This window comes from Leuciscus leuciscus (genome assembly GCF_965113295.1).
Source record: "Leuciscus leuciscus genome assembly, chromosome: 10".
Taxonomy (NCBI): Eukaryota; Metazoa; Chordata; class Actinopteri; order Cypriniformes; family Leuciscidae; genus Leuciscus; species Leuciscus leuciscus.
In genome coordinates, this window is record NC_138734.1 from 11,867,759 (window position 1) to 11,987,167 (window position 119,409).

Below are 119,409 nucleotides of genomic sequence, written 5' to 3' on the forward strand. Positions count from 1 at the left end.
TCGTTTGGTGGGCGCACCAAGGGTCTCGCCGCCTCGAAACACACCCTGTCCAGATGGATAGTTGATGCTATCGCAGCTGCTTACGCATCTAAAAACCTGCAGTGCCCTTTGGGCATTCGGGCACACTCCACCAGAGGCATGGCCTCATCGTGGGCGTGGTCCAGTGGGATTCCCATTCATGACATTTGTGCGGCGACAGGCTGGGCCTCCCCCTCCACATTTGTTAGGTTTTACAACCTGGAAGTTCCCGCTTTGCAGGCCAAAGTGTTATCAGTCTAAGTCTCGCGTAAGCCAGCCCACTGTCTATGCGCGGGCTATGTTGCGGATTTAGCTCTGCTGGTTGAGCTACACTATGTGGGAAGTGTTAGTTGGACCGGCTGTGCCGCTCCCTGCCCCATATTATGTGCTTGTGTACTGTGGTATCTTGGCCGCTCAGCTCCGCTTCGCGTTCCCTGGACCCCCCATGGGATTCATTCAGGATGCTGGGCGCGCGCACGGCGTTGACAAGGGTGTTCCCGCAGCGTAAGCTAGCTTACGCAATACGAGAGAACCTCTCGTAAGAGAACGTACTCGGTTACTAACGTAACCTCTGTTCTCTCTAGAGAGGGAACGAGTATTGCGTAACCCGCCGTGCTCTCGCCACGAGCTCATTTCGCTTCATGCGACAGAAACCAGCGAAGCAGCCTCTGTTCCTTGCTTATATACGCTAAGCCACACCCCTAATGACGGGCTGTGACGCATTAAGCGCGCCAAGCGCGCTCATTGGACGTGACGTCACGCACAAGGCTCAGCCATAGGCTGCTGCAGTTGCCGCAGAGCAGCCAATGGGCACGCGATTCGCCTGCCCTAGGTCTGCAGGCTGCCGCACTGCGTTGACAAAGTTTAAAAAATTAAGGATAATTTTTGGCTTCAGTATCTCGAGAAAGGAGACTTTCCCGCAGCGTAAGCTAGCTTACGCAATACTCGTTCCCTCTCTAGAGAGAACAGAGGTTACGTTAGTAACGGAGTACGATTTCCACGCTGTTTTTTTTTTTTTTTTTTTGGCTGCAAAGGTCATACATGTAGCTATGATACAGGACACATGGTTCGGCATATTTTAATATCCATAGTGGGCTTATCAGTAATAGAATATTCTGATATTTGATATAAAGTGACCAGACGTCAGAGATCAAAACTGGGAACATAATCCCTGAAAAGGGGGGGAAAACTGGGAGATTTCCAGTTTGACTATCAATCTGATTGAAAAACCTAATGTTGTGTCTTCAAAAACAAAACGGGGACAGAGGTAGTTTTTTTCTTTTTTTTCTTCTGTATTTAGCCAGGAACAGGCAACCAAAAACGGGGACTGTCCCCTGAAACCAGGGACTAGGCTATGATAGGTATTTTGCAAATCACACACTATAAATATATAGAGAAGCAGAAGCAGAAGCAGAAGCAGAAACAGATAGTGGCAGTAAAGTCAGATAATTTAATAAGTTGAAGAAACAATATGATTATATTATATTAGAGTCTACTTGAAGCTTTTTATATTTGTCTCTCTGTCACACACACTGAACTACCACGTTCTTCTGCATCCATCTCCTCCCAGCCCTTGACATTTAGCAGCCCCCCTCCCAACACACACACACACACGAAAGCTTTGCATGAGATAAAACCCCTGAAAGAGGACGGTTTTGCAGAGCTTATTTCCCGTGCTCCCTTTCTAAGTTACTAGCTACAAGTAGCGACTGCCCAACACTGATAATACAGTCTGTGCCACTTGTGTAAAATTCACTGGCCAATGTTATAACGTTACCAGTAATATTTGTTTTATTTCTACAATAGCATTTTTGTGTCAGTTGTAATCTACATGTAAGTCAGTGTTATGGAATATGACTTATCAAGTCTCAGTTCATAGCTGGGTGAACATCGGCCAGTGCAGTAAACATAGCCTAGCTAGCTGGCTACGATTTCAGTAACGTCTCAGGTAATATTCTATTCACAAAATACAACCAATAGTACGGTAATGTTAAATCTTACTAGTGAAAAGTAATCCCCCGGGCCCGAGCCCTGTTTTGCGATGGTCCGCCGATTTGAGCAGGAATATGCTGCAAAGTGCTCTGGCATCTTGTTTCTTCTGCTGCTACGCAATTAGGAGTATGACCGGTCCAAGATGGTGGCCGCATTTCTTGCGCAGCAGCCAATGTGGCATCTACACTCTATTATGACTATGGTTGCGCTTCATAGACCCTGAGTCTGAATATGCATACTTCCATACTATATAGTATGTGAAAAACAGTAGGCCTAAATAAGCTGAGAAATATGTCCGAATTTCATAGTATTCATAAAACAGGTAAGATTCAGAAGTATGTAGGCTATATGATGGACAGTTTACTATCCCATGACGCCACAGGAGAGGATTTGTGAATGGCAGTTAAGTGATGCAACTGATGGGTCACATGACAATGACGAAATGACCAATGTAGTACTTCATCTGAATGTCATTCATACTACACACATTCATACTATATAAAACATAGGCTACTTTTAAGTAAGTTTCAAAGCAAATATAGTACCAACTACAGAATGCCATTTCGGATGCAGTCAAATGTTAGCATTTTGCTAAGCTAATGACAATATACTGTAATGAGTGCCAACACTTAGTGAGTGAATAATGTGTTTTCAATCAGATTAACCTTTATCACAATAAAGTAAAATAAGTGTAGGCCTACTTACATTTTTCTTGACTCCATCTACCATATTGGAGGAGTTTTTATAATGCATTCTGAGAATGTCTTCTTCATGAATTATGTTGTGTTCTAGTGTCCTCTTATGTTTATCTGTGTCTTATCACTAATAACACACCATGATACTGTGACTGAGTGCTGTGCATCCTTTTTTACTGAACTGTCATACAAGACACAGGCATGAGCAATCAACAGATGATCAGTCCGACACATAAGTCAACTTAATCAAACACAGAGTGTGTCAGACCAAATCCACCACATCCCCCTTTTTTAACAAAACTACGATTTAATATTTACATTCAGACTGGTTCACTCAAATATCCCCATGTAAATATTCAAATCTATCAAACAGTAACTTTAATTAAATATTTGACTAATTTAACTAATCAAACACCATACCACATAATTATTTACTTCTAAACGTTCACTGTAAACATCAATAGTCCAATCAAATTACTTTGAGAATACTTTGTCTTCTGTTACTGATTTTTCTTTTCTTTTTTTCACATGTCTACAACATAATCATTATATCTAGTTGGCCGTATTCTCTACCACTTCTAGTATGGCATGTTGGCTGAGCATCCACTCTCACTGGAGAATTCTCAGGTGATTGATCTGCTGGTCTGGGTGCCTGAGTGGAAGTCTTCTCCAAATGCTCATCAGGATCAACACCTTTGCACAGACTCTTGCACCTTTCTCAAGTGGCGTCTATTTCTCCTGAATGTCTTTCCTGCTGGCGTTTGCACTGTATAAGACCAAAGTTCATCTCTCTTGTGAACCACCACTGCAGGCTCCCATCCACGTCTTGTCTGCATACTGTGGATTCTGGAACCAGCTCAGGTAGTGTCTTGGCATTACGGTTGTACTGATGCCGCATTTGAGATTGCAAATCCTCCAGTCTTTTGTGTATATGATTTGGGGTTGACTGTTGAAGCACAGTACTAGAGCATGGGAGTATGCTCCGCAGGACTCTGCCCATCAGCATTTGTGCAGGAGATGCAGGATTCACAGGCCTGTCACTGGTGTATTTCTTAGTGATAGCAGTACTAGACGTGGGTCTGTGCCAGTTTGGATCGCTTTCTTCAATGCATGTTTAACAGTCTTTATTGCTCTTTTCAGCAAGTCCATTGGACTGAGGGTATCCTGGACTGAAGAATATGAGCTTAAAGGGATAGGTCACCCAAAAATGAAAATTCTGTCATCATTTACTCACCCTCAAGTTGTTTCAAACCTGTATGAATTTCTTTTTTCTGCTGAACACAAAAGAAGATATTTTGAAAAATGTCGGTAACCAAACAGTTGATGGACCCCATTGACTTCCATAGTATTTTTTTTTTCCTACTATGGAAGTCAATGGGGTCCATCAACTGTTTGGTTACCGAAATTTTTCAAAATATCTTCTTTTGTGTTCAGCAGAAAAAAGAAATTCATACAGGTTTGAAACAACTTGAGGGTGAGTAAATGATGACAGAATTTTCATGTTTGGGTGAACTATCCCTTTAAAGTCCCATGATGCCGCAAAGGACTTCATCTCATAGCTGTCAAATGGTACGTTGTCACTCACTAATTCTTTCGGGATACCATGTCTGGCAAAGACTGATTTCATCTTTTGTATTACCAAGTATGCTGATTTGTTGGGTAAATTCAGTACTTCTGGATATTTTGTCAAATAGTCCCCTAGCAATGTAAGACTGACCTCTCAGCTCGAAGATATCTGCTCCAACCTTCATCCACGGGAGTTCTAGAACGTCATGTGTGATGAGTGGCTCTTTTTGATGTAATGGCTGGAGTTGTTGGCACAGCACACATTTCTCCACCATCATCGCTATGCCTAGTGCCATTCCAGGCCAGTAGAGGGATTTTCTTGCTTTGGCCTTTGTTCTCTGGATACCTTGGTGAGCCATGTGTAGCTTTTCGAAGATGACTTTTTTGAAGCTCTGAGGTATGATTATCTTGTCTCCTACCATCACAATGCTGTTCTGTACACAAATTTTGTGCCGCACAGGCCAGAAGCTGTGTAGGCTACTGTTCACACCACCTATTTTCTGTGACCAGTCAGTCTCTACCAGACTGGCCACTCTTCTCACACAGATCTTGCAACACTTGGTCTGCTGCAGTGGCCTCTTTCAATTGTTGGAGTGTCTGTGGACTCAGTGCATCTGTTGCCTCCAAACCATGCACAACTTTGCCTTCGCCATCATCAGCCTCCCTACTTACAGTTGCATGGGATAGTGTATTGGCATAGTGCTTGCCCGGTGTATATACAATGTTCAGTTCATACTTTTGTAGTTGTAAGAGCATTCGCTGCAATCGTGCTGGGGCCTTGCACAGCTGTTTCTGCATGATGTTCTCAAGGGGCTTATGATCTGATTGCACTGTCACTGCCTTGCCATATGTACTGATGAAACTTCCTTGCTGCAAAGACTATGGCGAGTAGCTCTTTCTCTATTTGAGCATATCTTTGCTCAGTGTCAGTGAGTGCTCGTGATGCATAACACACAGGGTGTCCCTCTTGCAGAAAACAGGCTCCCAAGCCATCTTTCGATGAGTCAGCCTGTATTGTTAGTGGGGGGTTTTTTGTGATCATAGATCCTTAGCACAGGTGATCGTGTGAGAGCAGACTTCAAGCTCACTAAAGCAGTGCTCTGATGTGGATTCCACTGCCATACAACATCCTTCCTCAGCAATTGTCTTAGAGGCACTGTGAGTGACGTTGCAGGCCTTGCTTATCCTCTGGAGGTGGCATGTCGATGATCGCCTTCACTTTTGCATCACTTTTGTGTCCCATGTATGTCACAGTATTGACCTTGAACTGGATCTTATCGCTGTTAAATCTCACCATGGCTGTTTTTGCTCTCTCAATGACCTTACTAAGGATTTCATCATGCTCTTGCTCTGATGTCATCGGCAATGATGTGTTCTCCTTGTATGTCACCAAATGTCTCGCAGTTTTTCTGCTAGAACACCTCAGTCACTGACTTGATCCCGAATTGGAGTCTCAAAAAATATATCTGCCCCATAGTGAGTTGAAAGTGCATAGTTTTGAGGACGGCTCGTCCAACTTGATCTGCCAGTAACCATCTTTTTTATCGAGAATGGTGAAGATAGACTGTCCAGCCAGGTTACTGCACACATCTTCAGAAGTGGGAATAGAAAAGGTGCTGGTGTTTTATGGCTTTATTCAGGTCACGAGGATCCAAACATACCCTCAGTGTACCATTTTTCTTCTCTGTGATAACGAGGCTGTTTACCCGTGGGCTCCATTACAGGGGATATAACACTTCTATGCACAAGATCTTGAAGTGTTTCTTTCAGCTTGTTGCGAACAGACAGTGGAATATTTCTGCATCCATGGATCACCGGTGTGACTGTCGGGTCAACATGTATATGATGGACTCCTGGGAACTCACCTAACCCAGTGAAGACTGATGAATGCATCTTGACCAGCTTTTCTTTGGTTGACACCGACTTTTTTACCAGCAGCTCAATCCTTTTCACTAGCTGCGGCTCCTCACATGCTGCTCTGCCCAGGATCGGCATGTCTGATTGATTGGACACATAGAACTGTAATGTGGCTGTGGCTTTGTGGGTCTTGCATTTCAGTGACACAACACCTTTTGGGGTGGAGCGCATTTCCCCAAATGCTATTAACACTGTTGATGTAGGCTGTGGCTTAACTGGACCAGGGATCTTCTGGACAATGGACAGAGGTAGCACATTTGCCTCTGCACCTGTGTCTAGTTTGAATCTTATCTCTATGCCACGGATTGTAGCTGTCATGTACCACGTCCTTTATCCATTCCATCTCGTGCACTTGTGCGTACATGGAATCTATTTCATTCATTATGCTATGCACTGTCTTTGCTCTGCTATCGTTGCGACAAGCTGCGTGGCATACCTTGGCAAAGTGGTTACCTTTGCCGCACTTATGACATACTGCTCCGAAGGCTGGGCATTGCCGTGGCTCATGACTCTTTCCACATCTGTGACAGTTTTGTGATGCTGGTTTCTTACAACGTTTGCTCCTTGCACCAGGTTTTCTCTGTTGTATCGCTTTTTCTGTAGCATTTACTTGAGAGTCTTGGACAGCAGCGGCATTTTGCATTGCCTACATCTGTGTTTTGGCTAACTCAGTTGCCCTGCATATCTCAATAGCTCTGTGTAGTAATCTTTTTTTGAGAGAAGGGTTTGTTATGCTAAACACCAGCTTGTCTCTAAGCATGTCATTGTCACCTGGGCCAAACTCACAGTCTTTGCTTTTTTATTTCAGCTCTGTGATGAATCTGTTCACGTAATGCCATCTGCCATAGGATGAGACCAGAATTGATGCCTCTCAAACACAATGTTTTTTTGTGGGCTGCAGTAGTCTCGGAATGCTATTTTCTTCATGGATGGTGAGTGTATTATACACTTCATCCAACGCCTCTTCTCCAATGGTAAAATAGCAATTTTAATTCGCTCTTGTTTGGCACTCGCCGCCGTCGCAGTTATGTACAGCTGAAAACGCTGCTCCCATCTACGCCAATTTTCCGCTAACTTTTTTACAATTTTCCATTATTGCCCGTTAGCACTAGTGGCAAAGGTGGCTTGAACTGTTCAATGTTCGTCTGCCGTTACATGTAAATTTAGGCTGGCGCGCTAATCAGTTTGTGTCAACAAAACTCTTCACGGTACTCACTCCACTTTCACTTCTGACACCATGTTGTGTTCTAGTGTCCTCTTATGTTTATCTGTTTCTTATCACTATATTTAATAACACACCATGAGATTGTGACTCTGAGCGCTGTGCATCCTTTTTACTGAACACTCATGATCGATCTCGATGTCCGGGAAAAAGAGGATGGTAACCCCTACCTCAGCTTTCTCCTACTACTCAGCTTTCTCCACAGAACAAGATCCTGCTAGCTTAGCTTCCAAAGAAAGATGGCTGACACTATGTGTACATTCTGTGAGTGAGATCCCACCCTCTATGGGCAGGTTGAAGACATGCGGGACAGCCCCTCCTAATGGCTGTAGTCTTTAGCCTCTGGCCAAAAAATCCTTCGATGACGCAAAATGACGATTTTTGCGTCATCGCAGGATTTTTTTCAGACAAAAAATACATAAATCTCTTGTCTCCGGGGGATATGAGGGTGGAAAGCACGGTAATTCGAAAATACTACAGGTTTTCTACTAATACAAAGCTTAATGCTAAATCCTGAAGTATCCCTTTAATTTTTGTATCTCTTTGTATGTCTGTGAAGAGACATATGGTTCTAATCCAGTGGCACCAGCAGGTTTGATTAAAACCTGTAAATAATTCAGGTTGATGGGAAATAACAGCTAAAACAAGCAGTTAGTGTTCGAACTAGTTTATTGTACTCTCTAGCAGCGTTTATCACCCTTGAGTAGTTTACACTGAGGGGTACGAATTAGCCTGTAAATCTATTTCCACCGAAGCATTTCTAAAACGAAAAGCAAGCAAGAGAAAGAGCAAGTGCTCATATTATTGCTCTTCTTTATCAGGCGGATGTGACCTGTGATTTGATGAGAGTTATGAGAGCAGGGTTATCCTCGTTTCTGTCCCTGGGTAACGGCACTGATCTAATTTCACCACAGGGAGGAGGGATGATTCTGTTTTGTTCTGTTTATGACAGATGAGCAGGTGAGAGGGCAGGAAATAAATCTTCTAAATTAGAAAACAACTCAACAGGCAGCAAACACACACACAGAGGGACGTGATATAGAACACGTCTGGAATGCGAAAGGCGAATCGGGGCTCTGTGGTAAGATCAGGACGAGGGATCTGAGGATGGAAGCGAGGTAAACACACAATAAAAGAAAACCATAAACCATAAACATGTCCATACACAACTATCAGGGGAAATGTTTAATGCTCAGAGTTGTGCAATTTAAGCATCAGGATGCTCTCTGATATTTAGCCTAAAATATCCCTGTCACTCCACTCAAACGAGACATTTGTTGACCAAGAGTAAGATGAAATGAATATGTATACCTATCTTCTTGTGACTGCACACTTTGATATTTTGGCAAATTTGTTGAAATATTATTGAGATTACTGGGGTCTATTTCTTAGCAGAAAAATATGAGAAAAAGGATTCACCCCCCCAAAAAAATCTCTCATCAATTTCTCACCCTCATGTTTATTTGTCTTCATCTTCGAAATACAAATGAAAATATTATTAATTAAACTAAGAGATTTCTGTCTTTCCCTTACAAAAGAGTGGTTTATTCAAGTGTGCTATTAATATACTGCTTTGACACTAAACAATAAGAGTATACTTTCAGTTTTTGAGTGCTTTTTGGCTTGGTTTCACAGACAGGGCTTAGATTAGGCAGGATTAGGCCTTAGTTCAATTAGGAGATTTAAGTAGCTTTTATAAATGTGCCTTAAAAAACATTACTGGTGTGCATCTTGATACAAAACAATGGCACTGACATATTTTAAGATATGTCAGAGCAAGTTGCTTTCAGTTAAAACAGCTCAAACTTGCGTTTTAGTCTGAGGCTAAAGTCTTGAAACTGGTGGTTTAGTATTGAAAGTGATTCCAATGTAATTTCTCTGTGCCGTTACCGTTATAATTGGGTTGTGGACTCAGCTGTTCTTTTATATTTAGAATGATTTTTAGCAGCATTTTTTTTATAGTTATAGTGATAGTTATCGTTATACTTCGATTGTCCCTGGTGTGAACGGGCCTTCAGTATACTTTATTTATGGTTTGTTTGACCCCTTTATGGTAATACTGCAGCATTTTACATACTATCTTATAATAGTACATAAACAAAGTTTACAGAAATAAGTCATCTTTGAGTGGAATAGCTTTCCTTACAAAGGTCATTTTATTTATTTATTTATTTATTTATTTATTTACGCAATTTTGTAGAGGCTAGCAATAGCAAGCTAGATTTGAAATCATATCCCACCAGAGATGATTTTATTTTATTATTGGGAGATACAAGGGTTGGTGGCTCTTTGGAGAAAGCTTAACGGCTAATTTGGATCACGTTCGCCTTGATAAGCAATCACATTACAGTCTTGACGTCATTGAATTTTGTTCAGAGTTTTGTTAAGAGTTTTGTTCACTGGCTGTGTTCGAAGACTCGAAAATTCCATCAGAAGTGTAAACCGTTGGTCAAAAACGTATACCGTACATTTACACACAAACTGACCACCAACCGCAACTTTCAGATGCCATCTTTCTTTTTTTTAGCTTAACTGTCATGGGAATGGAACACAGGTTTGTGGGATATCAAAGACAGCGAAGGATACATCTGTGCTGCCGTCAAAAATCGATTAGATGAAGGGATCTCAGGAGACAGGAAGTGAAGCTAACAGTGGATTCGGACATGGCTTGATGCCTTCTTTCCTTGTAATGCATCCTCTGAAGGCAGCATTTTTAAGATTTCGGACTACTGTTTGCAGATACCATAGAATGAATGAGAAGTGTCGTGAACTCAATCATACCTGACAAGCAATTGTCTGTGACTTCTCTCATGAGCAATAAATAAATAAATAATAATAAAAAAAAAAGAGTTGTGCCACTTTTGCCTTCACAGAATGAATGTAACCTTTGATATCAAAAAGCACCTGCAATTGAGCCTTGGATGTTTTGTACCATTTTTCCCAGTTCACAACAAAACAGAATTTTGAACTCTTTTAGACCTGTAATGAAAAGTAGTGCCGGTATGTAATGTAATTATGTTAAATACTGTAATTAAAAGGTCATCTCAAGCTCAAGAGAAGAAAAGCTAAGCATTAAAGCTTTAAAAGCTTTTTGAGTTACTTTTTAAAAAATATGGGGGTTTGCCTTAGAAGATTTCACTTACCTTTGTAAAATCAAAGGCGCCTTATGTCACAGGGCACAGTGAATACTGAAATGGTAAACATTAAACACATTTACACAGATACATTTATTGGTAAAAAATCAAGTAGTAGGTAACACATCAGCTCTATAAACTTGCCATGGCACCACAACTGGTGCTGAGAAAGGCCCTGTAGATTTAGCCATGCACAGTGTCAAACCACCTTGCAAATGTCTAACATGCTCCAGTGCTTTTTTAGTTATTTATTCAAATGTATATCATCGTAATATAATTGACAGTATTCGGTCAAGCCAAGGAGAAAGGATTTGTGCAATGTTTCTGTGATGACAAAGCCAAAGCAAAGCATTATTTAAAAACAGTTACTGTACTGCACCGAAGAAAACACATGAGAACTGAAATGTGCACTCCAGGGCGATCTTATTTTTCAACTCTTTAGATAAGCATTCATTAATAACATAATGAACATAATATTGTAATTAAACATTGAAGAACAGCGAAATGAAAACCTGCTGAGGCGCCAGCGTCATTACTTTGCCACTAACCAATGAGATCAATTGTGGGCGGAGCAACATGTTTAGCCCCGCCCAAGTGCACGCTGTTCGCCCCGTGCTGTCCGTTGGGTGGCGCTAGCAAACACATCTTCCATGCGGTCGCGCAGATGTCAGGTTAGCGGGAGTTCAAATTCGGCTTTTAGCATTAAAAGCATAAAATAGAAATACCCTACCCAATGTCAGTACAACTCAAACAAAGGAATTCAGACATCAAGAGCTTCAAACATTTCAACATCAAACATGCACAAAAATCTCATTCAAACACTGAAACAAATAAACAAAAACAGCTATATTAAAATTAATGAGCCGATGACTCGGCTACCTGTAGGCCTATTTGGGAAGAAGAGAAATAATTGGTTCTGACATGATTATTATTCCATAACTGAATACTGCATGCTCTGCATTCACAATCCACTGAACCTAATGTTAACATGAAATAAAATGTCATTCTATCAATAAATGTTCTTGGTCTTGCGTAAAAATCTATAAATGCATCATATTCTGAAAAGGAAATATTAAAAACTGTCATCAAAATTTTATAATTCTCTCCTCCTCTGAAATTACTTTACTTTTCTGATAGATGTCACACGGGCAAAGGAAAATAATAATGACCAACAACTAGTAAATTGAGTTATTTTGAAAGCTGTTGACTGAAACTGGGGTTAGCATCAGAATAGACAGAGGGAAGTGAGTGGTGGGAACCAAGCTCAGACTGAGAGCAGATGTGTGATAGCTAGACCATCAAATAGCATTAAAATGTGCTTCACAATAGGCTTTTCATCAACCCGACAACTAGTCCACTATAGAGGAACGCACAAACCACACCCAACTGCCTCATCTCTGAGGTTGTGTTAAGGTCAGATCAGGTGAGTTTAGTGAAGACGAGTGTCCATAAACCAACTGTAGAGATTAAATCAGACTAATTAATCACAGTATCCGTGATTTTAGACAAAGTTCATTCACAAATGCCTTTAGTGAGATGACCTCAGCTAGCAGAAAAAGGAGCTCAGCTCATGAGAGTTTAGAAAAGGAATAATAACATCTTCAGGTAATCATTCTTTGCCAACTGATTGCATTTTAAAAGATGAGGGTCAGTGACAAATGTTAACAATTATGTTTTTTTTTTATGTTTTTTTTTATTTTTTTTTAAATCTAAACTTTTAGCAGATTCTTAGAAATCTGATGTTTGTATTCATACTTTGTTTTCTACAAAATACTTGGAAAAAAAACAATATTATTTTCAGACAATATGATTATCATGGACCTTATAATACCCGAAGAAAGCCCTCTGACCTTTTATACTGCACTGACTTTTTGTGAAATTGTTTTAAACTTTTAAACCAAATTCATAACATTAAATTATTTATCATATATGATAAAATGTAGGCCTATAACACTAACAGACATGGCACATTATTCTTAATACTAAATTATATTCATAATGCATTCCATCCACAACATTTCATGACATTTGTAACATTAAATGACATTCTCACTAAGTCATGACATAATATTACATAACATTTTATATATATATATATATATATATTTAAAAGTATCTAAAAAAATGTTTTGCCCTCTGTACATTTAAACCAAGAAAATACATTTAGCCCATATGTTGCATTTAAAGAAAAACTTAATTTGTTGTCTATAACATATATTTTAAATATATTTTTGCCAGAAAAAAAATATATACTGTATACAATATATATATTTGCAGTATGAGTTGAAACTGTTTTTTCACTATATTTTTTATAATCTTTGCATGGTTAGACCACCTTGACACCTTTTTTTAACATTAAGCCCCACATAAAATAAATATAGAATTTAAATTCATGACATTTAAATTCTGAAATTTAAAACATGTTTATGTGTATTTAATTTCTATATGAATCATATTTTAAATGATAGTTTTATTTTTATTAAATAGATTCAAACTAAAAGTTGCATCCCAAATTTGACCCATAAACTATTGTGAGGGAAAAATGGTTAAATTAAAAAAGTATTTTTGTTTTTAAACAATTGTTTTTAACATCATCTATTTATTCCATGAACATGTCTCTTATATGATCATTTAAAAATAAAAAATACATCTTTTGTTGGTATAAAGTAGGTAGTCACACAGATGTCAGCCATTCATTTAAACACAGTACTGTGAAAGTTCCACAGTAAAGTGATGTTCTGCATCTCAGCAGCTCTCTGAAGACTCATCTTAAGAAGAAACTATGCTTTTTTAAACACAGCCTGGAGTGCAACATAGCATTTCCCAGCAATGGATATTGGATCAAGCATATAATTCAAAATGAGAGGCGAAATAGAGAGGCTACTGAAATACTGATACTAGAGGCTAAATGTGTGTTTGTAAGTGTGTAGAGGAATCCCCTGTGTCAAAGGAACCAAGGGTGATCTTTGCTGTTGGCTATGGCACGACTGTCACTTCCTCTCAGTGTCATTCTGGTGATCATATACTATATAACACTTGTGTGCATGAGCTTTCTTGTAAACATGCAGGAAGACAGCAAAAGAGGCATTTTCACACATTATAAATGCTCTGCGAAATCGATGCCCATGTGATGCACTATCAAGCTAAGCCACATTCTTGAAATGACAAAGATTCATTCAAAACTTCCAGCACATCCCACAAGTCAATGTTCAACCCAGATAAGGTTTCAATAGTAGCTGTTTGTGAAGTGGAATTCACGGGAGAGGATGTTTTGTCCGTGAGTGACCTCTGCACACACTATCTGGGACACACAGACCACATGATCATGAGCCCCCGGTCACTGAATCAGTCAGACTGAGCAAATGTGTGTGACAAGCTCTTCTCTTCGCTGCAGGTGTTTTCCTGTTGGTGCATATGGACATTTACACAATGCACAGATCATAGGCGGTTTCCATTAATACTTGCTTAGTCACTGATGTTGCATTGAACAATATGAAAATCAGCTTCAAAATGACACATTTATTGTTATAGTTCTCAGGCATATCTTAAAATCTTAAATAAATAATTGATAAAGGATGCAGTATCATGCAGAGTATTATTTTTAATGTCTTGTTTATGTGAATGTGAACGTTGTAAGTCATGCAATCTTATTAATATCATGCATTATTGTGAATGTCATGTAATGTTATGTCATGAATTAGTGAGAATGCAATTTAATGTTACAAATGTCATGAAATGTTGTGAATGGCATGTAGCTTGTTATTATGAAGATGATTTAATGTCAATTATATTATGGCATGACTGTCAATGTGATGAATGTCATTTAATATTACAAATGTCATGAAATGTTGTGAATGGCATGTATTATGAATGTCATTTAGCGTTAAGAATAACATGCCATGACTGTTAACGTTATAGGCCTACATTTCATCATGATGAGTCATTTAATGTTATTAATGTTGCATCATGTTTTGAATGTCATGCAATATTACAAATGGCATGTATTATTATGCATGTAATTTATCATGCCATAAATTCCTTGTCATGTAATGAATGTCATGCTATGCTATGAATGTATGAATGCCATGCACTGTTATGAAAGTCATGTAATGTTTGCTATGATTTGAGCCAAGTGGTGTTATGTAGTTTCATAAATGACACATTATTATGAGTTTCATTTAATGTTATTGTTTTATCATGTTTTGATGTCACAATGTTACAAATGTCATATGATGTTGTGACTGGTATTATCATGAATGTCATTTAATATAAAGAATGCCATGCTATGACTGTCAGTGTCATAAATGTCATGACATGAATGCCAAAAATTATTATGAATGCTACAAGTCAATGTTGTAATATTATATAATATTTTGTGAATGCCTTTTTCTATATATTATATTTAATGTTATTGTCTTGTCATGTTATGAATGTCATACCATGACTGTCAATTGTGCAAATATTATATAACATTATGAACTTCATGTAATGTTATGAATGTCATGTAACCTGTTTTCAGAACACACCAAACCGGCGCGTGCAGGGGTGTTGGGATTCCCTGTGCGTGATCAATTGTAGCGCTGAGTGTGAATATGGCCTTAATTCATCCAGGACTGAGTGAAATCATACATAATAACTCAGTTTCTTTATTATTTACCTGGGCTCTGTGTGATCTGTATTGAACAGGACCCACCGAACACCCCCGCATTTAATTTTCCTCACCCTCGCAGCTCACCGATCAATGACCGCGTGCATCAGACGCGTCACGCTCGTTCGCGCGCCACGAAAACATGGAAGCGCTTTAAATGCCCTAGATGTAGACACAGTAGAATGCGATAGTTGACGTCCAAATTTACAATAATTAATGTCATAAAATCACAGCGTTTGTGTTTCGTCCACAATTGTTCCAATATAATGAATATAAACAGTTTTAAACATTTACGTGAAAATTATTTATGGGCACACTACAATGAGAGTTAATTTTGTGTCTTCCTCAATGGTCTCACGCTTGTAAAATAGTAAACGCCCATAAACACAATGTGCACTCTCTCTATAATTATCCTCTTTAATATAATATGTGAAACCATCCAAGCACATAATATTAACAACATTGAGACTGTTTGTGAACTAGGAGGCTGTAGAAAAGATAGAACTGTTTTTTTTTTTTATATATATATTTTTTTTACATTTTGATTTTGCAACAATTATTATTATCCCTATTATTATTATTATAATTTTTATACAAAGCCTAACATTACCAATTCAAGTTTAATGTTTATGAAACTCTGTAGAATCTGGTTGTTGTACATCTATACTCTCGCTGGCGTGGGGTCGCGCGCACGAGGAGCACGAGCGCCGCTGCGGTGATCGTGCCGCGCGCTCCAGTTTCAGCAGCAGCAGCGGGAGGAGAAACGTATAATCCGCTCGTTAATGTTGACAGCTACGCGACACAAGCGATTTTAACCGTTCTATGCAGGAAAGTGGACAGCGGGACACGTATTTCAGCAGAGCCCGTGTGTGTTTAAACGCACGGGGTGTTTAGAGACGAATGAGCGGCTGTCAGGCCGGACGCGGGCGGATGGGATTCCCGGTCTAAATGGAGAGAAACCTAGCGGGCGGAGAAGCGTCGCTGCTGTAAATAATTTAACATCAGCGTGATCAACAAAAATGCATCTGCACCAGGTGCTGACGGGGGCCGTTAACCCAGGGGACTGCTGCTACTCCGTGGGAAGCGTCCACGACGTCCCGTTCACGGTGGGTGAGAAATAAACCTACGCGGTGCGTTATTTTACGCTTGTGCGTGATCGATGATCAAGCGTGACGCGTGTGCATGCAGCCTGTGGGCACCACCACCACCACCACCATCATCATCATCATCATTCTCATGATGCGTGTATGAGTTCAGTGTGCCATCTGTCATCCTCAAGGTTATCCGCGGTGTGTGTGTCCCTGCAGATCAGTAACACGCACGCACACCTGCAGTGTGTCTCTATCTATGCAAACTCTAACATGCACGATTGCATGACATGCAATGCATGTTTCTATCTGGTTGCAATGCTCACTCATGATGATGGTGATGATGATGATGCATAGCAGCAAAGGGTGATGATATTCGTTGGCTGTGGCTCACACACAACCTAGTTAGTCAGCCGCCTAGTACCTAGACAGCATCGGACGATTGTGATGCCCAGAATGCTGTCTATGGATGTTGTCCAGGTTGCTTAGTAGGTTATGAGACACTGCCATTGTGCCTGGATGTTGAGCCCATCAGCTGTGCACACAGTGACGTCAGAGAGTACAGTTGACAGGCGACTCTAATGTAAAGACGCAATCACTGCATGATGTGCACTATCAATGAATTAGTCCTGCATTAAGAATGATTACTCAGTTCATTGCCTTTATTTGCATTGGTACAACAAAAAGTGTTGCATAAATGTGTAGTGAACTTAGACACACACACACACAAAATGCACAAGAGAATGATTGCATGACATGCATTGCATGTTTATATTAGCTATATGATGGTGCTTATAGGAGGATGCTTGATGGAGCCTGATCAGGCTGTTTGCTTGTTTGGCATTAAAACTATAAAACATGCGGAAATGTGATTCAGCAAGCTGTTTGGCAGCACTCCTATCTCGCCATTTCGATCTTTTGGAAAAGCTCATCGTGAAGACTGCAGTGATCAGTGCTGGAATATTACTGGCTGCTCAATATCTGCTGTCAAATATGGCGTAGATCAGAAGACGATTGTGTTTGTTGAAATGTCTTTTTAAGGAAAGGTGGTCTGATGTGGACTTTTTGATTTGTCAGTCAGCGGCTTCCACAGAGAAGACACAAGAACTGAAACCTGCAATTCAATCTGAACATATCTCTGTGGTTTAACACAGCTTCTCCATCAGAAAGTACACACACACACACACTTCCACATGATTAGGTCAGTTTGGACAGTTCAGGAGATCAGTATCTCCTGGGAAATGATTGTCATTAGCTTTCGCAATAGCTGTGTTTGGGCAATTATAGGTGCTGGGAAATTCCTGTTGTGTCAATTTTTTTTATTTTTTTTTGTTCAAAGGCCCCTTGTTGTCCAAAGCAATATTCAAAAATGTAATGATGACACAACTTTTTTTTTTAAGGAACAGAAACTGGAAATGTTGATGAATTAAATTTAGGGATGCACCGGTATGAAAATTTTGGCCGATAACCGATAATTCTTTATATTTGAAAGCAGATAACCGATTATATATTGGCCAATAAATCTAAGTCAAAATTTTTATATAGCCTAATTTTTGAGAGCCTGATTACAAAAACAAAAGTCTCACCATTTAAAGCCATGTCCCAAACACACAATTATAATGTTCTCATGATACTTTTTATGTAGCCTATATGACCTTAACTGTATATATATATATTTTAATGTGATTCCAATCATATTTCAAGCAATTAAAAAAAAAATCGCTTTAATATATTGGCCAAATTTTCTTATCTGGCCGATAACGATAACATCAGAAATGAACATCAGCTGATGCCGATATATCGTGCATCCCTAATTAAATTAAAACAATTTATTTTGTGATTTCAGTTTACATTTTGATTTCGAGTTAAATTGTTTTAATATAAGTAATTTATAAATGTAATAAATAACATGAATTTCATCTTGTAGCTCTATCGGATGTTTACTGATTGAAGGCCCCTTTTTGAGACACACTGGTCTAAATAGGAAGTTGATATCATGTGGTCTGACATGCTATTTGGAGAAAACATTGTGCAATTAATATTTTTACTTTTAAACTAATACTTTTCAAAGTTATCATAACTTTGTCAGAATCATTTGTTTTAGAGATGGTTAGCAGTTATATGGCCTAAGATAAATTTACCTTTATTGAATTAATATCAATTATTTATACACACTGGTTAAGATTTTTTTAATGTTTTTGAAAATATGTTCTTATACTCAAGGCTGCAATTATTTTTTACTGTATTTAAAAATACAGTAAAAACATTAGCCTAATATTGTGAAATATTATTACAATATTTAAGGACTGATTTCTGTTTGAATACATTTATATTGTGAAATATAATTTATTCCTGTGACAGCAAAGCTGAATTTCCAGCATCATTACTCCAGTCTTCAGTGTCACATGATCCTTCAGAAACCATTCCAATATGCTGATTTGGTGCTCAGTTATTAATTATGGTTCTTTATTGCTGTTTAATTAGTTGAAAACTGTAGGCCTACATACATTGATAAAAAAAAAATCATGATTTTTTTGTTGAATAAAATTCAAATAAGCATTTAATTGAAAAATAAATATTTTGTAAAATATAAATCTTTTTGCCTTGTTGAATAAAAGTATGGAATGCTAGTGTATCTCAGTTTCCAAAAAAAGGCTGCAATGGCTGCTAAATATCCTTCTATCACAGGAATAACTCACATTTTAAATGTATAGGCTATTAAAATACCAAAACGGTCCTTTTAAATTGTTATAATATTTCACTATATTATTGTTTTTTTTACTGCGTTATTCATCAAATAAAGGGATCCTTGGTGCGCATAAGAGACTTCTTTGCAAAATCTTAAGTATTCCAAACTTTAGTATTCCATTAATTGTGATTAATTGAATAAATCAATCATGATGCCAGTTTTTGTCAAGAAATATTCCCAAATTAAAATATTTTGAAGACATTATATTATCGTAGCAGAGGAGTAAAGCATTGAGTAGATAAAAAGACTCAGCACTGGGTTTGTGAGAGTTGTCAGTCTCACTTTTCGGGTGTCAAGCCTTTTGAACTCTTTGGCTTCCTGCTTACCAACCACAGCGTGAGGCTTGCACATGATATGGTAAACTCACAGGGTGTCAAAAAAGGAACACATTTTATCTTTTCATTATCTTTGGCTGTTTTGGGCTTGTGGAGTGGTGGATCGTAGTGTGTGTTTGTGTAGGAATGCCAGTTGTCATTAGACATGGCATGAAAATGCAGCCCAGCGTGTGTGTCTGAATATCTTACACTCACGCCATACTCAAGGCTGACACACACTTCCACTCCTGCAGACGCCTCATCCTGAGGCCTGCTGGGATCATTAACCAGCATGAGCAAAGGGTGGATCAGAGGATTTCTTTGCCTTTGGGTTTTATTTGAGTGCTGAAACCTCACTGGAATAAGATTTCATCAACAATTGCAACCTTCAGATATCAGGGCTCGAGACTGTGACTGAATAGTTATTTTGTGACCTTTTCCCCCCTTGTTAGTGCCACTAACAATTTGCCTAATTGATGAGCGCTGCCATTTCTGTTGTATTTGAGAAACATTAAGTGACAAACGTACTTAAAGCAGGATGAAACAGAGCTACTCGTTTGAACCGTAAACTGATAATCACGATTAATGAATAATTACACGATTAAATTATAATTGCGATTATTAATCATGATTATTTTCATTTGAAGAAAAAAAGACGCGATATGTGAAATGAACTTCAATACATTATACATTATATATATATATGTGTGTGTGTGTTTGTGTGTGTGATAAAGTTCATTTCACATATCGGGTGTTCTTTAACAGCCTACACCCACCTAGCAGGCCTGTAGGTGGCACATGGTCTTCATTTAACCAACTATGATAGCTTCATCACACGGGAAATCAATAAGTCAACTTAAAGGGGTCATCAGATGCAAAATCCACTTTTATACGGTGTTTGCATATAAATGTGTCTTTGCAGTGTGTGGACACAACCACCATACAATAAAAAAAATTCCATTCTCTCCATTTTTTTTAATCCTCAAAAAGCCTAAACACTCTCAATAATCAAGCCGTTTGGATTTTCTGAGCAATATGATGTCATATTGCTCATGCTCCGCCCACGACCGCTGATGGACTGCCCCGTATTAGCATATTTCCCATATTAGCATATTTCCGCCCTCAGCCAAGGCAGCACTTTATGTTTCTTGTGTGACACCCCCAATTTCCAATAGACAAAACGTAATGTATTAATAATAGTGATGCTCCGATCAGCATTTTTGGGGCCGATCACCGATTACCGATCACCAAAATCATGATCTGCCGATTGCCGATCACTGCCGATCACAGAATGGAAATATGCTAGAGTCAAGAAAATCTTGAAGAACCACCAATATTTATTAAATTGTAGAAAACAAGATAACATAAGGCTACTGTAGGCCACCTTTTCCAAATAAGGCACAGTATAATTTTTCAAAACAAAGAGGGGTCAGGCAGACTACAATGGATGTAGTTGAGGAACTAACTACATCAGATCCAAAAAAGAAAATAATGACAATGACATTTGAGGTTATTAAAACAGTAAGTCCCGCCCCTCGACTGCCAAAAATAAAAGTGTTCGAGCGAGCAAAATCAGCAGGCGAGAGGAGATGTGTGGGGAATGATCATGCGCGCGCGCGAGGGCAGAGATGTCATGCGCCCGCGCAGGGTTTGAATGAGCTCGCGAGTTCCCGTTTCCTCGCGCGTAGATCTGTTATCCTCTCGCGAATGTCATTTACCGCGCGCGCCAGCATCAGTTGTGCGCTCGTTTATAATTGCCATTGAATTGCCGTCATAGCCGGAGAACTCATTTTGCCACTGTTAAGCAAGCTCTGCTCTGCTGTTGTGTTGCCGCGCATGCGGAAAAGTTGCGCGAGTTATTTACGTCACGTGATCGTCTTTTTTGATCGGCGCTTTTGGGGGTTGCCGATCAAGCAATTTTTTGCCAATATCGGCCGATCATGATCGGCGGCCGATCAATCGGAGCATCACTAATTAATAATACCCCTCGACACCTTAGTGCTACCAGATCAGGTGCTGGCGCTGTAGAACTTGCTTTCAAATGTTATTCTGGAGCCCTGGATATGTTTGAAAAATGTTAATATGGCTCATGTCTGCCAGTACACATGAGCTGATGTTTATCACTGCGCTTATGACGCATAGCATAACAAGCTGCCGTGCTTCCGGGTTTTTTTTAGACAAACAGCTTGTATAGATGTTGACATGAACAGTGCTGTGGTTTTCTATGGGATTTTTTAAGGGATGGTTGAAAATGAATATTCTGTCATTATTTACTCCCCTCATGTCATCCAAAACCATAGGACTTTTGTTCAGCTTCAAAACACAAATGAAGATACTTTTAATAAAACGTGAGAGATTTCTGCATTGATAGTCCATGCAACCAAAGCTTCAAAAAGTTCATAAAGACATACTAAACATCAACCATATGAATTGAGCGGTTTAATTCAAGTCTTCTAAAGACTTTATATGATGAACTGATTTAATTTAAGCTTTTATTCGCATATAAACATTGATCAATACACATCAGTAGGTTTGTTCTTCCTTCGATCCATAGATGGGCTAATGGTTGAAATCTCTACACAACTAGGTTAAAGGAATATTCCAGATTATTTTCAGCATATTGTTAATGGACAGCAAATGTGGCCTAATGTCGATTACCTTAGATAAATTTAGAAATAATTTGTGTCTCAGTGTTATATATCACAACTGTCACACTGTTTTAAAGTATAACCAAAGTCCTTACACATTATTTTGCATGAGACTGGTTTGATAAAACCACTTACCAAACCAGTCTGTACAAAGTTATAGTCTTTCACTTTTACTTTCGGTAAAGCATAAAATTAAACCTGTCTTGTTGATACCAGGAAGAGACAAGTGGTCGTTTCACCATAAAGTACCTAGAGCAAATAGTAACTACGGGAATTTAGTTGGTAGTGTATAACCAAAAGAAGAAAGGCAGTCCCACCACAAAAGTAGATTTTTTTTTATTATAATTTTTTTTTTACTGAAAATTTTATTTTAAATGCTTTACAAAAATACAAGCTTCATATTTCAAACATGGTAAAGCTGAATAGATGACGTTTGTTTATTAGTTGATCTGCTCTAACAAATGAAGGTCTTTTAGTATTTAAACAGTGTTGCTAATGTTTGTCAGTAGCTGTTAACGTACTGTGGAATAGCCCTTTATGAGATTAAAGCGTTCGGTTGGACTCGTCTTGAGCTCTGAAGGGTATTACAATCACTGCACACATGTCGGATCAGGAATGCTGACAGGCCTGCAGAGCCGAATCGGGCAGGATGAGTCGATTTGTCTTCTCCCAGAGGATCATGTCCTCTCAGATTGATGAATGATGTCTTGCTCTGGTCGTGTTCAGTCTCACAGTGTCTCATGAAGGATATTTTACCGCACCGAACACACACACATTGTCTGGAATGATACAGGTACACATATTTGTTACATGGTTTGGAAACCTGTAAACAGAACCTGTAAACAGAACCTGTTTCCTAGTGGTTTTTCTAGTGTTTTCTACTATATTCTGTTCAATTCATTTGTAATCAGCTAATTGAGTTCTATCAAAGTCCCTTTTAAAGAAAGTCTGTTCACTCGGCGGCCATATTTGCGCAGCTCTTTTCGGGCATCCAAGACCAAGTCCTATCTATTTGGGGGAATAATCCTAAGGGGGAATCCTTAAATCTCAAAAACTGCTTGCCGAACTCAGAATTAAATTACATTCAAATCAGCAATGAAATCTGACATGAACTGTCCCATACATTTTGTTTCTTGTGCTCAAATAAAAAATAATAATTTCAGGCTAGATGAGCCAATGCGCATATTCAGTCAAAAGCGAATCTCAGGTTTCTATGGGAACTGGAGCTTGTAATGGCAGCTGCATTGACTTACTTTATCAATCAGTGATTGGCTCTTTTACTTATAAGGCGGGACACATTCTGCCATATTGCAATTGTAGTTTCTCCCATTCATAAGTAATAGGAGTGAACTGTCTTTGTATATATATATAGTCTTTGGTTCAGTCAGTTTGAGTTCAGCCTAGCTGATTTGAGCTTAAATTGAGTTCAAATGAGTTAAGTTCAACTGTGTTGAGATTAGTTAATTTTAGCAGGATTGCTGCGGTAAGGTGGCGTTACACTGTGTTCGGCCATACACCCTTACATTATTTCCCACCATGGCACTGCCCCTTCAGTCTTTTTGCTTTTTTTATAGAAATAAAAACCATTTAGTTCAGTTGGACAATGGACGCTACAGTTATAAACTGAAAGACTCTGCTCTGCTCCATACGACACGAGCTGCAGTGTCGCAGCACTATATACTTCGTACATTTGGTCTTAAGAACAAAGTGTTTGGAAATACAAAATATTTGTATCTTTTTTCTTAGAAAATAATAAGAAAAAAGCGGTTAAGAAGAATTTTATTCTTAAGAATGTTTTGTGAAATGGAATTAGGCTATATGTTCATATTATAAGGGTTTCTCTGTTTTCTGTGCACACACACCACATACTGCTGCGTGTGTTTGCTCAGTCGTGTCTATAATGGGAATATATAAAGCTCATTTCGAGCTTGTTTGCTTTCAGTACCTCTGTGCTCTCTTCCCATTAATAAGTCATAGAGAGGATGAGCACACGCACACACACACACACACACACACACACACACACACACACACACACACACACACACACACACACACACACACACACACACACACACACACACACACACACACACACACACACACACACACACACACTGCTCAGAACAACAGGTGCAGCATTCGGCTTTTCAGTCTGGACTGATTAATGGCTTGTGGCAACCTGTGTGTGTGCATGTGTGTTTACAGTGTACCAATTATGTACTGCTTACTACTGCATAGAATATACATTATAGTGCACATAGGCCTAGTTTTATTTGTAAATAAAATTTGGTCACTGACCTCGTTACGTTAGTGAGTAGTACGTCCCATTATCATCTAAAATGTTATTTTGCAGTTTGCGCCTTGGAACAGTTGATTAAAAAAAAGGGTTGGGAATCCAAAATGGATTTTGGATACTTGTTATGAAATTACAATTTTGATTCCTGTTATCGATTCTTTTGTGTGGATTTTAATATGACTTTTAAACCATTCAAACGCAAGAAGACACACATCCGAAACGTGCGCACAGAAGGCCGCCTCCTATACTGGGTGCTTCTAATTTCTAATTTGTGCATCCTTGCTTCCTTTTCTCGCATCTCAGCTCCACCCCCCTTAGGATGCGAGGGAAGGCTTCAAGGAAATAAAATGAGGATGGAGGAATCGAAGGAAAGTTTATGTATATTGGAATATTCTTGATCATTTGAGCGTCACTTCAAAGCATCATCTGCTGTGCTCAAAGGATCTGCCCTTATGTTGATGAAGTTTTGTTATTAAAAAAATTCTTAATAGATAATAACGCAAGATGCCCTGTTGAAATATATGAGATGTATGGTTTATTCAAACTGCAAAGGAAAAGCAGAAATTCAAATTATTGTGACAGATGTAAAGGGGGAAGAGCATTTATGGGTCAGGTTTCTCAACAAGAAGGACTTCTCTGCATAGGATCCAGCTGTGCATCTTCGCTCATAGCTCATCTGGAAGCTTCCTCACTCCTCGCCTCCTCGCGGTGCAATTCGAGAATTGAGTTGTCCTTCAAGATGGCTTTCTTTGATCGGTTTCCAGGTCAGACGATGCAGGACTGAGGAGCAAGGAAACGAGGAAGCATCAATTTTATTTTTGAGTAGCACCCACTGTATAGTGGACGATACTGAACAGTTCTCTTTTTGCACTTGAACGGACAAATAACACAAAAAAATATGTCAAAATGTTCTCGTAAACATAGTCTGTTATGTCTTAAAGTGGTGCACTTAGTATGATTTTTACATAAAAGTTTGTCATAATTTAGAAATAAAACGCTTTTTTCCTACCCTGATTTTAGCCCTCTGATTTGAATGCTCTGTTTTAATTAATAATAATAATAATAATAATTTGATAAAAATAATTTATATAGCGCTTTTCTAGGTACTCAAAGTGCTTTACATGGAAGGGGGAATCTCCTCAACCACCACCAATGTGCAGCATCCACCTGGATGATGCGACGGCAGCCATATTGGGCCAGATAGTCCACCACACACCAGCTTATTGGTGGAGAGGAGACCTTGAAGCCTATCAGTATATATGGGGATGATTAGGAGACCATGATGGATAGAGGCCAATGGGCAATTTTGGACAGGACGCCGGGGTTAAACTCCTAGTCTTTTTCCGAAGAACATCCTGGGATTTTTAATGACCACAGAGAGTCAGGACCTCGGTTTAACGTATCATCCGAAGGACGGTGCTCTTTGTCAGTATAGTGTCCCCATCACTTTACTGGGGCGTTAGGACCCACACAGACCACAGGGTGAGCACCTCTACTGGCCTCACTAACACCTCTTCCAGCAGTAACCTAGTTTTCCCAGGAGGTCTCCCATCCAGGTACTGACCAGGCTCAGCCCTGCTTAGCTTCATTGGGAAACTTGTCTTGGGCTACAGGGTGATATGGCTGCTGGTTTAAGGAGCGTGTCTGCTGTGAGACTTCAGTGTAAACGCCCACTGCTGTGATTAGCTAACATCTTTTGAATGTGAAACAGCTTTTAAAAGAAAGTATTCAATGTTTAACTCTCTTTAAAACTTTTAGAATGCTTTTACTACTTCTAAAGTAATTACTTTTACTTTAGAATGCTCTCAAGGTTAACTAATCGTGAAAAGTATTGATTATAGCATTATATTTAGATCATGGCATGAAAGGTTGCAGTGATGAGCATTGTTGCCAATCACAGGCATGTTGATCGCATGAATGTGCATCATTGCAACTCGATTTCTGCACACTAACAAATGCCTTCATCACTAATAGTGAAAACACAATGTAAATAAGAGATTTGTTGATTATTACGGGAGTTTGTTGCAGTCCAGAACTCAGTCACTGATAAACTCACGCAGTTTGATTGACAGCTCTATCGATTGCAAAGGGAGCGTTCTTTGATCGCGTTCTATATATAATTTAATCACAGTTTAAATAACAGATTATTTTCATCCTACTAAGAGAAACGGTGTGAAGTTAACAGTTTACTCACTGGTTTGATTTAAGATAAGATAAGATAAGATAAGATAAGATAAGATAAGATAAGATAAGATAAAATAAGATTATCTTATCTTAAAAGTCTGTGCCGAAATTGCAACTGAAAATGTACATATTCTTATAGTATGATGACCTCTTATACTGTATGTCAAAAGCTCAAGGAAAATTTGATTTCTCAGTTCATGACCTCTTTAAGTCAACGTAAATAGTAAAAATGCATAGCAGTATATTGGATCCGTGCAGCTCTTAAAGTGACAGCAGCCTAAAATTCTTGCTGCCATCTCAATAATAACGTTTATCAAACAGCAAAAGGCAAAAAGAAAATTCACTCGTTCTTGACTGAATAACTTTTGTATCTGTATTTGTAATGTGTATTTTACGGTATTTATAAAGTGCAGTGTTATTTTAGATTAGATTTACAGTATCTGTACCTGAATACCTGAAAATCTTCAGATCTTTCAGTTGTATATTTGTGCGATTTGCTAATTTGTTTATTTGTTCTTTTTTTAATTACCGTTTACTTATCTTTAATAATGCTTTAAATTTATGAGTTGTTTTTGCTATGGTATTTTCTTAAAACATAGGCAAACATTCCTTTTTTCCTATATTTTCAAAGAGACCTAGAATAAAAGTGAATTATATATATATTTTTTTTTTACCTTATTGGAATCGAAATAAGGAATCGATAAGCAGAATCGGAATCGTTGAAATTCAAACGATACTCAAACTTATTAAAATGTAAACACATTGTCACATTAGACATAGAATGTTGAGCATTGTGCATTGTGGGTCACTGTATTTAGTGCAGTGTGCGATGTTGCAGGGTTACTATAGTTAACTAAAACCAATAAAAAAGTTATAAAATAATTTTTTCATCTAGTTGCCAAGACTACATTTATATTTTTTTCAGTTTAACTTGATGTACTAAAATAACAAAAAAATTATGAAAACTGTGTATTTAAATAATACAAACACTAATAAAAATGTCAAAAAACACAACAGAATTACTAAAACTTTAAAGGGATAGTTCACTTTGAAATAAAATTTTGGTATGTTTTAGCTTACCTCAAGGGCATCCAAGATGTAGGTGTCTTTTTTTCCGCAGTAAAAAACATCTATACACTAGATGTCGCCTTGGCTACGGTTTCATTCCAATGAACTGCAGTAGCCAAGGCGACTTCTATTGTATATATCTATACCCGCCCGCGCTCTCAGATCACTTGGACGTGGCTGTGTACAAGAGGTAAAAACGATATAAATACTGTTCGTTTTCTCACACAAACCACTCGTTTCGTGTCTTAGGCCATCAATGTGTACTTACGATGGGGAATTGTTTTAAAACGGTTTTAATTTGGGCTCTGTGCATGCTCTTTGAGACAGTGACCATCGACCTGCATTATATGACTGACAGACAAGAACGGTTTGACCTAAAATATCAAAATTGAAACTACTGTGGAAAAAAAGACACCTACATCTTGGATGCCCTTGAGGTAAGCTAAAACATACCAAAATTTAATTTCAAAGTGAACTATCCCTTTAAGTAAAATGCTTAGTAAAAACTAATGAAAAATATTAATATAGACTACAATAGTATCTCATTAAAACTAAAACAACACTGCTGTTGGCACTTGTAGCAGATCATCCAGATATTTAATGCGTAGAACACTTTTTCAGACTGCAATAACAGTATGAGTAGTACTGTGCTTTTCCAAACATAACCAAACATGCTGAACTGAGCATGTGCAGTAGATCCACTCCAGGAGGAACTGTAACCCAGAAAAAAAGGCATGCATCAGTAAGCATATTTAGATCATCAAATGGGCACATCTGTTTAGAGAGAAGGACACTGTGTCTGTACTGGATCTGTACTTCCCTACTCTATGTAGAGCATTACACTCATGGTGGTGTTTAACCCTGTCTTTTTTGTATTTTTACCACAACATTTTAAATTGTCACAACACATTGTGTTTAGATGGTATAATTATGAATGTAAATGTGTGTGTGACTGTGACCCTTCTGACTCGGTACTCTCTCTCTCAGTTTTGTTATGACACACATTGCTACATTTGTGTTGCCAAAGCAGTTTCACTTGAACCACAGCCAATGTAGAAACGTCAACTTGAAAGTGAACTTTGAAAGTGACATAATAATAATAATACAACTACAAAATAAGGAAGGAATTTTATGGTTCCACCCAGCCATTTGGGGATGGATTTTTTATTTATTTATTTTTAATTGAAAGATGTCTCTTATTCTCACCAAGGTTGCATTTCTTAGATTAAAATTACAGTAAAATGTTTCTTATTATTATCAATGCTGAAAACATTAGTTTTGCTCTAACAATGTAAAAGTCTTTGCTGTCACTTTTGATTAATTAAATGCATCCTCGCTGAATAATAGTATGATTTTTTTTATTTCTTTTAAAGTACAGTTCTTTATACCGTATATACAAGCTAGGAGACCTCAGCTGATTTAGTATGTTTGTCCCCCTTTGTTTATTAGACATAATCAATGCTTTTCGTTCAATGCAATGCATGCCTAAAGGTTAAAACAAAATTCTGTCATCATTTACAGTACCCTTCAAAAGGTTGGAAATGTTTATTTTAGTTTTAAAGTACATTTTTTTTTTTTTTTTTTTTTTAAGAAGTGGTGTAATGATGCTGAAAATTCAGCTGTCATCACAGGAGTAAATTACATTTTCAAATTGATTAAAATAGAAAACAATTCTTTTAAATTGTAATAATATTTCACAATATTACAGTTGTACTGTATTTTCTAATAAATAAATTCAGCCTTGGTGAGCATAAGAGACTTCTTTCAAAAACATATAAAAAATTTTATGTTTCCAAAATTGTGACAGGTACTGTATATAATCTTTATGTCAATCTTCCATTGTTGGTATTCTTAATGCGACAATATAATCTACTTCAAGCGAAATCGAAGAACAAACTGGTGCGACGCCATCTCTAACCAAATCAAAAGTTAATTTTGTGTTTGTTTCGGGAGTTCGAAACAGCTTGCCAAACTATTATGTAATAGGTAGGTGTGGCTCTGAGGCTGACATGGACATGTTTATGGTCCATTTCTTTTGTTCAGTCCCTCGAGGTTGGACATCTGCGAGTAAAAATATGAGCACACTGAAGAGCCACTTTATAGAAAATGAAGTTGTAATTCTAATAGGAAGAGATGCTGACACTGTCTTTTCATGTTTAATACTGTAAAACTGTTTGCTTTTAAACAATCTATTGTATAAAGTGATATATAAATAAATGTGACTTGACTTAAGTGGAGTGCTGAATTGCAGAGCTCGTGCAAACATCCATCACTATGATCAGATGCTTTCTTAACTTCTTTTTTCTCATCGCTGTCATTCTTGTTGTGTGTTTATTTTGTTATTTATACGAAAGCGTGCAGAACATAATTAACACATCTAAACGTCGCTTTCAGCAGCGTGGGTGATGTCGGATGTGCGAATATAAAAAGGACTTCACTTTGACTATATCGGGGCCTTTACAGGAAATGGTCTCACAGATAAAATAAACTGTATGTAATTGCATACGTGTAGAAGTATAATCTGAATGATTTGAATGTCTTGTTGAAGAAGTAAGACCGTTGTTTTGCTTGGCTTTTGGGAACCTGTATTGTAAGGTGTTAACTAAGTTTTGAAAAATTACAAACTTTTAAGTGTGTGATTTCTGTTTCTTTAGGCATATGGCTCAGGCTGTGATATCGTGATCCTCGCAAGTGATTTTGAGTGTGTTCAGATTATTCCTGGAGCTCAGAATGGAAACATCCAGGTGGGCTGTGTGGAGTGCTCTCAGCAGCTTGGCCGGGTAAGACCATACTATATTTCTTGACATTACATTAATGCTTATAGAAGACATTTAATCTAAAGCACTGAACAAATGAGGAATACTAAAACAAAAGCAATCCATCGTGTGCCTGTATTCGGTAATACGATATATCACGATAATGAACATGTACGATATTGCTATCGGAGGCACTTTGAAAAACTTTATACATTTTTGTGTATTGCTTTATTGTATTTAAATGTTCAGGTCTTTTGGTTACAAGAAAAATTTATTAAACCTGTTATAGTATGATGACAATTTATTTTGCAACTTATTTCAATATAGTGATAAAACTGTATACCGTGATAAAAGCTTCAGGAATTATCGCAACATGAAAATTTGCTAAAAAGTATGACTAAGCAGTAACATGAGCAGTGCTGCTGTATATATATATATTTTTTTACTATTTTAATTACTACTGTACATATTCCTGAAAATTGTGTGGAATATTACAGCATATTCTTAAAAAATATTAAATCCAAACATGATTAATTTGTATACAATGTGTCATATATGCAGAACTTATAAGTTAAAGAACTTATTTTGAAAAACCTGTACTATTTTTTTTTTTTTTTTATCACAAGTACATTTAAAGAATCTTTTATTTAGTTATTTATACAAAATAGTTTGGTCTTTATTCAAAGTTGAGTTTTATAAAATGTTTGTTTTTGTTGTATTGTTTGTTGAATATTGAATCTGGATCTGCCATGTAATAGCATGTGAAGCTGACATTGCAAATACACTTAAATACAACCAACATCTCGAAAAATATTCCTCAAATATAAGTAAAACAAATACACAATGCTACTGTAAAGAAATACTTCTGTTACACATTTAAATTATAGTACAAACCAATATTACTTAAACGCAAAATGTACAGTACCAAACACTTAAACTGAGTGCACATTACCAGTGATGATGACAAGAGTAAACATTAATAATCCAAAATATCAGGTTTAGTTGATTTGGCCATATTTTCCCTTGTATTTCAAAATCTGCTAACAAACATGTTAATGGATAATTAACTGTTTATGTTTGCCTGGATTTTTGAGTGGATTTTGAGTAAATGTTGTGGACTTGTTCATTCAAGTGCAGTGTTGTTGTACCAAAGTCCCTTTAAGACAAGTCATTTTACTCGGCGGCCATCTTTGAAACGCCTCTTGGGCATGCAAGTGCAGCTCTTATCTCTTTGAATAGGGAAACATCAAATTCTCCCAAAGTGTTCACCAAGCTCATGATTCAATGTCATATTTCAAATCTCCAATGAAATCTGACAATAGCTGTCTCATAAATTTTGTCTCTTGAACTCTCGAATTAAGCTTATGCGCATTCCTAAGCGCGTCTCAGAACATGACTGTTTCTATAGGAACTGGAGCTTCTAACGGCAGCTGCAGTGATGCGATAACTTCACCAATCGCGATTGGCTCTTTTATTTAGAAGGCGGGACTTATTCCGCCATATTACGCGTTACACTTTATCCCATTCATAGTAATACGAGTGTAACGTGTTTCTATATATAAAGTCATTGGTTGTACATACTGTATATATCAATTGCTGTAATTAAATGTGAAGTGTACAGTTCTCCAAACGAGTTGCACTTTCACCATCTGTTCTTGGATGGACAAAATAAAGTTCCGCCCCAAACTCGCTTAAGCTAATTGCTTTAATAATTTGATTTAATGTTTTCCTTTTCCTTTAGTGTTTAATGTACAGTATCTGTTTGTGCATGTATACGATTTGCAAAGTTACAGTATAAAGCTCATAGTCTCCCACAAAGGGATTTTTATTCCTTCAGACCTGACCATGCTCCAGACCTATTACTTCTTCAAACGTCTATGTCACAATATGAAATATTAGCATAATGCCCGCCCAAAAGGCATACACAAAGAAAGAAGGTGAGGCTTCAGTGAGGAGCAGCGTTTACACGTTTGGGGAAGTCAACTTGCAAATTGACTTAAAAGCTGGAATAGAAGAGAGAAATGTAACAAATCATATAAAATATATGTGTCTTCATCCACCCTCTAGACACTGGCATCTGTCATTGATGAGTAGACATTATTGTGGATCTGACATGCCACAACTCACACCTGACATAGTTTGAACATGGATAACATACATCCAGTTATCTGCACTGACTAGGTTTTTGATGCGATGATTATTCTTTTTTTTTTTTAAATCTTTGCCAATGGTGCTCTTGTATAATAATGACAATTTATTTTTTTAGATTGCTGCGTCTTACGGAAATACTGTTTGTATTTTCGAACCAATTGCTTCCAACCCAAACAAACGTCACAAGGTGAGTTTCCACTGGAGGACAGTTGATCATAGATCATATGATAATCATGAATCTTTAGTGATATACCCAAATATATATGCTTTCTATATTTTCCTTAGAGCACTTTACTGATTCTAAATAGTCATATTTCACTAAGATATCTTTATATTAATGACATTTAAATATTTTTGGGTAAACGGTAATGTAGTTGTTTTTGTTTTTTAAATGAATATTTGTTACATTCATTTCCTAATAAAGCACTGATCTTTTATGTTGTTGTGTTTTTAAAGCAACTGAATTACCAATGGCAAAAGACTGGTCAGTTCTTCCTCAGTGCTATAACCTACAATCTTGCCTGGGACCCCCAAGGTTGGTGTAAAATATACACTTTGTTAATGGATGAACTAAATATGTTCACTAGTACACCATTTGCATTTGCATTTGCACTAGTTCACCATTTGCATTTGTTTTTTACTCTGTTTGGACCCTCTAATTAAATAATAAATTGAGAAGATATTTTTCTCTGACTTAAGTGCAACCTCTGGATTCATGTTTGAATAAGCATCTTAAAAACGTGATGCTTCTATTGAGATTTGAAGTGGTGAATGGGGCAGACATTGTTTGTTATATACATAATTCCCATACTTTCATTTGTGTTATTTTATCATTTTGACTTCACTATTATTGAAAAATGAGGGGAAAATAGTAATGATAAGTACAAGTGTACGTGTAACAATATTATAGAACAAGAAGGTTTGTCCAAACTTTTGATTGGTGGTACACAAATATGTATGTGTAATTATTACATCTGTTTGTCGTGTAGGCAATCGTATCTTGGCGGCGACTGAGCTTTTGCAGCTGTGGGCTCCTCCTACTAGTGACGCGCTGATCGAGGAAGAGGAATGTCAGCTGAATGATGACAGAGCTCATGAGCTCATACTCAATGATTGGAAGTGTGTCTGGCAGTGCAAGTGAGTGCACCATAACTTATACACACTTCTGTCTGCATACTAAATCTTTAATGACGCTTGTCTGATTTACTGAACGTTAAAGCACATTTGATGAATTAATGTTTTTAAAAGGGTCACATGATGGAAAAGAATGCTTTTGCTCTTCTTAAATAAAAGTGTCATGTAGGAATATGTAGGCAAACTGTAGGACGGGGTTTTTGTGAGGGGACTGCAGGGGGTTCATAAATTGATGAAGAGCTAATAATTAATTAAGTCATAATGTCAATTTAAAATAAATAAATAATTTTAAAATAAAAACAATCAAAATTAAACACTAAGGAAGATGGAATTGTTTTTTTTAACTACATACGTCAGAGAACCATGGACATGCAAATGTGTTCAATTATTGAAATATTAACTTAAAAGTTTCTTCCCCTGTCTAAATTGAGAAATCATCGTGATTTGAAAAATCATAACAATTAGCTTATTAGCATATGGTGGCTACCTTTACATATCAGTACATATTCAGTAACTTGGCAGGAGCACTGTTATTTATTTCAAATTTCAAGTGCCTAGCCAATCATAAAATTGATCTATTCTGTCTAATCTGTGAAATCATCATTATTGATGTGGTGTGGATTCCACTATTATCTTAAGAGTTCCAATTTAAAAAAAACCGTATGGTTATAGTCAGGGCTATTGGGAGATGCTGCAAAAGATGGTCAAGCAGGTCCATTTAGCGCATGTTTACATAGAATAACAATGGAAACGTAGTGCAGTGGAATGATAAAACACATTCTGTGTTTACGGCCCCCGAACATTAACATGCAGGTCTAATGTGGGCCTTCAAAACACACACCAATTTAGAGTGCATTTTTTAATATTTGCCTCACCAAGTGCACAGAAATTTGTGCATGTAAATTACTTTCATCTTCATGTGTTTTTTGTCTCAGGACTGCTGCTGCCGTTCACATCACTCAATGGTCTCCAGATGGAGAATACTTCGCCACAGCTGGAAAGGTACCTCGTCATGTTCTATATCATGGTGGATCCATGGTGGACTTCAGTTGTTCTTAAATTATGCTAATTATAATTTTTAAAACCTAAACCTATCCATTACAGAAACTTTTATTATTATAATGTGTAAAATAAGACATTATTTTGTACATAAGGTAGAGCCCTATCAGTATTGGAAAGCTAATTTATATGAGTAGCATTGGAAGCTATGGGTTCCTTCTAGTTAAAATACAATCAGGGTACACTTTTAAACTAGTAGTTAGCTACACTACAAGCTATTAGCAAAATGTAGCTAACTATATTTAAGCTATTTAAGGGAGCAGTATCTTTATCATACCAGTATTTATCTGGTATGGAATCCTGGATATGAACAGATAAATTGACATACAACTACTAAAATGATGAAATGCCATAAAAAACAATGCTGAAGCAAGGATTTAACAAAAACTTTCACTAAAAGATACAAAATTTTGCTTAAGAAATGTGGTGCTTTTTTTATAAAAAATTTTTTTAGTTCATTAATACTTGCCAAATGAACTGATTCCCTAAATTGGACTTCGCTAATTGAGATTAACTGAATTAAGGAGAGCGTGACATGCTACGCCTGTCGGAATAATTATGTTTTTCTAGTAAAGATACACCATTTTAAAACAGCTGAGCTATTGTAATGCTACTGGAAAATGTTAGTGCAAACGTTAACGTTATCCTCTCGTCTGGTCATTTTGACCCAAATTCATCGGAGTGGTACAAGATCTTGTCAGTTTTGTCACACTTGAAATTGGAATACACACACACACAAAATTTGACTCGATTCAAGGAGTTTTTGTGGTAAAAATAGTAACAAATCCTTCCCTCTTGTGTCAATTTGACCCCCATAGGAATGAATGGGAAATGGGGAAAATGTTTTTGGGATAAAGTAGACATCCCCGCTAGGCACAGTGCAAACGCACATACTTATCACGTTGATTTCCCTTCCTCTCCGTTATATATAATTAATACTGCAACATTCCATAGAAAAAATATGAATTGTCGTATCAATTTTGTTGAATCAATTTTGATTTCATGGTGACGTTACGGCCTAGACTTCCCGTGTCTCACACATTTGTGGATCTCACTGATGTAGTGGACGAATTACTCGCACATGCACTGTAGTCCAGACAGACACAAACATGTATCTGTATGTAGACATCTTTGGTCTGATGATGATAATTATGTTGTCCACCTGCCAGAGCCAAAAACATAAAAAAGAAGTATACTTTTGGCCTTATTGTTAGTTACTGATTCTATTGTTGGTTTGATTCATACCCTTAAAAAGAAAAGTAACTTCCATTTCTGATGGAAAAACCATTTCTCTCCCTCACGCTCAGGATGACTGCCTGCTGAAGGTGTGGTATCCCACCACAGGATGGAAGTCTGCAGTGGTGATGCCAGACGTGACTGATAAAAAGGTCTCAGCGGTTCATTTCTCATTCGTGTATCTGGCCCATCCACGTACAGTCACAGGCTTCTCCTGGAGGAAAACCAGTAAATACATGCCCAAGTATGTCGAACACACCCACAGACTCCTTCACTGATGCTTGAGTGTAATGGTAATGCTAGCAATGTGTCTAGTAGATATGCTGCAAATTGTTTTTATCATGGTAGATATATTTGTATGGGGGTTGAATTTAACTGATGTGCAGTCACAGCTGTACAGTTATTGACTATTTTTCAATGACTTCAAATGTGGTTAATTCAGTCAGTTGTAGAGTCATATATTTATGGAAGACCTATCCCTTACATATATTTATCCCTATATATATATATATCCCTTAAATATATACCTATATATTAGTGCTGTCAAAGTTAGCGCGTTAATAACGCGTTAACGCAAAATCATATTAACGGCACTAATTTTTTTAACGCCCGATTAACGCAGCGCGTATTTTCTGTTTGACCCGTGGCCCAACCCCTAGTTGGAGAAATGGAGATACACAGTGTTGCCAACTTAGCGACAGACCCCTTTAACGATTTTTTTCCCTTCAAAAAAGCGCCCAAACCTTATTTAGTTTCTGAGAATCGCCGGTAGGCTCTCCCAGCACGCGCGCGCACCTCTCTCTCTCTCTCTCTCTCTCTCTCTCTCTCTCTCTCTCTCTCTCTCTCTCTCTCTCTCGCGTGCGCGGCAGAGAGGAGTAGCGCTTTAATTCAGTTAAACACAGATATTATGTTGCTTCTCTAATTTTACATGCAAGTATAGCCGAAATCACAACACAAATATTGTCTTTATCTTATGTGTATTTGATTTCATCAGACGACGGCCTGATTATCAGGATTTTTGTGCAGAGTAACGTCTTGGAAGGGAGAGCTGGTTATGTCTTAATGGGTCGCGTTTCAGTCACTATTTCATATTCATTCCGTTGTTTGACAAAACAAACAGTAAAATATACCAATGAAAACAGCTTTATTCAGAATTTAGCTTCATTAAAATGGGCACAGAGAGAGACAAACTAATGTAATAATAAATGTACATTTAGCATTTTCAGAAGAGCTGCCCTGTCATGCAAAAATCTAAACATGTTTGTGTTAGTAAATTGCTCAGTGCAAAGAAAGAGAATAATAGGAACCTGGTATTTCTTTGTTCTTTCTACATGTGTCTAATAGACATGAACAAGTTCTTTGAAAAACATCTATGACCTTTGAAACATGTCTCGTCTTCATGTTCTATGTTGACTATGGTTTCAATAATAAACATACATTTGCATAAAGCATCCATATTTATCCATGCCCATGTTGATTTAGAGTATTACAAACTTGAAAAGTTTTAATTTAAGGTACATTTAGAACAAATAAAAAATGTGCGATGAATTGCGATTAATCGTGAGTTAACTCATGACAATCATGCGATTAATCACGATTACATTTTTTAATCGATTGACAGCCCTACTATATATATTTATTAGGGCTGGGTAAAAAATATCGATTTCTCGATTTTAATCGATTCTCATTTTTACGAACCGATATCGATTCTTAAAACCCAAGAATCGATTAGTCATCCTGTTTTCAGTTGATGAATGAATGTAACATTGTAGCGCGCATCCCATCCAATAAATCGCAATAATCTTTGTGCTTTGTTACTATTGATATGAAACAAAGTCTCAGATTTCAAATGACGAAATTCAAAAACATAAATACAGTTTTGGCGCTGTGGCGTGAGATCGCTCTGGCGCAGCTCAGCTCAAGAGCAGAAGCATCCAGTGACCATAAACTCATTAGTCAGCTAGAAAAATGAACTGTAGAGAGGAGCATTTTGCTAAATATATGCACCATATTACATATGCATTGTAATTTTTTAGATTCTTCAATTTTTAATGCATGTTTGAATAAATCTGGCAGGTTTGCCATGTATTGTACCTGATATCCAAAATAATCAATATTGAATCGAATCGAATCGTATCGAATCGAATTGCAAGCTTGTGAATCGAAATCGAATCAAATTGTGAAATTTGTGTCAATACCCAGCCCTAATATATATACACACATATATATATATATATATATATATATATATATATATATTCCCTATATATAGGGAAAGGCCCTACGATTAGATACAATCATGATACTTGAGCCACGATACAATATTATGCGGTTTTAAACATTACGCATTATGCTGAGTATCGTGATAACATATTGCGATGTATTGCCTTTTTTCAACTGCAAATCTCCCCCAACGGAAAACTGTCCACATCTATTTTTATCTAATAAGATAAAGATCTCATTCTGTTCATTTCTTATCGTCATATTCATCTCCTTCATCCCTTCCTTGTTATATTTAAAGTTTTGAGATATTTTTAATAGAAAAAAATCACACTCAATTTCTATGTATTTGTATAATGCATGACAAATAGGGTTTTAAGTAGTTTTACAAAGAATGACCTTACTAATGAACAAGTCAAAGGTGACCGTATTCTGTTATGAAATGTAATTATGTGCTGAATCATATTTATATTGTTGTTATAGGTAAATACATACATTTGCCATTAACAGCATATACAGTGTAGAAATGGCATTATATAGACAGCTTCTTTGATTCTTTCTAATCTCAAGTGGAAGTTTAGTTGCATCGCATTTCCCAGCTGGCTTGCATTTCCGTGTCAAATTAACACATTTAATTAACACATAAACATGGACTGAGCAGAGCTTAGGGTAAAATTATGCACAATACTCGCAATCGCAAGCCGAAATTCACTCCCTGAAAACATTGATACTTGGCGTCTGTGCATCCATATAATATCCCCTCGCAAAATATTGCGATACTAAGCTGTATCGATTTTTTTTTTTTTTTTTTTACCACCCTACATCTCATTTCATTTAGTTCAGACTCCAGCAAGTACAAATGTCTTTCGCCGAGGCGCTGCACATTTAGTAGTGCAGGAAACACTGCTGAGATTTTAGTTGGCACCCACACTTAACTCACACTGTGAATTCCACCCATGAGTGTGCATTTCTCATTGTGTGTGTATGTCGTAGGGGCTCTGTGTGTAACGTGCTGCTGACGTCCTGCGCGGATGGCATCTGTCGTCTGTGGAGTGAGACCCTCTTGCCTGAGGACAGTCTGTTGGGGGGGCAGATCTCAGAGAACAGCACCAGTATCAGCACCACTCTGCCAAACGTCGCTCAGAAAGACAAGATACAGCACGCTCTGGAGGTCAGCATGCAGAAATGCACATGCTCAAACAACACATAATAAAATGATGTAGGGCTGAAGTATCAGTGTCAATGCATAATAATAAAGTATAACACTCTTGGCACGTTAGCTGGTTTACTTGTTAATGAACTACTCCTTGCTAATTATATGCACACCACACACCTGCAATTTGGTAAAATAATCACATTGTTGATTGGGTTTGCATTGTTAATGCATCAAATCATATCTGGTTAGATAAAAAGGTCATTTTATTTAATTATATTGCCGTTATTCAGAAGTATTGAATGATTTTTTTAATTTATTTTTTTGCGACAGATCTCCTCCTCCAGTTTTCATCTTCAGTAGGATGTGTGAAAACTGTACACTTTTGTCTCCATGTAAACCAAACACTAACAATCAGTACTTGTTGTGTCCTAAATATTTTTTTTGCTGCCTAGAGTCTGATGATTTTTAAAGGGATAGTTTACCTAAAAATCGAAATTCTGTCATCATTTTCTCACCCTCACGTCTTAACAAATCCATATTACGTGTGATATTAGGTTGAATACAACCAACCAATAGTAATTTCAAACTACCTAGCTTTAAATTGTTTCAAAGCTATGGCAGAGGGGAAGTTTTCTCTGAATTTTGGTCTGCTCTTCACACACATCTAGCAAATGACAGACTTGACTTTATAAGACGTGGAATATAATGCATGAATTCTATGCATACTATTATTGTGCTTTTCTTGTCCTTAATTTCATTTTAATTACGTTATTGTAACATAACATTGCCTTAGAAGAAAAATAAATAATCTGGGCTTGGAACAACTTGAAGATGAGGAAATGATGAAATTTTTAGTTTTAGGTGAAATACTGTGCAATAATTTAATGGTGCTTGGAGGAGGTGCTTGAGAAGTCTAGACAGAATAGTGTGTGAGTTTGTGACACCTTTAATGTATTTTAATTAATATTGCATCTTCAGCACACACACACACACACACACACACACACACACACACTCACCTGTCTTCATGTGCCATCTTGTAGACCCAGATGGAATCTGCATTTTCTGCACTCATTTTGTGGGGAAATCTTCAGAATGAATTTAATCACACATGATGAAGTGTGTTTACTGGAGCTGAGAATACTAATTTCATATCAGCCTGCTGTACGTGAATTGTGATTGTGAAAAATTGTCTGTCTCCGTTCAGTCTATCCACCACCTCAAGCACCTGCGCAGGGGCCGCAGAAGATCGTCCGCCCTGGTGGCCCACACTGAGCTGCTGCCCAGCCAGCTGGGGTCCCACGAAACCCACCGCCACATCTCGCACCACGCCAATGCCCTCTGCCACTTCCACATCTCTGCCAGCATCAATCCCAACACAGGTGCACATACACACACACATACTTTGGCTTGAATTCATTGTTTATGAAGAAACAATTGTGTATAATTGCATGGAGATTACAGAGTAAACATGGTTTATGAGGACATTTCCTCTGTCCTCTTAAACCAAACGGCTTAACCCTGTAAAGACTGACATATTAAATAATAGTCCGAAAATCTTTTTTTTTTCTTTTTTTTTTTTTACATTTATTGAACCTTTTGACAAATATATATATGTAATACCAGATATACAGGGCTCAATACCAGTGGTTCAATTTTTTTCTTGCCCTGCCACTGTTTTCACTGGCCACAAAAAGTAAATAAATAAAATAAAATAGGCCACATTTTTTTTTTTTTTTGACCCATGTTACTTAAGAAGGTTATGACACCAAAAACTACTAGCCTAACTAGCCTACTAGCCTAACAGATATACATTTCAAATATTGTTAAAGACAAGTCAGTAATAAAATAAGAACAAATAATCAAATTATGAGCAATAGCACAAATAAATGCAATAGACCAAACATACAAATTAAATAAACAGTTATTTTCAGGTACAGAAATTGAATAAAGTAATCAAATAAAAAATAACACTGTATAGTCTTCACTGTGTGAATTAAATATTGATAAATAAAGTTACAAAAGTTATTCAGTAAAGGGCAGTGAGTGAATTTCTCTGTCTTTTGTTGTTTGATTAACATTAATGACATGGGAGGCAGCAGGTTTATTAGGCTGCTGTCCCTTTAAGACCGAATGCACTGATCCAATATACTGACACACAGGTTTTATTTCTCATACATTCACTTAAGACATAAGCGACATAAGCGTTTACATGTTTACTGAGCATGCTCGCCAAGACTTTGACATAATTTTGTGTCAATATGTCTGTTCAAGCGCAAGAAGTAGAGGAGGAGAACTCAGCTTTCTGGGAGTACCGAATCGAGTTCTCTTTTGTCTTCTTGCACTTAAAGATTTAAATTGGCAAGGCTTAAAAACGTGCAAATCATAAACTAAAAAACCCTAAAAACTAGGCATTTTATTTGCTAAAAACAAATATTAATCAGAGGGCAGAAGGAATGTAGTAGATTCTATACAAGAGGTTTTTCAGTAACATTTTAACCATGTTGATAATTTAGAGGCCTTAATTTTGCGTGTCAAATATGAAAGAGTAGACTTTTTATAGGCTTTATAAAAACTAAACATTCATTCATTCTTTCATTTATTGAAAAAATAAATAAATACATGCACATGGAGAGCAGCTGATCTTTTTCTCTGTCATTAGATATCCCTGCAGCGCTGGCTGGATCGGGCCTGTTCTCCGACGATGTCAGCGGAGGGTTTGTGGTTCACTGGCTGAATAATAAAGATCTGAGCTTCACCACCTCCATGGACCTTTTCATGCAGCAGCTGCGCAAATTCTCCGAGCAGCACCTGGAACAAGCCACTGAGGACTTCGAGCAGGAGGGAGCTCCCAAGTTTGACTTCGGTACTGTCTTATGAATAAACCTTTTAGCATATAGATTAGCCTTAAGATAACAGACGTCGGCTAAATTCATGGGGTTTTTAACCATAGCTTAGTTACTATTGCATATTTAGATTGTATTATGTGATCTTTGTGTTTTTGTTAGATCTGGATGAGATGTCTGATAAGGGTTCGTCAGAACATGAGGAGGGAGATCAGGAGGGAAGCACCAAGGCCTCTTCTCCAGGTTCAAGCAGCAGTGTTCCTCTGCCCTCCGTTTTGCTGGAACGGAAGCTCGAGACTCTCATTCTAGAGTGGAACAAGAGTCCAGACATGCTCTTCACCATTCACCCACACGACGGATCCTTCCTCGTCTGGCACGTCAAGTACCTGGATGAGTTCATACCTGGCATCTTCAGACAGGTTCAGGTAAGACACTCATGGTTATGACTAGTGATGCAACAAAATATGTTTGTTTTTTATCAAAACTGAAATTAAAGTTTACATTTTTACTAAAATGTTTATTTCATAATACATTTAATTAATGACATTTATTTAATAATCAACACTTAAATAAAAACTGTCACTTAAAGTAAAGCAATATAATTGTTTTTTAAATATAGGCTAACTACACTTCATTTTGTGCTATAACTAGTGATAGCGGAAGAGATGATCGGTTCACGTGTGCTCTGCGCTGCTGCTTGAACTGAAGCAGCAACAGCATTCTTTCACGCCACATTAAAGAGTGTCAAGACAACATTTATTGTTATTAATTTCGACAGAATTTTGAATGCTCAGACTTTTTCATATTCATGTATTTGTTTAATAATAGGGTACAAACCTTATTGTGTTTATCGGATGGTAGGTGTGCTAGAAATAATCTTTAATGACGTTTTGTTCACGTATAAACCGAGCACAGCATAAACTAAAAGATCTCGTTTCATCGAAATGAACGAAATAGACACTGACAGTCAAAACGTGCCATTGGAAAAGTGTTAATTAAGTCAAGTCAAGTCAAGAATATTTGTATAGCGCTTTTCACAATACAGATTGTATCAAAGCAGCTTCACAGTATTAAATTTAAATAATTTAATAATTTAAGTATTAATAATTAATTAATAATTAAATGTCACTGTTTCTGTCAATGATTTCAGCCCTCCAAAAATGTTGGTGCATCACTAGTTATGTCATCTAGACCATGAGCTCATTAGCAAACAGCCACCCGTATGTATTATTGGTTATAATCAGGGTTTGAAATTAACTTATTCACCCACTGTCCAATTTGGCTACTAAATTTTTAAGTTACCGGCCATTCAGAACTTCTACAAGCCAAAAAAAAGAAGAAGAAATTAAATACGTTACAGCTTTTATATATATATATATATATATATATATATTTATATTATATATATTCGCTATTACTTCAATGAAAGTGAACAAGCGCTGCGTTATTTGTTGCTTAGTGACGTGTGTGTTCAAGTAAGCCAGAAATGCGCAGATTCTGCGTAATACGCTGTATTTAATATATCATGATGACTTCCCCAGCAAAGCAAGTAAACATAGTAACACGCCAAATTGGCTAGTGATTTGACAGTGTTACCCGCCCAAAAGAAAATTTTTACCCGCATTTTGGCGGGTGGGCGGGTTTTAATTTCAAACCCTGGTTATAATTAATTCATATATTATATCAGATATTCAGATATGTGCTTATCCAAAGTATATATATATTTTTCCCACTATAAATCTTCATACCTTGTCAATGAATAAAAAAAAAAAGATTTTCAATTAGTATGAGGTATGGTGTCAATAAGTATTCGTTCATAAATATCAGCGACCCTATACTTACTAGATGTTGGTAACAGCCATTAAAAAACTCATATTGGCCAACCACTAATAATTACCCTGATAAACTAAATAAAATCTATTAATTTTCTCTTTCAGGTGTCGTTCTCCTCTCGTATCCCAGTGGCGTTCCCCACGGGCGATGCTAACTCCCTCAGTAAGAACATCATGATGTACGCATGTACATTTATGGACCAAGAGAGCTGCAGTGCTCTGGAGGAGAAGCGAAGTGACCGGCGGGTTCCTCAGAGCGCCTCTGCGTCTGCGGGTCTAGGTGGTCTCGGGCACTCTCTTGCTGCTGTCATCGGCCCTGCCGTCATGATGGTGTCCAAACACGTAGATGGCTCACTCAACCAATGGGCTGTGACCTTTGCAGAGAAGTCTGCCTTTTCAAACGTCCTCACAGTTTCACACAAGTTCCGTTACTGCGGACACCGTTTCCATCTCAATGATTTGGCTTGTCACACGGTCCTTCCTTTGCTGTTAACATCGTCACATCACAATGCACTGTTAACTCCGTCCTCTGGAAGTATTGATGGAGATCAGATTGGGGACGTGGCTCTACAACCCACCAGGCCAATGAGAGGCGTTCCTCGTAAACAACTGCGAAATGCAGCCACACGTACATTCCACGACCCGAACGCGATCTATAGTGAGCTGATCCTCTGGAGAGTCGATCACATTGGCCCACTGTCCTGCACTGGGGGTGTGTCCGAGCTCGCACGAATCAACTCTCTCCACACATCCGCATTCTCCAATGTGGCCTGGCTGCCAACACTTATCCCTAGCTCAGTGCTCGGTGAGTGTAACACTACAGCTGCTTTTATACCAACCTCCAAAACTCAAATCAAAGTTTTGTTTGGTATACATTAATATTGCTTATAGGGAGTGATTACTAGAGACTGTTTTAAACAAACCCCTAAACTTTGATCTGTATCTGCACAGTGCTATGGGCATTAATGTTCCCTAAAGTTGTAATTGTTTTTATCACAGGCATGGTATTACTTTTGTAAATGATCAGAGGAATACATTTTCGTCTGACAAATTATAAAGCAGAATACCTTTATAATGTCCTTGCAACCATCCAGAACACTCTCGTAACTGCTTAGTAGCACCCAAATAACCACACAAGCAATTCCCTTATAACTATACATAGTACCTTATGAACCACCCTAACAACTACCCAGAACACCCTAGACACTGCCTACCTTAGCCACCACACAAATCACCATGGCAACATCCTAGCAACCACCAGAAACTGTGTAGAAATGCCCTAGCCACTATTGCAACACCCTAGAAACTACCTGGCAATGCCCCATCATCCGCCCAGAAACTGCCTAGCAACCACCCAGAGCACCATAGAAACTACCTAGCAATGTCATAGCGAACACCCATTAACTGTCTAGCAATGCCCTAGCAACCACCCAGAACTCCTTAAAAACTGCCTAGCAAAAGACCCAACAACCACCCAAAACACTACCTAGCAGTGCTCTAGCAACTGCCCCATAACTGTCTAGTATTGCCATTTCAATCATTTAAATAGTTGTTATTTATTGCATTGCTGCTCTGTTGGGCTTAATACAATTTTTTTGTGTTTACGCCAGGTACGTACTGTAACTCAGCAAGTGCGTGCTTTGTGGCGTCTGATGGTAAAAACCTGCGTCTGTATCAGGCTGTGGTGGATGCCCGCAAACTACTGGATGAACTCTCTGACCCAGAGACCTCTGTAAGAGCTTCTAAGACAAGATTGTATCAAAATAATGTGCTTATCTGCCAAGTAATGCATAATAAATGTAATTTGAGTTGATCTGATTGTTATTTTTGATGGTTGGTTTTGTGTTTAGAAACTGGTGGGTGAAGTGTTCAACATTGTGAGTCAGCAGTCCACTGCCCGACCCGGATGCATCATCGAGCTGGATGTCATTACCAACCAGGTGGGGTCTACATCTGTTTGTGTGTGCATACGCAAGTTTCTGTTTGTAAGATTGACATTGTGTGACTAATTTGTTACCATTCGAAAATGACATGTTGTGTTTATGCTGTTTCCTAGTGTGGCTCAAACACTCAGCTGCTCCACGTATTCCATGAGGATTTTATTTTAGGATACAAACCACATGAAAACTTTCCAGATTTCAACATTACTAGCTTTCCCTCTGCAGAAGGTACAAAAATCCTTCTTTAGCTTTTGAAGTCTCATTTTTACAGAACATTTCATTTGGGTTATCTTTGTTCTAGAGTACCAGCCCCCTCCTTTCTCAGAGAAGTTCTTCCTGGTGGTGATCGAGAAGGATGCAAATCGGAACTCAGTGTTACAGATGTGGCATCTTCATCTGCGCTCGGTGCAAGCTTGTGTGGGTGCGTATGGTGTAGGTTATTTATGAAATGATGACACAGCTGTGAGCAGACAGCTTATGAGGGGAAACTGTGAAGGGAGTCTCATGAATGGAGAACTCATGCTTCCTCTAATGACTAATTTCCTTTTCGGAGATGGAAATTGTTTACAGTGAAATGATACCTTAGTTTACCCATTGGACATCAATAATGTACATCTGTACTGTGTATTGTACTGTATAAATAGCTTTCTGTTTATCTGTCTGTCTCTAATTTTCACTTTTCACTCTTATCTGAAATGCATTCTATATATCATGTGTTTTGAAAATTGGTGTTATTATTGATTGTGACATTTTACTTTTTGTGTGTGTGTGTGTGTCCTTACAGAAGAGCCAGTAAATGACCACGTTTTCCAAAACCAGCTGACAGTTCCTTTGAGTCAGAGCAATGCTGACTCCTCTCCTGATATCACTCCGGGTCATAGTCCGCTGCCCCGGTCCTCCTCTTCCGCCAACTTGCAGTCAGCCAGCAAACTCATCCTGAGCTCTAAACTAGTCTACAGTCAGCGGCTAGACCTGCCATCAGGGGTGGAGCTTATCAGAGCTACACCCTCTGCTGGTATGATCATATATTCATGTATACATTGTTACAGCCTAGAATTGGGTCAGGTTTATTGATGCCATTGTATAAATGTTCTATTCAGAGATATATGGTAATAGGGGGGTTATCGGGATAAAGTGAATAAGTACCCTTGTGTAGAATAAAATATTTTCTGTCACTATGTTTTCATCTCAAGTAAGAATATTCAATCTTTGAAAAATATATATATATAGTATTATTAATTTATTTAGGGGTGCAACATTTTGATATCCAATGTATATGTGTTGGAACCACTCGAGAGTTAATTTTCAGTTCCGATCAATCATTTAAAATATTTAATGTAAAACAACATACTTTCCATGCAAAATTGCACTTTGGGACTTCCATTAACATAAAATGGAATCCTTGAAATGGACATTTGCACTGAATTATGGAAGTTGATTCAACTTTGTTTACTGTGCTTTATTCACATTTTTGCTGTGCTTGTTGTTCTTTTCAAAGGCCACTTGAGCTCCTCATCTATCTACCCTGTTTGTTTGGCTCCATACCTGATTGTGACCACCTGTTCTGATGGACGTGTCAGGTTCTGGCACTGTAGGGTAGACATGGACTTATCAGCACCACGCCCCGAAGACACACATTCATATCGGTGGGAGCACTGGAGCCTCTTGAAAGAGGAAGATGACAACGACAGCTCTGTGTGTGTTGCGGGCCGACCTGTCGCTGTAAGTTGCTCCTACACAGGAAGACTTGCAGTGTCGTTCAAACAGATTTTGCCTGGCAGTGAAGGTGATGTGTCTCAGGACTTCTCCATGCTTGTCTCAATCTATGAGTGTGAGTCAACGGGCGGCTCGGAGTGGGTCCTAGAACAGACGATTCACCTTGATGATTTTAGCAAACCCGTGAAAACCCTAGATCCACGTGTTAGTGTTGATAGCAATTTGGTTGTCTATAGCAAGTCGGATCTGTTTGTAACCAAAGACAGCCCCAATATCAAGCACTTTGTGCATCTGGACTGGCTGTCTAAAGAAGATGGGTCCCACATCCTGACTGTTGGGGTAGGATCCAACATCCTTATGTATGGTCGTATCTCAGGGGTTGTCACCGAGCAGACAAGAGTGAAGGATGGCATGGCAGTCACTCTGCCTCTAGGGGGGAGCATAAAACAAGGAATTCGCTCTCGTTGGGTGCTGCTGAGATCTGTAAACGTTGTCTCTTCCGTGGATGGCACCCCATCCCTGCCAGTGTCCCTATCCTGGGTGCGTGATGGCATCCTGGTGGTGGGCATGGACTGTGAGATGCAGGTTTACGCGCAGTGGAGGCAGGATGAGAAACCGTGCGACTGGGAGGACAACAGCATCTTATCCCCAGAGGGTGTTGGAGGTCGCACTATATCCGTTTCAAATGAGGGCAGAGCGCGATCTAAGAGTGTCTTCGAGGGCAGTGCGGGAATCGACGATGCTTTCCGCCCCCCAGCGGTAATTCAAGATGGCGGCTTGTTTGAGGCAGCCCATGCATTGTCGCCCACTCTCCCGCAATACCATCCATCCCAGCTGCTAGAGCTTATGGACCTTGGAAGGGTACGTCGAGCCAAGGCTATCTTGGCGCACCTAGTCAAGTGCATTGCTGGAGAAGTTGCAGTGGTGAGGGATGTAGAGGCAGGTGAAGGTGGTGCAAGGAGGCACTTATCTCGAACCATCAGTGTGACGGGTAGCACAGCGAAAGACATTATCGTTGCTGGCCGAGACAGTGGCCGAGATTACACTGAAATCAACTCCATCCCCCCGCTTCCGCTGTATGCCCTGCTGTCCGCAGACCAGGACACATCTTATAAGGCAGGAGAGGAAGTGGGAAAAGGGGCAGAACATGAGATGCAGAAACAGTCAGAGGATCAGTATTCGGATTTGTTTCAGGTGCCGGCTGTCACCACCGATGATTTTGTGAGCTTTGCTGCAGAGAAAACGGAGAAGAAGTCTCGTGTTATTAACCTTTCACAGTACGGACCCACATACTTTGGCCCTGAACACGCACAGGTGCTGTCTTCACATCTTATGCACTCCAGCCTGCCAGGACTCACACGCCTCGAGCAGATGTTCCTTGTGGCTCTTGCCGATACTGTGGCGACCACTAGTGCTGAAGTTGCAGGACCCACGGATAAGCAGTACGCTGGTGAGTTTACTTTTCTTACCAACTTCAAAACTAAAGATTGTAATTTCTGTGCCGCAAGTGTCACCTAAATTGAGAAAAAAATTACTGGTCCACAGGTTTCCCAAACAGTCCCCACATCTCTTATTGGCCAATCAAACGAATCCCATCTCAGAGTCATTGGTTGAGCCAGTGTTGCTTTTTTGGGGGGCTTTACTGGATGCTCGAACAAACCATTGTTTTGCTAGTTCCACAGAACCGTAGTGTTTACACTTTTCAAGGGAATCAACTTGCGATTGGCTTACTTTATACTTGTTTGTGAAAATTAAATTTTAAAAGCTTTACTTTTAAACACTACAGCAGGGGTGGGAAACAGCACTGCCCTGCAGAGTTTGGCTCCAATCCTGATCAAACACATACACCTGTAATATTCTAGTAACCCTGAGGACTTTGGTTTGATTTTTCAGGTGTGTTTGATTAGATTTGAAGCTAAACTTTGCCAAACAGTAAATAATGTCAGGATGTCCACTTGATTTCCAAGATATCAACCTGCAGATTCTACTCTTGAGCTATTCACGTTTTCTCGTAACTAACTACAATTAACTGTCATTTTGTAGTGGGTATTATTGGCCAACATGGAAGTTAGCATCACCCTGGTTCCCTCAACAAAATCCTAATAGGATTTTTCCATTGGCTTTTGGATTATTGCAGGATATAAGCTCTGTGACCAACAAAAGTTTATGATTCACGTGTTTTTTTAATCATGATAATCTTCACACACCTTGAAGACAACTTTTATGAATTTTGAAACAGTAAAAGTGGGCCTCATTTATCAATCTAATGTAGAAACAAGCCCAGAAATCATCCTACGACAGGGTTCACGTGTGATTTATGAAACATTCGTATGCTGCCAATCCCATCGAACGTTGATAAATGTGGCGGCTGAAAACAATTGTCATTTAAATATCACGCCCCTAAAAATTCACGATTTAGAAGCCTCGTCCCTAGAATTAACGACAGCAGTTAACGACAATTAACGGCAAGAAAAAAATATCCCTGCATCACTCTATTATGGTAATTGTAGCATGACGTGAACAAAGCACATCAGAAGCCATACATTATGAATCCAATCCTTGTGGGTAACTTAGTCGTAACTTCTTTCAATAACCCATGATTGGCAGATTTATCAGATACACAACTAAAGATATAGCCATTTGGCAGCTATCTTTCCACTTTTTAGTTGTATAAAAGTGCTGTGACACTTAAACTCATGTTTTTTGGCAGTTTTAAAAAGTTATAATATATTTTAAGGTACACAACAGTGGTGACTGTAGTATCAAAGACACAATTTATACATACAGTAGCATTATGTCCTAAGGTCTTAGTTCCATTGTCACCCTCTGCTGGAAGATTTAGCCAATACACCAGCTGGCAGCCTATTAGCATCTTTGTCCTTTGACTGGCAGTATAAGCCTCAAATATCAAAGAACATAAAGTTTAAAATAGAAACTGTGTTTAAGATCAATATGTTATATTGCCATATTCAAATGTTCAAGTAAATACATTTAAATATTAAATGAATAAACTAACAATCCTTTCAGTCAGATTAAAACATTTGTCTCTAATAATGTACATGAGTATCTTGTGAATGTGATATACTTCTTGTGTTGGCTAACTGTCTAATGTCAGTGGGGTTTACCAAGAACATGAAGAGAATCATAATAAAACTTTTTTATAAAAACCTTGATGATATTATTTATTGTCAACATTGAACCTATCAGGCTTTATCCATGTTACCTATAGCTCAGATCTTTTTTTATTTAGTCTCTTTAGTACTAAACCTTAACACAGTGTTCCAGTGCTTGCTAGAGCCAAAATGCAAGGAGAAAGGTTCAGGGACAGTAGGATAAATCATACAAGTGTGTGTTTATAGTTTAGTTTTAATTCACATAAAATTGGGTTGCTGATGAACTACAAAGTTCAAGCCTCAATTTCCCCCCAGAGGAAGCGTTTTTAATTAGGCCTAGTCTCTGAGTGTTGATGTGCTGGATTTTTTTCTGCTGTTAAATGTTTAATTGGATCAGGTGTGATCAAAGTCATCATGAAGTGATTCAGATCAAAGTCTGGAATATATTCAGGATTGTGTGTGCTCTGAACTTAATTAACATTCTTTGATGACAGACCTATATGACTGAGAGTGATGATCACATGGCACACTTTCAAAACAGAAGGTTTGACTGTACCTCCAAAGCAGTGGAATTGCCTTGCAGAAAAGGAATCAGAAGTTAAAAATGCAACCAGGTTTCTTAGGGTTCTGGTTTAGTAAATGTGTGTTTCTGCAGGTGGAGAAGCTCTAGATGAATGTGGTCTACGTTACCTGTTGGCCATGAGATTACATACCTGTCTGCTGAACTCCCTGCCTCCTCTCTACAGGATACAGCTACTGCATCAGGGTAACACACACTCACCTACATAAACATATACACACACATCACACTCGCATTTGCACATGCAATGGTAAGTGGTTTCCTCAGATAAGGTGGCACTAAAGCTTTTCTAGCGAAGGCAGTCAAGTCACATTGATATAGTGCTTCATACATACAGATTGTTTCAAAGCAGATTCACAAGAATACACAAAATGTTGTGTAATACACAACATTTTAATGTTGTAAAATTCAACTCAATTTAGTGCAATTAATTTCAATACCTGTGCCAATCTATGTTCATTAATTATGAAACAAATTTAATTGAGCTATAAAGCAGGTCTACAGGAGCCAATAGTGTCCTTACTCAGCTCAAGTCAGTTCAATGTTGATTCCGTTCAGTAACTGTTGAACAATGTTTAACACTGTTATTTAACTGACACCAGTAAAGGAAAATGGACCTCTCACTGAAGATCGATGTGGAGCAAATAATCTTTTGAAACTATATTTAATTTATATGTGAGAAGTCCCAGGTTCAAAAGAGCCCCCACTTGTTATATCTACGCATATATGAATAAAAAAAACATTGGACTGGGTTCTTCTTGCAACATTGCTTACCTGTCTCACGCTTAAAATATTTTGCAGACTTTACCTCAAAATCCTTTCTTTTTTAATTATTTCTGTAATGTGCTGCTATCTAAAATATTAGATTGTCCACAACAATATTTGAATGCAACAATGGCTTTGAAGTCAAAAAGGTTGATATTCACTGTTTTAAGATATTTCAATATTTAGAAATCAGGAGAACGTGGAGAATGAAATGGTTGAAAAGAAAGATTTTTATTTAATCTCATATGTTAAAGATTTAACTTGACAGCCGAAAAAACTACTACTTATGGTTTTCTATTGTAGAACAGTTTTCAAATTCCGAGTCATGCTGATAAATTTAGATTAGTTTTAACTTGGTTGCTTGTCCTGAGTGCTGCATTCAGCATTCACCTGTTGTAAAGGAGCCTGATGTATATCTTTGTTTTGTTCTTGGGTGAATAGGCTTTTTATACTGTGTTTGTGCGTCCAGGAGTGTCCACTTGTCACTTTGCGTGGGCGTTCCACTCCGAAGCTGAGGAGGAGATGTTGAACATGATTCCTGCCATGCAGAGAGGAGATCCACAGTGGTCTGAGCTCAGGGCGGTGGGCGTCGGATGGTGGGTCAGAAACATTAACACGCTGAGGCGGATGGTGGAGAAGGTGAGACCACACAAACACACTTGCGCATACACAACATTATTTACACAAAAGATGTTTCTGAATCAACATTTCTATATAAACCAGTTATTCTCAATCCTCTTCCTGAAAGCCCCCCAGCAGTACACATTTTTGATGTCTTCAAAATCAAGACATGAAATGGATGTGCCAGATAGGGGAGACAGTAGCATTTTCTACAGGAGAACTACATTACCGCAATTTTTTTTTTAAACATTTTTTACTCTCCATTAAATTGCATTCTGTTCTAATTCAATATAAATTTTGCTTGCATTCAGTTCAGCTAATTTCATTTAAGTTCAGTTCAAATTTGATTCCATTTCAATATCTGTTCAGTTTTTCACTTCATTTCAAATTATTTTAGCTTCACTTTAGTTAGTTAATTTTCTTTGTTCTTTTGAAATTTCAGTTCAGTTTAATTTTATTGTACTTCAATTTAATTCAGTTCAATAAAATTTCACTGCAATTTGGTTAATCTAATTGCAGTTCATTAGTTAATTTCAGTTCTTTGGAAATTGCAGTTCTCTTTAATTCAGTTAAATTCAATTTAGTTGATAATAGTGCAATTAAATGTTTTCACTTCAGTTCAAATCATTTTAGCTCAGTTCAGTTGAAATTTCAGTTGTTTAATTTTGTCACTTTGCTTTAAGTCATTTTTGCAGTTTATTTGATTTTCATTTAATTTACATTCATGCATTTGGCAGACGCTTTTTTCCAAAGCGACTTACATTGCATTTCAAAGTACACATTTACATTCTTATCAGTTCTTGCTTTCCCTGGGACTTGAACCCATGAACTTGGCGTTGCAAGCGCCAACACTCTACTGTCTGTTGTATTAGTCGTTATATTTGATTATTAAATAAGTAATTTAATTAAATGATCAATCACATCGACTTATTTTATAATCCAACAAGCCCTTTACTTAGACTAAACAACCTTCTCCTTTATTTGGTGAGGACTGTGGCGTTTTGAGCAGCATTTGCACACCCTGTCATGCTATTGGCTATATGCCACTGCATTCGACGCTTATTGCAGTATTAAAGCTAACGATTAACTGATTAATTGATCGTTAATTTAAATGACAATTGATCATGGGATTTTGTATAAATTGACATCTCTAATATATGGCATTGGTATTTATAACAGTTTATAAATATGATTTAAAAAAAAAATCTCTCCCTCTTCACTTTGCATTAGGTAGCCAAAGCAGCATTTCAGAGGAATAATGATCCGCTAGATGCAGCTCTCTTCTATCTGGCCATGAAGAAGAAGGCCGTTCTCTGGGGTCTCTTCAGGTATTTTAAACTCACTTACTAATGCATCTCATATGCATTGTTATTCTCTTGAAGCAAAGAGCCGCATGCAGCTTGAAGCAGCTGTGAAATTTCCGCTTGTTTTTTTTATATATTGATTTCTGTGTAGGTCTCAACACGATGAGAAGATGACCCAGTTTTTCAGCCATAACTTCAGGGAGGACCGCTGGAGGAAGGCAGCTTTAAAGAATGCCTTTTCTCTCCTGGGAAAACAGCGCTTTGAGCAGTCGGCTGCGTTTTTCCTGCTCGCTGGCTCACTGAAAGACGCCATTGAGGTCTGCACCATCCTATCTTAATCGCGCCGAAATGCACTCCTAGGAGAATGTAGAAACCGTGTGTTGGAGTCTGCTGCTTTTGTTTTGGTTTTGCGACATCATAGAGTGTGTGGTCGTCTGTGAAGAGTGGAGTGTGATATAACAGCCCTGAGTGGTTTGGTTTAGTCTAAACATCACTGATAAACTCCCTTGATGGACACATGACAACTTTAGTTTACCTTGGGCTGGATGTCTGACAGAAAACAGTCAAAACAATGATAGCACCACTCATGAAATATTGCATAGGTTGTAAAAATGGGACATGTGGAGTTATATTAGGAATATAAATTAGCTTTGCTTTTGTTTTTAAAACACTTAATGTTTTGAAAAGATTAATGAAAAATGGTCTGTAAAATCACTAATGTTCCTTAATCAATATGTCTGGGTCATATTTTGTTACCATTTTAAAATAGGAAATAGTGCAAGTAATTATTTTCATGACAGTTAAGCACGTTTACCCACCAAATTCCCATATTGTAATGTGTCCGGACATTTTACATCTGAGTTTTAAAGAAATTGTTGTTATTTTTATTTTTATTATTATTTTATTGTGATTCTCTTTAGATGTTGTTTTAATATAAAATTACAATGACATTTTTTAATCAGCATGTTTTAAAGGCATTACAAATACAACAATAGTGTATAAATGGTTTACCCTTTTAAATAATATTTAATTATTTGTCTTTTTTTTGTACATTGCAGTGAGAATTTTAGGTCAGAATATGCTTAATTAGGATTAAAATAATGTCACAATGCAATAACGATGTGAATGAAGTGTCACAATGGTCACACTTTATATTAGGGGTCTTTAACTACTATGTACTATTTATAATAAAAATAATTCATTGTTTGGTGCACTGTAAAAGCCTTTTGCTGCTATTGAGGTTGGAGATGGGTTAAGTTAGGGTTGGGTTTAAGGGTGGGTTAGGGTGTAAGAAAAAGGTCAAAATTTAATATATAGATGTAATTACAGATGTAACAGCTGTATTTTTAAATATAAGTGCAATGAGAAAACATGTATGTACGCAATAAGTGCGTTGTATCAAATGATAAATTGGAATGTTAGTACATAGTACTAGTTAAAGTCGCTTTACATGAATTGGGAACCAAAAAATCTTAAAAGTAACCATTGTCTTTCACCAAACTTTTGATTTTTAAATGAAACATGATTGAGACATGTTGTTGACAAGTTGATCCGTCTCTCTGGTAGGTTTGTCTGGAGAAAATGGAGGACATCCAACTTGCGATGATTGTTTCTCGTCTTTACGAGGCTGATTACGAGAGTTCCTCCACCTGTCAGGGTATCCTGTACGAGAAGGTCCTCGGCTGCAACAGAGATGGAAGCGGGTTCTCCTGTACCAAACTGCACCCTGACCCATTCCTGAGGAGCATTGCGTACTGGATCATGAAGGACTACACCAGAGCCCTGGACACACTGCTGGAACAAATTCATAAAGAGGATAATGAGAACCCTGGTGAGTCCCTGTAAAGCCTGACATATGAAATAATGGTCTGGAAAATGTAACAGATTATCGATCCAGACAAAAAGAGAAAAGGTTTGGATATTTGTTTTTTGTTGAGTACTGTATTTGATATATCAGGCTTTTACGGCTCATATAGTGCAATACATGAGAATATGGAGCTCATACTCAAGGAGGAAAAAAACACCAAACTGAGCATAAATATGCAGTTTGGTGCAATTGCAAATATTTATTTAGGCAAAAAAATATAATATAATTCTAATAGGTATTAATGTAAATCAATCAGATCTTTATAACAGTATAGTGGACTTTTTACATAAAATGCATATAAATAAGTTTTCACTCTATCTAAACTCATTAGTTTTATGATCAAAGCTCTGTAGTATGTATTGTGGGGTAAAAAACATATAATGCAACGCAATACAATGATGATTGAAAGATGTACAAATAAAAATTCCTCAAAAGCCTTGTATCATATTTGATACTCTCATTTTAACATGATTTTATACAGGTGATGTATGGATACAATTCAATATTATGTTTACTTCTTAAAAATCAAAGATTTCTTAAAAAAAAAATATAAATGAATAAAAGTATAAATAAAAAAAAAGAATAAATTGTCAATCAGATGACAGAAAGCATGTAGAAGTTTTGATCATTTCTCTTTCTTTCAGATGTGCTGGTGAAATCGTGCAATCCTGTCGTATTTAGTTTCTATAACTACTTGCGCGCACACCCTCTGATCATTCGCCGACACTTCGCCAAACCTGAGGGGTTTGTGACTGCAGTTGGTCTAACATCAGAACGCAACAGTGCAGACGAAATCAATTTGATAGAGCGAAAGCTCTTCTTCACCACCGCTAATGCTCACTTTAAGGTGGGCTGCCCTCTCCTGGCACTTGAGGTCTTATCCAAAATCCCCAAAGTCACTAAGAAACCATCTTCTCTGAGTAAGGGCTCATCTGTGGCCAACATCAATGCCGCCCAACCACAGGAGAATGGAGGAAAGGCTTTAGAACTTGACTGGGGAGCTCCTGCCATCCCCAGCCAGGCCTGGGGAGCCGACTCCGGGCTGGACTGGAGTCAACCATTGGTTAAAATGGAGGATGAGAGTCTACAGTTGGACTGGGAAGATAATAAGGAGGAAGATGAGGATGAAGACGGTGGGTTGACCATGAAAAAGGCAGATGAAGTGGAAGATGAAGAGGCCAAAAAGCCATCCAAATCAGCAGCCCTGCAGCGTGAAGACTCAAAGGCCGAGTCGGAGGTGGACGTGATCGCCGAACAGCTCAAGTTCCGAGCCTGTTTGAAGATTCTCATGACAGAGCTGCGGACACTGGCGACAGGATACGAGGTGGATGGTGGCAAACTGCGTTTTCAGCTCTACAACTGGCTTGAGAAAGAGATTGAGGCCGTGCACCACATCTGCAACTATAAGGTTGGTGCTCGTCATCTCTTTGCAAGATTTTAATCTCAGATTAAACCTTTACTGGGATTTTGATGAACCAAAAATCTAAAGATGAACAACATTGAGATTGAGCAATATTGAGATTGTCTCTGAACCTGATAATTGAATACAATGGTTCTTCACTTCACAAAATCCAATGCATGTGGTGAACGTGAGAGTGGTCAATCTCAATACTATTCAGCTCTTTGACAGTATTCAGTGTACAGTATATCTTAATTTTTAGTACTTATATTTATTATAAACATTTATTATAATGAAAATATATCTTCTTTTTTCTAAATGCATGTTATAGATCTTATTGTGAACAATTTATCCATCCATATGTTTCCTTTCTTTTTTTTCTGTGTCTAATGTTTAATCAATGTCATAACTAGACTTTCCTTCAAAAATGGTGACGTACTATACAGGATTTCACCAATAACTTAGTCCATTTAAACCCCTCCCCTAAAAGCTTGCGTTCATCTGCCATTACCTTTGGGTGCAACGCCTACACCTCAAAATCCAATCAACAACTGATGCATATAACCATGTCACCATCTTAAAAAAAAAATCCGATAATTTATTACACTTGGATGTAATTCACAATATGGAAGGAAAGATCAGTCGCTACTTCTGTTTCATCAGGTTTTTTATTGGCTTTTAAAAAAAATTACACAATATAATAATTTCCACATTAATTTATTTTCAGTAAATGAACACAAGGAATAATAATTTATTAATTGATTTATGTTTAAAGTAACAATATAAAGTAAAAATCAGCAATGTTTAAATGCATGCATCTTTACATTTTAAAGAATATAAAATACCAAAGTAAGAAGTCTGTGCACTGATAACCCAAATGATGAATCATATTGTGAGTGATTCTTTGAAACAAGCAGTTCAAAACAACTGAATCATGAGGTTAAAATGATCTTCTGAAGGTTAACTTCAAGAAGCAATTAAAATATGCAGGTGAACACGAAGCAAGTGTATTGACAGTGTTTATGAAACTGAATTGCTTAGAAGTACATCAAAATTCTTGATGTTGATTAATTGTATATTTCCAGCAAAATATTATTAAATGTATTCAATAGATTGGTCTTATTTGTTTTTCGATATTCTTATATGTCAGGTTGAGGGGAAAGCGTCTGGAGGTCAGCTGGAGAAATGGGGTGGAGATGGATCTCTTGACCTGGAAGACTCACTAATCCGTGGTGAAGCAGGCGCATATGAACGTCACCAGATGGAGCGACGGCGTCTGCAAGCCAAGCAGCTGCATGCAGAGCGGAGGAAAGCCTGGCTGAGGAAGAATCAGGCTCTGCTCAGAGTCTTCCTCAGTTACTGCAGTCTGCATGGGGCCAAGGGTGGAGGAGTGACGTCTGTCAGAATGGAACTGCTCTTCCTGCTGCAGGAATCGCAACAAGTGTGTCCTTGCATTCTCAACATGTTGATTGATTTATATTGTGCTCTAATGCAACTGGTTGGTTGATTGAGTGTGTTCCCATATAACTGGCTGGTTGTGTATCCTCAGGAAATGACAGTGAAGCAGCTTCAGTCGCCACTCCCCCTCCCCACCACTCTGCCCCTGCTGTCGGCCAGCATCGCCCCCACCAAAACCGTCATCGCCAACCCAGTCCTGCATCTCGGAAACCACATACATGACATCCTCTACACCGTTGTCCAGATGGAGGCTCCGCCACACCCAGACATAATGGACGACCGGGTGAGACACACACAAAAACACACAGATTATAAACTGTATGAAGACTGTTACTACATCTACATGAATCCGGATACATTTGAAAATATTTTTTTTTCTCTCTCTGTTTTGGCCTTCCGTCCACTCTGAGACCGCGTTTAAATCCTGCAAAAACAGCTTTTTAAAGACGCTCTTTCAAGTGGACACAATTTGAAAATGCCGTTTTTGCATTGTAGTGTGGACTGTGAAAACAGAGGTATTTGAAAACATGTCTTTGTCATGTGACGCATATTGTAACCATAGATATCTATGGATTTACCAGCATTCGCCTGCTATGCAAGATTGGGTATTATTTGAATTTTAGCGATTCTGATTCTGCTTATTGATTCCAATTCTTTTTGATTTTCAGTTTCGATTCCAATAAGGTAAAGAAAAATTAAACATTTAGTTATTCTGTCTTTTTGTCTAAACATATATTTGCATCTGAATACCATGAACAAAATCAGCAGCCTAAAGACAAATTACACATGGAATGGTTTAAAAAAATATACCACAGGAAGAACAACTAGCCTAACTAATATAGGTTAACTTTCAATCATTATTGAGGACAAGTGAACAATAGCAATTTAGCAATGGCACAAATAATTACGACAGAAAATTTCCTTGCAATTGCTGTCCTGCGGAAAAACAGGCCGTTTGCTTTTTAAACCAGTTGAGTGACTAGGACGCACAAGTAAATAGGATTCTGGGATATTGAATAGCGTGAGAAACTTATTACGTATGGTCTCTCTGTATCATCTCAGCGAGCTTTAATTTCACGTTTCAGTGTGGACAAGTTACTTTTGGAAAAATGCTAGTGTACACTGAGAGCGTTTTAAAACTAAAACGCATTTTTCATATGTATCCGGATAAATGTAGACGTAATCTTTGTGTGCTTCTACTAATATGTGCATGTGTATTTCAGGTGAATGCTTTACACACTCTCGCTGCTTCTCTATCAGCTTGTATCTACCAATCACTGTGTGACAGCCACAGCTACAGGTACAAACACACTACTGATAAACTCACTGGTTATTCACCTTAAAACGCTTGTGAAGATGTTGTACCAGCTTTGATTGTCTGACTACTATAAACAGCGTTCCATTCTGTTAACTCTTACACACACTGTTACTGACTTATGCCCTTCTGCTGATGTGTGTGTATACAGCAGCCAGGCGGAGGCCAATCAGTATACTGGGATGGTGTATCAGGGGCTGTTACTGAGCGACAGGCGTAGACTTCGCACCGAGAGCATCGAGGAACATGCAACACCCACCTCTGCCCCTGCACAGTGGCCAGGTAACAAACATCAGATCACACTGCATGGAACACATATGGAGAAATAGAATCCTTATCTAGTGATGAGTCATTCTATGTGGAGAGGAAAGTAACATCTGTAAAGATACTTACCCTATTATTTACTTTCTTAATAAAGTCCCTGGTGTTCAAACGGGTGGTAAAAATAATATTAACCAATAATATTGGCACAATGCAAACTCTTATCCAGATCTGATTCTATGTTGGTAGACAATGCCCACCTTTTGATTAAATCAAAATGTTTATTTTTTGTTTTTTTATTATTATAGGATATTTTTAACCACTAAATATCCTGTTTCACGTTATGGACGTTAAAGTATAATAATAAATAAGTGTATAGATGGAAAAATGGATAGTCAGATACATAATGGATAAATGAATGGTAAGATGGAGATATTAGATGGGTAAGCAGATAGATTATATATATATATATATATATATATATATATATATATATATATATATATATATAGAGAGAGAGAGAGAGAGAGAGAGAGAGAGAGAGAGAGAGAGAGAGAGAGAGAGAGAGAGAGAGAGAGAGAGAGAGAGAGAGAGAGAGAGAGAGAGAGAGAGAGAGTGAGAGTGAGTGGTTGGATAAAACATGGATGATGGATGGAAGAGAGGTTGGATGGATGGATGGATGGAAGAGATAGATAGATAGATAGATAGATAGATAGATAGATAGATAGATAGATAGATAGATAGATAGATAGATAGATAGATAGATAGATAGATGGATGGATGGATGGATGGATGGATGGGTGAATAGACACTCAATGTGTATGTTTTCTCTTTCCCAGGTGTGTCGTCTCTGATCAGTCTGTTGGCGTGTGCTCAGGGTGATGATTACGTGCATCTGAACGTCATGTTATGTGAGGCTGTGGTGGCCGTGTATCTCAGTCTGCTGATCCATGGTCTCGGCACACACTCTGGAAACGAGCTCTTCCGGCTGGCCGCTCACCCCCTCAATAACCGCATGTGGGCAGCCGTGTTTGGGGGCGGAGCCAAACTCATCGTCAAACCCAAGCGGCCACCTGAAATCACTCCAGGTGAGTTTTCTGCCCCTGCCAGAGGTGTTTGGTGATGTGGTGTCCCGTCACATCTGTAAGAAAAGTCCACAATAGGTATTTTACATACAGCTTTTGTCAGAAGTTTAGTGGCATTTTTTTATATTTTTATGTTAGAGTTTAAAAAAAATTATGTTCAGACATGCACTGTTTTTGGTTCCATGTTTTTTTATTTTTTTTATTATCTCTGGGTGCTCCAGTTGATAATAAGATTTCCTCCCTTGTCAGCTGCTCTCAAGGCAGCAGGGTCCGAGGGGTCAGAGGTTGTAAAGGTCACAGATTCTGATCCCCCTACCCTGACCGTCCACCAAACTCAGACTGAGGCTGGTAACCACGGTAACTTCACCGTGGAAACAGCACAGCCAGAGAGCTGTGAGTAAGAGCTCAGAGGAACATCATCCACACACGAACAGGAAATGAGATGTGAATGATGCAGTTCCAGTTTTAAAAAATCGGCACATGAAAATCCAATGAATAATTGATTGGTAACATTTTACAACAAGTTTCCATTTGTAAACATTAGTTAACTACATTAGTTAACATGAACTAACAATGAAAACTACTTCTAAAGCATTTAATTATCTTAGCTCATGTTAATTTTAACATTTACTTATATATTATTAAAATCAAAAGTTAATATGGTCTGTTAATATTTTTTAATAGACCTGAACTAACATGACCTAACAATGAACAGTTGTATTTTTATTAACTAATGTTAAGAAAGATTACTAAATACAGTAACAAATATATTGCCCATTGTTAGTTATTGTAAGTTAAAGGAATAGTTCACTGTAAAATAGGAATAGGAATAGTTCACGCGGTTGTCCATATAATGGGAGGGGGAAAAAAGATGCCAAATTATCACAGAATGGTATCATTTGACATGTCATATATTCCAAGTGTTTGGTGGAAAATTTGATGTATTTTTTAAAAGAAAATCCTGACCTTGGCCGTTGGTCTTCTGTGCACGTTCATGAGACTCTATTAGTACCACAATTCACACCCAACTTGCAAATAAAGATTAATTAAAATGCGACGTAAAATACAATGCTTAGAAATCACAAAAGTATCTGTACTGCCTTCACTCGAACAACGGTTGTCAGATGACAGTCAGAATGACAATTGTGAACACGATTACTTCTTGCTGCGACAAACACGACAGATGTATCCACCTCAGAGAAGATAGTAGTACATGGATTGTATTTCAGTCGCGTTTTTATTCGTCTTGATTTCTTAACAACTTGTGTGCTTTTTCTGGGTGAGTAAGAACTGCAGCTCTAATAGTCTCATTAAATGAATGTGCAGTCGTGCACAGAAGACCAACAGCCAAGATCAGGAGTTTTGTTAAATACATTCAATTTAAGTTTGTTTTTCATCAAACCCTATCATTCACCCCCAGAACACCTGGAATATACGACATGTGTCGAATGGGACAAATCTGTAATACTTTTGCATGTAATTTTTTTTTTTTTTAAACTTGATGCTGGTTATTATTAACTGCCATTTATATGAACGAGCACAAGTGGGAATTTTTTTTTTTTTTTTTTTTTTTTGTAGTTCGAAAAAGAAAGAAGGAAATATTGCATTAGAACAACACATTTTAGGGTGAACTAACCCTTTAATGCATTAACTAATGGGAGCTTATTTTAAAATGTTACCAATATGTGTACCAACCTGACGTGTGTGTCAGCCTGTTAGTGTGTGGAGAGGTGCTATGTGTGATTGCGGTGATGTTTGTTTTTTCTCATATATTATATTTCATTATTTGTTACTTTATTATATTTAGTTTGTTATTTGTGTGTTTTCATCCAGCTTTTTTGTGTTTGTGTGCATATTCTGCTTTTTTTGTGTCATTTTCATCTCGTGTGTGTGTGTGTTTGTGTGACCATCACAGCCAATGTGGAGTCAAACAGGCAGGCAGAGCTCCAGTCTGACAATACATCAGGTACACACACTGTCTCCCTCAACCTGTCTCACTGTTTAGCCTTTTAGCCTGTTTTAAACTCCAGTCTAGATGTGGACGTGTGTGTGTGTGTGTGTGTGTAGGGATATGGTGAGTGCCTCAGGCTCAGGTGCACACCAGCTGTCTGAGGTCAACATTTAAAGAGTTTGTTCTGTTCTTTACCAGTCTGAACTGATGAGACCTTAATAGAGGAACCAAATTGATTACGCATAGAAAACAGGATTTTCTGTGCTCTTCCTAATAGTAATGCACTGAAATATATTTTTTTTACAGATACTATGTTCAGACAGCAATAGAATATGGTTGTGAGTATTGTATTTGAGTCTTCTCCTTATGGTTGCATTCACGCACAGTTTAGTTATTTACAGGAGTGACAACCGCATTCTGTCACTGAACTCATACTCACAAAAGCATTCTCTACAAACCCCTGCTGTGTGAACCGGACTGGGCAACTACTGTAGTTGTCTTTCATGTCATACAATGCGAAACAACTGCTCTGTGCTGCACACAAGCATGTCTCGTGTGTGTGTGTGCTGTGTTTTAATGTGGTGTTTCGTTAATTTACAGAGATTGAAAAATGAGGTGTCATGTGAAGGTTTCAGATTCAGTCTCTTGTCTTCCATCAGAGCTGAATATAGTGTGGTCTGGGCATGACTCAAATGCTTGTCTGTGTAAAAGCTCCTGTCGGTTAATTAAGATTTGACTGATGAACGCGCCGTCGACTGTGATAAGTTTGAGTTTTATGGACGTCTTTGATATTTACTTTTAAGGGGTCCTTTTATGCTTTTTCACTTTTTCAACTTTAGTTAGTCTGTAATGTTGCTGTTTGACCATAAAAAAGTACTCGAAACGTTTTGATTAAGTGTCAACTTGTGTTCAAAAATGACAATTGAAAAATGACAAAAATTACATTTACAAAAATGTTAATAGCTTTTGAAAATTGTCTATTTTAAAGGTGCAGTCTGTAAGAATTACAGTTAGTGGCCGAATTAGGTACTGCAATCCAAACTCTAAATATCGGAGATCGTTGTTTCCCCGCCCCCTTCTCCTCAGACTCGATGCTCAGTTTGAGGACACGCAACAGGAACAAGCGCAATTGACAATGAAAGTCGAGGAGACTCACGAGTAAGTTGATGAGTTGATTTATCCGCATTTTAATATGCTCTCGTACATAGAGATTTTTAGATGAATACCGAGGCTTTTTAGGTTGGGTAGAATCTGCAATCTCTGACCCAGTTTGTTTGCTGGCTGCAATACGCTGTGTTTCCTGCCAACTGGCATCCCGGGGTGTCGAAATACTATTGGGTGAACTGGCAGTGGGCGAGATCACACAGACCAAAACAAGAAAAGACATTCCAACACGGAACGCACATTTCAAAGTAAAATACCTGACTGTAGAAGTGTTTTTCAGAGAAATGATAATGTTAACTCAGCATGTTTCCTAAATATCTGTAGGCATGTGACGGTGAGGATATTTTCCCACCGGTTAATCGACGTGTGACAACACCAGTAATAAGCAGGGGATTTTAAATCGCTAATTTGAAAGCAAAATTAAAATGCGCACCTCCGCACAGGTATTCATAATGGTTCAATTAATTCCTGTGTATAGGAATGAACTGAAAACGCTCGCTCTGTTCTGCTCACTCCGCACCCGTGGACACACACCGTTATGAATGCCCGTGCGGCCGTGCGCATTTTAGTTTCGCTTTCAAATTGGCACCAATTCGGGGGCAAATTGCTTGAATGGTGAATTCATTAGCCTATTATTCTTAATGAAAAACACAACAACATTACAGTACAATGACAAATTCGCTTAAATAGGCGCTTTTACATTTCACTTTGACACCAAATATTCGTCCTCCTTATCAGTCAGTTCCTCGCTCTCGTGATAAATGAAATCTGACTCCTGCTGCGGATCTGTGCTGCGACTCTCGTTCAGATCACGATTTATTAAGCAGAAACGTTACGTTTTTTTAATTGTAGTGTCTGTTCTCTATGATAAATGATATACATATTAAAATGATAAGAAAGAAAAAAAAAGAAAAAGCAAATCGACGGTGGGGGCGCGGTGGTGCCGCGATGGGCAAGTGATGTAACCGGTGTTGCTTCTGAACACCATCAACACCGACTATCGTAGCAAGCCTAAATATCTGCAAACATATGGTATTTGTATTAACCAAACTGTTCTTGAATTAACGAAATTGATGGCACAATGCCAAGCTGATTCTGAGACTGTAACCTTGCAATGCTTTGACATATTGACACCAAAATTTGTCATTGTCACCTCGCACTGACCACACAACAGAAATTTGGTAACAACCCACCCATTGGCTGAAAGTGATAAGCAATTAAAGCTGTTTTGCCTAATCAAAAAAGTGTCTTTAATTACTCATTGTTGCAGTTGGTCTGACATTCCTAGCCATGCTTGCATGACTCATTATGCCTTTTTTGTGCTTCACTTTTTATATTTTCATTTTAGTTTTAGTTTAAGAATGTAGTAATTTCATTTATTTCTATATCTTTGATTCATTTTTATTTAAATTTTAGTTTTTCATCAATTTTTTTATCAAATTTATTTTTAGTTAACAATAACAACACTGGTAGACATGTTATTGCTGTTGTAACTGTAAGCTTTCCCCCAGTCCATCCAGACTACTGAAATTAAGCTGCAAAAATGGTTTGTTCGGTAATTGTCATGGTTTACACCATCACAACCATGAGCTCATTTACGTAGGATCGTCCACATTAAAATGGCTAGTCAGCAACTTGGTGAGGGCGTTGTCATTTCACATACAAAGAGGTTAGCCAATCATAATAGATGTAATTTACATGTAGAGCTCTTACACTATTAATGACTATTTAATTCTAATGGTCAGAAAGTAAGAAAAAGGAATATCTAAATTATTATTTTTTGCTGGAATCAACATTTTAATGGCTAACTTTTAAATACATTTCAAGGAAAATGTTATAAAGTGATGAAAATGGTCCCTTTAGTTGTCGTTATTTCCAAAATCTAGCATTTCTAAACTTGACTTGAAAGTGCCTTAGGTGTCACAATAAAGGTCCACATTCATAAAACAAACAAACAAAAAAAAAGTGATTAAGGGTTTTGTTTTCATACTTGTCGGCTCGTGGCATTTTGTCAAGGTGTTCTCTGGCATTGCTCAAAGAGCAGATCCTTTGATCATCAACACAGTCAATTTAATCTGTCTGTTTTTTCATATCAGCTCTTTGTTCCAAAATAACCCCCCACTCACTCACAGACTCTTACTGCAGGAATTTCTCTTTGAACACGACTTCTGAAGGATGATGTTATGAGGCGATTCTTCTCTTCAGATGTGTCCTCCTTTACATTTGAGATAAACATTCCACACTACCAGAATCAAAATGTGCTTTAAATGCTAATGAAATGCCTTTCAGCTCAAAAGAAGACTCATAAATACAGAGAAAGAGAGAGTCTTTTTAACACCAGACACCTGAAGAGATGAGATACTAGACTTCATACTGTGTACTGTAAGCAGCATTTCAAAACTCTGTTTGAAAATGAAAGCTTTTAGTTATATGTGTTTCTGTGTTTGGTTTGTAACATCCCCCACCTCATCAATGATAATACAAAGTGATCTGAAATACCACAATCTTAATCACTTTTAGGGACTAAACTGGTTCTTTTTCAGGTTTTCACTTTTAAAAATCTAAAAAAAATTTTTTGACAATAATCAAATTATTGTCATCATGTGTTTGGTTCCACCAAATAGATTTTTGAACATAAACATACACTATATTGCCAAAAGTTTTGGAATGTCTGCCTTTACATGCACATGAACTTTAATGACATCCCATTCTTAATCTGTAGTGTTTAATATGCAGTTGGCCCATCCTTTGCAGCTATAACAGCTTCAACTGTTCTGGGAAGGCTTTCCAGTAGGTTTAGGAGTGTGTTTATGGGAAATTTTGACCATTCTTCTAAAAGCGCATTTGTGAGGTCAGGCACTGATGTTGGATGAGAAGGCCTGGCTCACAGTCCTCTGCTCTAATTCATCCCAAAGGTGTTCTATGGGGTTGAGGTCAGGACTCTGTGCAGGCCAGGCGACTTCCTCCACACCAAACTCGCTCATCCATGTCTTTATGGACCTTGCTTTGTGCACTGGTGCGCAGTCATGTTGAAACAGGAACATCCCCAAACTGTTCCCACTAAGTTGGGAGCATGAAATTGTCCAAAATGTCTTGGTATGCTGAAGCATCCCCACACCATAATCCCCCCTCCACCAAACTTTACACTTGGCACAATGCAGTCAGGCAAGTACCGTTCTCCTGGCAACTACCAAACCCAGACTCGTCAGCAGATTGCCGGACAGAGGAGCGTGATTCGTCACTCCCGAGAACACGTCTCCACTGATCTAGAGTCCAGTGGCGGCATGATTTACACCACTGCATCCGACGCTTTGCATTGCACTTGGTGATGTAAGGCTTGGATGCAGCTGCTCGGCCGTGGAAACCTATTCCATGAAGCTCTGTTCTTGAGCTAATCTGAAGGGCACACGAAGTTTGGAGGTCTGTAGCTTTTGACTCTGCAGAAAGTCTCAGCATGCGCTGACCCTGCTCTGTGAGTTTCTGTTGCTCCCAATTGCTTCCACTTTGTTATAATACCACTAACAGTTGACTGTGGAATGTTTAGTAGTGAGGAAATTTCACGAATGGACTTGCACAGCTGGCAACCTATCACGGTACCACGTTTGAATTCACTGAGCTCCCGAGAGCGACCCATTCTTCCCCAAATGTTTGTAGAAGTAGTCTGCATGCCTAGGTGCTTGATTTTATACAACTGGGCCCATGGAAGTGATTGGAACACCTGAATTCAATGATTTGGAGGGGTGTCCCAATACTTTTGCCAATATAGTGTATTCCACAAATAAACAAATCAATCATAAAAGATTTAAAAACTCGGTGACTTGCCAGCAGTTCTTTCAAAGCCGTTTGTGTTATGTGTATTTAACATACAGTGTACTTTTAGTCGGCATGTAAAGCTGAAAGTTACCATAGTCTTTTCTTCCCTATTGTGACGTATTTGTGAAACAGCTTCTCGAACAAGAAAAATAGTTGGGCGGGACTTGATTTTGTCCATTGGGAATTGATTGGATTGTTGGATCATTGTGGTTTGCCATTGCTGTGATCTCATGTGAGTGACAGGTTGTCCTGCCCTTGTGCCATTGCAGAGATGTCATTGCAAGAGTGAGGGGAAGTTATTTTGATTTAAAGATTACGAGGGCACAAGAGTTTAAAAAAAGGATGTGCTTGGATTATTCATTTATAATAAATACTGCAGTATTTCATTAAAAGAAGTAAGATTTGAAAGTATCAAATATGTTATTGTGTTTGTTATATTTATTTGTACCTGATGAAGTGAAACGGGATAACAGGGAAGGTTTGTTTTCTCGATAGTGTTCTGTGTTGTGTGTGTATGTGTGTGAGCAGTTTGATATCACTTCGTACTCTCCGTCAGATCACAGGGACCCTCTCAGCTTTATTACCCATGAACCAGCTGCACGATCCACTGTGAAGAGTAACATCTGTAATGAACCACCTCTGTTCAGTAGATGTGTTTAATCATGACCATCTGCTCTCATTTTAGAATCAGTGTGTGTTCATATAGGATTCTTCAGTTTCTCTGTCTTCTCTTTCAGTTTTCAATTTCAAATTGAGTGCATTAGCCTATTACCCTGACTTTTTCCTTTTTCGTTTTACCTCTCTAGCAGTCTTGGGAATAAAATTATAATATTTGGCTTTTTTTTTAATCAAATTTTGTCAAGAAAGAGATTGAAGTTAAAAATTGCTGTAGATATTGCTTCAGATTCCCCTGAAGGTCAATTTGAGTGCATTGCATTAAAGGAATAATTCACTTCAAAATAAAAATGTTTTACTCTACCTCAAGTTGTTTCAAACCTGTATGATTTTTCTTCTTCTACTGAACACAAAAGAAGATATTTTGAAGAATGTTGGTAACCAAACAGTTGATGTACCCCATAGTATTTTTATTTCCTATTATAGAAGTCAATGGGGTACATCAAAAGTTTGGTAACCGACATTCTATAAAATATCTTCTTCAGATTCAGTATTCTGTTCTCTGTGAACTGTTGTATTGCACATTTGGGCATATAGTAGGTTATCCGGGTATTCTGTGCATACTGTGAACAGTACACACACTGCATACTACTTTCTTTCTGAAGTAGTAGGTTGTATGCCATTCCAAACATACCTCTTTCTCCTTTTCCTGCTATATTCAGTAGGTAGTGAATGGCCCTCTCACTCTCTGTTTTTCTCTGTCCTTCAGCAGTCCCTCCACCGACCCCTCCTGCTGAGGACGTGGACCGACAGCGACGCAGGTTTAACATGCGCATGCTTGTTCCTGGACGTCCCGTTAAAGAGACTCCAGCCACACCTCCTCCTGTCCCTGTAGAGCGGCCCACATATAAGGAGAAGTTCATCCCACCTGAGCTCAGCATGTGGGATTACTTTGTGGCCAAAGTGAGACCGCGACAACTAATTATTTACACTGATGCAAATCTCTTTTTTTTTTATTTATTCAGTTTATGAATCTAGAAAGCATGTGTCAGAGTGTCTCATTGCTTTCTTTGTGTGTTTCCTCCAGCCTTTCCTTCCTCTCTCTGACAGCGGGGCGCTGTATGATTCAGATGAGAGCGGTGCTAGTGACGATGAGGATGATGATGACGCCTTCCTCTCTGACACACAGATGACAGAACACTCCGATCCAAACTCCTACAGGTGAGATTATAACACATCAAACTAAGAGTTAAGCAGGGCTGTAACAGGGAGAAGTAAAACTAAATTAAACACTGTGATGCATTTTGTAAACTGAAATGAATGAACAAAACACAGCAAAACAGTGGATAAAGAAATTAATGAAATATGACAATATGTGTTAATGACTAAATTAGTTGTAATCATTCATGAAAATTAGTACTGCTAAAGACACTGTTCAGGATGTGTATATCCTGTCAGTTGGTTGACTGAAGGATGATTGTGTGTTTGTGTTTTTGCAGTTGGTCTCTGATCCGCTTAGTGATGGTCAAACTTGCCCTTAACAATGTCAAGACGTTCCTGCCCCTGACAGGACTGGACTTTACAGGTACTTGAGTAGTAGAAATGTACTCTAACTAACATGCAAACTGGCAGAAAGTAAATTAAATCATTAACTTTCCTCCCTTGTGTTGTCTTAGAGTTGCCAGTGACATCTCCGCTGGCCAATGCTGTGCTGAAGACACTGGAAAACTGGGAACAGATTCTTCTGGATAAGATTAACAAATTTGACGGCCCTCCACCAAACTACATCAACACCTACCCGACGGACCTGAGTGCAGGCGGCGGGCCAGCTATACTTCGACACAAAGCCATGCTAGAGCCAGAGAACACACCGTTCAAGTGAGTACTTGCGCCAAATCGCTCAATTACACCAAAGAATTACAGAATATTTAAATAATTATGCAAATGTGTGAACAAATGTTCATGCTTTTTTTTTTTTTCTCTTCAGGTCAAAGCACCATCTCTCCTTCCCTGCTCGCCGCCTGTGGCATTTCTTGGTCAAACAGGAGGTGCTTCAGGAGACTTTGATTCGATACATCTTCACTAAGAAAAGGAAGCAGAGTGAGGTAACTACAGAACACAGGGGTGCGACCACACACTGATGAATAAATGGGGTGAATATTTAAAGGGGAAGGGCCAGTCATAGAGTGAGATATACCAAAACACTAAAGGGGCTTTAGCAACAAAGGAACTTTTTCATAGTTCCTAAAACTACTGGCGGAAGTACCCGTATTTTGGCGTGTTTGCACCACAGGAACTAGGAACGATTTTAGTTCTAGGAACTCCTTTTGGAGGAACTAATTTAGCTCCTACTTCATAGTAGGGTCTAAACCAGCACTATAGGAACTATCAGGGACGTTAGTGTACGCTGATTGGCCGAACGTATACGAGACACCAGCACCCGCCATTTTTTTTTTATATTTACTCCAGAAACTAACTCTACGAACATGGAAAACAGTGATAGATGGGCCTTTTAACCTTTACACTGAGGAGAAAATCCAACGCAACTTTGAGAGGACCAAGCGAAGCATTATTATGCAGTTCTGCTCATCTAGCAACACTGGACATCAACCACACGGCAAACGCTAATACCTTTTCATATACTGTCTACTTTCAATGTATAGCAGTTGTATCTAATCTCATATTATACAGGACTGTTAGACAGATCGTAAACTAATGAACATGGAGAATGCGAGCACTGTTTGTTTGCTCAGGATTTGGCTGGCGTTCTCCACGCCGTCAAAATAAAAGTCACAACAACAAGTGTGTCGTCACTTCAGAGTTCCTACTGGCGGTGCAAATGCGACCAGGAAAATGTTCCTAAGGGAACCATTAGTTCTCGGGGAACCACCCTGGTGGCTAGTTCCTAAAGCTAAGTTCCTAGAACTACCCGGTGCGAAAGCCCCTTAAAGGGATAGTTCACCCAAAAATGAAAATTAGGCCATAATTTACTCACCCTGAAGCCATCCTAGGTGTATATGACATTCTTCTTTCAAACGAATACAATCGGAGTTATATTAAAAAATGTCCTGGCTCTTCCAAGCTTCATAATGGCAGTATCCATATTTAAAACTTTATCGACTAAAATAACTAGCTCAATAGATTGACTAGCTCAATAGACAATCATCAATAGATGTGCTTTTATGGACTTCCAGCCATCTACTGCCATTATGAAGCTTGGAAGAGCCAGGACATTTTTTAATATAACTCTGATTGTATTCGTCTGAAAGAATGAGTAAATCATTGGCTAATTTTCATTTTTGGGTGAACTATCACTTTATGTGAGGTAGTTAAAGGAGTGGAACCAGGTGAAGAATGGTGAGTGGAGTGAGGTGGGCCAGAGTTAGGTAGCAAAATTGTGGGAATAAAGCAGGAGTAAAGATGAGGAGTGAAGCCATTGTGATGCAATGAAAGGGGTTGAAGTTGTGGTCACATTAGCGAAATTTTGTGACCAAAAAGGTCCAATTGAATTCCAATTGAAATGACTGGATTTCTCCTGTGAAAATTTGTAGAACAACAGTGCCTTCACCTTTAGACAACAAATTGTGCTGGGATAGATGAGATGTAATGCAATAAGTGGGACCAGAGTGAAGGAATTGAATAGGTGCTGCCAAACTGCAACAGTCAAAGGGGTGGGGCAATGTAGGAGTTGGGTAATGAAAGGGATGGGGGCCAGAATCATTTGTTACATTTATATAGCGCTTTTCTGGGTACTCAAAGCACTTTACATGTGGGGGGAATCTCCTCAACCACCACCAATGTGCAGCATCCACCTGGATGATGCGACGGCAGCCATATTGGGCCAGATAGTCCACCACACACCAGCTTACTGGTGGAGAGGAGACCTTGGGCCAATGGGCAAGTTTGGCCAGGATGCCAGGTTACACCCCTACTCTTTTTCGAAGGACATCCTGGGATTTTTAATGACCACAGAGAGTCAGGATCTCGGTTTAACGTCCAATCCGAAGGACGGTGCTCTTTGTCAGTATAATGTCCCCGTCACTTTACTGGGGCGTTAGGACCCACACAGACCACAGGGTGAGCACCTCTACTGGCCTCACTAACACCTCTTCCAGCAGCAACCTGGTTTTCCCAGAATGTCTCCCATCCAGGTACTGACCAGGCTCAGCCCTGCTTAGCTTCAGTGGGAAACCAGTCTTGGGCTACAGGGTGATATGACTGTGGCAGATCACCCTGTAGAATGAGGGTTAAATACAGCTGTTGCCAGAATTATGTAATATAGAGGGTGGGGCCTGCATACAATCATTAAAAAGACAATATAAAACAGTCCAAATCCAAAATGTATGACTGCTGAGATTTAATTGTCATTAAAGGTATGGAGGAACTTCAAGAGATTTATTTATTTATTTAAGATGTTTATCATGTGGTATAATAAAAAAATATAGAACTTTAGAAAGTAGCCATCTTATATGTTGAGGGTAAGTACTGACACAGACACTGGAGGGAATGTGCATGTTATCTCAAAACCATCTCTCTCTGACGAAGCTCCAAATGAGATTCATTTTGCTCTTTATTATTTCATTTGTTTTTTCTCCATCTGTCTATCACTCGTGCATGTGTTTTTGTGCTGTGCCCCGTGTGTGTTTGTTAATGTTTGTGTGTGTTGTGGTGTGTATTGTGTAGTCTTTAGATGATCATGTGGACCACCTCATACAAAACGGCATTACTGGAGCTCGCAAAACCAACAAGGTACTGAGACACAGAATGGGACTCGTCTCTCTGTGAAACCCTCTTAAAGCTTTAAGCTTCTGTCCTCTGTTAACCTTCTGTGACCTCACACACACACACACACGTTCGTCTCTTTCCTCACGTTCCCTAACTCGTCTGGCTCAGCACTGCTCTTCCTCACTAACCACCGACGGCACTGAAAGTGGTTTATCAGACGGATTCTGCTTCAGACACCTTTTTTGAAGATCAAGCAATAACAGCGATTAATTCATGTTTTGCCTTCTGTGGAGGTGTGTACATGGTCTCATCTGCATGTCAGCAAACTTCCTGCTAATGCTGCTGTGTGTGTGTGTGGATGTGATTGGGAAAATATTAAAAAAACAGCAGAGCAGCAGAACCGACTAATGTGAGTGTGTGTTTATGTGTGTGTGTGTTATGTTACAGGTGGAGGCTGATATGGGTTACCCTGGAGGCAAAGCAAAAATCATCCATAAAGAATCTGACATCATCATGGCATTTGCCATTAACAAGGTTAGGAAATTTCGATCTCTAGTTCTATTATAGACAGAGTCTGTTCTAGACATTTGGAAGTTGTTGTTTTGTTTGTTTTTCCACTTTTAATGTCCACTTTTAATATTAGTTTTCTACACAATAAAGGTTGAAATTCACTTTTTCGTGACCTTTGACTGCTTTCTCTCAGACTTTTAGAAGTCATCACACTGTTTTTGCTAATGTAACTTTAACACAACTGTTATTAACTGGCAGTTGTTGATCGGAGCAGACCAAGTTTCTGAATACTTAAAAGATGTTGATATGTAAATGTGGGCAGCCATATGTTAATAAGCTAAATGTTGTGAAAACAGTTTTCATTGTTGATTAGTTCATAATTAATTACTCAAACTGCATGTGAAGGACTCCAAATGCATGTGCATGTAGCTCAACTATTTTTTTTTATTGGGGATACTGGGGCACTAGTGAAGTAAAAAGCCTTGTTTCCACTATAAATGAGTGCCGAATGTGAGCCCATAAATTTAGACTAAGTCTTATGTCGGATTTGTATTTTGTTTTGTGAGCTGCTCAACTAGTTTTCCATGATAATATTCCAATATCCCATGAGTTTTTCCAGTGGACTACTACACGTTGAATCTTTGATCATACTTTATTTTAGGTGTCTTTAACTACTATGTACTTACAGCAGAAAATATGTACAGTGTTCTTATTGTGTTCATAATTTATTGCAAAACAATTTTGCTGCTGTTAAGGTGGGGAATGGGTAAGGTTAGGGCAGGTTTGGTGGTATGGTTAGGTTTAATGGTGGGTTAAGGTGTAATTACAGAAATTACAGCTGTACTTACATGCAAAAAAAAAAGAAAATCCAAGTACAATTTAAAAAACATGTACACACACATTCACAATAAGTGCATTATATCAAATTATTAATTTAAATGCAAGTACAAAGGGGGGCTGAAGGGGGACGGTCTTTTTTGCAGAGTCGTTTCCATCATAGGAAAAAATTACATTTTGAAATATATTCAAATAGAAAACAGTTATTTTATTAATTTGTAATAATATTTAGCAATATTAACGTTTACTTCATTTTGATCAAATAAAGGCTTGGTGAGCATAAGAAACTTTCTTAAACATTAACAAAAATTTATGTTTCAAACTTTTGACAGGTACTGTATTTCTGAATGTGATAAAATGCGACTTATAAACTGATGTGACTTGTTTTTTTCTCTTCTCTCAACAATGCTTTTTTTTATTGCTGAATACTACAAGTCTTCCAAAAGATCAATATAAAAATCATGTTTTAACATCTCATTTAACTTGTGTTTGTGTTCTTATCTCAGGCTAACACTAATGAAATAGTGCTGGCGTCCACTCATGATGTCCAGGAAGTGGACGTGTCCACGCTGCTCGCAGCTCAGCCTTACACCTGGATCGGAGAAGAATTTGACAAGGAGTCTCGCAGGTTTGTCACCTGTCTGTGTGTTTGGAACATTCAGCTGACAGCTTTGAAAGGATTGCTATGAGCATCTTGTTTTCTCTGTGTAGCTCTGATGATGTGGATTACCGCTCGTCTCACACCAACATCGCCCAGGCCAGCGCCGGTCCCTTTGCCCCCCAGCAGATGGCAGCGTCCTCCTCCATGCCCTGGTTGGGCAGTGGGCAGACCAGCATGGGTGCCAGTGTGGTATGTTAGACTGTTTCCTGTCTGTAAATAAACTGCATTAAAGAAAGTTAACAAATTGGAGAATGGAAAATGAAGATCCTTTATTATATACATGTAGAACGTGCATGTTCCAAGGGCATTCTTCCCAACTATCTAAATCAATCTTTAAACCCAATTTTATTTCCCAGGCCTGTCTAACCAGAAAAATCTTACATCAATTTTTAATGAAAATAACACATTTTAACTTATGAAATATCTGTGAAAGCTGGCACACGCTATCAAACAAACACAATTCTGACAAACAAAAAGAAAATATTTTAATACTAATTGTAACATTATGTCATGACCAACAAGTTTCAGATCTCATTGAGGATATTTTTTTTTTACTAAATCTGTAAATAAAGAGCATTTTAAGATTTAGAAAAATTTAAGGAGACTGTATGTAGAATTCTGAAACCCTTGTCATTGCTGACACTGGTGGCCGTTAAGTGAATTGCAGCCAGCAACTTATTTTTTCGTGTTCACACTCGTGCACAGTGCACACGTAACCTACAAGAGACTGAACGCAATTCAAGGAGTTCTTCGCAAAGTAAAAAGAAGTTTGCAGCAATATGCTAATATTAATATACTATTACTATTTCAGCAATATACTACCTTTGTAGCAACATACTATTAACAAACATCCTACCGCCGTCCATGCTGCTGAGAGCGACGTTTAGAAGAATATGTAAATATGTGCTTCGTGCTTTCCTCTCAATAACAATAACAGTGGTTAGAAAACTGCAGTTAAGAAAGCATGGTCATCATCATATGTTTGCATGAGCTCTGCAGTTCACCAGCATCATGTCAACAGATGAGGTCATTACAATCAAACTTTCATAACAGTGTAACTTTACAGTATATTTTAGACTGTAGACTTAGGTCTAGAATTAATCCATTTTCTTTGCATGACACATTGACATTATAGTACAGAATGGCTCTTTCGGCATTATCCTGAATATTGTATTAAGCATTCGTTTTATGCATCACAGAACGCAAAGAGGCTCTCGGTAGCGCACGTAAACGTCACATCCTTTTAATTTCCCCGGCAAAACCGGCCCGAGTCCTTAACATAAAAATCAGTCTACAGGCTTTCATTGGCAACCTAGGGAGTTGGGGAAGGTCTGGGGGAGTTTTGTTACAAGCTGTTCACACGTTGACAATAAAAAAGCAATTAATACATGAAAATGGTTACTTAGCCCCTTTAAAACGAAAGACATTTTAAATTTATATATTATATAAAATGAAGAAAAAATTAAATTTCTAGGCTATTTTAGTTTATTTGTACATCTGTGGACATCTTTTGCACAGAAGGTCAAATTGTATTGCTTGTACTGAAGCATAAGATGCTCTTCAAAAGGTTCTTAATTCATGCTGGAGAACATGATCCTCTGGTTTCGGTACTGTAAACCAAAATGAAGCAAACCAAATACTCAAATTAATTCATGTTCTTTTTTTCAATTTAACTATTCACTCAAGTAGTTAAAGCGTAACTCTCGCCAAAATGCAACATAGGGTCTTTTTGTTAATCTCCCCGAGGCAAACTTTCATTTAAAAGCATAATTAGAATGGAAACGCCACTTTTAAGTTTGACTGTATTTTCGTTTTCGGTCAAATTGCCTTTTGAATGGGAGTGTGACTATGATAGCATCAAAAATCACTATTTTTAAAACACTAAGAAGGCTCGACACAACATGAAACTTTGCTCGAAGTATCTACACATGAACTCTAGCATTGAGAACATTGTTTGTGTACACAAAGTAAAAAAAAAAAAAAAGATTTTGAACAACTCACTGGCTGTTGTTGTTTCCGTCCGCCGGCATTTTGTCAGTCAAAAATAGTCGATCTCCGAATGCGAATGAACTAACTGAATTTTAGTATTGTTTCTTATATGAGGATCCTATTTCAAATACACAGTCAATATTGATTTTCACTCACGACAAAACAACAAATTATCGGTGAATTTATAAGCTTTAGGAGCTTTCCATATGTACTCTCCTCCCTGTTACGTTGCATTCGGAGATCGACTATTTTTGACTGACAAAATGCCGGCGGACACAGAGACAGTGAGTTGTTCGAAATCTTTATTTTTAGTAAACTTTGTGTACACAATGTTCTCAATGCTCGAGTTCATGTGTAGAGCCCCTGGTGATACTTCGAGCAAAGTTTCATGTTGTGTCGAGCCTTAGTGTTTTAAAAATAGCGATTTTGATGCTATCATAGTCGTTCCCCAAGCACTCCCATTCAAAAGGCAATTTGACCGAAAACGAAAATACGGTCAAACTTAAAAGTGGCGTTTCCATTCTAATTATGCTTAAACGAAAGTTTAAGATTCACAAAAAGACCCTAGGTTGCATTTTGCCGAGAGTTACGCTTTAAGCAAAGAATATCATTTGTAATGTAAAAGTTTGTATTATATTAGAAAACCAAGTATTTTTACTAGTCGTCTCAGATTTTGGGCCCCACTGTACATACGCGCACACTGAAGCAGGTTCATGCCGGTCACGTTCCCACAGATCTCCAACCACAGATGAAGAGCGGCTACTGAGTGTTTTCTTTTGGCTGTTATCAGCAGTTCTGCTGATACAAACAGTGAGTCGTGGTCTCAACAGAGCTCTTGATGAGTCTGTATTGAGCTGATAAGAGCGTTTGGAGGTGGTGGAGTAAACCGCAGACAGTCCGAGCGGCCCAAGGTACAGACCTGCGTCATCAGCCTCCAATCTGTTCTCATTCACAGTTGATAAAGATGACACAATCAACATGGGGAAACTACTTTCAAACTGTAGTAGCAAGCCCTACATGCTACTGATCAATTCAAGGAGTCAAACAGTTATCAGAATTGAATGCGTTATCATTTTGAATGTGAAATTCATACAAACTATTAACAAAGATCTAACACAAAAACAATCATTTGAATGCTTTGCACAAAGAGTATTGTGGTGGTATATGGAACAGGGATGGTATCATATGCTAATGACACTGTCATTTATTCATTCATTTATGGTTCATTTGAAATGAACTATACAAACAAATCATTTGCTAAATCAGACTATATAGTATTGTGAATTGTACTGTAAAATATGAATAAATTGTGTTTTGTGTGTGTGTGTTTGAGAGAATCTCTGGTGTGTTTAACTGTGTGTGTCATTTCTGTCAGATCATGAAGAGGAACCTGAATAACGTGAAGAGAATGACGTCTCATCCCATCTATCAGTACTGTAAGTGTCTCTTATTTCACACACAAACACTGTAGGGTTTTGATGAAACTCCAGTTGACTTCTTTGTGATGTCTGCAGATATGACGGGAGCTCAGGACGGCAGTGTGAGGATGTTTGAGTGGAATCGTCCACAGCAGCTGATCTGTTTCAGACAGGCCGGAAACGCTCGGGTCACACGTCTCTATTTCAACTCACAGGGCAACAAGGTATTGAAGCATCCATTATAGGGCTGAACGATTTTGGAAAATAACCGAATTCAGATTTTTTTTACCAATATTGCGATTTAATATGTGATTATTTTTAAGCTCTTTATCTTCTGTATTATTCAACAAAGACAAGCAATAAAACATTGTATAGTAGGGGTGGGAATCTTAAGGCACCTCACGATTCCGATTCCAAAACGATTCTTCTCCTTTTTCTTTTTTTCTTATTAATAAAACTTCATCTTTTTTTTATTTAATTACATATGTAATTATAAGTACTTTTTAAAAATAATTACACAATAAAAATGTATTAAAACAATTGCATGTTAAGAATTTTAAATATATCAACTTATGATACAATTTATTGATAACCAATAATAAATGTAATAAACTTAAATGCTTATTTTACACAGCATTTATTAAAAATGCACAGCAAAAATATTGACCGCTGGTAACTGTTACTTATGTATTGTATAATAATTTCCAGGCTCATTTGTGCTGTTGTTTTCATTGAATAGAGTGAATATGTCAGTGCTGTGTTTATTATTGTCTGTGCGGTGTTATGTAATGAGAGGAAAAGGCGTCCGGTTGTTCCTTCTGTACTGCATTTGAATCATTATGTAATACGCAGCTTAAAATACTGTCTGCACTCTTTAAATGCCTCCATTCTTTCTGTCTGTGCAGTGTGGCGTTGCAGATGGTGAGGGCTTTTTGAGCCTCTGGCAAGTCAATCAGACCTCCGCAAACCCCAAACCGTATTTGGTAAGAGCCTTGTGTTTGTATCACACACGCCTTCTGTTACCGACGGTCACTAACATCTAACGTCTGCCTTCAACGTGTTAAATAATGACCTTGTAAATGTCTAGAATCAGTTTATTTTTTCTAAATGACTATATTTTATACAGAGGCATACACATATTGTGACATTAAGACCACACTTAACAGTGTCTTTGAATTAGATACTGTATAATAACAAAGCATGTGTCATCTGAACTTTTCCCGAAACTAACTTTACTAATCATTTTACTAATCATAGTCATTGGTTTGATAGTTTATGTGTAAAGTAATAATCATCTGTGTGTCTGTCTCAGAGCTGGCAGTGCCACAGTAAAAGCTGCTGTGATTTTGCCTTCATTACATCCTCCAGTCTGATCGCCACAGCGGGACAGTCCAACGATGGCAGGTCAGTTAAATGATTTATCTTAATGTCACACTGAAAGAGACTGTATATAATAGAAATATATATAAATAGACTGTATATTATGCTTTAAGGAAATGTTTCCCTTTCTCCATAGGAATGTTTGTTTATGGGACACTCTGATCTCTCCAAGTAACTCTATGATACATGGTGAGTTCACAGACTTTTAAGGGAAGACATTTAAAAAAAAAAGTTGAATAAGTGTTGTTTTTTTTTATTCTGTTTAATTTTATTCTCTCTCTCTCTCTCTCTCTCTCTCTCTCTCTATATATATATATATATATACAATTGGAATCATTATGTATTATTTGTATTTTGGTTACACAATTTAACTGTATTTGGCATTTAATTCAACATATACTCTTGTGGTTTCTATCTTGGCCCCACTAAGAACTGTTTATTGCCTTTCTTTAAGCATATTAATACCATATTAGCAAAATCAAATATCGATCGACCTCTAATTTGTATGTATGCAGTTATAGTTGTATTGACTGTGTACCGTAGCCTATTTGCTTACGAATCTGAGATGCAGTACTAATTAAAAAATAGTCTTCAGTTTGATTTTAAAAACTCTGCAGATGCCCTGGTTTTATTCTGGTATATATATTTCTTCAGCGTTCCAGTGCCATGAGAATGGTGCAACGGTTCTTCAATATGCTCCTAAACAGCAGCTGATCATCACGGGTGGCAGGAAGGGATTCGTCTGTATCTTTGACATCCGTCAGAGACAGCTGCTCAACACATTCCAGGCACACGATTCGGCCATCAAAGCACTGGCCATGGATCCCACTGAGGACTTCTTTGTCACCGGCTCAGCCGAAGGGAACATGAAGGTATATTTCCCTAGAATGACACGCGTTACCTCAATCATCTCATGTTGCCACAATGTGGATATTTAGGCTAAAAGCGTAAAAAGCAGCCACATTTTATATTGATAACAAAAAAATAAACTGAATTTAAAGTATTGCCAAATTATCAATTAAATGATCGTTTTGTTTCTCCCCAAGTCAGTGCTGAGTTCTCCTCCTCAGCATCTTCAGTAGGGTGTCTGAAAACTAGCAAGCAATAGCCTACCTTTTATCTCTATACAAATGACAAACTATCATGCAGTACTCATGGCTACCTATCAGTAGATTCTCTAAATGTGTCCCTAATTTTTATAAAAAATAACTAACAATGATATCGAATTGTTTTGGAGGACTGAAACCATTGACAAAATGGTGGCATTTAATCAGATAAAAAGCAGATAAGCTACAACAGGTAAACATGTCAGCTGTGTGGATGCTAGGGTGGGGTTGACAATATGATTTATTTGTTTAATATATCTTTATTTTGATGAACTGAGATCTCTTAGTCTATGCTGTTTTCAGTTCACACGTAAATAAAATTATTTGTAGCACCTTCCATCCAATAATCGCAATAAGCTTTGTGTTTTGTTACTTTTGATATGAAACAAAGTCTTAACTTTAAATTCTGTCAGGTTTATAATGAACTTTAAACAATAAATGTTTTGACACTATTTAAAGTGCCATGACAGAATGCTATTGCTGCCTCAGTTCAAGCAAAGCGGCAATACGGAACGCACTTGAACTGATCATCTCTTATTTTTTACTACTAGTTATAGCACAAAATAAACATGAATGAACATCAAAAGATATGTTGAAAGATGCATACAACATAAAATATATTATGTTTCAAGTAATCGTTGAAAGGCGTCACTAAAACAGCTTGTAAACACTGTGACGCAATGTTACATTTACCTCAGGAAAGCCATTCAATATCCATAAACTTTTTAGTTGGCAAGAAATAAATGACATTTTGCTAAAGCTCTACATATTCATTATGTGTTTTCTTAACCTGTTGTTTTTATTATTTAATGTATATTTGAATGAATCTCTCATGGAAACTTTAATCTCAGTGAAAAATGTGTTATGTGAAATCACTACTAATAATTGTCTTCCTGTTCTGGTTCAGGTCTGGAAGTTGGCGGGTCACGGTCTCATGCACTCCTTCAGCACAGAGCACGCTAAGCAGTCCATATTCCGAAACATCGGCGCTGGGGTGATGAAGATCGAAACCTGCCCAGGTAACCGGATCTTCACCTGCGGAGCCGACGGGACCCTGAAGATGAGGGTCCTTCCCGACCGCTACAACATTCCGGCCAGTATTTTCCAGATCCTCTAACACCGGAGCTGCCGTAGAACACTAACGCTTTCATCGGCACCTCTTCGTTTCCTTAGCTGTGAATCGTAAACCGGTAACAAATATCTTCGCGCTGCAGAATCTCTTTACCACCCCCCCCCCCCGCCCCTCACGAAAGACGCTGGAAAACACGCACGAGGTACTGTAATTCCCGGAGACGGATCCGGATGATGTGTTTGTAGGAAAGCCGTATGCATGAGCTGTTTGAGTCATCGCACTCCGTTCCCAGGTTATTGATCGTGCTCCGTAAAAGTGCTCAAAGCTCCATTTTTAAGTGTGTATGTGTGTGTCTTCATTTTGTGGCCATTTTAGCATCTAAAATACCAGCACTGTGCTTCTGCTATCAGTGTAAGTCCAGTTGTTGGATTTAGTTTTTACTGTACGTTTTCTCCTTGGCTGCTAATGTATTTGCGGAGTGTAAAATGGCACAGTACCCTGGTGGCCCGGCCCCAGAGACACACACACCCTCTCCTTTCACGCGCACACATGCTGCTGTTGACACGCTTGTTTCCGTAGCAGCCAAACAGCATTCCATGCGAGATGACGACGATGCTTGCTCCTGGAAATGACGCGTTTCACCTCTTCATCTTTCAAGCCCTGAAATTCTCACTTTTAACAGACAACGTTTCGTTTTTTGCACAACGTATTTGTTTGTTTGTTTGCTTGTTTTACTTGATGTCTCTTTTTTGTTTTGTTTGTTCTTTTACAAATGCTTGTATTTATATTTAACTTTAGGAATGTAAGGTTTGTTTTAGATGTCTGGGACAAAGTGCAACACACTTGTGTTTTATTTATTTACGTATTTATTTTTTCATGTTTTATCTATTCTAAATATTTGCACTCAGATCTGGGGAAACAATAACAATCTTGCGTTACAAGTGGTAAAAGCTCTATTAGAGGAAACTGTTATTTACAAATGAATGTCTGGCTGTGTGTGGCCGAGTAGTAAAAAGTGAAAATAGTTTTAAATGAATTAATATATATAAATATATATAAATATAAAATTGATCTACAACAATAGCTTGTACAAACACAATAATGCTTTTAGTTTAGTTTATTTTTTTGATTTTATCATAACTGCTGGAATAGTCGTATATTTGGTTTGATGTATGTGGTGTTTATTAAAATCACATTTGTGTTTCTGTCTGATTTGCTGGGCACCATGTCAACTGTACGTATTTTAAATGTTCAACCGATGGTCTGATGTGTATTTATTGAACAGCCTGATCTGTCTGTGTGTGTGAAAAATGCAAACCCTAAAAACACTGGTTGATATTTCCGAAGGAACGGGTAGTTCTGTCATGGTCAAAGTTTTACCTTTGTAAGTTGAATAAATTCTTTTTATTTGAATTAAGCCATTTCACTTTTACTATTTCAACTCAACACGTCTTTAGATTAACATATTCCAGGGTTTATTTCAGAATTTCCAATCATTTGTAAATACATATGCATGCAATATAGATTAAACAATATTTTGCAAATATATTTGGTTTCAGACATACTAACAGTGTAACACAACTTGAAGTCAACATGAAATCAAAATACACCTTATTTACTTAATGCACGTTCCTGATCCCTATGTAGGGTTCATAAGTGTATGTCCAAAGAAATATAAGTTTTGTCTTTTGTAATCTTACTCCAAACCTACTCCACCACTGAAGTGACATTCCAACTGACGTCTGAATGGCTATAAAGCAAATAAAAATAATACTAAAGCAACACTAGAAAATAGAAAAATAATGGTAAAAATGGTAAATGCGAAACGGTACACTGCCGTTTAGTTTGTGAGGATGTTTTTGAGGGTGAATTTGACTGTCAGACCATGTCCCATTCAAAAAAAAAATTTTTTTTAAGGAAGAAATAACTACAGACTGTATCATGTTGACTATTTAAACTTGAAAATCCTTACCTAAAGTAAGGCTCTGAAATAAAATATCACAGCAGTGGTTATATATGAGAAATTACTAAATTCATAGTACGCACATAAAAATTCCATTTATTATTTACACTCGTTTGGTCTCATTCATGAAACAAGGATAATTAATTTCTGTGTAAACTTTTTGTAAAACCTTTCAATTTATGGTTTGCAAATAGTTTTGCAAACAATTTGCACAAAAATTAGTTCTGCTTGTGTTCCATGAATTAATAAATAGTCACTTAAAAATGCATATTTGCCAAAAAAGAAGGAAAATGCAACTTTTAAAAGTGAAAATTATACCAACATTTTTATAAATATAGTAGCCCCAAAATGCTTTTGGATTCTCAAGTCACGTTTTAAAATGCCTGAATATCATTACATTAGGATACAATTATCAAACCAAGTGTGATTTATTTTAAAGAAAGAGACGCAAGCTCACTTTAACAACCTGGTTTGACATTTCTAATGCAATGAGACCAAGTTTTAAGCATGGCTTAAGTGTCCAAATAGTTTACATGAACATCTTACAGGTATCACTAGAATAGTCATTTATTCTTGATCTATTATCCACTCAAGAAAAAAAAAAGGGTACCAACTGAAGCATTAATTATTATTTGCTTATAAATATACATGAACATACAGTATGACAACAACAACAACAAAAAACACTAAAGTATTGCAATTACGGGTGTGTTCACACTTGTAGTTCAGTTCTCATAGTTATTTTATGATGTATATTTTGTGTACCGGACATCCAAAACTGTATGATGGGCTAAATGCGCTAGTTGTATGTGCGTACATATCTTGGTATTTTTACCAGCTGAGAACTGCTTATGAAATGTGCAAAAGATTGAAAACCACACAAGGAATTCCTCTGTCACACACAAACGAATATCTGCAGCAAGGAGACGGCGGTTCTGACGCCTATCCCGAACCGTAATAGGCAACATTGCGACTATGGCGAGAAAAACGGGTATCCTTGAGCATTCCATCCATTTTAGGGATGCATTGTGTGACATCACATCATGTTTTTGGTTCGTTTAGATGTCTTTTGTCTGTGTTGCGTTCATATTTCAGTCGAACTGCACCAGAGTTCTTTGCAAGCGGACCGAAAATTTTGAGGGGTCTTGGTCTGCTTGTTTGGTGCTCAACAGGGTTCGGATTTGAGTTCGTTTTAATCGAACCAAACCTGCCAAGTGTGAACACACCCTCAGTTTTGATTACTCATCTGCGAAGAACTGAACTTGGTATGACTTGACGTAACTACTGTCCCATATGTAGAGATGTTTGTCTCTGGGATTGTATGAGATCATGGACAGAACCCCTCCAGGTGCCCTCAGATCCAAGCTTACACTAACAGGTTTCTCTTTCAGGAGGTCAAAGGCGTACGTCACCTTTGTGTCTTTAGAATCCGTGACGTAGAGGATCCCGCAGGCGATAAACGCATTACCTCCCTTGGTCCTGGGATAGGTGGTGTTGATGTAGGTGGTGATGGAGAACGTCTTCTCATCCAGTCGCGCCACCATGATGTTGTCGTCAATGCTGGAGGCGAATATGATCCACATACCGTTCTCATCCGCTGCCAATTTGAAATACGTCTTTGAGTTCTGAAGGAGGTAGGACCGATTGTGATAGAGGGCGTTGTCAATGCTCAGCATGTGTAAGATCTTGGTGTGGAGGTCAAACCTAAAATTATTGGAGAATTGACAGGATGAGTTATAAGAGATATACAAATTATAGATATACTTCTGTCTCATGTTGTTCCAAAGCTGTGACGTTCACTTCTCTATGGAACACAAAAAGATGAGTTTTGGTGGAATCTTCAAAGTGATAATTTTTAATAAGGACTGTTGGATCTTGCGATTGCATATGAGATTTGAGAGTTATGGCAGATGGGGAATATTCATTATGGAAAAGAGCACTTAGGTCATTCTGCAATATTTCTTATTTTGTGTTCCATCTAAGTTTGTATAGACTAGGAGTGCAACCAAAGAAAGCTCAATTAAAGCACTTATAAGTTCACCATGATATTATCAAGGAAATCTGCCCATGCTGTCTTCAAACATACTTAGCAATATTGTAAGTTCCAGCGATGTGGTAAAATATGGAGCCGTTATGTACAGTGTGGCCGCAACCTTGGAAAAACTTCCGGACATCAATGGATTCACTGCTGCTGTTCTGGAACGCTGCGATGCTGTTGTACTGCTTTATGATACGACCTGTAAAAAAAAAATAGCATTCGTGAACTTGAAATCCAATACAAGGCATGCTCAATGAAAGCATTTAGTGCACAATGTCAGGTCATTTTCTCGTCCTTTTTTATTTTCCAGAGATTAAAACATTCTGGTTACAGTTAAAACTTGCAAATGGAAGTTAATGGAGTCATGCTCTTCAAGAGTTTAAATGCAGGGTTTATGTATTTTTGGTGTATGCTGTATTTGTTCTTTCTTCAGTACCTGAGAAATGTTCTGCTACCCAAATCTTCTCATCATCGTGAGTGGCAGAGTCCATCATCCACGCTCCAAACGTGCTACTCATTTTCATCAAATGTCTGGGGTTCTGCACCGACTTTATAACACAGTCTGTCAGACACAAACATAATCCAATCTAAAGTTTAATAAAGGCCGTAGTAGTGTAAAAATGTAGAACATCTAATAATTTGCTGTAGTTGGTACCGTTTATCTTCCTTGATGCCATTTTCTGGCTGATAGTATCATCATTTGGGACTGAATTAAGGTGACCTAAAATAAACAAAGAGATTACATATAATATTACATATTATCATGCATCTTATGGGTGGGTGGGGGGAGTCATCCAATTTTGGATGCCTTGGTCAAATTTCACCCAAAAATCAAGAGGGCAAAATATATTGTATCATTAAAGTCATGTAATAAACATCACATAAATGTCAAGATACAATTTCCGAAGTAATGTGAGTGGTGGTTGGTTGCTAGGTGCCGTTCTTGGTGGTTTCTAGGGTGTCCTGGTTGGTTATTGGTTTCACCCCAAAATCAAAAAGGAAAAAAGACTTATAAAGCATAAAGAAAATTAGTCAACTGATTGTTGAAAATGGACGTTTTCCCTCAATAAATTATTGATAGTAAGTAAGGTAGTTGTTGTAGTGGTTGTGTAGGGTTAAGGGATCTAGAATGTGGTCATGCAGAATAAGACATAAATATGTTCTTTATAAGTACTAATAAACAGCCAATAAGCTTGTAATATGCTATGCTAATTAGCTGCTAGTTAATAGTGAATGTGTGTTCCCTAATCTAAAGTGTTATCATACTTTTTTTTAAATGTATTAGTTTTTTTTTAATACTGTAATCCAAGAATTTAAGAAGAAATTATGGAGCACAAATACTATTTACAATTGTAGTTTGCAAATGTATTTCAATTTAAATATATCTTTTTCATAATTTAAAATAAAATAATGGTGAAAGGAGAAATGCCCTCTTTTAGAAATATGAATATGCACAATTCACCAGTTTAGTCATTTTCAGACCCAACTCACTCACCCACAGACTCCTTCCCCGTGTGAAGATGTGCCCTGTGGCTCCTGTGTCTCGGTGGCCCTTGAGGCCCAGGGGCACCTGGAGGACCGGGCGGCCCGGGGAGGCCAGGGGGTCCCACTGGACCAGGTGGACCTGCAGATTAAAGCAGAAGCTCACTTATCACACCAACATTGTTGTGTCAAAAAAGGCACATCTATATAGATGGCAGGAGTTCTTATAGAAAAATTGTTGTACTGTACCGTATTGCTTAAAAACAGAAATAGAACTGGTCTTTACCCTCTACAATGACATCATTTGAAGGTTCGCCCGGTTCTCCAGGGAGTCCTGGGGGTCCAGGATGTCCTTGTTCTCCCTTCTCACCAGGCTCCCCATTCTCACCAGGAGGACCTGCATACAAGTACAAAGAAGCAAAAAATCATATATTCATATTTCCATGCAGCACAGATCTCAAACCATTCAAAGCCCTGTGTTTATTACTGCAGTGTAATTATATATTTAAGTACTAAGCAATAATAATGTACTTACTATAGGGTTAGGGCTTGGTTTAGGGTTGGTTGCATGTAATCATGCATAATGTATAGTTATTATTACAGTAACTACATGTAAAGTGCAACAAGGACACTGTAAAATAAAGTGTTGGTTAGTTACTAATTATGCATGATTCACTGTTAACACTATAGTAAGTACATGTAACTGTCACCTTAAAATAAACTGTTACCAACATGACCTGAATATCTAGATACATTTTATGAATTGAAGTGAGTGGTTAGGTGGTTGGTTGCTAGGTGGTGTTCTTGGTGGTTGCTAGGGTGTTCTGGGTGGTTGTTGGTCCCAAACAGCTTGTAACATCCAACTAACCAGGGCTGGGTTTCCCAAAAGCATCGTAAGCTTAAGTTGATCGTAGAATAATTGCCACCAATGGTCTCTACGATCAACTTACGATGCTTTTGGGAAACACAGCCCAGGTAAGCAGTGCTGATCTCTCTCTGTGTGTGTGTGTGTGTGTGTGTGTGTGTGTGTGTGTGTGTGTGTGTGTGTGTGTGTGTGTGTGTGTGTGTGTGTGTGTGTGTGTGTGTGTGTGTGTGTGTGTGTGTGTGTGTGTGTGTGTGTGTGTGTGTGTGTGTGTGTGTGTGTGTGTGTGTGTGTGTGTGTGTGTGTGTGTGTGTGTGTGTGTGTGTGTTGAACTGTATTCTGGTGCATGAATTGTCAATAAACAATCACTTATACTTTGTTGTAAAAGTGAAACTTAACACATGGGATCATCGTTAAACTGTATTCAAATATTTTCCAGTATTCTCTCCAACACGTTACAAAGAATTTCATTCAGTTCCTTCGTAATTGATTTGCCGAATGATACTTCAAGAAAGTATGTGGGCTCTTGTGCTCTTGAACAGAGGAGTCAGTCAGCTGTTATCATGAGCTCTTCTTTATTCAGTGGGAGATATCTAAGTATCTCTGAATCCTGCTGTGTGACTGAAGCAGGATAAATTTCCCCTCTCCTCTTCCTGAGAGGATGATAAAAGCTGCCAAATTTTCGAAAAGAGCTTTGAAAGGAGGACATTTTCTTTGAGAAGGCCTTTTTGACTATATTCATTCATGTGCATGATGGATTTCCATGTTCTTTTGCGCACAGCTGACCTCGTTTTCCTCGTTTTCCCTGTGCTCCAGGCTCTCCTGGCAACCCTGGAATTCCATCTGTTCCATTATACCCCGACATTCCATCCACACCCGGCAAGCCTAGAATTCCAAAAGATGACATTATTTGAGGAACACATTATTTGGAATACTACATACGTATGTGTAGGTTCAATGACGTATCCAGATGAATCTCATGAAACATGTAACTTTGTAACTACATGTTAACTAACTCCCATTAGAATATTAGTAGAGTATTAGTAGACTGTCTGCTAACACTTTATTTTGATTTTGATTCTACTGACTATAAGTAAATTTGCATCTAGATGTCAACTTATTCTACTAACCCGGACCCCAACACCTAACCCTAAACTAACAGTCTAATGAGAAACTAATACTCTAATGAGATTTAATTGACATGTAGTCAAAAGTACTTATATTTAGTAGAATGGACTATCGAAATAAAGCGTAACCAAAAAATCATGTATTTTAAAGATTACATTTTAAAGATTGTACTGCCTTTAATTTATGCAAAATGCAATATTTGTTGTAATATGCATTTCTTTTTCTTTTAATATATATTTTTTTCTTCTGGTAGAATATAACCACTGTAAAAAAATTATTAAATATTTTTTTTTTAAAGTTGCTGCCTTAAATTTTTAAGTACAATCAACTTTGATGTTTTAAGTTATTTCAACTTAAATTACATTAAACTGGCTTAAAAATGTGCTGAATCTTGTATAACTTATTAAAAAAAGTTGAAAATTGCTTATCTTATTTTGATGAGTTAAAGCAATGTAAAAGCATATGTTGTCATAACTTATTTATTTATTTTATTTTATTTTTTATTTTTTATTTTTTTGTACAGTGCATATAAATAACATTAGAAGTTCATTTCCTACCTGGAATTCCTGGTGGTCCTGGTGGCCCTGTAGAAGCCAAAACCAAACCAAACTGTGAACTTAAAGACTAAAGATTCAGGAGATAAGAAAAATAAATGAAAATACAAATTATGCAATAGATCCTAATGCTCACCAGTCAGACAGACTCCTTTAGTACTGTTGCAAATGTCCAGGAGAATCTTTACCTGTTTAAAAAAATATATTATATTTGTAGTCAAGTCTTTAGGATCTAGAAGAATCATCTAACAACTGAAGCGAATCTAAAAACATCAATTTAAAGGAGCGAAACAGCATTTACCTCAAGTTTATTTGTGAATAGAATAGAAGACAAGACAAAGCTGTATATATATTAATGAAAAGCTATCTACAACAGATAAATAATGTATTATTTCTTCATTAAACTCGAAGAAAAGTCTGCAAGAATAGGGCACAATGTACTGTGTTAATATGAGAGAATTTTCCGTAGGCTACTTATTCTTCACAGGTGTTTTACCCGTATTTTCAATAATGAATTGCATTGTGTTGCACTGTGTTGTGTTAAAAAAGAAAGTCCATAAACTTAACGGATAATGTTCTGGCTTTTCTGTTTTCCTACGGATGTTTTTGTTATAGTATATGATAAAATGTTAAATATTTGTGTATATATAGTAACTGTCTTTTTTATTTGTCATAAGAAACATTTCCATATATCAGGAAATACAATTAAACTAGACACATTTAAAGTAACGAAATAAAGAACCCCTTTAAAAATGGAAAGCAATGGGAGAAATGTTCGAAATTAATATACACAAACAATGTCGGCATGAGTTTCTTACTGGCACCATGGAGTATGTCATCATCATCATCATTCCATCCTGCTCTTCTGTTTTGCGCTGGTAAACCGGCCCATGCATCTGCTGCTGATAATTATACTGGAAATCTCCCAAGACCTCCTCTCCCACACTCCCCTCATGCTCCTCGAAGGGTCGTGTCCCTCGATGCTGTCGGCTGCGTTTGTTTCTGGAGTATTGAGACTCTGCTTCATCTTCATTCACCTGTGTCATGAACTCCACCACCGAGCTCTGAGAGATCTCCACCATCTGCCTCTCCACCTCAGTCAGATGAGCCCACAACTCTCTCTGCTGAACCAGGAGAAACACCAGGCCGGCACAGTTCATCACTGTCAGTACGCACACGCTGTACAAGACCCAACGTATCTGCCAGGACAACCGGCCTCCACATTGCCTAAAGCCTCCGGTTCTTCTCAGCTCTGCCAGTGGATCCAGCATTCTGACTTCAAATTCGAAAAGTGTTCAAAAACCGCAAAGCAAAATTTCAAACCCCGTTAAAAAATAAGGCTGAATTATGAAAGTCCAGAATGTTCCCCTAAAAAAAGGCAGTCTTTGGATGCGATAAGACAATTGAAGTCCTTGTTTCGAGTCGAGTCTATGTGCGACTGAGGGCTGCTGGGCTTTGTGCCGTCCTGATGCGCTGGAGAAGAACCCCCCTCTTGTGCAGTCACCTGATTTATATGCAGTAGAGTCCATTCTTCAGCCTGACCGTGGGCTGACCAGCATAATCCACAATCGACACCAAAAGCCAATGATGTGGAAGAAAACTACACAATCTGAGAGCCACAGAAAGATTTCAGTAAACACTTTCCTGAAACATTTCAAATTCCATGAAGACTGTGTCCAAATATCTCCAAATGTCTAGTGTTTTTATGGACTCTTTATTATTTAACCATTCAAAGCTTTCTTGGCAAAGGCAGCTAAACTTTTAACACCAGAACATGTACATTGTACTAAACATTTTAGCTGACAAACTCTAAAAAGTATGTGAGACAATGGAACAATATAGACAAAACAACAACAAAAAACGTGATTCAGCTCCAAGGTGATTTCATGAACATGTCAGAGTGAGTAAATGTCAGAAGCTAAAGGAGCCGAGACCCTTAAGGGAACTCAGACTGGTTCTGGAGTTTAAGGTCTGGCGTGCAATTCTTATATAGCCCATATCACGCAGCATGACCCACTTCTGTAGATTTAGTTCTAGTTTTGATCTGATATCAGTTAGCACCTCGCTCTCACTGAGACGGTCTTCACTTTCTCTAGTTATATAATGAATGCGGAATACATCCGCACTTCTTATAATTGGAAATGGCAAGCACTGCCAGTATTGGTTGTACAATAATATATATATATAGTCCTGTTATGCACAACCAGAAGATTTGTGCATTAAAAGATTAGAGTTCCCTCTGATAAACATTGATACAGTACACTGCTGTATGAAGCCGTGATGTCTGTTGTGTTTTGTGGTCCTCTGCCCTGCAGCTGTAGGTCATTGCCAAATAAAACATACAAGCTGGGCTGCAAGCTCCTTGGTTGGTTTTATGTGATCACGCAAGCCAGGAACAAGGTATCAGTGCTGAGTTGAGTCTGTACTGTGCTGAGCATGTGCTTACGCTGAAGGGAGTGTGGAGGTCATTTCAGTTCAGTTAGGTTTATCTGTCATTCTTTTAAGTAGTTTCTTGGGTACAACTTCACTGACAAACTTCTCTGCAAGTTGCCAGTAGTCTGGCTTGTGAGAATAATTGGCTTTAATCTTAAATCTGTTATTAGCTAATCTTGGTCAGACAAGTTATTTTACAAGAGTGTTATATTTTACTTATAGCAATTCAAATATGGTCATCAAATAGTCACAATGATTTGGAAATTATAACAACTCTTTGATTGGCAACTGCTCATTCAAATAATTCAGACACTTTAAAGAGGTTTTATATACAGTATGAGGCCGTTATTATCAGCAATTGAAGGTAATGAATGTTTTAATACTTAAAATGGAAAGATTTAAGTAAAATAAAAGTAATATTTTACATATTACATAGTCATTTTGGCTGGCTGCTACACATTTTTTGACAGTCATGGTGCATAGTTTTATATAAATCAGAATGAAGTAGTTGCTGCTACACTGAGCATTTATGAGGAGTAAATAATCTCTGGATTTAAGAAAGTTTGTGAGGTTTGGGTAAATAAGGAGCCGTTTACACAACACCGTTATCAACGAAAAACAGAAAACTTTGGTGACACTTTATTTTGATTGTCCCTTTTGAACATTCTGTTGACTAAGTAACTTTGCAACTACATGTCATCTAACCCCGAACCCAGAGTACTCCCCCAATCTCTGGTTAGGAAGATAACCATGCAAATGTGAGGAGATGGGGTGGTGGAGGAATGCTGAAAACTGTCGAGGAATATGGGTGAGTCGACTGCGTATATTTATAGGTTTAACTCATGCTGATTGAGTGGACCTGTTGATTACTGATTGATGACAGCTGGTTGGAATGACTTGATTGCTTGATCATTAGAACGTGTTCCTCCCGAACCTTGTTAATAAAACATCATTAAGTAACTTTGCAACTACAGTACATGTCAACTTATCCTAACCCTACCAGTCTACTAACACTCTACAGACTCCAATGAGAGTTAGTAGAGATGTACTGTAGGTGCAATGTTACTTATAGTCAACAGAATGTGTTAAAGGGAATATCAAAATAAAGTGAAACCGAAACTTTTTATGTGTCATTTACACGACAACTTCGTTTTGGCCAACACAGGGTCATTAGAAATACATACCTGTGGCAACATTTTTGCCAAATGCAAAATACGTTGCGTTGTGCGTGTTTCGTGACAGTTTCAAAGTGAATGTAAAGTAAGAGGTGCTAAAAGTGTGTTTAATCTTTTTCCGGAACAGATTAATGTGAATATGGCGTCTTTTTATTTTGGAGTTTATATGTATCGACGCAGTTCTGAATTGAACTGTCTGGTGAGTGGCGCTAAAAGCTTAATGCTCCATTTTAAAATAGCATACACCTACACTAAACCCTTAACCTACCCTATAGTGTTAACAAAAGCAAATGTGACATAAAAACGCAATCATTCATAATCATTGCATTTTAGCTTGTTTTTTAACCTTTTAGCTCTTTTAACGTGACTCGTCTTTTACGGGATACTTACCCGTCTTGGTATGTATTTTGTGTTTTGCAAAAATGTTGCCACAGTTAGGCCAGCATTATTCCAATGAGCCTGTGTTGGTTTTTGGATCCTGAAAACACAAACTTTTGAAAACGGGTTTCAAAGTGCAAGTTTTTGAAAATTATACCATTTTATTGTCTCCGTATAAACTACAAAAATGCGAATTTGTGAAAACAGTGACATGCCGCGCATAACGTGTTTCTTTACAAAGTGACATCGCCAACAACTGGCCTGGCATTGCATAATACAGCGTTTTTAATCGTTTTTGCGGATCCGTGTGAACGGGGATCGTTCTGACAACGTTGTCGTCTGTCCGGCGAAAAATGCAAAGGAAAAACCTTTCCGTTTTTAGTACATCGCTGTCGTGTAAATGTACCCTAAATCTTTCAAACATAATTTTGAGACTCCTATAGTAATTGCATATTTTAAAAGTTATGTCTTTAAAATAATTGGTCCATATTATTTCTGACTTTACAGCATCGTGAATAGAGAGGATGTTCCTTAAGGGCAATATAGTTCAATTTTGCTGTACTAGAGACAAGATTGCTTTCAAATGTCCAATTCAACATGACATGCACATCTAGATGTGATTCCTAGATCACATCTAGTTCAACTGTTTGACATGCTCTACTGATGTGGTCTAATGTGGTTTGTTGTACCATTTAGGCACAGATTGTAGTAAAGCAGCTTACTTTTTGAAGGATTTGGTACCAAGATCTGTATTCTTATTTTATTGGAATTTAGATTTTTTTATGTTCTTAACACAGGTAATTGTTTTGGTAAGGAGCTGGAGAAGATGTAAATATGTATGTCATCTGTATATAATAATGAACACTAATGCCATGTTTCCTAATATCATAAAGAGAGCATGCACAAAGGGAATTACAAAGAGCCAAAAACAGAGTCTTGTTGCACACCATACTATAGGATGCTCTTTATTTACACAAACAAGTAGGCATTAACTAATATTTTCCTTTCAATTTAAAATATTAAAATTTTTATGAAAAGCTAGATATTTTCATAAAAAATTACGGAACATTAATTATTAAACAATGTAAACTGTAAAAAGATACTTTCAATATATGCAAGACTTTTATATAACAGGCCATCAGACCTCAAAAGGGGTCAGTTGAGTGGACACTGGACTGTCTTCAGTAATGGGAAGTGGTTTGGTTTCTCTCGCTGTGCGTTGTGTCTCAAACATTGCTGGTATTCTCTGTCACTTGGCACTCCTCATGAGAAACCGAACAAATATCCACCCACAGAAGTCGTGCGGCTAGCATTGCTTTCATTAAGCTGAACACACAACCTTCCAGAGATCAATACACAGTCATTACAGACATTACAGACATGTGTGACATAATCATGAAAAATGAACCTGTTGGTCTACTTACTGAGTTTTGTAACTAATATTCACCACAAAATGCAGTTTCCGCAAACACAATCATTAGCAGTTTCTTGGATGTCTTAGTAAGAAAGCACCAGCCAATAACATAAATGATCTGTAAATGTATGGTTGACAGTACCCACAATTCCTTTCCTTTTGGCTTCCTGCCCAGTTTTGCTGCAGAGGACAAACAACTTATTTGAAGAACTGCGAAACTCAAGGACCACAAAGGCTGTATTGAAATGACAACATATTTAAGTGACGTGGCATTCAATGTGCAGACACTTTGTTCCCCAATGAATTGAAGATTCCTTGTTTCTTTCCGAGAAAGACATTCCAGCCCTAAATGCGTAGTGTATGATGTTGTTGCCTGTTCAAAAAGGGTTGACTCCTCCTTTATGAGAGGATCAGAGTTTTTTACCAGGACCACCCTGAGATTCTGACATCTACAGAAATTCCCCCTGTACACCTCTATGTAGTCACATAATTCGATACACTACACAAATAGTGTAGTGTATCTTCAGAAAATATAAAAATCTTGTAATGTAAGTTAATTGACTTTTAGCCAATGGTTTCTTATTTAAAGCAACTTTACACTTCAGTCCTCTGGAGTAAACTGAAGTTTTTGCTCAAGGCTACAATGGTTCACAAATACCCTTCTTTGGGCCTTAACCAGCAACATCAAGTTAACTTACCAGGAGTTCAACCATTAAGCATCTGCCATGAAATATTGACCTGCATGCATTCTTCTACATCATAATTAAGAATCAAAAAACAAGTGAGGAAAATGAGAGTCAATACAGCAGATGGGGCAGGGTTAAATCAACATGTATTTGGGATTGTAGATGACAAGTTCAATGTGTGAAGAAGAGAGGACGAATGTGTAAAATTAAGAAGTCAATTAAGGAATCATGAACTATGGGGGATTGATTAAAGTTTCCCTCCCTTTACAAAGAAAATGCCAGAATGCTGCATGCATCTGCTCTGACTAAGATGTCAGCTTATTTCCATAAATTCTTTAGCGATTAAAGTGGGCGTTCAGTGAATTCACAATGTCTCTGAATCTGATAAAGACACACAAAGAGGGCAAACTGAAGACACAAAATAGCTGTTGTGTTCCCTGTAACAATTTGTTTTTGTTATTGAATAATGAAAGCCATAAAATTCCTAAATAATCGTGATGCTTTAAGACATAATACAAGAAATACGTGAAGAGATTGTTGAAGATAAAACGAATATGAATGGTTGGTAAGGCTTTACATTGTGTTTTTAGATACCATGACCAGCCCTGAGCCAGGTGAATGAATAAATGAATTAATAAATAGGCTTTTAATAGGTCTTAATATTAAGTTAATGAACGTGTGCAAAAATGTTTTGGATTCATAGCCTCCTTGGAATAGAGACTTCTGAATGTACAGCAGCACAAATTAACAAAGCTAAACCTAGTACCATTGATGCATGGCAATGTTTTTCTTCTAACATATTGGATTATATAAAGGAATGACCATATCAACTTCCCCCCTTTTCTTTCAGATTGTTAAATTATTGATACTATGTCTGTTGCTCCACCTTTTCCCTGTCTGTCTGTTTGTTTGAATGGATGTTACTTTGTTATGTCTGAAGACAACAAAAAGTTGATCACAAAAAAGTGAATGAAGTTAAGATCATTCAACGTACATCTTTGGTCCTTCTTTTGTTATGACCAGTATAAGTGGTTGCTTCCTAACAAAAGTGCCCATCCATTGATATTCTGTTTTATTTTCCACCATTGGAAAATGGTACGTTTGCTAAGAAAAGGGGCATTGGGTTTGTTTGAGTCAGTAACCTCAAGTATGCTAGCCCCTTTTTGTAGCCTGTAGAATGACTGAAGGTCATGCCACAGATGTCTCATATCTCTTAAAGTCTTTGATGTCTTAATGAAAATTCAGACATGAGTTTGGCACAGCTGAGGGTTTCGAGTGTCAGGATAATGTTTTGGAAACTCAAACCGCAAGGACACGAGGATCACACAAGGTTACGCTGAGTTTTTATTTTGACTTTTGAATTATCCTGATCCAATCCCATGCAACCGATCAGATATAAAAGTGTATGTCTGCAGTTGTGGCGCTTTAGACTTGAAGAGGCTGTAATTTCCCATCTGTTCTTATGGCAGCTGAACTGCTCCAGCCCTGTGGAATGAAGCTGGTGCGTCTTGGCGAGGCTGCGGTTGACTTTCTGGTCGAAGGGGCCCATAATGGCACTGAAGGGACTCAAGACAATGTGTGTGGAGCCACGGCCACACTACTGCTGCTGTTACTTTGCCTGATGCTGGCCATCAGACACCATCGGCCAGAGAAATCTCATGTGCCGGGTCGGTAGGGTTTGTTTGAAATTTTGTCCTTTATTATTTTGCAGCATGTTCTGGAACTCATTTTCATTCTGAAATGGTGGTTGTGGGAAAGAGGCGTTTCAAATGGTTACATCTCCTATCATGTGGTGTTTTGCCTTTTTATCATTTGTTAGTGACTATGCTATTAACTTTTTGGGTAAATAGTATAGTAACGTAAAGTATATTTATAAAAAGTATATTTATTATGATTGAATAAATAAATGTTCATAATAAATGTGACCCTGGATCACAAAACCAGTCACAAGTCGCACAGGTATATTTGTGGCAATAGCCAACAATACATTGTATGGGTCAAAATTATCGCTTTTTCTTTTATGCCAAAAATCATTATATTAAGTAAAGATCATGTTCCATGAAGATATTTTGTAAATGTCCTATGGTAAATATATAAAACATTTATTTTTGTGAGTGAGTGCTGCACAATCGCAAACATAAATGGACAACTTTAACGGAGATTTTCTCAATGTTTTGAGTTTTTTGCACCCTCAGATTCCAGATTTACAAAAAGTTGTATCTAGGCCAAATATTGTCCTATCCTAACAAACCATACATCAATGGAAAGCTTATTTATTCAGCTTCCATATGATGTATAACTCTCAATTAAAATAAAAAAAAATACCCATGTGCATATTAATAATATTAATGCATCTAATTGCTACATTGTTTTGCTAAATGCCACTTTAAACAATCATTAGCAATACATTTAACTATTTACTGAACAATGGTGTATTTTTCACATATTGTTATGTTATAATGGGGTCATAAAAACTCTGTTGCATGAAATTGATTTAGGTTAATTTTATAATGTCACATGTTATCATGTTAATTACTTGTTTGCTGCAATGTGTTTTATTCAGGTCCTTGTTTCTTCCTGGGTCTGGGTCCTTTTCTCTCTTACTGTCGGTTCATCTGGTCTGGGATCGGGACTGCCAGCAACTACTACAACAGCAAATATGGAGACATTGTGCGGGTCTGGATCAACGGTGAGGAAACTCTCATCTTGAGCAGGTAAGTCCTGACACACACATCACCGCTTGTGAAAAAGAAGTACACTTTAGCATACCTTTTTTTCTTTTTTTAAAGGTACAGAAATAATATACATTAAATTTAAAGAATATTCTTAAGTGTGAACTGACTGTAATATTTTCAGACACTTAATTGTATGTTATTTACAGTTTAAATTTATGTTAATTCAATTAGTTAAGTGGGACTCATCTTTATATGTAATTTCATAATTACTTCTATTGTCTTTGAAATATGGTTAAAGTGTACATCTGACAAGCATTAAATACTTTCATATAATTTCAATTGAAACTTCAATTGAAATTGAATGTCATGTATTTAAATATATTTATCATTACACATTTGTAATGAAGTTGCAATTTAGTACATACATTAAAACGAATAACTCACTACAGTTAAAATTATAATCAAGAACTTTGCATGTGCTTTAGCATGTTAGTCAACACATAATAATAAGTCAATTTTAAAGTATGACAAAAATATGAAAGCATAATGATTGAAATTGAGAAGTTAATCTTTTAATTTACATTATTACATAGTCACAAAAGTGTAGTCTCTTTAAGTACACTGAAGTCACCTTGTATTTCATTAATATTATAATATTTGCAGGTACAGTTTTTTAAGTACACAAGTGCACGTTCAAAACAATGTCTCTTTCACAAAGGACAGAACATACCAGCACCAATCACACAATATTCCAGGATAAATGTAAACCCAAATGTGGCATAAATGTATTATTCTGATGCTGTGTGCGTCACAGGTCATCTGCTGTGTGTCATGTGTTGAGGAGATCTCTGTACACCTCACGCTTTGGGAGCAAACTAGGTCTGCAGTGTATTGGGATGCATGAACAGGGCATCATATTCAACTCAAATGTGGTGCTCTGGAAAAGAATCCGCACCTTTTATGCTAAAGGTGGGCATGCTTTTGGTGATATGCAAGGTATTAAATGTGCATAAAAAGATTTAAATTGCATGATAAAATTTGACATCTCTATGTCACAGATATTTTCTCTTTTGCAATTAATTTAGATATCTAATTTCATTCCACTGGATTTTAGCAGTGTTTGCTAAGCATGTGTGTGTATCAGCTCTAACAGGTCCAGGGCTTCAAAGAACTTTAGAGATTTGCACCACTTCCACAACCACACACCTGGATGATCTGTCTCACCTGACGGATGCTCGGGGACAGGTGGACATTCTCAACTTACTGCGGTGCATTGTGGTGGACATTTCCAACAGACTGTTTCTAGGAGTCCCTCTCAATGGTCAGTCCTGAGAAGCACTTGCACTAACATACAACAGCTCAAAAAGGTATAGGAACTTAACCCCTTAACTGTCACCCCCCTTTTTGAGAATGTACATTCAAATGCACTATTCAAGCTTAAATGGTTGTAATTCAAGAATGCTTTGGAGTATAGACCTAAGTTTGGTCTTGTTTTAAAGGGAAACAATAGCAGATTCAAAAAATTAAAGTATGAAAAAGTTATGGAAGTTTAAATTTACATTAAATCAAATATAATTTATTTAATATTTTTCTTTTATATAAAATATATATTTTTAAAAATATGTTTTACAAAAAAATTACTATAAAATCAAAGCCATATATCTAACCAAGTTGTGTTCCAAATTTGAAGTTGATATCACAAAAATTGAAGTTCCCATGAGATTTTGTTTAGGCGTATTACCAAAAATAGCCACCGGGTGTCATTGAATTCCATTGAATTTAACTGTATGCATTCTAACATAACAAATGAATAAATTTCTGTCCAAATATCACTTCTGTCACAAAATATGGAACCTTGAGACTCAGACCTTTCTGACAATATGTGTTTTGTCAAGATTAGAAAATATTGTTATCATAAATTATGAATCATAATGATGCCCAAAAGGGGAGGAGCCTGGTAAAACAATTTAGAGTACCGTTTCTATGGTAACATAATGTCCAATTTCAAAACAGTTTTCACAGGATGAATTCTGAGATCGTAAGCTTTCAAATGATACCTAATTTATGATAACTACTAAAATATGTAATGTAATAAAAAAAGGCGATAAAAAAGATAATATTATATTTTAGAGGATAATATATATTACACTTTTTAGAAGATAATATTATTTTATATTTTTTTATTGACAAATACTAGATTAAATGTTTTATTATGAACTTTTAGCATGAAAACCAAAGTTTCAATTATTAAAAGTGTGTGCGTCGACTTTTTGTGACAAACGCCAGAACTCCTGTTATGATGTAGATTTTTTGAGGTGCACTCTTGTCATAAATTCATCTATTACTGTTCCTGCATAAATTGTAACAAAAAACTGTGCTGAAATGTCTGTTAAGGAGTCTTAGACCTTTCCAACGATATATAGTTTGTCATGATTAAATTAGGATTTAATTGTAGTGACGTAAACTTAGGCGTCCCACATACGGGACGGTGACCTTTTGTTATATGATGCCATGCCATTTATTTGTAAGTCTGACTTAGAATGATAAAGTTCACCAAAAAAAAAAAATATTCTGACATCATTTACTCACTCTCTATGACAATTAATCTGCTTCAGAACACAAAAGAATTTTTTTTTTAGAAAAAATCTTACTCCAATCTTTTGAATGGCAGTGTATTTCTTTTATAGGTAACACTTTATTTAGACGATCCACTATAGGCATTATACTAATTATAAGTAACTTTCCAACTACATGTCAACTTATTCTACTACAGTCTACTAATACTCTAATGAGAGTTAAATGACAAGTTACTTAAAGTTAGTAGAATGTCTAAAGTGGACCGTCAAAATAAAGTGAAATGCTTCCCAGACAGCAACATAGTGTCGGCCCAGATCCGGGCCATATCTGGTACATGTGGATTCCATGCGTACCAGATGTGGGCAGGATCTGGGCCGACACTATGTTGCTGTCTGGGTTCTATGTATCTTGGCGGGCACCGTGATTTGACATGTTCCTGGAGCAACATATTTTGTTGATCCTGGAGCAACATTCTTGTCTGAAAATGTTGTCCTAACCTTATGCCTATAACCCTACCCGTAACTTATCCCTAAAATCAGAGGGAAATTATGGTGAATAACACTGATGTAGAAGCACCTAACCCTGGTTGTAAGCCTAAACTTGACATAAACTGTAAACTTGTCCCTCAAATCTAACTGGTTGATTGGAATGTTGAATGAACAAATGTGTTAATCCAGGAACGTTGTACGCGGTGAAATCACGTTCAGCGTATATTGGCATAATCGCAGACAGCAAACATAGTGTCGGCTCAGATCCGGCCCACATCTGGTACGCGCTGTATCCACATGTACCAGATGCGGCCCGGATCTGGGCCAACACTATGTTGCTGTCTGGGATCATGTATAAGCACGAGTATTGTTTGTGATCATAATATTGCATTTTAATACCTTATATACATTGAAGATTCACTAAATAACATACTTAACTGTTTGAGTATTGCTGCTGTGTTGTAGAGCGTGATCTGCTTCAGAAGATTCAGAAATATTTTGACACCTGGCAGACAGTATTAATCAAACCTGACGTGTACTTCAGACTGGACTGGCTGCACAAGAAGCACAAGAGAGAAGCGTGAGTTCATGATAGTGCCATTTTGTTTTGGAGAAGTGTGTAAATGCATGTAAATACCATGCTATATGAATATGATAGCCATGATATTGGTACGATCACAGTGCTTTTTATGTAAGGAACACTGTCATAAATGCTGCATCCAGCTTTGAAGTTCCTTCTTTTAGGACTGAATTGTAAAGTGAATTTTTATTTATTTATAGTGTGTTTGTGTGTGTGTTTCAGTCAGGAGTTACAGGAGGCCATCACGGCTCTGATCGAGCAGAAGAAAGTTCAGCTGACACATGCAGAAAAACTCGACCAGCTCGACTTCACAGCAGGGTTGATATTCGCTCAGGTGAATGTGACATGCCAGTATCACACACACACACACACACACACACACACACACACACACACACACACACACACACACACACACACACACACACACACACACACACACACACACACACACACACACACACACACACACACACACACACACACACTCCTCTGAAGCATATAGAAGAATGACTGACCTGTGTGTGTGTGTGTATGTGTGTTTAGAGCCACGGAGAGCTGAGCGCTGAGAACGTCAGGCAGTGTGTGTTGGAGATGTTGATCGCGGCTCCAGATACTCTCTCTATCAGTCTATTCTTCATGTTGCTGTTACTCAAACAGAATCCGGACGTCGAGTTGAAGATCCTGCAGGAAATGGAAACTGTTTTAGGTCTGAGCGCACACACAAGAGACAGTCATTTTGTGTTTCATCCCATGTGAAAGACTTTAAAAAAAAAAGAGTACTAATTAGTACATATATAAGAATATGCAAAAATTCCAAACTGAATGTAATGGGTTCACACTTAATTGCATGTCATTTACAATTAAATGAAAATGTGTTATAGCTTCAGTTTATATTAAATGCAATAAGCTGAACTTAAGAGTGCTTTTTTGAGATAGGACTTAAATATTAAGATTTAGAACTTCATATGCAATTTCATAATTACTTCTATTGCCTTTGTGTACTGCCAAATACACTAAAAAGCATTTATGGTAAACTAAAATATATTGAAATGTTTCTAGTGAAACTTAAATGTCATGCATGTCATTTTTGGTCTTTTAAATGAATAATTTACTAACCATCACCATGTCATTCCAAACCTTAGATGTATTCTGTGGTAGGCCTACACAAAAAGAAAAATGTTGAAGAATCTTTTCGTAACTCTTTTTCCATTTAGTGACAGACTTCATTAAAGACAACATTAAAGTATCATGAAAGTAGGGATTATCAGAGTTTGGAATGACATGAAAATAAGTAAATAAATGACAGAATGTTCCGTTTTGGATGAATTCTTCATGTTTGATTGTGTAGTCAATGTTTGTTTCAAACTGCTTATTTAAACATGATGTTGTGACTGTGTTTTGTAGCTGGTCGGAGCCTGCAGCACTCACATCTGTCCAGGTTAAACATTCTGGAGAGATTTATCAATGAGTCTCTCCGGTTCCACCCGGTCGTGGACTTCACTATGCGCCGGGCGCTGGACGATGATGTCATCGAGGGCTACGGAGTGAAGAAAGGAACAAACATCATATTAAACGTGGGTCGAATGCACCGATCCGATTTCTTCCCTAAACCGAATGAGTTCAGTCTCGACAACTTCCAGAAGAACGTGAGTCTTTATTATTATAAAATCTCTTTCTTGTCTTATTTTTCAGTCCTCACAAACATTTTTCATGCTAAACTATTAGCCATCATTCAAACAAAAAAATAAGAATGATTCTGAGACTGTTCAATGGAGATCCCATATTAATTGTATTATTTTTAAAATATTTTTTCTTTATGATTCAAACACTAGTATATTGTATTTAAATGCTATTTAACTTTGATTTTATAATTTCATAAAATATATATTAAATAGTAACAATCAATGTTCACTACTTAAAAACACAACTAAAAACTAATGCATTATGTTTCATTAACATCATTTTATACAGCAGTTGTATAAAAGCTACAAAATGCAAAAAAAATTTTTTTAACAAAATACCATAAATATAAAAGCTATTGTTACTATTGTAAAATTATAACAAATTAAGGAAAATTAGTAAGTATTTGGACTAGTATTACTAATACACTGTAACAAGTAGTAACCTAAGTATACTGTAGGTTAATATAGATTAAAAAAAAACTTATATTAAACTATAAACTATATTAATATAGATGCTACCTATTTTTCTAAAAGGTGTAAGGACTTTTTACAATAATTTATAACACACTAAGCTTTTATTTTATTGCATAAAACGTGCCTACTAATATATATATATATATATATATATATATATATATAATTATTATTATTATTATTATTATTAGGCATTATATACATTTCCTTAAAGGTATAGCGGAGGATCTTTCCAAATTTTAGATAAGACCCGCCCTCTCCACTTTTTGAAAAGTTTGATTGATTCACCAGAATGATTGACAATTAGGAGGACCAATAGTTTAGACTACCCACCAGGAAGTAAAACATCCTCCGCTATACCTTTAATAAATTTAATTTAATATTTTGTAATAATTTAAGATATATAAAAAGTCGAAATAATGTTTTGTGACCATGTCAACACCAATAAAGTAATACCTTTCTCTGTCTCTCTCTAAAGGTGCCGAGTCGTTTCTTTCAGCCGTTCGGATCAGGCCCGCGGTCGTGTGTGGGAAAGCACATCGCTATGGTGATGATGAAGTCCGTTCTTGTGACGCTGTTGTCTCGTTTCTCCGTGTGCCCTGTGAAGGACTGTACTGTAGAAAGCATCCCGCAAACCAACAACCTGTCTCAGCAGCCGGTGGAGGAGCCGTCAAGCCTCAGCGTGCAGCTCATCCCGAGAAACACTCTCTGATACACCTCCATCATATGTGCTCTAAAACACTCTTACAAAATAGGCAATGGTATGGAAGTACCACTTTTGGATCCCCAAATGAACCTTTCAGTGAAAAGTTCTTAAAAGAACCATTTTTTTCTTAGTTTGAAGAACATTGAAAAAAATCTAAAGAACCTTCCCAGACAGGAACGTAGTGCTGGCCCAGATCCGGGCCACATCTGGTACATGTGGATTCCACGCGTACCAGATGTGGGCCGGATCTGGGCCGACACTATTGCTGTCTAGGTTTTAATTATAAACAACCTATTGTATATTGTAAAAATTCAATGAATGTTAAAAGTTCCTCATGGAACAATAGATGCCAATAGATCCTTTATTTTCAAAGAGTGTGCCATGTATTTATCTACTGCTTTTAGCTGTGAGTCTTTTAGATACGTGTGTTTAAATTTGTATGCAGTGTAAATGTAATTATTGTTATAATGTACGGAGCCCCTGACATGGCACTAGAAAAAATATGAGATGGGAGGCTAAATGCGTTTGCGTTCTCACGCAAAAGTTTTGCGTTCACTCGAGAAACTTTGTGATCTCGCAATGAACTCAAAAGTTTTGCGAGCGAACGCAAAGTTTCTCGGGGGAATGCAAAACATTTGTGCGAGAACGTAAAAGCATTGACATATAGGCAAATATTTCTTCCAATCACACATTTTTCCTTCACCATGTCCCTTTAGGGGTTCCATAATAATGTATGATATTGTCTCATCCTGTGAATTACTGGTTCAGATTGTTTTGTTTTTTACTGTTAATAAAGTGTAATAAAAGTATTATCAAGTGGTGTTATTGTAATTAATTGTTTTATAAAGAGTTTATGTAATATTACTGTGTTTAAAGAAAGGTAGTGCAAAACGTTTAAACCTTCTGCTGTTGAAAACGCTGTAACACATTTTGTGCTCTTTGTCAAAAATGACCAGCCCTTTTAAAAATAGCTTGTAAATCGCTCCTTATATTATTCAATCTTTTTGTCATCTTTTTGTTTTCTTTCAATTATTAAAGGTTTTGTATTTCTTTCTGGAACTGATTGATCGTGGGCCACTGAGCCTGTATGCACCTCAGCTTTTGAGTGAAAAAAAGCATTACTTGTGTCAATATTCAACAAAAAGAATTTGCACTGTGTAGACTGGGTAAACCCAGTCTGATCTGCCGGCGATTTGATTGAGCTTGGTCTGGTGATAGCCAGACTAATACTAATGTGCTTTAATGTTTAACCAGGAAGTTTGATTTGAAATGCTTTTATTTTGTACAAAATGGAACAAAGTCACACTTGTGGTGTTCCCAGTCAAAAATGAGGCCTACAATCAGTAAAAAGATCCCATTTTTGGTGATAATATAGCATACCGAGAGATTTATATGCTTTAGGCCAGTTATTTTTGACTGGGAACACCACAAGTGTGGCTTTGTGGCATTTTCTACAAGATAAACGCATTTCAAAACAAACTTCCTCGGTAGTTTGCCACTCGGTACCAACTGAAGATACTCGATCTTCACCGCTATGGAGGTATTTTGTCGTGTCTACTGTATTAATAATGCTATCAAGAACGCAACCAAAGCACAGGATACTGCAATAAGTAGATGGCTATATAAGTAATTGTAAATCATACAAAATAAATGCCATGATCACTAGATTTTATACAGGTGTTATGATTTTGTAAATGGTGATCAGCAACCAAATATTGATAATGTGGAAGTTACTGCCTTTTGCCTTGGCATGACGTCTCACTTTTTGCAGACAAAACAAAGGCAGAGTATGGTAACTTTAAAATAGAGGTCAAAGGTCAAGTTTGAGCTCAAGATTTTTTTATGTAGATCATTTTCATTACTAAAACCAGTGTCATTAATTTGGCGTCATTTCAAATATTTGGCGTCAAATCTTCTCAGTTCCACACTCTAGCGAGTTAAAGTCTTTTGCCTTTGTAGGACAGAAAATAAAATAGAAAATGCATATATCATGCCTATATAAAAAATATATATATATAAAAACCAATATTTCAGTATTTTTGTACATTACATCTTTACCGGTTTTTCAAAGTTGTAAAAGTTAAGTCAGGGGTATACAAATTTTAACCACTTAATAGTTAGTTTAAAAGAGAATATAGGAAGGCTTAAATTAGCATTTTAAGAAGTACATGTTGTATATTTAATAAAATATATAAGTAACATTTATGTGTGTAGATAAATTGTACAAAACAGACACTTGTGTTGCCTTATTAGGAGGGGGGGGGGGGGGGGGGGGGGGGGGTATTCATAACTTGATAAATGATCAAATTTGTGCTGCATGTGTGCTAAAACACCTCAGCCTATTTCTGTATTTTGTGTATGCGGTCATAATGTAGTTTTCACCAGCAGAGGGCATTGTCACACCATAGACACTGTGAGCGCTGCATGTACTGTAAATAAATCATCCATGAACTTCACAACTGTTTGATTTAGATGATTAGATGAATTCAGAGCTGTCGAGTTTTAAATGAGTTCAATGAACTCAAAACTAGTTAAACTCAAAACAGCTGTTCAACAGACCCCATTCAGCTCCTGTGTTTAGCTGGCAGGCAGCATAAGGGTCTCAGGGTCCATTAGATTTTAGGGGCCATTTCTTCCATATGGGGCCCATAAAGCCGTCAGCCAACACATAGAGAGCATGAACACCACACACACATACACACACCACTGCTTAATATGTCATGAGCAGATGTAAAATTACCTTGGAGTACTTGGTATGCATATTGAATTATTTCATAAGTTACATTGGTTGTTTTGATGTATTATTATCATAATCAGGCTGCTTCAGGCACAGCATTCATACAGAAAGACCGGATCTGCACTGCTTATTGTTTTCTGTGAGAATCACTGGCCGACCCTTAGATGAACACGGAAATGAATATGACGCATGTCTCGGTATTGCCGTGGTAACCTGCACAGCTGTGTAGTGGCAACCAGACGATACTGTAGACAAATACACATTGTTACACTCAAACAAAACACACACCTGTCTGATCCAGAGATCTCCATGTCAATGCTCTCTAACCAGGAAACAGGAAGACGTTTATCACCAGACACATTGAGATATTCATGCCTCCAGAGCTGCACAAAAGCTAGACATGAATAAAGAGAAAGAGAGAGCTCAGGTCTGTTTACCTCTTCTCATTTAATTTAAGTAAAATTTGATTATTTTCATAACAGTTCTCTAATTATTAACAGGTATTCTTAGAATGCTCACACTGCTCTTTTCCATACAATAAAAGTGAATGCCCAGACAGCAACATAGTGTCGGCCCAGATCCGGCACACATTCGGTGCGCGTTGAATCCACATGTACTAGATGTGTCCCGGATCTGGGCCGACACTATGTTGCTGTCTGGCTGGGAATGGTTGCTGCAGTACTCCACAAAATGGTAAACATAACACATAAAAGTAGCATAAAAGCAGAAAATATGGCTTCTTTGCTGTTCCAAGTGCTCTGTAGTCTAAAAAACATATTTTCCCCTATGTCCCAGCTTGCAAATCTCATTTGCGTTTGTGTACATTCAAATATGGCACTTCCAGGTCATGGTATGCACAGTTTTGATGTGCACATCATTTATATTAGCTGATAAGTTCTATTTAAAGGATCTTTTATTATTAAAATGAGTTATTAATCACTGTTTATATTGAAAAACCTAACACCAAATCTAAGTCATGTGGTGCGACCAACATGCAGAAACATGCGAGAAAAAAACATAAAACAGGAAATTATATTTTAAAGAGGACTCTAATGATCGTCTGTAAAAAGCCAGTAGAGTTTCTTAAAATGTCAGATAATTTGACCTTTTCATGCAAGAAAAGGCTGGTTCAGGTTGTAAAATTTCATACGTTACAACCACCAAAAACATTATGCTTTTGTGTTTTAAGGTTTTTAAAAAAATATATGTATTTACTTGAAAATAATGATTAGGATTTGTACTCTCTCATGCAGTCAGAGTATAAGGTTATTACTTTATTACATACAGAGTAATTTAAATTTGTCTTGAGAATGGTGTAAAGGTTTTTCAAATCTATATGAAACTAGCATGAATTCAAAGAGAACCTTTCTAAGAATTCCTACATTTAAATCTCGATTTTCCTTTTCATTATCTGGGACACTCTAACTTTTTGTTGACCAGCATGTCAAATATCAAAAGGATGTTTTCTTTTGCCAATTCAAGGTAAACTAAATGATAAGAAAGATAATGTCTTGAAAAGTCTAGGCTATTTAAAAATGCAGTAAATCCCACAATGAGATCAAATCCATGCTATCTCTGATATCCTATCAGACCAGATCAGTTTCACACTCATACACCAATCACAATTAAGTAGAAGAAAAACAGAATTATCTGGTTTAACAGGAAGAAACTTTCCGATAAGATAAGCAGAAAAACTAAAACTGACTACACTAAAAAAAAACTAAACACTTCTGCCTTACAAAGCACAAGGAAACAGTGCTGCCATCCACTCTTCAACAAAATATGACATGTTGACAGTAATTAGAGGTTGAACGACCTCAGATTGCATCCTAATGTACCACGTGTTGTACCATGTGTTGAATCCACATGTACCAGATGGGGCCCGGATCTGGGCCGACACTATGTTGCTATCTGGGGTGTGTGTAGAAAGAATTGTTCCGCTCCATAGAAATATAAAATACATAGGCTGTGTCCCAATTTAAAGGCTGCATGTTTCAAAGGACTCAGACTTTAAAGGTCACGCCTTCGAAGGTCGCGAAGATCGGACTGAGCTTTGTTAAACGGGACTGTTCTTGTCGCTTAGCAACTGTGACGGCCCCTGTTGACGAGCGGCACACTGTAAAAAATTATGTAATGGATAAGTTATGACAACATTTGTTTTTACAACTCATCAAAATAAGTCATAATTTATACAAGTTTCAACTCATTTTTTAAGTCAGTTTAATATAATTTAAGTTGAAATAACCTAAACATCCAAATTGATTGAACTTAAAAATTGAAAGAGGCTACATGCGATTTTCTGAAATTTAAACTCTCGACTGACACCTGTGGCCAAAAAACGGAACTGCTCTTCCTTTCTGCTCGCTCTCGTACGTGCACACTTCACAAGTCATCCGCTGCAAAGAAGTCAACATTATGTTTACAGAGGTAAGAACAGTCAAATACATATATTGTTTGAGAAACTAAGTTTGTTTGCTGACTAGCGGTGGTGGCAGAGTGATCTGAAACGTTTAACATGAACGCGCTTGACGTCACATCCGCAGACAGCGCGGGGAAAATCCGACCCGACAGAAAATAGAAAAAATAGGATACAGGCTTATAGGTGCACCCACTGTGAGCGGACAAGGTGTCAGTATGCTCATCAGGAGATGTTTGAGTCATAAATGGTCAAATAAAAAGGCTATTGTTACGTTTATTTTGGGGAAAAAGTTGCATATAGCCTCTTTAAGGCAACAATAAAAAATGTAAAAAAATATATATAGGCCTATTCAACTGCCTAAAAACAAAACATGGTTCAGAACCCTGTCTAAATATCATCACGGTTCATTTATGTACATAAAGAGTATAAACTATATAAAATTGCGTCATATAAGTCAACATTTGAACATTTCAAACAACAAAAATATATAGTGCCTGATTTAGGATACAAAACATGGAAATGTCTTCTATCGTTTGTTAGTGATTAAGCAGATATTTGTGCGTGTAGCTTGTGAATGACTCATAAAGACAATTTTTATCCATATAACCATAACAGGATCAAAAAAATAATAAAATATGGGGGCATGTTTTTAATGGGGGCCTGCGCCAGTACTGATGAAAGGCTTGAAAAGCCCCTGACTGTATGTATTTTTGTTGTTTGTTGGTGTATTTGTTTTAACGGAAAGAGGCAAAGATGCTCGGTGCCCAAACCTGTTCCTGCGGTGCACATTTTCTAGATGTCTGATCATGACTCCCTTGTCATTCATTTTAGGTCTTGTAGTGCTGTGTTTAATAGGACAATTTTTAAAATAATGTGTGTGTGCCTCCAGGAAAAGGGTTAGGAAACACTGCTTTACACAATAACATTTCATGAAATGTTGCAGTTGTGGAAGAGAAAACATCTTCAGTTGTACTGACAGTAATTGACGTTTTCATAATGTGATGTGTGGCAGGCGGTGTAACGTGCCGAGCGTGTGAAGAAAAGCCCTCGGGTACAGGTAAAAGAGATTACACAGAGAGACAGTATTTTATAACACACATATATTCGAGCACACACTGCACTTAGATGCTGGACAACTGTAAGCATTTTTGCAGAGCCCTCGATTGACTCTTCTTTGTATTAATATAGTGATGTACTGATCTAAGCATGCTGATGCTGAAATGTTAGCGCTGGTTACCATGGAGATCATCAGCATCTGTGAATATCACAAGTCCTTGAGTCTTCTGAAATATCTCTCTGTTTCATTATGAAAACTGAGAAATGAAAGCAGGATGATTCCTGTATCACCGAAACTGCAAGTGTTTCTTGTAAAACAGAAGTTTGGACTGCAGAAATAGTTCACCCAAAAAAACAAAAACAAAATCTAATTTTGTTCTTTCATTTGTGGAACACAAAAGGAGAATTTATAAAATATCCAGGCTGCTCTTGTTCATACAACAAGGGGAACGAAGGATGCGTACCTCCAAAAGAATGTAAAAGCACCATAAAAGTATTTTCATTTAGTAAAGTAAAGTTAGCCTAATATATTTGTCTTCTGTGGCAAAGACAAACAAGGACATTTGCTTTGTATTTAATCAAAGCAAAATATTTCCCTCTTATTAAAATTACTGGCACAGAGAGACAGAAGGAAATAGAAAACCATTAGCTCTTTCATTCACCGTGGGCATTTTTCCAGCTCTGAGATCACATCAAAGTTACATTTCACTTCAGATCTGGCTTTGGCGTCAGACAGATCAAATCCTCAAGACACTCTGTGGTTTTAGAAAGCCTCTTATAAATACTGAGCCCTCTGTTTCTGTGTGAAACTAACCCAGAACAACATCCTACATATTATTATTATTTATTTATTATTAGAGTAGCTTTACAAACCTTTAGAAGCAATTTGCCTTCAAATTAAATCCATAAATATTCTGGGACCACATGGTGTGGTGTATTATGAAATGAAGAAATGCACTCTAGTCAAATAAAGTCATGTTTCAGTTCCATTTAATGTTTCTAGCTTAAAGGCATATGAAACAGCCTTTATCTAGCCTATAGGTCTACCTTATAATTTATTAAATACAAAGACACATCAAATCTCATCAGATTTATGCTTTTTTTTTCTTTCTTTTTTTACATTGTTTAAAAATAATAATTGTAATATATTTATTACAGTAAATGTTAGGATTAGCATATGTTTTATTCAGCTTAGTTTCATTGTGATTTGGTTTGGATCGGTCTTGTTCTTTTTCTGTTTCCTCCATTTGTATGTTGACCTATCTGTCCTAAATGGTATTCGAAATTAGAATTAATGTTTTAGAATCCGGTTAACGGTTAGAATCCGAAGTGTGCAGATTCATGCACAATCTCACTGCTAATATTGCCCACAACCCACTGCAGGAGGATTCGATTAGAACTACAAACACGGATAAAAAGTGTTTAAAAAAAACTACAAACATGGCGGGTGTGCGAGTCCAACGGTTAAGTAGAGGTTTAGATAAAGGGGTTTTAAACGAGTGATTAATTATCAGTATAATTAATGACGAAAATATATGTATTCAATGTTATCAACATTATATTTAATCTGCAACAGCATTGTGAATTTTTGTAATTATAGGTTTGGTCATTAACTTTGAAATGCATCATTATGCAAATTGCAAATACATGAGGAGAGTTTTCCGAATGAAAGACTCACGACTGGCAGATAAACGTGCTACAGCCTACATTTCTCTCCGATATGGTAGGAAATTTAATTAAATTAAATTAAATATGGAAGTTTTTAACTGTGACAAGATGAGTTCCCATGATACAGCGAATGACGTAATCTTGTCAAACTCTTAAAATACTTAAATATGTCAATAGCCTATATAGGCTATATAATAGCCTATATTGTTTATATTTCTCCAGGGTAGTTTAAACGGTGACAGTTTGCACTTAACTATAGGACAGAGCTGTCTGTTAAAGACGCAATATGACGAAGTAGGCTATGTCCCAAAATTGCCTACTCTTTAGCTACACACTCAAAAGTATGTCTTTTTTCTTCACAAAAACTTACATTCTTTTTAGGGCATAGTATAAGTTGGCAAATTGGGACGCAGTAGCCTACTAGTTTCCTTGTCTGTTGCTCATTTAGTTTTCTCGTTTAGGCTACCCCAGCGTATTTAAGCCCAATTTCTTCAGTTCTGTGTTGTTAAAATTGTGGTACAAGTGTTCTTGCTCTTTGTTTATTAAATCTCATGTTCCATTGTCATTCTCTCTCTCTCTCTCTCTCTCTCTCTCTCTCTCTCTCTCTCTTTTAATTATAGCTTTTATTTTTCACTACTTGCTGTTGTTTGACTATTATTTATCTTCTTTTCAGACCATTAATCAACTAGTAAAAACTGCAGCCCTAGCTTTCATTTAAGCAAGTTGAAAGATCACTAAAACCATGTTCGCTCACAGATCGTTATTTCAAGTTCACTTCGATTCAGGCGTGAGCAGAAGTGGTGATTTCCAAGTGGGCAAGTTGTTAACTCTGTAATGAGATGTAGTGCTGCACGGATGACATATTTATGTAGGCCAACAAAAATCACACACACAAAAAAAGCTCTGTAATCAACAAAAGTTTATGATACTTGCACATTTTGTTCAACAAAAAAATTTACACAAATGGGTCTACAGTAAATACAATCAGCAGAAATAAAAAGCTAACCTATGAACTACACCACAGTCGCTCCACTTCATGCACAATCCTGTGAGACAATTCTGGATTATAATTATACCCAACCATTTTGATGACAGACTATGGCTCAATCATTTCAGAATGACCAAAACAACATTTGAGTTGCTGTGCAATGAAATTGGTCCGCTGGTTAGTCCAGTTATCCAATCACATTATCTGTTGAGGCAAAGTCATGTGAGAGGGATTTATTCGGTATGTGTTTCCATCGTAGTTTATGCGGAAATCTTCTTATCAGATAAAAAATTATCCACCTAAATTTTTTTTATGCAATATCCCAAAATGTGCATAAAAATAGGTGGATGGAATGGGCTAGCTACTGACGGCACTTCAGAAACTTTAGTCACATTGTTCTCAGATGCATCTAAGTTGAGTCTCATATTTTGTCATAATTGTTTTGTTTTTGTACTCTCAATTATTTTCTCATCTAATTATTTGAGGTAGCACTGCCTCTCTTGCCTCAATGAAGAAAACAACCCTGCCGTGAAAATAGCACACAGGAATATAAAGTGAACCGTGAGCTTCCTAAACCAAACGGCCTGTAAAAGCAGTTCTATGAATAACAGGGAAATCTATCAGATATAATAAGAGTTGCACACTCACATGCATGTTCATTCGCCATTTACCAGAAAATCAGAGGCTTTTAGAGCCAGTTTTGTGGTTCGCCTGAACTCAGGATTGTTCTGGCATTGCAGATTTTGAATTGTATTTTTGATGGTGGGGTTTCAGGGAATGTATTTGGCAGTAACTTCTTGAGCCATGCTGTTCCCTCCAGGGTTTAATCTCAGAGTGAATTAGACAGCAATTAACTCCCATTAAAGTGTGGTTTCATCTCTTTCTGTCTTACTGGCAGCTGCATAGTGTGTGTGTGTGTGTGTGTGTGTGTGTGTGTGTGTGTGTGTGTGTGTGTGTGTGTGTGTGTGTGTGTGTGTGTGTGTGTGTGTGTGTGTGTGTGTGTGTGTGTGTGTGTAATAGACTATATTTATCTCTACAGGATTAATGGTAATTAATACATGTTATTAGCTGTGTCACATAGACCGTAACCATGGACAGTGTTTACTGGACAATACATGCTGTATAAGATATTACTTGCTATATTTTTAAAACAATATGCAGTGACGGGTCTTTGTTGCATAATTTATTGTTTAGCTATTATTAAATATTTGTAAAAACAAAACAAAAAAAAAAACAAAAAAAAAACATTCATACTACACTTTTATTACACTGGTACACATTGTTAGCCTGGTAATACCAGACTCTGCTACTTCGCTTTGCTTCGTAGAGAGAGTCTGGAGTTCCGTAATAGAAAAACGTTTTCTTTACCGCCTGGGGGCGCTAGTCTGAAGCTTAAAATCATTGGTTACCCGTAAGCCAATCACATAACGTTTGGTTATGGCGTGTGTTATGCGCTGGCTCAGCCGCATCTAACTTCCACTGTAAACACATGTATGATGCGAAAACAAAACCATCGAGCGAAATACCGGAGTGAACATGGCTGTGAATGACTTTTGCAGATTATGTGAAGTAAATCTACGCATCCACGGTACAATCAGCGTCTACGTCACGGCTCTCAGCCCGCCCTCTGTTCGTTGATTGGCCGGCTGTTTTCAGGCCGGAGGAAAACGGAAAGCTATGACGCGGTCTCAGACTGAGTACAGAAGCGAAATGAAATTGAGCGGAAGTACGAAGTCTGACGTAGTCAGGCTAACACATTGTAGGCCTGCTATTGTAATTTGCTGCACATGGTTTTAGAACTTTTCCATGGCAATCTATGCAGAGAGACTTTAATGATAGTGATTGCTCAGCTCACAATCATTTAAAAATTGCCTTCTGAGTTAAAAGAACAACTGCTCTGGGAAGCACACCTTGACAGGGAGAAAAAGTGGTTGTGATGTTCTACCACTGTAATAAATGTGCTGAAAATGTAAGTAGCAACTCTTGTCTGGACTTAAGGGGCGGTTACACTACAATTTACGTTCCATTGACTTCCATGTGCATGCGAATGTGTCAGACCGCAAACTCAAGCTCAAGCAAAAAGTTTTGCATTTCACTGCATTCAAAAGTTCAAGTTTGGTGAACTCTGACTTGCGAATTCGCATCACATAAAGACATATGACCAGTAGAATATCAATACAGGGGAACGTAAATGACATGAACAGACATTAGTTAAAATGACTGTTAATAATGACTACTAAGTGTCCCATAATATTATTGTTGTAGACTACATTACTCCAGGGCTGCAGGTGGTAGTGGCTATTCTTTAACTGCAAAAAAAGAAAAAGAAAAAAAAAGTCAACAATGGAGGTTGTGAAGAAACTAGAAAAACAAACCAGCAACTAGAAAGACTCCAGGTGGTGAATACAAAAGGGCACATTTCAGTCACTGTCATTGAGTACATGTATACATTGATTACATTCAACACATTTGTAGCTTTGAAAACCCAACAGGGAATAAAACATGTTCCACCAAATAAAATAAAAGGCCATGAATGATGAAGAGTCAGCCTTGATTGGATAAAAACTACAACATCTTCACCTATGAACGTTTTTACTATCAATCTTAAACTGAACTTTAGCGTGAGGGATTTGAGACGATTGACTGCTTCACTGGACTGGACTGGGACATAAATTGGACTCAAAGAGAGAAAGTTCATGACCATCTGTCTATTAAGATGTGGCAGCTGACCACACACACCCTCAGCCTGAGGCACCTACACACCATCTGCCACCACACTGACCCTGCTGAGAGCCACGAGCTATCAGACACTCCTGAAGGACAAACAGACCACAAGACAGACACAACGACAGCTGTACAGACAGACAGACAGACAGACAGACAGAGAGAAGCTAATAAAGAAAACACAATTCTGTGAATTTCACAGCAATCAGAACACATTTGACTTTAATTTACAGTAATGTGGAACAGGATTTTGCACCAATGACATTTCACTGTGGGCGGAGTTTTCAGTAGACAAATGTCTGTTTCTAACAGTGTTAGCTTGTGAAAGTCATTATTATTATTATTATTTTCTCTTATCTGAGACTAAAAAGGCAGAAATGGTCCACTTGTAGATATATGAATGGGAAATATGGATATGGAGGTTGAAGCTTGGCCTTACTGCTAAAAAGAGCCAAAAGTATTTTTGTGTACTTTAGATCAGACATGCGCATTATCTGGACCAGACTGAATGTTTATTTTTTTTATTTTTTTTATGTATTCACTTGGCAGACATGTTTTGTCCAAAGTGACTTACAAATGACAAACATCAATATCAATTTGTCATAGCCTTGTGAAAAAGAAGTGTGCTTAATTGTATTGCCTGTGCACTTGTAATATAGGCTACTTCAAATCTTAAAAGTATATATTTTACTTGCAGATAATACACTATAAATGAAATAAAAGAGAGTGCTCTTTCATGGCTTAACCCACTTGGTAATGTCAAATTAAAAGTTTTACTTTAAAGTACATTTTAAATCATTCAGTTTTAATACTTTTTTGTCATGCTTTAAAGAAGTACACTTATTTGGATGTGTTGACTGTAAGGCCTGCCCAATCGGTCCAACGACAGTTTCCGATAAGCTGGTGAAGGTTTACTGCATGTTACTGTCTTTTCCACGTGGCAAAGTAATTTGATTCTAATTAAACTTTTATCTGACTCCATTTTATCACAACCTTGAATTTAGGTTAGAATGCCAATTAGTTATTAGTCATTTATATACAGTAATAGTTTAGCAACACATTTGATTATTCTATTTAACTCTTTACTCTTATTCTCATTCATTCGGGTGCCAAAGTCACACAGGGTCCTCACACCAGCCATTCATATTATGTGGGCCCACAATCACAAACTCATCAGTTTTTGGTTATCTTAATATCTTAGACGGTCACATTCACGCTTACTCTATCTAAGATATTTTGTATAGCCCCCTTGGTTGTATATACTTGAATTAAAGTAACGTTTACTTCAGTCAGAGGTCATAGCCACTACTACAGATTTATATCCGACCAATATTACTTCTCTGATTGTAGCTTTGGTTTCCCACGTACACTAAACTAGAGTAACATTACATTAAACAGAAGTAAAACTCACCCTATTTAGGTTGGTTGAGCAGCATTTTGCTGTCCTAAATGGAAATTCCCTTTTTGTCTTTACATCCCAAGTACACTTAAATTAGTGCCAAATATTAGCCGGAACTATTAATATTAGCCCTATGCTCCACTCAAAACTGGACGTTCGTCCGTTACTAATCGGACGCAGCTTTGCGGTAACAATGGATACAACGTAATCTACTGAAGTTAATAAATTCAGAGTAAGTCAGAATAAATCCAAATGTTACAATTTATTATGTCAGGTAAATGTATCATGCCAATTACATAGTCAGTTCAAAGATAATAAATACAAAACATCAAATGCTCTGGAATAAAGAGAAAAGATGTGAACCTGACATTAGAAAATGCATAATGTATTCATGCTCAGTGTTTTGAGCACACTCAGCATCACAGGCTGATTTGAACTACAAATCGCGCCCTGAACCCTCTTTAGCATCTCCCTAAATATGTTCACAATGGGAATTTGTATTAATCACCGTGCCAGACTTGGG

The 119,409-nt window shown here is 37.5% G+C and overlaps 3 protein-coding genes and 2 long non-coding RNA genes across 11 annotated transcripts; 3 read left to right on the forward strand and 2 right to left on the reverse strand.

Annotated features, from left to right (window-relative positions):
- The first annotated feature begins 15,884 nt into the window (after positions 1-15,884).
- Positions 15,885-84,010, forward strand: dmxl2 (Dmx-like 2). 7 transcript variants are annotated; one of them, XM_082182821.1, is made up of 46 exons: positions 15,885-16,298; positions 30,197-30,322; positions 32,565-32,636; positions 32,906-32,984; positions 33,439-33,586; positions 34,519-34,585; positions 35,950-36,122; positions 39,092-39,269; positions 40,462-40,636; positions 41,917-42,120; positions 42,263-42,525; positions 44,038-44,737; positions 45,543-45,664; positions 45,783-45,872; positions 45,989-46,100; positions 46,174-46,293; positions 46,657-46,887; positions 47,371-49,038; positions 51,357-51,467; positions 52,516-52,685; positions 53,898-53,995; positions 54,123-54,288; positions 55,538-55,802; positions 56,483-57,246; positions 58,388-58,678; positions 58,787-58,978; positions 59,919-59,995; positions 60,162-60,292; positions 61,111-61,359; positions 63,272-63,322; positions 69,669-69,862; positions 69,987-70,120; positions 70,399-70,484; positions 70,576-70,777; positions 70,887-71,004; positions 73,583-73,648; positions 74,072-74,158; positions 75,478-75,599; positions 75,683-75,821; positions 78,997-79,057; positions 79,136-79,263; positions 79,945-80,022; positions 80,352-80,443; positions 80,556-80,608; positions 81,074-81,291; positions 82,433-84,010. In XM_082182821.1, the coding sequence occupies exons 1-46, from the start codon at positions 16,212-16,214 to the stop codon at positions 82,640-82,642; spliced, it is 9,168 nt and encodes a 3,055-aa protein (XP_082038947.1). In that variant the 5' UTR covers positions 15,885-16,211; the 3' UTR covers positions 82,643-84,010. The 7 variants fall into 7 exon arrangements, with proteins under 7 accessions (XP_082038947.1, XP_082038948.1, XP_082038951.1 ...); XM_082182822.1 differs by having other exon boundaries at positions 69,672-69,862; XM_082182825.1 differs by lacking the exon at positions 73,583-73,648.
- Positions 17,665-17,932, reverse strand: LOC309508670. The gene is made up of 2 exons (XR_014209660.1): positions 17,856-17,932; positions 17,665-17,803 (listed from the first exon to the last, which is right to left on the reverse strand). It is a non-coding gene; the product is annotated as an uncharacterized lncRNA (long non-coding RNA).
- On the forward strand, positions 26,567-28,901 carry LOC309508614. Its single transcript, XR_014209605.1, has 2 exons — positions 26,567-27,515; positions 28,031-28,901. It is a non-coding gene; the product is annotated as an uncharacterized lncRNA (long non-coding RNA).
- gldn (gliomedin) lies at positions 83,714-92,102 on the reverse strand. Its single transcript, XM_082182992.1, has 10 exons — positions 91,443-92,102; positions 90,761-90,812; positions 90,628-90,654; positions 89,729-89,827; positions 88,367-88,477; positions 88,094-88,222; positions 87,254-87,319; positions 87,035-87,160; positions 86,647-86,797; positions 83,714-86,264 (listed from the first exon to the last, which is right to left on the reverse strand). Exons 1-10 carry the CDS (start codon positions 91,893-91,895, stop codon positions 85,799-85,801), a joined length of 1,680 nt encoding a protein of 559 aa, XP_082039118.1. The 5' UTR covers positions 91,896-92,102; the 3' UTR covers positions 83,714-85,798.
- A 6,061-nt stretch (positions 92,103-98,163) lies between these two features.
- cyp19a1a (cytochrome P450, family 19, subfamily A, polypeptide 1a) lies at positions 98,164-106,715 on the forward strand. The gene is made up of 9 exons (XM_082183149.1): positions 98,164-98,377; positions 99,274-99,424; positions 100,200-100,354; positions 100,530-100,706; positions 102,916-103,030; positions 103,253-103,364; positions 103,577-103,739; positions 104,438-104,679; positions 105,668-106,715. The coding sequence occupies exons 1-9, from the start codon at positions 98,173-98,175 to the stop codon at positions 105,899-105,901; spliced, it is 1,554 nt and encodes a 517-aa protein (XP_082039275.1). The 5' UTR covers positions 98,164-98,172; the 3' UTR covers positions 105,902-106,715.
- Positions 106,716-119,409: the final 12,694 nt, after the last annotated feature.

Coding starts and splice junctions, on each gene's coding strand:
- dmxl2 (XM_082182821.1), top strand. CDS start 16,212: ATGCATCTGCACCAGGTGCTGACGGGGGCCGTTAACCCAGGGGACTGC. Junction 42,121..42,262: donor AGCTCCCAAGTTTGACTTCG/GTACTGTCTTAT, acceptor TGTTTTTGTTAG/ATCTGGATGAGATGTCTGAT. Junction 73,649..74,071: donor GAGCTCGCAAAACCAACAAG/GTACTGAGACAC, acceptor GTTATGTTACAG/GTGGAGGCTGATATGGGTTA.
- gldn (XM_082182992.1), bottom strand. CDS start 91,895: ATGCTGGATCCACTGGCAGAGCTGAGAAGAACCGGAGGCTTTAGGCAA. Junction 89,828..90,627: donor AGGACCACCAGGAATTCCAG/GTAGGAAATGAA, acceptor TTGGAATTCTAG/GCTTGCCGGGTGTGGATGGA. Junction 86,798..87,034: donor GGTAGCAGAACATTTCTCAG/GTACTGAAGAAA, acceptor TTTTTTTTACAG/GTCGTATCATAAAGCAGTAC.
- cyp19a1a (XM_082183149.1), top strand. CDS start 98,173: ATGGCAGCTGAACTGCTCCAGCCCTGTGGAATGAAGCTGGTGCGTCTT. Junction 100,355..100,529: donor CCGCACCTTTTATGCTAAAG/GTGGGCATGCTT, acceptor TGTGTGTATCAG/CTCTAACAGGTCCAGGGCTT. Junction 103,740..104,437: donor GGAAATGGAAACTGTTTTAG/GTCTGAGCGCAC, acceptor TGTGTTTTGTAG/CTGGTCGGAGCCTGCAGCAC.